Source organism: Crocuta crocuta, unplaced genomic scaffold (genome assembly GCF_008692635.1).
Source record: "Crocuta crocuta isolate KB4526 unplaced genomic scaffold, BGI_CrCroc_1.0 scaffold333, whole genome shotgun sequence".
Lineage (NCBI taxonomy): Eukaryota > Metazoa > Chordata > Mammalia > Carnivora > Hyaenidae > Crocuta > Crocuta crocuta.
This window is the reverse complement of record NW_027532856.1, coordinates 3,540,652-3,656,737: the sequence shown is the minus strand read 5'-3', so window position 1 is coordinate 3,656,737 and position 116,086 is coordinate 3,540,652. Positions and strand designations below refer to the sequence as shown.

At 40.6% G+C, this 116,086-nt stretch overlaps 1 long non-coding RNA gene across 1 annotated transcript; it reads left to right on the top strand.

The window, feature by feature from the left end:
• Window positions 1–13,399: 13,399 nt before the first annotated feature.
• Window positions 13,400–102,955, top strand: LOC144216224 (uncharacterized). Its single transcript, XR_013330612.1, has 7 exons — window positions 13,400–13,691; window positions 36,508–36,588; window positions 92,393–92,486; window positions 97,269–97,398; window positions 98,286–98,503; window positions 99,464–99,591; window positions 102,444–102,955. It is a non-coding gene; the product is annotated as an uncharacterized LOC144216224 (long non-coding RNA).
• The last annotated feature ends 13,131 nt before the right edge of the window (window positions 102,956–116,086 follow it).

Here is a 116,086-nt window from a genome sequence, read left to right as displayed (position 1 = left end):
GATATTAAATCCACACAAGTGTGTGTATGTATTCGTGTATTTTCACGTTGGTGAAAGTATTTTAAAAGCCTATTTTGTATAAAATAAGAAATACTTTATCTACTTCCCATGAATTTTCACTTACCCATTCTGGATTGAGCTGCAGTTGACTTTTATTTGTCCTTGAGTGTATTATCTTATTCCTGTGACCTGTTTTGCTTCAGTGGAGTGTCTGTTATCATTTCATTCTTGTTTGCCTTTGGCAGACCAGGAGGAGAGAAAAGATAACGTGTGCTGGATATAACCAGTTCCAAACCAGCAATCCTCAGTCCTCACACTCCCAAGCTCTTACACCTTTGGCTGTCCAGGAGATCAGGCTGGGGAAGTGAGGGGAGCGCACTGATGCTCATGGAGTGCTTGGCTTGCACCAGATCTTGAATTGGGTGCTTGGCCTACATGACCTCATTTAAGATCCTTGCAATGAGGCATTTCCTCACATCATCCCAGGAGTCTTCACTACCCTATGGGAAAGTGATGACAAATGCTGATTATTCCCATTTTATAGATGATGAAATTGAGGTTAGGATGGTTTCATGAGAATCACAGGGTCAGGAATCATAGCCTGGCTTCCCAGCCCTATGTTTTTTGCCTACACTGTGTTCCAAATTTTAGCCCGTCTCTTCCTTCAGCCTTCTTAATTCTTGTATAGCTTCATAGGATGCTTTCTCAGTCTGCCCATCATGACTGCTTAATAAGTAAGGGTTCAAGGAATGTGAATTAGGAAATTAATTTAAGCAAAGCCACAAAGGTCACTGCTACCTGGAAGGTATTGTGTATTCCATAGCTGAGTGTAAGCTGGGCTTTGTTGTTTTCTAATACTCCGCAGTAGATCACATGTGTAATCCTTAGCTCCTTGATTAATAGTATGTACTTAATACCTGCTTGGTGAACATTGAATTAATGTCAATGGTGGAGAACTAACAGCTTTCAAAATCTGCTTAATATGTTAGTATCCCTAAGAGGAGAAGGGAGAGGTTAGCATTAAATGTTTCCTACACAAGGTAGGTAAATGGTTACGTCAGGAGCAGTTTACTATTTGCATTTATTTATTCAACAAGCAGTTTTTGGACATCTATTATGTGCCTAGTTTAGTCAGGGAACTAACCCTCGGGAGAAGAAAGTCAGTGGTACTAATTGTGCAGAGTGGGAGAACAAAGGGTTATGCATGGCCCTCCCTCGTTGGCCAAATAGCCAGCCACATCAACCGCCACCTTCATGGGCAGCTGTTTCCTGCACAAGTAATTGCTCATAACTCCTTTAATCTGAACCTAGAGCAGGGCACAGGCAATTGCTGGAGTCAGTGCACTTGGTTTCAAATACTGGTTTCACTTAGTGAAAAGATAATCTATGGAAAGGGCTCAGCCCAGTGCCTGGCACATAGTAAGGAGTCAGTAATAAAATGGTTTGTTATGATTACAGATTGCTGTTTTGAATTGGGAGTGAAATGAAGAGGACTATTGTGTTTGATTTTTATGTACATTATTTGCTTAAGTTTGCAACTATCCTATGAAGCAAATACTCCATTTTACAAAAGAAGAAACTAAGGTTCATATCACAAATAACATGCTCATGGAAGAGCTAGGATTTGTAAACTTTTGTTCTGATTTTAAGCCCCCAACCCCACTCCCAATCTGGGGCCCCAGCCTGCCATTCAGGAAATAGGAATAACTATCACATAGGAAATTTTCTGGCAGATCAGACCAAGCACACACCCAAACGGTCATGGATGTTTTGTTTTCTCCCCACCACTCCCCCTTTGCTGTGTGTGAAATAGAAATTGTCTTTTCCATTGGAAGCCAAGGGCTCACACCTCAGAGGAAGAATTGTTATACCTTTATTTTATATGGTTTCAGGCCTGTTGACTATAGGGTTGTGATTTTAAGGGAAAAAGTGTTGCGTTCAGTTATTCAGACTGATAGAAAAGAGGAAAGTAAAAACCTTGCCTACGTAGAGGTGACTAAAGTACCCCAACATACCATACCATCTCTGTGGGGACATTCAGGGCTAATTCTCCAGGCCAGCTTGGAACAAGCTGAAGATTGAACATTCATGTGGCATGAAGAGACTTCTAATTCCCCTCTAGGTGATATGGGATCTTTTTTTCCCCTAATGTTTATTTTTTGAGAGAGAGAGAGAGAGAGCAAGCAAGCAAGCAGTGGAGGGGCAGAGACAGAGGGGGACAGAGGATCCAAAGCAGGCTCTGTGCTGACAGCAGAGAGCCCAACATGGGGCTCAAACTCACAGATCATGAGACCATGACCTGAGCTGAAGTTGGACGTTTAACCACTTGACCAAGTGAGTCACCCAGGCACCCCATGGGATCATTTTAATGAGAGACAGGATAGCTGGGTAAGCTGAATTTTTTAAGGCATTAGAAAATTATTTGAAAACTATGACAGAAATATTACATTATATTTATTTTGAATTTAAATGATGCTAATGGTTTATTCCAAGCTCAGAAATTACCAGAGTCAAGTAGAAAGAAGGTTGGCTTTGGAATTGTTCAGATGGGGATTTGAAGCCTGACTGCATGCTGATACATTGATCACTCTGAGGAAGTCACTGTAATTCTAGAGACTATTCTGCATCGTCCATAAATTTAGAGATACCAGCAACCATACTCAAGTTATCATGAGGATCAAATAGTAGCCATAAAGTGTCCAGCACATTGACTCGATCAAATAGGACTTAGCAAGTGTCACTTTTTTTTTGGCAGCTGAGTGTTGCTAGCACGTAGGATAGTTAGGATCTAATATTCATCTCTCTAAACCACATCTACAAAGGAGGAGAGGAAGTTAAGTCACCAACACCTGGTCATGAGCCTGATAAGCAGACTGAAACGAGAACCCAGCATCCAGGTGATCAGGCAAGCAGTTGGTCCCTGCACCACACACTTGCTTTTACTTCTAGAGTACGTACATTTATGCGGGGGGTGGGGGGGGGGGAGGGTGAAGGGATATCAGTCATCCTTTGAAATTAAACATTGAATGTTATTGGATAATCTTCATGGTAACCATCTTTATTGGTCTTCAATAAAGCATAATTTGCTCTTTATTCTTGTGTTCTGGTCTGATGTACAGCCAACATGCAGAAGAAGCAGAATACTCTCAAATCTTGGTCACCTCCCCAGCCTCCACTGGACTGCCTGCTTCTGCCTGCTTCTCATTCTGAGCTCATTCTCCAGCACAAGGCCATGCAGGCACAGCAACCAAGCAGGGATATTTTTATTTATGGCTTTAATAATGGAGTCTCTTGGGAAAATTTTGGTTTCCCATTCCGAGGAACAAAAATTCATTCACAGTATGTTCTTAAAATTTATTACTGTTTATGTTTTTTTCTTACCACATTCTTTGAGCCACCTTAATAGACTTTAAAATGTCCCTTCACAAAAGTAGGATACTTTGACCTGTCATTCATTTGGCTGGTAGGTTCTGTACCGGGCCAGCCCAAAAATTAAGAATATAGGTTGATAATGTTGCTGCTGCTGACATAATCCAATGTGGAACATGCTATGTGTATTACCAAAGCTGCCACCAGCCCAGCAGGCGCTTCTTTTCACTTTGTCCAGTTCCCCGTCCCTTGTTTCCACTGCTATTGGAAGAACAGCACCCACTTCTCCTGGAGGCACCCAGGCTTGAAGTTGTTTCCATGGTGACAGGACATACCCAGGTCTCAGGTTTCATTTCATTTTATGTCTCTATGATATTATAAAGAAATAGCACCAGTGAGAATGCCAGCCATCTGAGGGAGGAGGACTGAGAAAAGGAAGAGCCACTGACCTTCTGGGGCCCTACCTATAGGAAGGACCTGTGGGAGTTTCTGTTGAACAAGGAGGTGGGAGTAGCCATCTTGCACAGGTAAGGCCAGAGTTACCACAGAGATAACTGGTTTAGAGCTGCTGTGTCCAATGCATCAGATATTTCATCTTGCCTTGGGTAGACCCAGGTTTAGCCTAAGGCTGGTCTGCCCTAGAAAGCTGTGCCATGAGGCAGGTGGAACTCAGCGCGAGCATGCTTGTAAAGATCCTTTCTGTCTGTGAGCAGGAGACTAACTGGCATGTAGGGACTAAAAAGCAGGCTTCCAGGCTGGATTTAGCTGTGTGACCTTGGATAGGTTGGCTACCTTTTGAGGCTCAGTTGACTGATCTGTAAAAGAAAGTTGTGGTAGGAACTAAGTGTGATGAGTGCATCAGGAGCTGAGATGGAGCCTGGCACCCTAGAGCTAAAGAAATGTTGGTTATTGTTGCTATAGTAGTGGTGAAGGCAAGGCAGGGATGTGTGGTTTTCGAAGTGGAAAATGCATGTTAATCACTGGACAAATGAGAAGAATTAGAGTAGGATGTTTTATAACGATCCTTTTTCTTTGCACTCATTTTCTAAGCATCTTATATTTTATATTTTTTTACATGTGTCTTGATATTTTGCAAATAGTAATATCCCCAAAGACTTACACATTCTGTCAACAAGTATTTCTGAGCCACACATTATGCTAGAGATAAATAGACAAGGTCCCTGCCCTCAGGAACTTTCCTCAATCCCTTCAGGGAGTACTTATTTAACAAGTGGGAGTGGGTAGTTGCCCAAAGAAGAAAAGGTCAGAGCTACCATTGCAATTACTGGTTTGAACTGGAAAGTATAGTTGTAGAAAGGCTTCCCAGAGGCCCCTTGGTGCCTGTCTTCCACTGGGTCCCTCTAGCTCTTGACCCAGTCCTGTGCTGTGGTCCTTACCAGATCGTCTGTCTTTCCCCGGGACTCTTCCCAGAGCCCAGGTACCCAGACTCCTTACAAGTGACCACACTAGCACCTCAGTGATGTTAGATGAACAAATATTCATGTGAATGTAAGGATGACCATTTAACAAAAGAATTATTCCTTTCGACCCCAACCTAAAGGGAAACCGGTGGTATTTATGGACTGTTGTGGGGAAAGAAAAGATTATTTTAGCTTTTACCTTCATTCCACTGGAAACAATAAGGTAAATGAGACAGAACTTTAGAAGATAGAAAAGGTAATTAAAGCAGGCATGTGTTTCACATCTCACGGTGGGAGTGAAGGTTCTCAAATGGTTTCATTCAGTCGAACTGAAATACAGGGTAGGCAACGTGGGGGCTGGAAGTCACTCATGTAATAGCAAGGAAAAGGGTTTCTCCACACAGGATATGTTGGACAAAGATCTGAGCAGCATTTTGGGCACAAACATGGGTCATTTCAGCTGGTTGGTCAGAGGGTGATGTGCTATATGCCACTCAAGGAAAGGTCATCAGCACTATGGCCTGCTGATGTCATATGTGGGCTCACTCAGTCATAAATTGGGCAGTCAGTGAACATGGACTCTAATCCTTTCCATGGGGTCTCTTTAGGTTTAACCTTTTTACCTCCAGACCTCACTAATCTCTCTGACTACCTTCTTTCCCCCTCTCATCCCTAATCTCTTTGGTCTAGGGAATCCCTTTCAAGTGAGGGATAGAGGTGGGGAAATCTTGCTTTCATTTATGGTATCTTCTCTCCAGGTTCTTCCTGGAATCTTTTTTCTTACTTTTGATGGCCTAGGATTTCAAAACTCAAAAGCCAAAGAAATACAAGTAGTTTTCCAAGTCAGATATAGTTTACAGGTTGCAAAATTCCCCTTCTTGAGGTGTACCTCTCTGAATTTTAACAAATAGGTACAGTCATGTAACTAACCATCACAATTAAAATACAGAATATTTAAATCACCTCTAAAAGTTCCTTCATGTCCCTTTTATAGTGAGCCCCCTCCTTTCTCCAGCCCCTGACAACCACTGATCTATTTTCTGTTCCTGTAGTTTTGCCTGTTCCAGAACACCTTATAATATGTAGCCTACTGAATCTGTCTTCTTTCATAATACTTTAACATAAAGCTTTAGAGATTCATGTGTTATTGCATGAATCAGTAGGTCATTCCTTATTTTTTTAAATCTTTTAATGTTTGTTTTGGCGAGAGACAAAGACAGGGCATGGGCGGGAAGAGAGAGAGGGAGACACAGAATCTAAAGCAGGCTCCAGGCTCTGAGCTTGTCAGCACAGAGCCTGACATGGGGCTTGAACTCATGACCTGTGATATCATGACCTGAGCTGAAGTTGGACACTTACCCGACTGAGCCACCAGGCACCCCAGTAGGTCATTCCTTCTTATTGCTGAATAGTATTCCCTTGTATGGATATACCGCAGTATGTTTACCCTAATGGACATTTGTGTTGTTTCCAGTTTCTGGCTATTATGGGAAAAGCTGCTATAAACATTTGTGGATAGGTTTTTGTGCATATTATGTATATATTTTTACCATTCTTGGGGAAATCCTTCAAATTGTTGAGTTACATGGCAAGTGGTTGTATTTAGAAGGAGCTAACAAACTTTTTCCAAAATGTTTGTGCCATTTTGCATTTTTACCAGCGGTCCATGACAGATCCAGTTTCTCCACATGCTTCTCAGCATTTGGAGTTGTCTGTCTGTTTGTTCATATTTCAACTTAGTCTTTCTGAGAGATGTAGATACTCTTTTCTTTTCCTGATTTCTATTGCCGCATTCTTCCCATGGGATAAATGTACAAAAATTCCTTTCTGACCAAACAAGGTAAAGAGTGGGGAAGAAATTTAAAAGTGACTTTACATAATAAGAACAAGTATATCTTTTGCTTCATAAGAAAACATAAAGAATGAAAAAATGAAGAAGTGAGAAAGCAGGTACTGGGAAGAGGGACCCAGGTTTATGATCTCATAAGTTCTCCAAAATGACTGCTTTCTGATTAATCCATTTAGAAAAATCCACTTCTGCTCTGGGCATAGATTATAAAACCAAGTCCTTTCTATTAGTTCTTGTCTTCTAACCTAGAATCCTTTAAACCAGAAAGGTGAGCTTTGCAGTAGGATGGCCAGGATGACAGCATTGCTAAAATAGCCACAGGTAGAGGTGCCTAGGTGGCTCAGTCAGTTAAGCATCCGACTTCAGCTCGGGTCATGATCTCACGGTTCATGAGGCAGAGCCCTGTGTCAGGCTCTGTGCTGACAGCTCAGAGCCTGGAGCCTGCTTTGGATTCTGTGTTTCCCTTTCTTTCTGTCCTTCCCCACCTCAAGTTCTGTCTCTGTCTAAAAAAAATAAAATAAAATTTAAAAATAAAATAGCCACATGTGAAATAATTATAAAAGATTGCACATTCAAAAGAAAACCTCACCCTTGACCCCAAATTATGTTATTTCTTTGTTTTTTTTTTTTAGAAAGTGATTTGCCATGAAGCGTTTGAAACTTTTTGAGGAATTATCTTGTTCTTTTCCTTGTTACTCCTCATTCACTTCAATGGCACACACATTTATAGGATGATCTTGCAATTTATAATCTTGGCCATTTAGTTCAAGACCCTAGTGATACTCTATGACATCTAAAAGAGGCTTCTAGAATCAGCATCTCGCAGACTCAGATCTGAATAGAGACTACAACCCCTTCCTTCTGCATGAGAATTGAAAGGAAGGCATTTCTTCCAAGTGTGTGTGGGATATGCACCAGGGAGATCTATTTACCCAGGTTGCTCCTTGTACACCCCTCTGTGGCCAAGAGGAACAAAACAGCCCGTAGTCTAACCTGAGAGTCTGTACATCCCCCTTCTTTTCCTCTTTTCTTCTTTTGCTATTTGTATCCAGAACTGCCTACACCAATCCCCCTTTTTCCAAATGCAAGGATGAGCAGGGGGGCAGAAAGGTGGGAGTTATGAAGAATTCAGGTAATCTGCTGACTGGTTGGCAATGCTTACTTTTGGTTTCTAGGCAATAAATCATGACTTAGAAGCAGAAAGCCACTCCTAGTTTCCGCTACCATCTGGATCCATATTCCCCAAGGTCCTGTATCCAAGGTGACCCGGTACTACGGTAAATGCAAAACCTGCTGAAACTGAATGACTATGTTTGAGAACCAGACTCTAGACATTTGGTTCCAAGAGTGATGGTGACACAATGGGGTCAAGTGAAGCTGTCAGGAAAATAGCTACTAATAATAGCTCATATGTATTGAGCACTAGCTCTGTGCCAGTCATCAAATGCTCCATATGTTCTTTTTTTCATTAGCCCTCACATTAACCCTATAATGTAGACCTTACTATTAATTCAGTTTTAAAGTAAAAACAAACAAAACAAAATAAAAACCCTTAGGCTTAGTAAGACGATGACTTCCTAAGTGCCCACAGCTAGCAGATGGTAGACCTGAGTTTTAAACCTAGCTAATGTGACTCTAGAGCCTTCATTCTTAACCACTCTATAATTACAACCTGAGACCCACTGCAGTAAAAATCCCCAGGTAGATAAATCTAACAATGGGAAAGTGTGAGAACAAAATGTTTCCCAGATTTTGAAATCTACTTCTACTTTGAAAATCAATTCATTTCAATGGGTCACTCATTTATTCACTTAACAATGACTTTTTAACATGTACAGATTCTGGGGATACAACAGTAACAAGATAACTATGGTTCCTGCCCTCAAAGACCTTACACTCGTAAAGGGAGACAGTTTGAGAGCTTGTTTGGAGGTTCTAGCAGGGGAGGGCAGCTACTCATATACCCTTGACGGAAAAACGTTCCTCTTCTATGGGGGAAGGTCATCCTCTTCGACCCGAGCACACAGCTTCGGGAGGGACGCACATGGAGCAGTGAGGGAGGAAGGGGACACCCGCCTAGCCAGCCAGATCAGCCGAATCAACGCTGGCGATCAATGGGGTGACAGATGTCACAGCCAGATCACCCTCACATCTTAAAGAGAGACAGTTTGTAAAGAGAAAATTACAATTAAAAAATGATATGCTTCATCAGAGGTATGAAGGGGCAGTGCCAAAGAAGAGGAAGAGGTTCCTAAATTTGGTTGTGAGAGTGAGAAAATGCTCCATAGAGGAGGCTTCAAGAATAAAGAGGAATCACCAATAGACAAGGTTTGTGTGCAGACGTGCACATATGTAAGGGAGGGTGTGGTGTTGCACCCATGAGAAAAGAAGGAAGCATTGTGGGTAGTGCCCCCCCCCACAGTATTCACACTTGAGAGAGCATATGTTTGGTGATGCCTATAACACAGGGTTCAAGGTAAACAGCAGGAGAGGAGGAAGAGTTTGCATAAAGTGGGTGGGGCCAGGTCTTGAAATGCTTTTAAAAGAGTTTGGGTTTTTTGTTTTGTTTGTTTATGTTTTTTAATGTTTATTTTTGAGAGAGAGAGAGACAGAGTGCAAGCAGGGGAGGGGCAGAGAGAGAGGGAGACACGGAATCTGAAGCAGGCTCCAGGGTCAGTACGGCTGTCAGTACAGAGTCTGACACAGGCCTCAAACTCACGAACCACAACGTCATGACCTGAAGCCAAAGTCTGAGGCTTAACCGACTGAGCCACCCATGTGTCCCAAGGAGTTGGGATTTAGCTCCGGCAGGAAGAAGCCATTCAAAGATTTTGAACAGACACATGACATGACCAGATGGGCATCAAATTCCAACTTGGTCGGTTATAGAAGAAAGGAGTAGAGAAAGGCAGAGAGGGGAACAGGGAAATACTTGAGGAGGATGTGGTAATATTGCAGATGAGATAAGATGCAATGTCTGACTGAGGGCAGTAACCATGGAGACAGAGAGGAAGAGACGACTGAGAGTATGATTAAGAAGGCAGAATCCACAGGACTGGATTGTTCAGTAAGGTGGCATCAGGGTTACCTACANATATAATATAATATAATATAATATAATATAATATAATATATATTATATATTCATTTATTTTAAAGCTTTCTAGAACTTTTTATATATTTTTCCTCTAGACACTTTATTATAAATGGTTTTCAGTAAGTATATTGTCTTCCAACCATCCATCCATCCGTTAATCCATCTATCTACCCACCGAATCCTCCATCCACCCACCCATCCATCTATCCATCCACACCATGTGGTATGGTGATGAAGAGCACAGAATTTGGAGCTGGGGGGCNTGAGAGAGAGAGAGACAGAGTGCAAGCAGGGGAGGGGCAGAGAGAGAGGGAGACACGGAATCTGAAGCAGGCTCCAGGGTCAGTACGGCTGTCAGTACAGAGTCTGACACAGGCCTCAAACTCACGAACCACAACGTCATGACCTGAAGCCAAAGTCTGAGGCTTAACCGACTGAGCCACCCATGTGTCCCAAGGAGTTGGGATTTAGCTCCGGCAGGAAGAAGCCATTCAAAGATTTTGAACAGACACATGACATGACCAGATGGGCATCAAATTCCAACTTGGTCGGTTATAGAAGAAAGGAGTAGAGAAAGGCAGAGAGGGGAACAGGGAAATACTTGAGGAGGATGTGGTAATATTGCAGATGAGATAAGATGCAATGTCTGACTGAGGGCAGTAACCATGGAGACAGAGAGGAAGAGACGACTGAGAGTATGATTAAGAAGGCAGAATCCACAGGACTGGATTGTTCAGTAAGGTGGCATCAGGGTTACCTACACAGGCTATGTGGTTTCAGATTGTACTGATTCCATATGCTTCCTATCACTGTGACTTGGGCAAGTTATTTAAGCCATTTGCCTCAGCCTCCTCATCTGTAAAATGAGGATGATAATAGTATTTGCAGCATAGGGTTGTGGTAAAGATCAAATGAGGTCTATGTACCTAGAACAGTGTCTGGCACAGAAAGTGCTCAACAAATTTTGTATTTTCATTGTTTTAGTGATAGAAAGGGAGAGATCTAGGCTGGTCCCAGGTTCCTGACCTGAGTCACTGTACCAACATGAACTAGGTATGGGATACTCTCCTTGAGAAAGCTGTAGTCTAATAGAACACCTACTAGAAACACTGTGGAACCGATTTTACCCTAGTAGGCCACAACTAAGGTTTGCTGTTCTTGTTTAGCCATGGAAGTGGCACTGCTGAGTAGCTCTGGGTTCTGGGCTGCCTGACACAGCAATATTTTCTGCCTTTATTCTGATCAAGTTTCCCCAAAGATATTTTTCAAACATCAAAAACATTTCATGTGATCCTAATGCTTTGAAAGTAATCTCGGATCATTGAAAAAAGTACTAGAAAACATTCCCTGAAAAGGTAATTTCTTCAANGAGCTGGGGGGCACCTGGGTGGCTCAGTTGGTTAAGCATCAACTCTTGATTTCGGCTCAGGTCCTGATCTCAGGGTTTGAGTTTGAGCCCTGTGCTGGGCTCCACGCTGGGCATGGAAACTACTTTTTAAAAAAGGAGAGAGAGAGAGAAGAATTTGGAGCCAGACACACCACTATTAAGCTTTACTACTTAGTAGCAGTGAGGCCTTGAAGCTGTCATGTCACCTCTCTGAACCCAGTTCCTGGTTTGTAAAATGAGGATTTGAGCAAGTATCTCCTCACAGTTGTCCTGTGAGGATTAAATGAGACAATGAATATGTATGGAGCACGGCGCTGTGTATGTACTAACAATCTACTACGGGTAGCTGCTTTTATTATTCTGCAAGCCAGACCCTGTGCCAGACACTGAGCCTACAGCAGTGACCATGAAAAGTTAGGGGCCCTGCCCCAATGGGACTTTCAGTCCAGAGGAAGAGAAAATATGAAATAAGTATTTTCTCCCAAACAATCCCATCTCATTATATACCACTACTATCTTCCCAATTTATTAGGTTCAAAATCAAGGCGTCTTTGATTCCCCTCTATCAATCCCCACCCTCATATCTAACCCATAGTAAAGTCTTTTTAGCTCTACCCCTAAAATATATCTCAAATCTGGCCAGATTGTACCATCTCCAGTGCTGCAACCTGGCTCAAGCCTTCATCTACCTTTTCCTGGACTCCTGCAACAACTTCCTTAACTGGTCTCCTTACTTTCACTCATGCTCCTGATAGCACATTTCCAAGAATAGCCACAGGGATCCTTTCAGAGCATAAATCAGATCTTGCTGGTCCTCTGCTTAACTGCTACAGTTAGAATAAAATTCAACCTTCAAGGCCTTACATACTCTAGCACCTGCAACTTCACTACCCACAACCATGTGGAAATTCTTTCTGTACCTTGAATACATCCAGCTTGTTTCTGCTCAGACACTTTACACTGAAATCACCACCACTTACGATGCTCTTCTTCACATCCTCTCATGTCTTGTTCCTCCTTGTGCATCAGGTCTCTAGTCAGGTGACATCTCAGAGAGGCCTCCTCTGGCAACCCTACCTCATTATTCCTGCTCCCCACCACTCTATTTTCTTATTGTGTTTTATTTTCTTCATATCATTCCTCTATCTTTCCTTACTTCTCCTTCCCTCCCTCCCTCCCTTCCTTCCTTCTTTCCTTCCTCTGCCTCCTACTCTCCCCTTTTTTTCTTTCCTTCCTCCCTCTGTCTCTCTCTCCATCCCTCTTCTTGCTATTTTTATTTTATTTTCAATCTCTGCAAATAGCTGGTCTCATGAGGGGCAGGACTTTGTCTTCTTGCCTATATATCCATGTGCCTTGAGTAGTACTCAGCACATAGTAGGTGCTCTATAAATCTTTTTAAAATCAGTGATTGAATGACTGAGTGAAGTAATTCTAGTAATGTGTGTGATCACAGGAACAATACCACTGAGGCAGCAGAGTGACAGTTGCTCAACTATGTATTGGAAAAGATTTCCATCTGTCTGAGAGTTAAATTCAGTCCTGTCTGATAGCAAGAACTTGGACTAGAATTTTCTCAGGATTTCTTCCAATCTAAGATTCTGGGATCCATGCCCTTCACCATGTCCTGAAGTATCCTTTCACCTGGTTCTTAGCAATATACAGATTAAAAAGCTACTGTGGCCAAGTTGGTGAAATGGAGACCTGGACACCATTCTTAAGAGAATAATCAGTTCCCTTCCTAAAAGAGGTACTGCCAAGATTCTACACAGGCTATTTTATAGCTGATATAATAATAAAGACTCCTATTTGTAGTACATCTACTGTAACATTCCATTATCTTGCATACCTCTTGACTAATTCTTATACCAACTCTGCAGAGTAGACCTTGCATATGTGGAACCTGAGGCCCAGAAAAGAATCCTTAGTTGTCTAAGGTCACAGAGCTGGTAAAAAGGGGAGCTGGGATTCAAACCCAGGTCTGTCTGGCTCTGTTATCTAGGCTGGTTCCACAACCAGTCTAGAGGGCCAGCTCCTTAAAGTGGGGAGTAAATGGTGTTGATATGGAACTAGCTAATGCTAATTTAGAAAACAACCCTGAGATAAAGAGTTATAGAAAGAGGACTTGGTAATTAGCCTGCTGGCCCAGCAGGATTGGCGAATTTTAGCTCCTGTAGGTCAGAGCTATTTGGCATCTGGGGATTCAAGGGCGGGACTATAGGGACCAAGGAGAAAACTGTTTTCAAAGACAAAGAAGGGCTTCTGTGGGCTGCATCAGGGAGAGCAGAATGCTCATAGTGATGAGAACGTGCTGGGGGACAGGAACAAGGAAGAGATTGTAGGGAAGAAGAAAGCATCCCAGAAAGGCTGTGGTCAGAAGACAGACGGGTGCAGGGGTGGGGGAGAAAGGGAAGAGAAGTAAATGCATCCACCGCAGGAGACCTGCAAGAATGGTTTTCTAGCCCCTGACCTTCTCCCAGAATGTTCTTCACTGCATCCCTGGCTGAGGTACACTTTCATTCTTCTTGGAGCCTTTCATTAAGAGACAAGGAAACTTAGCTGAGCAGCGAGGTAAGATCTTCATGGGCAACTGCCACTGAAATCCCGAGTCCTGAAATGTCACTTCCTAGAGATGCCTTCCCTCATCTAAATGAGACCCCCTCCCTCATAATTCTCTATTACTGTACCTGATAGTTCTCTCAACACCATTTCTCCCAATTTATAATTACATAGTTACTAATTTTCATAGTCATTGTCTAGCTCGCCCCCTAGGGCAGAGACCATCTTTGTTTTATTTGCCAGTGTGTGTATAGAACAGCACCTAGAACAGTGCTGGTGTGAGGCAAATGTTCAAGAACTATTTGTTAAGCTGGGGCGCCTGGGTGGCTTAGTCGGTTGAGCATCCGACTTTCGCTTAGGTCATGATCTCGCGGTTCCTGGGTTCGAGCCCCGCGTCGGGCTCTGTGCTGACTGCCAGCTCAGAGCCTGGAGCCTGTTTCAGTCTGTGACTCTTTCTCTCTCTGACCCTCCCCTGCTCACGCTGTCTCTCTCTCTCTCTCTCTCTCTCTCTCTCCCCTAGAAATAAATAAAAATATTAAAAAAAAATAACTATTTGTTAAGCAACTGAAGGAATGAATGGTGTCTGGTGCCTGATCCTTAAATCGAGTGGTCTCTATGGCACGTGAATAAGTTATGTTGTACTCATCCTCCTCAACGTGTACCTATAAATAAAATCAGGTTAGAATTAATACCAAGGATAGATTCAAAGAGGAATTGAGGATCACTATCCAAGAGATATCAGAGGAAGCCCTGCTCCTCTGCCTATTGAGGTGAAGGGAATTCTGGGCTGCTTTTATAGAAATGAGCCTTAGTCAATTTAACCCAGCTCTCTCCTCCCCCACACTGGTCCCCTTTCAATGCCCAGTTGGGGGTCAGATCACGGGGGCAGGTCATGCTAGGGCTTGCCCCACTTTGCGCTGCCAGGAGCTCTGGCTGGCTCCCATCAGATATATGCTGGCTGCTGGCAGGAAAGAAGGAAGCAAGCTGTAGCAAGAACAAGGTCTGCCGCGCACCCCCTGCCCCCAGACTTGAAGTAGTTGGTTGAAGGAAGCCAGCTGATACCAGGTAAAAGAGACCATTATTTTCCATCTAGTAAGCAAGTGTTTTTTGGGGGGAGGGGTGCAGATGGGAGCTGCAAAACAGGGCATGCAAGATATTTTGTTTCTCCTTTGGTTTGCTGACAGCAGAGTTCACTCTTGAGGTTTGGTTGACCTGGTTCTTTTAAGGGAGACCTTGAAATATAGACAGGCATATGGGAGTGGAACAGATGCCCTTCCCTACTCATCGCCTACCCATTCTTCCTGATGCCATCCTTTGTTTATGAACTGTGATAAATGTTACTATGGAAGGCAAATGGAGCCGGGAGACTCCTCACTGTGGCCTCAGCAGGATACGCTGTGGGCCCGACTGGGCCTCAGTTTCGGACTTCTGAGTGGTACGAATCTAGAGAAGGGAAACAAAGTTCTAGTTCCTGTGAGCCTTCATTATCAGAGATGCTTACGTCATGGGTCTGCGCATTTAGACATGCTGGCCATTTTATTCCACTAGTGTGAGAGGCTTGGATGGTCTTGGTGCACCCTCATGTTTCCTGCCTTTTATTTTCTGGAAAGAAAACTAAGAGTTTATTAATCACATACTATATTTTAGGTACTGTACTAGGCATATTTTCCAAAGTTGTCTCAATTCATTTGTATTAAAACCATTTCAGGAGAGATTATTATTATTCCCTTTGTGAGAAGTTGGAGAATCAGGAGAGTAGAAGCCCTCTCAGCCAAGAGGCTGAGTCATAATTTGAACCCAGGCTGTCTTACTCCTAAACTTGCATGTTCTTCCAATTCAAAGTTCTCAAAGAACAAAAATGCTGGAACGCATTGCAGGGTGACCCGACTATGCTGCTTAATAGTATGAATTTATCACTTAAGGTTGTTCAGTGTGTCTGCTTTTACTGGGGAGAGAGAGAGGAGGAGGGAGAGGAGAGTAGCATGAAAACAATTTTTTTTTTTTTCTTTTTTGCTGGGGTTCAATCTGCTCTCAGCATCCTGTCCTATCCAGACAATCAGAGCCTCTCTAAATAGGGCACCTTGTTACTATAGTGTCGGAGAAAAGGTGACCTGAGTAAGGATAAACCCCAGCTTGGACCAGAACTTCTGTCCAGGCTGGATACTACTCTTACTGCATAAAAGCCACAGTTTTGCCACCCTGTCCAAGCCTCCAATAAAATCAAAGTTATCCTGAATGCTTGCTTCCCGTCCTAAACTGGGGGCAGCTCAGCAAGACAGAAACCCCAAAGCAGTGAATTGTCCTGTAGGCCAATGACTTAGTCTCCCCAACCTGTATCAGGCCTCTCCTTTGGCAGAAATCAAGCCCCTAACTCTGCCTTCTGGGACCAAGTGTGAGCTCTTACCGGCCCTCGGCACCCCAGCTCCAGGAAGTTTGCTGCTTCCTTATCTGAAATGTATTATTAAACTATGATCATACTGTGAGTGAAGCCAGCCAAAGCAGTGGCTATTAATAGAGAGGTGCAGAAAGCTGACTCAGGAGGAGGCTGACTTAGGCTGGAGGGGAGAGCCTGGCCACCTTGGCCTACAATCCTCAGCGAGAGGTCAGAGAGAGAGAGAGAGAGAGAGAGAGACACCTGAGCTCATTTCATTCCTGGGCTGGAGTCAGCACTATCTGGATCTCAACTTTGGCAATAGAAACCTAAGCGGTCCCGATCAAAGGGCTATGTAGCCATCTTTCCCAGGTCCTTGGGGAGTCTCAGGGCCCTGAACACGAATAGCTGAAATAGCTAAGCAGCGACAGAGCTGTAACTCTTCCCTCACAGTATGACTTGGAACAGGGCCGTGGGGAGCTACCTTCTGAGGCCTCCCTCAACCGAGGAGCCAGTGCTGACCCAGCCCCGCACTGGCCAGAGCTCCCCGTTGGCAAAGATGTCAGAGTAGGGAGATTCTATTTCTGGCTTCTCGATAAGGATGGGGAAATGGGTGTTACAGAAAGGTGGAAGCAGAGAGGTGAAGGTCCACCATGAATGAAGGGCATGGTCCAGAAAGGCCTGATAATGTGGCGGAAGGTTTTCAGCAATTTCTGTAAAAGCAGTGCATTTCTCAGGGAGTTAGGACTTCAACCATTTGGTAGACTCACCGTCACCCAGCAGCTGGAAACAGGACAGATTCTAAAACTGGGCGTGTGCTATGCCACAGGAAAAATAGAACTGCTCCCAGATGCTGGGTTCATAGTATCCCCTGCTCTCTACCAGGCACGGAACACATGCTCTCTGTGCTGCGACATTTGCTCCTTACCAGCCCCAGCAGGTGGTTATTATCATCTCTCTTCTCGGAAGGAAAAAGTAAGATTCAAAGAGGTAAAGTGACAGTCACAGAGCTAGAAGGTGACAAGGATAGGACTAAAATCTAGGTCTGTCTGTGGTCTGAGGACAGGCCAGGCTGCAGGAAGCTGCCTTGGTGGCTGGGCACATAGACCCAGCTGTCCCTCCCTCTGCTGCTACTCCAGTGCCCTCCCTGAGTCAGGGTGATGGCTGTCTGGGTGTGGGCTGCTGGGAGGTACTGTGATCTCCTCATTGTTCTTTTGGTTGGTTAGGTATGTCTTTAGGTATGTTTCCTACACGTAGAAGATTCATCTTGGTTACTGGATCTCGGAAGAAAGAGGGTCAAATCGAGATAGGATATGGGGGATTTTTCCTGTCCATCCTAAAAGTATTTACTAAGCACCCATTAGGCTCAGCTCTGGGTGGCTTAGGCACTTTCAGACTACAGAACAATTCAATGTTGATCTGGTATTTTTCTCACATATCCTAGGAGCCATCTGCATGTGTATAATAATAGACACCTTAGACACTTAAAACTATAAAATATTTTTCGCTGAAAGAGTAGACTTTCCTTCCACTGAGAGCCTTAGGAAATTTTTTTTTAATGTTTAGTTATTTTTGGGAGAGAGAGAAAGAAAAAGAGTATGAGCTGAGGAGGGACAGAGAGAGAGGGAGACACAGAACCTGAAGCAGGCTCCTGGCCCAGCATGTGGCTCAGACTCACAAAGTGTGAGGTCATGACCTGAGCCGAAGTCAGATGCTTAACCGACTGAGCCACCCAGGCTGCCCCTCCACTGATTGTTCATATGGGTCACGTCCTGAAACTGAAAGAGATCTCCAGGACCCTGGACACCAGCTCCTAACCTCTAGCAAGTTCATGACGGAAGAGCTTCAGCTTCCAGTTATCAGGGAGCCCTAAACACAGAAGTGGACCAGACCAGGCTTACAGGAATTTGTTCATCATTTTATAGCTGTGTTATAGCACACCCTGAGAGGGTTGGAGAGTAATTCCCAAGCCCTCCTGCAGTAGATATTCTAAGCTATTGTTTTGGGGTCTTAGGTACTCTTAGGTACTCTTTTGGTGAATTCCTTTTTCTTCTTTTTTCAAAAGGTAAACAAATAACCTAATAGTGATCAACAGGATGGTGGTGTATCCAGGTTCAGACAGCTGCCTCCTCTGGCTACAGTCAAAGTTAATTAATTCCCACTGTACTTTGAACTAGGTCACCTGCAGGCCTGTGCTGAGGCCCGACCTGGCTGTCAGGGGAAGGCGTTTCTCATCGGTCTCTTGGTGAGCTGTGTTGGGTAGGCAGGTGGAGAAGGGGATATTTTTCACCTTTGCGTGGGATTGTCTCCTCTTCTCCTCCCGGGAGGTGACCATTTTCAGATCTGTGGGTGGGGAGGAAAATCTTCTCTTCCAAAAATAATCTCTTTCTGCAGTGGAGTTTGAAGCTGGACCAAGCTGCTAGCGCTATTTTTACCCAGCTTGCAATTCAGGGTGTAAATAGCAACTCTGGCTGTTTTTCCCACAGCTGACAACAGAGTCAACCTCTTCAAGGCAGAGGCATCCTGGCATTTTGCACCAAGGAAACAGAACAAAGGTTGCTCTTGAGCCCAGGGAGTGACCCTTGACCGTTAGGTCAGCATACACACAGGGGTGGCATCTCCACGGTTGTGCAATCTCGGTCACTGCTGTAAATACCAGGCCCCATGATAGCTCCTGGCGGAGGCTGAGTTAAAGAAGTGCAGTGTAGAGTCACGAGGGAAAGGCAGGTCTGGAAATCTCTCTGCCTGAGCACCCTGAGGGCTCCAGGTGCTTGAACTGCTCAAGGCAGGGAGGCAGTGGCCCTCTGCCTTGCTCTCCCTCTTGCAAGCACTTCTTCCAAGTTTGCTGCCCTTGGAGGGTTTCTGGCCCCAATCCCACCAGATCAGGAGCTGAGGAAAGATAGAAAAAACACTTCCAAGGCTGTCCAGATGACAGAATGTCTCTGTACGTATATGCCTCCCATTTCTCAAGTGATTGGAGGCTTCACTGTCTTCAGTGTGAGAAAGTATCATCTAGAGGTCATGGCTACCTCCATGGCTGCATGTGAGCAGTAGCTGTGAGAAACGAACCAGAGCCTTGGGTTATGGCTCCAGCTGGCCTGGGTGACAGGGGAAGTTCAGCTTCCCAGACGACCCTCATTGGTACTGCTGATGAGTGGGATAAACCAGCAAAAACAGAGGTGAGCCCATCACAGTTGGCAATCCCCAACTGTTTCTCTTCTGGGGAATAAACACACTTCACCGGCTTTTTCCTGAGGCCAACTTTTTTGCCCAAATATTTCCCTGGGCCGTTTTGAACTGAAATTAGAAAGGAGTTATGAGTCAGCAGGAATGCCCTTCATTATGAATTACACAGCAATTCTTCATGGAAATGCCCATTCCCTTCCTCTAGGTACACATCAATCAATTATTAATCAATAAGAGAATGTCTCAAATATCTACCGTATACTCAGAACTGGACGTTTAGGCACATGGTTCAAGTTTCAGATTTTTCCCGCAGATGACGTGTGGGGTGAGAAAGGGATTGGAGGACAGGTAAGCAGCTGAGTAACCCCCAAATGAGCTTTCTTGGAAGTGGTTTCTGTGCAGCTGCATGAAATTGATTCTGGGCAGCTGTTACATTGCAAAACTCACTGCCAATTATCAATAGCTAAAGCGGCAGTGGAGAGCTTTTGGTGGTAAAAATAGGGGCAGGTAATAGATGAGAAAATAGCTTTGCATTTGAGAAGAGAAGATGGGAACCTATTGTCTCAATCTGCTGTGTTGTGGGTTTCCACTCTTAGCTTGGGCTCTGACCCAGAACTGGCCAGCAAAACCGACACCCTCCAGTAAAAAGTCCACCAGGGAGCTGTGCAGTATGAGATCAAAGCTTTGTCTTAGCAGCCAGAAGAGATTCGTGCTGGGTTCAGGGCATCCTGCACTCAGAGTCGCATTAAACAGCCAACATCACAGTTTTCAGTGAAACTTGTTGAATTTTAAATATTTATGTACCAAATGTGCCCTATGTACCAAATATCTAGTTGATCTGGTAATTCATTTGTCCACCAAACTTCAGATTTACAAGTGACAGTTTTGGGGAAAATTCCCTTGGAGCCTTGATGGTAAATGTTTACCTTAAAAAAAACCAAATCTAAAGCAGGAAAAATGCCCTGGTGAGTAAAACCAAAAGCATGTGGCACACAGTCACATTAGCAAGACTGACCATTTGTTTTGAAAAATGCTCCCGGCCCCTCTTGACTTTGGGGAAATTTGGAAGGTGGTAAAAGACTTCCTGTCTAGTATTTCCCTAGATTTCCTGGAATCCAGTTTGAAGGATGTTTCCCCTGTGTCACCAAAGAGTTAAACGTTGGCTCTGCTCTCCTGGTGACTAATAGGCACCATGTGGCTCTGAGATCAGCGAGAGAAAGAAACTGACAGTCGGTGTGGGAAGTGTGTGAGGTTTCAGTGCTCTTGAAATGCCTTTGATGGGCATGGGGAGCACACACAAGGACGGTTGCCATCTAGTGCCCCAGATCGTGTCATTTTTAACATGAATTCTTATTTCTTCCTATGAATTTTGCATGATTTAAAAGGAAGCTTTCTAACCCCTGCTGGAGCTTGATGTTACTATGGGGGGTTATTCCACGGAGTACCTAATTCTGCTACTTTGAAAAATAACCCATTTTGATTAAAAACAAGGCAGAATCCACTGACCTGACCAAATCATACCTGACATGTGTTAGGGAGACTTCCTACTCTTGCTGTTTTCATCCTTGTGTGAGGAGCCCAATTAGCATAACACTCCAGGCTCCTCTCCACCCCCTCATTCTTCCCTGGGAAAGAGGAGTGGTTTCGTATGACTGGTGAGTTTGCAAGGAGACTGTGTCAGATACTCTCTTCCTTTTTTTGCTGGGGGTCAGCACTGCTCTCCCAGGGTGGGAAGGGGAGACTGTTCTGGCCCAGCTGTCTACCACTGAGTGGCCAAGTCTATCTAAATCTGAGGATGAGTATTGAGAAGCTCATTTGGCTGACAATATAAGCCACATTCTCTAATATCAGCTTTATTAGTAATAAAGGTTATTTTTGGTCCTCACCTAGCTTACAACAGTCCTCTAATTCAGTTCAAAACTCGCAGAGAAGTGGGGAGACTGCTCTGTTGGGGGCTCTACAAAGACCCCACCGTATTTCCTGGGAGACATCCTGGTAGCTAAAAAAGCTTTGTGTTGAGGTGAGATCCTGGCTTCTAGGTCCATGTCACTACTTTCCTGCTGAACTCCTTAGTAGTCACTTGAGTAAAGGGAGTTTATGGAAGGTGTTCCTTCCAGCCATACTTACTGAAAGCCTACTGTGTGCCAGGGGTCTCTGCTGTCGCACAATTTATAATGTAACTAGGTACATCAATGAGAAAGTTTAATGTTCCAAGTGAAATAAGACAACTTCAAACAGGCTTCAGCAATAGAGAGAATTTATTGGCTCACACGATTTGATCCGGGACTCCAACAGCAGGGATCGATTTCTTGGTTCTGCTTCCTCTGGGTGGATTCCTCCTTTTGTCACCACATGATGCAAGCCATCCCTCTCTTGCCAGCGTTAAGCTTTTCACTATGGCTGCAGCAGAAATAAGACATACCATTTACCGGGCTGAAAAGAGTCCAAGTCCCAACATCCCCTGCAAACTCCCGAGGCCCCCCTCTGATTATCCCATTTTAGGTCACCGGCCATGCCTAAATCCGCAGCTGAGCTCAGTGTGACAGGATACACGGATGAGCTTACAGCCAGTGGAACTCATCCGTAAAAGAAAGAAAGTTGGTCCCTTTCCACATGGCACAGAAATTTGGAGACCTATTAGGAAAAGAGAAGGGTCAGCAGCTGATAATTGTCTATGACAGAAGGAAAAGACAATAAATAAAATGATAATTCTGCTCTGAGGCAACAATTCAGCCTGCAGAAAATGTAGACATTCATTACCACCTGGTGAGTCAGGCACAGGTCTGGGAATCCAGAAATTTGGGTTCTAAATTCCGTGTAGGATCCCAATATACAACAGACCTGTAAGAAAGTTCTGGAGGTTAGGGCACCTGGGTGGCTCAGTCGGGTAAGCGTCCGACTTCGGCTCAGTCATGTGCTCATGGTTCGTGGGTTCGAGCCCTGCATTGGGCTCTGTGCTGACAGCCAGCTCAGAGCCTGGAGCCTGCTTCTGATTCTGTGTCTCCCTCTCTCTCTGACCCTCCCCTGCTCACGCTGCCTCTCTCTCTCTCGCTCTCTCAGAAATAAATAAACATTAAAAATTTAAAAAAGAAAAAGAAAAAAGAAAGTTCTGGAGATTAGTAGACTTTGCTTCTTTCTTTATTATTATTTTTTTTACGTTTATTTATTTTTGAGAGAGAGAGAGAGAGAGAGAGAGACAGAGCATGAGTGGGGAGGGGCAGAGAACAAAGGAGACACAGAATGTGAAGCAGGCTCCAGGCTCTGAGCTGTCAGCACAGAGCCCAATGCAGGGCTTGAACTCACAAACCACAAGATCATGACCTGAGCCAAAGTTGGCAGCTTAACTGGTTGAGCCACCCAGGTGCCCCTAGACTTTGCTTCTTGATTAGGTTCCTCAGGAACTGCACTTGTGTTGGAGCCTCCTGTTCTGTGCGTCCTTTTCTCTTTTTGGAAAGGAGGATGACATGTGCCTGAGAGGGGAGCTAAAAGGCTAACTGAGGTGCTGTCCACAAAGCACCTGTCACTACATAAACCCAAGCTATCCATTAGCATGTGTTTGTTACTCTTTCAGACTTCAGGACATTCAACCAGTAATTTAGGGGCTAAGCATTAACCACACTGGGGCAGATCAGCACTATGGAGCTATGAGCCATGAAGATACACAGGCCTTCGGTGTTCTAAGTTCAAAAGATCTATGTGAAGAAAGATATAACCCAAGTGAATTGGAATGGACAGAAATGCAGTCAGACATGTAGGGTAGAGACAGTTGCTTCAGCTAAGTACAACAGCTAGTTCTCTAAAGTATGAGAGTTTGCCTAGCAACTCGTAAGTACCAGTGGGGCCTGAGCAACCCTTTACATCTTCATTCGACAAACATGTAGGTACCTTCTATACAAGAAGCTACCAAAGGAACACACAAGCCATTAGGAGGTTGCCACTTAGATCCTTTTTAGAAAAAAAGATGGGATCTCTATTTACAAATAGGGAAATTATTATGAGTCCAGGTTGTTATATGAAATATCATATATTTTATACAAACTGGAGGTTTATTACACTGGAGATAGAAGGTAAAATTAGTGTCATTTTGGGGGGTACATGGTTGGCTCAGTCGGTTAAGTGTCTAACTCTTGATTTTGGCTCAGGTCTTGATTGTGGGATTAAGCCCTGAGTCAGGCTCTGCACTGGGTGTGGAGCCTGCTTAAGATTCTCTCTCTCTCTCTCTCTGCTCCTCCCCTACTAAGCTCTCTCTTTCTCTCTCTCTCTCTCTTAAAAATTAGTGTCATTTTGGGGTGAAAAGTTGGAGGAGTGGGCCATGGGTGAATCTTGCATTAAGGCATAAACAAATATATAGGATTAAATTGAAAGATTGCAATCAATTATATAGTCTTTTTGGTCTCCCAGATAAATATGACTTGGTCCTCTGAACTCTATGGCAGCAGTTTATTTGCACTTTTCTTTTTTTTAATGTTAATTTATTTTTTGAAAGGGAGAGAGAAACAGAGTATGAGCAGGGGAGGGCAGAGAGAGAGGGAGACACAAAATCTGAAATAGGTTCCAGGCTCTGAGCTGTTGGCACAGAACCTGACAAGGGGTTTGAACTCATGAACCATGAGATCATGACCTGAGCCAATGTGTGACACTTAACTGACTGAGCCACCCAGGCGTCCCTATTTTCACCTTTCTTACTGCTCTTATTCTGACTCCTATAACAGTCAACTATTTATTCACTCAATTATTCAGTTAGTCACTCACTGAACATTTATGGTAGGCTTTTTAAAAAAATGTTTATTTTGAGAGACAGAGAGTGGGGGAGGGGCAGAGAGAGAGAGAGAGAGAGAGAGAGAGAATCCCAAGCAGGCTCCATGCCCTCAGCACAGAACCTGATGCAGGGCTCTACCCCACCAACTATGAGATCATGACCTGAGCCGAAATCAAGAGTCAGACACTTAACCTACTGAGCCACTTAGGCTTCCCTATGGTAGGCTCGATATGCACCAAGTACTCTGTCAAAGGCCAAGATACAAAACAGTGTGAGACATGGCCACTATATTCTAGGAACTCAGTTCGTAGAGGAACTAGAAGGGAAGAGGCATATAGAAAATAATTACAATACAGCATGAGAAGTGCTATAATAGAAGCATTTACTGAGTGCTTTGAGGTTAAGTCTTCACAAAGGAGATGATATTTGAATTGATCTAAAGATAACAGGAGTTTTCTGGGCTGAAACTTTAGAACATCTGGAAAGTCCCTGCAGGAGGAGCCAGCATTGTGTGCTGAGGAAATGGTAAGGAGTTTGGAGGGATCTTCTGGTATGTAGGGAGAGCGTCAGAAGAGAAGTGGGGTAAAAGGTAAGTCACGTAGAGCTTTGTAGCTCTCGATGTGGGCTTTGGACTTTATTTTACAGATAAAAGGGATTTGCTGAAGGACTAAGTAACGGAAGGGCAATATTAGTTTTGGGTTTTAGGAAGATGCTCTAGCAGCAATCTGCAGGAAGGGTTATCCTGGGGAGGGATTGGAGGCAAAGAAATCAGCAGCAAGGTTATTTCAATAACCTAGATGAGAAGTGACAAGGTCTTAATGATTGAACAAGAGGGAACAGAATGGGTTAAAGGAAGACTTGAGAGACTGACCCAGCAAGACTTGAGAATTGATTGATGGGAGATGATGTGGGAAAGGAAGAAGTTAAGAATGACGTAGAAATCAATAGTCTAGGTAGATGAGGAAATGAGGGTTCCATTAACCAGAATAGCTAATAAAAGAACAGGTTTGGGAGAAGGGATGATGACATAGTACATGTAAGATGTGTGCATGACATTCAGGTGTACGAGCCCTGCTGGCTGGTAGAAACATCTGTCTAGAGTTGACGGGAGAGATGGAGGTTAGAGGTTGACCAGAGGATAGGTAGGTGCTGAGGCCACAAAATCAAATAGCACAGATCACTAAAAGGCAAAGATTTGAGGGCATTAAGAGTTTGATAATCCCCATAGGCCCTGGCTAGTACTTTGCACAAAGCAGGCAGAATCTAGTAAAAATCTACAGATATGTTATAAATGTACCAATTTAGAAGTTGCTAGTAACAGCTATCCCTGATGCCCTGAGACCTTCAACTTGGAGGCTTTGCAATTTTAGAGACTTATTTTAGGTCCAAACTGGCAATAAGAAGAATGCAACTAGATTACTAATATTCAAAGAGATTCTAGCTTTCCACTAAATTCCATTAAAAAAATTACTGCTATCACCTTGTGTATTTCTTTGCATTTGGTCTTCCAGAGAAGATGCTATAAAATGAGGAAGCTGGGGTAATACAGCTTATCAGAATGGGGGAGTTTAGTCGCAGTTGCTGGAACATCCAAATTGGTGTCAATGTGTTTGACCTTTAGAAAAGTCATTCTGAGGGCAGCTTTATGGTGTTTTAGGAACTAAGCAATGTCTTCCTCAAATGTCACACAATGTTACAGTTCTTTTGCATTTGCTGATGCTTTCAACAAACATTGTTTTAGTTTGTTCTAGACATTGTGCTAGGGATGAAGACATCTTCCCAACCCTCAAAGAGCTCACAGTCCAACACAATTAAAACATGTTATGAAATACTGTGATAGAGGTAAGCACTATGTGCAGTTGAAGACAGAGAAAGACTACCCGACACAGAGGGGAGGAAATGAGCATGGTAAACATGGTTAGAGAAATCTTTCCAGAAGAGGCAATGCCTGAGCCAGGTGATACAAGGAGGGGATGAGGCTCCAGATCAGGAAGAGAACACTGTAAAGGCAAGGAAAAATAGACTTCATAAAGGCTGAACATGGAGGGGAATGGCAAGAGATGAGCTGGGAGAGGTAGACAGGGACCTCAACAGGCCCCGATAAGCCCTTTTGTGGAGTCTGAACTTTTAGCCTGAAAACAATGGACAGACACTGAAGGATTCTTATAGAGGACTTCAGAAGTTTTTTGCTTTTGGTTTTTATCTTGTTTCCTACTCTCCCTCCGTTTCTCTCTCTCTGTTTTGACTGCTTGTCTCTTTCCTCCCCCTTCTCCCCCCTCCCTCCCTTCCTTCCTTCATCCTTCCTGTAAGCATGATTTTGGAAATTGCAGGTGATCTGGCCTATACCTAAAGAGCAACAGATTTATTTATGTTTTGTCCATGCTTGGGCTGAAGAATAAGAAGGAGTTGTAGATCTCTAAGACCTGAATTTTGATGGCAGTAAGAAGCAAAGTGAGAGGATTCCAGAAGTAATTAATAACACCCAGAGACTCTCCTTTTATTCAAACCTGGAGATGCTGATGTTCAGTTTTAAGGACTGGGCTGTTATCTCCAAGGTGTGGACAGGAATCTTAACTGAAGAGAGATCTACACTCTTGCTACTTAAAGTGGATCCCTGGACCAGCAGAATCAGCAGCACCTGGAGCTGTTTAGACAAACGGAATTTTAAATTTCATCCCAAGCCTACTAAATCAGAATCTGCATTTTTAACAAGATGCCTAGATGATTCCCATACACATTCAAGTTTGAAAACCTCTAATTTACAAGATAGGAAAACTTCTTAGCTGGTAAATCTTATGTGACCATGTTACAATCTGTGTTGTTTTATTTTTTTATTTATTTATTTTTAAATGTTTTATTTATTTCTAGGAGAGAGCGAGAGAGACAGCGTGAACAGGGGAGGGTCAGAGAGAGAGGGAGTCACAGACTGAAACAGGCTCGAGGCGCTGAGCTGGCAGTCAGCACAGCGCCCGACGTGGGGCTCGAACCCACGAACCGCGAGATCATGACCTAAGCGAAAGTCGGACTCTTAACTGACTAAGCCACCCAGGCGCCCCAATCTGTGTTGTTTTAAATGGATGATTGATATCTAATCAATTTGTCAACCTCTATGATTATAAATTTATGTCCAAAAGTAAACTCAATCAGGGGCTAAACTATTTGTACTCCATTGAAAATTTCCAAGAAATCTCCTTGAAACCAATGATGTTGAGATTCCTTTAAATAAAGGGCTTGCTCTCTGATGGATGAAACATTCAGTTTTCTCCCTATGGTGACAAAACATACATAACAAAAATTTACCATTTTAGCCATTTTTAAGTTTATAGTTCAGTAGTCCTAAGTCCATTCACATTGGTGTGTAACCATCACCACCATCCACCTCTAGAACTTTCTCATCTTATTTTATTAAAAAAAAATTTTTTTTACATTTATTTATTTTTGAGAGACAGAGAGAGACAGAGCGCAAGTGGGAGAGCGACAGAGAGAGAATGAGGCACAGAATCTGAAGCAGGCTCCAGGCTCCGAGCAGTCAGCACAGAGCCCGACACAGGGCTCGAACCCACAAACTGTGAGATCGTGACCCGGGCCAAAGTCGGAAGCCCAACTGACTGAGCCACCCACGTGCCCTGAGAACTTTCTCATCTTAAACTGAAACTCTGTGCCCACTAAATAATAACTCCCATTGCCCATCACCCCAGACCCTGGAAAACACCATTCTACTTTCTGTTTCTATGAACACGACTACCCTAGGTGCTTCATATAAATGGAATCATACAATATTTGTCCTTTTGTGACTGGTTTATTTCACTTAGAATAATGTCTTCAAGGTTTATCCATGTTGTGGCTCATATAAAAGTTTCCTTCCTTCCTTAAAAAAAGCTGAATGACATTCCATTTCATGTATCTATCACATTTTCTTTTTTACCCTTCATCCAACCATGGACACTTGGGTTACTTCTGTTTTAACTATTGTGCACAATGATCTGTGAACATGAGTGTAGAAAGATTCATTTCTATAATCAGCATTCATACCAGGCATGCAGCTCCCTTCTCCCAGCATCTCCACATTATTTCCTAGAGGTGTGCCACAATAAACATAAAATTCACAGTTAATGGATGCTCTCAATGAATTTTTTTTTTAAACATATCAAGTCTCTGGTTGACTCCTCATTAAGGAAAGGAAATTTGCTGTTGTTGGGAATGAAATGTCTGTTCTGTTTAGCGTCTCTGTCTGGGAGCAGTGGCCTCCTGAATATAAACTTAGAGCCAGAGCTAAGACATTAATTTGTGAAGCTCAAGTATTGATTCTGTGACACCAGTCTCTTCCCCTGATGCTATTCCTATCAACTCAAATTATCTCTGTGAATACAGGAACCATTTTTTTTTTTTCTGGGTGCACTGGGCAGCTGGTGACAAGCTATTTGCTGATAGGCAGTGACAGAGATGAGCAGTCAGCTGCTCCTGGGCAACCGGGGTCCTTTCTGCCAGAGTGTTGCTGGTAAAGGAATTTGTAGCCCTGAAGCCAAAGGGCAGACATCCACTTGGACAGATTCAGGGCTCCATCCTGATGTCAGCGACCCACAACAGTGCTCAGAGAGGGCGAAGTGTCCCTGAGCTTATGGTGGAATTATTCTAAAGATTTACATAAAGGGTGTTATTTTCTCAAATTGATCATATTTCATTTCTGGAGTCTCCAGTCTACCTGTGCTGCTTCAGGAAGTTGGCCCGACAGGCTCTCCTAATGTGCTTTCCCTCAGGCATCCAGTGGGGGCGCTCTTAGACTCTCCATTTCAAGCCCACTCTTTCACCCCTGAGTAACTCTTTCGGTTATCAGATATATGTATGAAGAGGAGACGGTTGCTATCACACCAGCTCCTTTGAAAAACAAACACCGAAATTCTGGATTTCATTCCCCGTGCAATCACTTTTGCTTTGCAAACTAAACCTAGACATAAAGACAGGAACAACACAAGTTTCCAGTTTTGATGTTAATTCCTGGCCCTCCAGGATGATTAACTTTGTCTAGAAACTAAAAACACATTTGGGCTAATCTTTTATGAGATCTGATTAAGAGCTTTACAGGAAAGATTTGCACCACATTAGAAAGGCTCAAGCAATTTAGGAGAGTGCACATGTAAGGAATTTCCTTTTACCTGATTATAAAAGAAGAGCTAGAAATCACAGCCAACTGCACAAGAAAGGAAAGGGTACGGATCTGCCTGTTTGAATTAAAAAAAAAAGTTTGTGTGTTGGTGAATGCTTTTGAAGAATTCCCATGAGAACCACTGACTAAACCAAAAGACCTAACAGGTGCTGAGGTCATATGCATGTGTAGCCACAGCATCAGTACATTTTAAGGACTCCATGAAAGTCTGGGGACATGCATAAGAAAATAAAATATCTGTAGGCCACTGCCTAGAATTTCGTTTGTCTCCTCACGGGTTTTATCCTGATCTCTCCACTTGAAATGCTTTCCCTTGTCCTTCCCTCTCCATTAATACATGCTTATCAGAATCTCACCACCTGACACCTCACAAACACCTCTTAACCATAATCATTCTTTTGCACCCTTTCAAAATGTGTGTGTTCTATATGTTCTAGGGCACCATACATGGTCTTAATGACACATTTCTTACTGGTCATTTTTGAGACATTTTTCACATGTGTGGTTTGTGCTCCTAAGCTGGTCTAGAAGTTCTTTGAGGTAGGGGCTGTTTGAACGTGTATTTCTCTAGGGCGTTCTAAAGCAGTGCTTTTCAGACTGTAATGTGCTTGGGCATTGATAGGGGATCTTGCAAAAATGGAAATGCTGATTCAGCAGGAATGGTTTGGGTCTGAGATTCTGTATTTCTTTTATTTTTAATGTTTATTTATTTTTGAGAGATACAGGAGTGGGGGAGGGGCAGAGAGGGAAACCAGAATGTGAAGCAGCCTCCAGCCCCTGAGCTGTTGGTATAGAGCCCAATGTGGAGCTGGAACCCATGAACCGTAAAATCATGACCTGAGCCAAAGTTGAATGCTCAACCAACTGGGCCACCCAAGCACCACATGAGAATCTGTATTTCTAACCAGCTCCCAGGTATTGCTGCTGGTCAGAAGACCACAACTTGAGTAGCAAGACTCTATAACACCCAGAATGTGCCTCAACACAAGCAGGTAAGACTATAGTGGTGGTGGTAGTTCTCAACAAAATTCCTCTTCTGTGGCCTGATCCCTTCAAGCAAATGCTATCTTAAAGTAAGACCTCTTCCCCTTTGATCATGAGACAGTCCTCTTAGCTAATTGAAGCCTAAGGACACAATTTTGTTATAATACAATTGTTTGAATCTGTGTTTCAATTCTAGGAGTATGAGTGGTTTCACTAATGTAATTTGAGAGGATTGGTGAATTATTTGGATGCGCACGGCCTAGCCCTGATATGCTAAGCCACCCTTGTTAGGAGCCACATTGATACTAGCTGGTCCCAGAAAGGTGAGCACACACTAGCCTGCTCAGAGTGTTGAGAGCCATAACTCCCCTTCCGGATAAGGGGCCCTCACTTTTCTCCTAGATGGGTTAGGTCAGTGGAGACACAGTCAAACCTTACTTTTGTTTACCTGGGTCCAGTAAAGTCTCTGTTTCTTAAAAAAGTCCTGCTCTCTCAGAGGCAAAGAACCCCATGTTAGTTTCACCTTTGAAACTAGGAAAATTAGTCTTTAACTATATGAAAGCAGACTTTTAACCAGGAGGGACAGACCAGAAGGGTCTAGCGAACCTGCAAAAACGTCTGACTGGTCTCATGGCCTAGGGGCAAGAGGAGAACAGTCAAGCCTCGGTCTATAAAATCAAAGTGTCAGACTTGAAGGTTCTTATCATCTCCAATGTGTTGGAGATCATCTGTGATTCTAACCAACACATCAGGGAAAGCCACAGAGGAGACAAGAAGTCCCCAGTTGGCTACCTGACCGCACAATGTGACTGCGAGCCCACTGGGAGCCCTTTAGCGGGCTCTTATCCTCTTGCTGGCTTCAGCCCAAGTGTCTGCCCTGATCTGGTACTAAGTTATCCTTTCCTAGACAATTTGGTGCCTCACATCCACCAGCCTGATATAGAAAGACTTGAAAAGATATGCCCTGTGCTGCCACCTAATGGTTCCAGTTCCATCAAGGCGATTCTTCAGCAGCATTTGGATATATAGAATCTCTAGGCCCTTTGTAAAAAAATATAACATACCAGTGATGCAAACCTAATAGGAGAGAATAAAAATAGGAGACTTCCAGGTGCCACCTCATCAAGGGAACAGGGACTATGACTATAAGGTGTTTTTTTTTTTAACTTGTAATTTCCTCCTTGTTATTTCCTGTCTGTTTCCCTGTAATGATTAACAGTACAACTCTAAAAACAAAAAGGGCCAAGGTGTTTGTGTTCAAGGGCAGCAAGGAAGCAGGGGACTGGGGAGACAGCACTCCAGGGGTTGAGGTAAACAACTCCAGGGGATGGAGTGGGTGGAAGGAGCTGAATAGCTGGAAGGGAAGCAGGTTGAGTCCTCAGGCTTGTTTGAAAAAGGAAAGAGGGCGTGGAATGAAGTTGTGTTCTAGTTGGAATGAAGGTAATGGACTTAATAGCATTGTCATTCTTTCCTGTTTTGTCTTCAGATGTACCAGTCTATTTTCAATCCACGAGAATGAAGCAAATGTATACCTGTGAACTTGTGTGATAGTTCAAGGGCTTTGTAGCAAATGATACTCCTAGAGTAATGATCTTAAGTACAAATGTCTACAGAAGGTTCAGGCAGATAAGGTACCTAGCTGGGACAAGCCATGGGTAAGACTGTAGTGAGTGGTTGGGACTGTGGTGAACTGGAGAGCATTTACCCCATCTGGGGAGGCAACAGCTACTCAGCCCCAGGTGGTTATGGCCCGAACCAAGTTGTGTATCCTACATTGTCTGCCCGATCTTCCAAATCTTCAAGAGAAGCTGGAGATTTAGATTATTATGTGAAGGTTCCTTATTTTTAAATGTTGGCAGCTAATGCTACTTTAAAAGCAAACAACAGTAACATTGTGTGGGCCAAATAAAACATGTCAATGAGACATATTTAGCCCAAAGATCAACTCGTTGAAAACTTGGACCTCGAGCAGTTTGCATTCTGGAATCTCAAAGCATTAAAATGTTCCTTGTGAGGCATATGGTCTGTCAACAATAGCAAACTACCATCAAACAAGCAAATATCAGATAAATTGGGGAAGTATAAAATGCTTTGTGTTTAGATTTGTTGGTTTGTTGACTTATCATATCTGACTAAAAAGCCTTTAATATATTCATTCAATAAATCAAGAAGAATTTTTTGAGTATCTAATATATGCTAATATAAGTCATGATAAATAAAACTTTTTCTGTAAAGGGACAGATAGCAAATATTTTAGGCTTTAAGGGCCAAACACAACTACTCTATCACAACTACTCAGCTCTGCCATTTGTAGTTAAAAAGCAGCCTTAGACACTACGTAAACACATGGGTATGGCTGTGTTCCAATAAAACTTTATTTACAACAGGCAGTCCACATTCGGCCCAAGGGCTATATAGCATGCCTATCTCTGACCTAGAAAATCTGAGCAAATTTGAAGTCTAATGCAACAGTTTTCTTAAGGGAATCTACATGTTTATGCTTTGCCTATTCAGACAAGAAATTAGGGTGATAGTGCTAGGATTTTTAAGTTGTATTCGTAAGTAGATTACCCCAGATTGATCTCTATTATCATTTAGTATAATACAAATTATCATATTTACCCTATAAACATATAAAACTTGCTATAAACATTGCAAATAATGCTGGTCCAACCGAGCTACTGAAGCTAGTTTGGCAAGACTGTCTGAATACGAATTTCATCTAGGGTAATTTTTCAGAAAGAGAGCCGTTTACATAACAGAACACTGAATAGTTGACTGAGCTAGTTATCTCAATGGAGTGATTCAATTCCTGTTTTGATTGGGTTTGAAACTGATATGAAGAGGCAACATAAAGCTGAACACACCTGCTTGTCCCCTGAGTGCTGAGACTGCTACTTGGAACTTTCAAAAAGATGTTATAAAGAGAACAAGTGAAGCAATAGATTGCCTTTTTCTTTATATTCATTCTCAAAAAAGTAATAGTACATAGAAGATGCTCAAAATATTTTTTTGCTTTAAAACTTCTTTGACCTCGACCGCAGCAACTTCTTACTCAACATGTCTCCAGAAACAAGGGAAACAAAAGCAAAAGTGAACTATTGGGACCTCATCAAGATAAAAGCCTTCTGCACGGCAAAGGAAACAATCAGCAAAACTAAAAGGCACCCAATGGAATGGAGCAGATATTTGCAAATGACATATCAGATAAAGGCTTAGTTTCTAAAATCTATAAAGAACTTATCAAACTCAACACCCCAAAAAACAAAGAATCCAGGGAAGAAATGGGCAAAAGACATGAATGGACACTATTCCAAAGAAGACATTCAGATGGCTAACAGACACATGAAAAAATGCTCAACATCACTCATCAAGGAAATACAAGTCAAAACCACAATGAGATACTACCTCACACCAGTCAGAATGGCGAAAATGAACAACTCAGGCAACAACAGATGTTGGCGAGGAGGCAGAGAAAGAGGATCTCTTTTGCACCGCTGGTGGGAATGCACACTGGTGCAGCCACTCTGGAAAACAGTATGTAGGCTCCTCAAAAAATTAAAAATAGAACTATGCTATGACCCAGCAATTGCACTACTAGGTATTTATCCAAGGGCTACAGGTATGCTGTTTCAAAAGGGGCACAAGCGCCCCAATGTTTATAGCAGCACCATCAACAGTAGCCAAAGTATGGTAAGAGTCCAAATGTCCACAGACAGATGAATAGGTAAATAAGATGTGGTACACACACACACACACACACACACTCACAATGGAGTGTTGTGTTACTCAGCAATCAAAAAGAATGAAATCTTGCCATTTGCAACAACGTGGATGGAATTAGAGTGTATTATGCTAAGTGAAATTAGTCAGAGGAAGACAAATATCATGACTTCACTTATATGTGAAGTTTAAGATACAAAACAGATGAACATAAGGGAAAGGAAGCAAAAATAACATAAAAACATGGAGGGGGACAAAACATAAGAGACTCTTAAATATAGAGAACAAACAGAGTTGCTGGAGGAGTTGTGGGTGGGATCATAGGCTAAATGGGTAAGGGCCGTTAAGGAAGACACTTGTTGGGATGAGCACTGGGTGTTATATGCAAGGGATGAATCACTGGATTCTACTCCTGAACTCATTATTCCACTATATGCTAACTAACTTAGATGTAAATTTAAAAAAATAATGAAACATTTTTGCTTTATGAATGGAAGGCAACAGACTCTGGCCATGTAAACATCTTTAGACGTCACTTTTATGATATACTAACTAAAGATGCCTTGTTATTTACATGCCTGTAGATAGTGTGTGTTGAGTACCAAAAGCTATTTGTAGCTTCCTTCTCCACCTTCATCTACTGTAGACTCCCTTGCAGGGAAGGGGACCATTTGTTCCAATTCTGGGCAACAAGATATAAACGCAAGTGTCTGGTTGGGGCTTCTGAGAACGTTTCTTCATTCAGTTTGGCCTCTTATCCCTTCCTTCTTCCTGACCTAGTATACAAATGCAACACCCTAGATGTTCAGTGATCATCTTTTAACATGGGACAAAAGTGACAGACCAAGGATGGTGGAATAGAAAGAAGGAGGAAGTCTTGATGATGAGCAGCTTCATTAGTCCTGGACTGACCACCTTGGCTTTTTTACCACATGAGAAGAAATATAGTCCCCAAGGGGTAAAGCCATTGTCTGTCTTGCAATCCGACCGAGTTCTATCTGTCTGGGTGCTACTTAGAGTTTCCTTCTATTCTCATACTCCATCAACATTGCTCAGGAAATGAAGTTTCCAGCACCCAAAGCAGTTGTATTAATTTTCCAACTCTTCATATGCCACTTTGAAAGGTTGGGTTGGGTTAAAGAAAATGTTCTATAACATAGCTTCTATGAATATCAAAGGTATTGTCAACAAATTCTTTCTGAACTTGTTTTAGGTAGCAAACACTTTGTGCCAACAAACTATTCAGAAAGCATTTAATAATATATGAATATGGTCTACTTTTTAGCATTTAGTGGCCCCCAAATCATTATATTTTGTGACATATGCATTAGCTAATATTATAAAGCTTGGGTTTTATGAGCACCCAGTTGCCAAATTTGGGGGCAATTTGGGCATCAAAAAATTAATGATGGTAAGGGTGCCTAGATGGCTCAGTCAGTTAACCATTTAACTCTGTTTTTTAATGTTTATTTATTTATTTTGAGAGAGAGAGAGAGAGTGAGAGAGCGAGCAAGGAAGGGGCAGAGAGAGGGAGAGAGAATCCCAAGCAAGCTCCGTGCTGTCACTGTGGAGTCTGATGCGGGGCTTGAACCTACAAACTGTGAGATCATGACCTGCACTAAACCCAAGAGTCAGATGCTTAACCGACTGAATCACCTGGGTGCCCCAAGTGTCTGTCTCTTGATCTCAGCTCAGGTCATGTTCTCACTGTTCGTGAGTTCGAGTCCTGTGTTGGGCTCTATGCTGACAGCACAGAGCTTGCTTGGGATTCTCTTCCTCTCCTTCTCTGTCTGCCCCTCCCTACTCTTACTCTCCCTCAAAATAAATAAATTTAAAAAGGTAAAAAAAAAATTCATGCTGGCAATGGATTATAACACATTAAATGAAATGTAGAAAAATTTGTGTTCACAGTGATTTAACAGTATGCCAGCTAGTAAATGTAGATGAATATTAGAGTTTGCAACTGCCAGTGTAAGAATTGTGTCAGGGTACCATCATTAACAGATGCTAAAGCTATTGAGTGAAAGGATGTTGGTGAACAAGATAATCACATGGCTTCAAAGAAGCATCTCAGAGATTAGTTAATAATTCCAAAAGGAAAATGTAGTTTTACCATTGCACGATCTGGTAGACATCATCTTAACCAAGTGGTCGAACTTTGGCATCACTAGTGGTTAGACAATGTGCAGCTTCTGATCTTAGGCAGTAAGAGGTACACAACACCCCCTCTGCAGAATTCTTGTCTGAATCTAAACATAAGGAAATAGGAAAATCCAGCATTTGGGAAAGATTTGTGAGACAACTAGCTCATATTCTTTAAAAAAGTTCAATGTCATGGAAACCACCTAAAGGCAGAGATTTTTCTAGATTAACAGGAGTAAGCAGATAACAATCAAATGCACTGTGTAAATCTGCATTAGAGGAGGAAAAAAACATGCTTATAAAAGACGTTTTTAAGACCACTGGAGAAATTTGAGTATAGACATATATTATATTACATTGTATTATTGAGTTAATGTTAATTTTCTGAAGTGATAGTAGTGGTATTGTGGTTATTTAGTAGAATGTCCTTTTTCGAGAAGATCCATATTTTAGGCATTTAGGGTTTATACAACTTCATCCTACTTTCTTTTTTTTAAAGATTTCATTTTTAAGTAATCTCTACACCCAACATGAGGCTCAATCTTACAATCCCAAGATCAAGAATTGTGTGCTCTACTGAGTAAGTATAGTGTGCGTGCGTGCGTACGTGTGAATGCATGTGCACATGTAGAGGCAATTGTGGCAAAATGTTAATAAGTAGTAAATCTATATAAATGATTTAGAATGTTTATTCAGCTCTTCTTTCAACTTCTTTGGAGGTTTAAAACTTCAAAAAGAGAGAGAGAAAGAGACACAGAGAGAGAAAGTCTTGGATTTCATATTATACCTTGGAATTTTAAGAGTATTATCATGACCAATTGTCATAGTCACCTTCTAGTAGATATTAAAATTGGCTAGCTAGACATCCTAATGCAAGGTCTAGGTGTCAGATAAGGATTATTCAGTAAAAAAATGTTTAGCAGTGCTACAAGCCAAACACTATTTTAGGCAACTGGGATAGTTAAATGAACAAAATAGCAATCTCCTGTTCCCATGGAGCTTATATTCAGGGAAGGTAGTGGTGCAGACAGACAGAAACACAGAAACAATAATAATAAGTAAGTAATAATAATAGGTAAGTAATGAGTAAGTATTAAGTAAGTAAATTGTGTAGTGCTATGAAAAAAATAGTGGAGGAGAGGTGGGGGGGGAAGTTGGGGAATATTAAAGTGGAGACTTCGATAAATAAGTGAAAGAAGCACAAAGATTAACTGAAGGGACATTGAGATAATGTCCGAATTTTCTACAGTGTTGTAGGATACGCTGGTTTGGTTTCACCTGAAGAGTACTGCAGCTCTTTGGTCACACAAAGCTATGTCAATTGTACTGCAGGCAGACTAGGCTGAATCCCACCATGGGTGATCACCTGTCCTGGTTTGACTGGGACTAAGGGATTTCCCGAGAATGGGACATTCACTGCTAAAACTGAGACAGTCCTGGGTAAACTGGCATGGTTGGTCACCCTGATATTGGTACTTTCCATTTGTGTGACCCTGAGCAAATCATTTAGCTTCCCAGAGTCTTGTATCTATAAATAGGAGATTATACATGTGCTGCAAAATGAATGAGCCTTGAAAATATTATGCTAAGTAAAAGAAGGCAGACACAGACACCATATATTACATGATGATTCTGTTTATATAAAATTTCCAGAATAGGCAAATCCGTACAGACAGAAGGCAGATTAGTGGCTGCCATGGCCTGCAGGGAGGGGGAAATAGGGAATGACCACTAAGGGGTATGAGATTTCTTTTTGGGGTGATGAGAATGTTCTAGCTTTAGATAGTTGTAATTGTATAGCTCTATAAATATACAAAAAATGACTGAACTGTACATTTTAAGAGGGTAAACTGCATGGCATATGAATTACATATAATAAAGCTGTTATTTAATAAAACACCGTGACACAGAATTACCATATAAACAGCAATTCCACTCTTAGGAATAGGCAGATCTATAGAGACAGAAATAAAATTTGTGTTTACCTAGGGTTGGGGGGAGTGGAGGAAACTGGGAAGTGCTAATGGGATAGAGCTTCTTTTTGGAGGCATGAAAATGTTCTAAAATTGATTGTGGTGACGGTTACACATTTCTATCAATATACTAAAAACAATTGAACTGTATACTTTAAATGGGTGGATCAAATTGTATGATATGTGAGTGATACCTCAATAAATCCATTACACAGGCAATACAGTAAAAATAGTTTAGTTTTTTTTTTTAAAAAAGGAGATTATAATACCTGTGTGAGGTCTAAATGAGTCTTTACTCTCATAACACTCATACCCTGTCCCCAAAGTGTGATACTCACAGTTTGTATCACACCAAATCATCATTGTGTATGCCTTTTGCTTGACTACTGAGCTGAGAATCTTTGATAACAGAAACTTTCTCATTCACCGAGGGTCAGTTTCCTGGACATTTAGCCTATGCAGCCACACAAGACCCCATACTCAGAATAGCCCTGCATTTGGTTCAATGCTCTGCTGTCACCATCTTGAAATTCTTAATTTCCGAACAAGGTGCAGGCACCCCTCATTTCCGTCTGGCACTGGACCCTACAAATTTTGTAGCTGTACTGAAGCCACCCTGTACCCCCAACACTTAGCATAGTACTGATACTCAGTGGGTGTTCGATAAAGGTGAATTCTTTTTCCGGTCCCAGTACCCTGGGACTTCACTCAGAACAGCACATTGGCCTTCAATACAGATTTATCCAGAGGCTCCTATGTGCCAGGAACTGTGTCAGCACCTGGGGACCCAGCGGGGAGCCAAAGCAGGCAGCACACGGGTAGATGTGCCCACCTCATCACTTATCTCAAAGGGCAGTGACAGCATTTCACTTGCTTGAACTTTTAGTTCTAGAAAAACACATCGCCTTGGGATCTGATTTTGCGAGGCCTGCTTTGTTACAGGTAACAGAAGATTCGGATGAATCAGGATGGGACTTCAGTTCTTTTCTACGGTGTGAATAAAAAGTCAACTCTGCCTTTTTTGATATGCTTGTGGTCTATCACATTATTGTCTAATATTAAGGAGATCTGTCAGCACCATTTAATTCAATTCAGTTTCTATGTACAAAACACATGGCTAGGCACTGCTGTTGATAGGAAGATGGTAGCTGGATCGTTCTCAGCTTGTCACATGAGGTCTTTGGACAATGATTACAGTGAGCTACATCATGGGGAGTCAGTGCAGAACAGCAGTCAAAACTCTGAAATTCCTGACAGACCTGGCTTCTGCTTGCTAGATGGTCTTTATTATGGTGAATTCCAGGGGCAGTTCCCTAATCTCTCTAAGCTTCAGTTTTTTTTAATCAGTTAATGCAACCCTGGTATCAAAGGGCTATTGTAAAGATTAAATGAGATAGTGCACGTATGAACTTTGGCGCAGTGTCTGGCACTTAGTAAGAAAGCCACAATAAAAACAAAGCCTCAAACATCCTGTAAAACTGTTGTTTTGCGTTGTAATGGCTAAATAGTACTGTTCCTGGCAAACAGCCACACATCATAAAATAGCTCTGCCGGCAGCTGCTGTTCCTCCAGCAAGAGGAGAAGGCAAACAACTGTAACCAGGATCCACCTAACTCTTTAAACTCAGTGAGGTCCTCTTCTTCCTTCTCAGCCTCGGTGGTGACCCCACACCTGGCTTCCACGCTCCTGGGTGCAGTGTTTATTTGCGGGAAGGATTAACAAGGGGGCCATAATGTCTGGGCCACTAAGAGGACAGAGTTTGACTTGTTCTGGCATCTTGAGCTTCTTTGGAACCCAGAGCCCATCCCCCAGCACAGTTTGCTCACGAGGCTTCTAAAAACTTGGGTTCTCTCTCACCATCTCCCCCATCATTGACCAGTCATCAGCAGTGGATGCCACTGGGGAGAAGGGCATGACCCCAGGAAGGCAGCCTTTTTCAGTTGAGGAAGGGCAATTCTTGGAAAGATGTTCATCTGAGAGCTGTCAACCAGCTCTCCTAGCAGGTGGGAAAATGGGGCTTCTGTCCTGAAGCAGGGAAATGTACGTAGGCAGCATGCCACAGAATTCAATGGTAGGAATTTCTGTTCTAAATCCCAGCCATTTCTAGGACTTCTGGAATGGGGGTGGATGGGGGTAGGATTGAGAATCATGAGATATGCCATCAAATCTCATAGTTGATTATCTGGGAAAATTCACTGAAAACTGCATATATTACAGTTATGAGTATTTAACCAAACGTAGAGTTGATTCAAGCAAAAAATTTCTAAACAGATCTACAAAAAGTACAAAGAAGTCTTTACCATAAGATATTCACCATTTACAAGTTTGTTTATTTTCTTTTAAAATCTTTATTGTTGTTTAGACATAATGTTCACATAATCAAAAAAACAGCAATAAAAAAGACTTGGATTCTGGAAATTGACGGGACCAGGTTTCATCCCAGCTCCATGGCTTATACTCTGCATGACTTCTATTTAGTGACCTGTGTAATGAAAATAATATTACCTACCCCACTGGATTAATGAGATAATGTACCTGAGGTACCCAGCACATTCAAATTTCTTTTTTTCTTTTAAGTTCATTTACTTAATTTTTGGAGAGAGAGAGACAGAGAGAGAGGCAGGGAGAAAGGGAGAGAGAGGATCCCAAGCAGGCTCCCTGCTGTCAGCAGAGAGTACAACATAGGGCTTGAACTCACAAACCAGGAGATCATGACCTGAGCTGAAATCAAGAGTCCGATCCCTAACTGATTGAGCCACCCAGGCACCCCGTCCAGTCTCTTGGTAAACATTTCTTCTCCTTATCCTCCTCTTTCTCATTATTATTATTTATTCTGCATTTCCCTGGGCACAAGAAAAAAATACTAGGTTCTTACTCTCCAACTACTATTCCAATAATCCACATGGATAGTCTATTTTCAAACACTTAGATGTTGTTTTGCTTAGTATTTAATGAAATTCTCATCCTATGATAGGGAAAAGAGAAGAGAAGATAGGCAAAGAGGGAAAGGTTAGGACCTGAGGTCCCTGGATCGGAAAAAACACACATTTTGGAACAATGTTGGGAGGGTTTGACCACAGCAAACCCCCTGGAGCGTAAGGCTCCTCTTAAGAATGGAACAGACACTACCTACTCCCCCTCAGGTTCCTTTTAGGAATTTGACAATCAAAATACCTAACTAAAGTATGGTAAACTTATGTTTATGAGAGACAGTATGACCATATTCTAACTCCTCACACAGTGGAGTCAAGCCAATCAGGAGTGGACAACCCAGCACCTAGAGTTATCAAGCTGATAACGATAGAATCTGAGAAGTATTGGGGGAAGGAGAGGCAGACCAACACCCTATAAAACAAAGACTGTTGCCTATAGTTGGGGGCATTCGAGAGCTTTCATACTATTCTTACTTTCTAATCTTATACTCTAATAAACTTTTGCCTGCTGCTCATTTTATTCTGTGTCTACCTCTTCATTCTTCAAAGCTGTGAGACATTGAATCCTGGGTATTGAGATTAAAAAATCATGCAACAATCCTATATCCATTTTATGATGTTCCCACCTCTGGTACTAATTTGACAATAATATGACATAATTAATGTCATATTGAACATAATGAACATATTTAAAAAATATGTTCAGGGATGCCTGGGTGGTTGAGTCGGTTAAGTGTCTGGCTCTTGATTTCAGCTCAGGTAATGATCTCATGGTTCGTACAATCAAGCTTCATGTTGGGTTCTGCACTGACAGTGGGGAGGAGCCTGCTTGGGATTTACTCTTTTTCTCTTTCTCTGCCCCTCCACTGCTCACACACTCTCTCACTCTCAATATAAAAATAAATAAATAAATATGGTTACTAGGAAATCTTCTCTATAACTGAGCACAATTCTGTGGGGTGTTGTATCTCTTAACACTGAGTAAATAGTGGGGAGATTTAAGCCACTTGGCCCACTCACTAGCGGAAGTGTTTTCAAAGATCATCCCTGTTTCATTTCCCCAGTAAGTATAAACTATGTCAGCTGAGAAGATCATAGCCCTCTTTGGGAATGTCCTTGAAATCCTATATATGGCCAGGATTAACCAACTCTAAAGCCAACACTCACTGTTTGAGAGGCACACTGTAAAATATAAATGAATTAAAAACAGATCTTATCTAAAAGGAGTTGAAAATTTTACAAGGGAGATAAGATATGTATATAAAGAAATTAATACAACATAGAAAGCAGTAAATGTCCGTTATGGACTCAGTGTTTGTGTTGTCCAAAAACTCATATATTGAAATCCTGACCCCCAACTTGATGATATTAGGAGGTGGGTCTTTGAGAGATGATCCAGTCACGAGGATGGAGCTCTCATGAAAGGGATTAGTGGTTAATAAAAGGGACCCCAAAGAGCTCTCCCACTCCTTCTGCCATTTGAAGACACAGTGAGAAGGTGGCCATCTATGACCAGGAAGCAGCCTCACCAGACCGTGAATCTATTGGCATCTTGATCTTGAACTTCCCAGCCTCCAGAATCATGAGAAATAAAATTTTGTTATTTAAGTCACCCAGTACATGGTGTTTTTACCAGCCTGAATGGATGAACTAAGACAGTGTCACAAGAAAAATACAGAAACACACACACACACACACACAGCTGGAAGAGTACACATGATCACTTCCCTCTGAGATCTACTGCTTTTTACGACACTGTCAGTAGATCTTCCAGTAGGCACTAGAAATGGAGATCTTCCAGTAGGCACTAGAAACCAGCCCTCCAGAGACTGTCAGCTGTAGCTGCAGGCAGAGACCTGACCTTCATCACAAGCTGGAATTTGAATGACATCGTCAAGGAAAACAGAAAAGAGGGTCAAGGACAGATCTTTGAATATATTTAATCTGTCTGCTATGCCTTTTCCTAAATGCTTTCTGACAGATTATTTTTCTCTACACAGGAAACTCACATTTTGAACTTTAGTTCCTAAAATACATTAAATCACACCGTGGAGGGGCAGGAGGGGATGCACATAATGATTACTTGTGCAGTTTGCTTCTCATCTGAGGAAATTATCTTTTCAAAATGATCAGGTGCTCCTGATCCTGTTAAAAAGAGTGTAGGTATTTTTGAGCTAAGTTAGGAAGTGTGTAGGATAATTGTCATCACTCACAGGATCTACTTCTAGCCCAGTGTTGGAATCTCAGGAGCCCGTAGAATTTCTCTTTTCCCTGGAGAGGAAGAAAAAGATACCTTTTACTCTTTCCCTGCTCATGCCAACCTTTTACTCTTTCCCTGCTCATGCCAAGAAAGCTACCTAATATCTAAGTAGATCACAAATTGGTAGCTTCTCTCCTGGATCAATGGTCACAACCTAGCTCTACTACTGGGTAGAAATATACCTCAAAGAATAGCCAGCATTTCCCCCCAGGAAGTTTCTAGAATTTTGTTTGAGTCAATTATTTCAAGAATAAAGGAGCAGCAGTTCTAATCTCTCTTATTCAGAAACTAGTTGTCAACATCATGGAACTTTGTAGAAGCAGTTAAATGTCTGTAAGTGACCCTCATGGTCACCATGGCAAACACGTATTGACTGCTTAGTTTTTATCAGACACTGGGTTAAGGCCGTTTATCCATTATTCATTTAATCACCGTAAAAATCTCATAACTTTTGTTTATGGGTCTTATGGATGCAGAAATTGAGGCTTAGTGAACAAAATTCATGTTCCTAACCACTGCCAGATTATTCCTGCTTTACTCTGGGGTAGGACCCATCTGCAGACCTCCATGTGGCCATAATCAGCCTGTGGACCTGGGCCATCCATTCAAGCGGCCAGTGGTAAACACCCTTAGATCTACCAAGGTACACTGTAACTCTGCTTACCTAAGCACTCTTCTACTTGGCTCTGAACTCTGTCTGTCTGGGTCTAAATGTCCTCACTTTCATGAACTTCAAACATTGCTGGCCTCCCTGTACCTACAGAGGTTGGGGCATAGCTAAAGAAACAGGGACCTGGATTAACTGCACCCCTGAAGTGAGGCCAGTTCTAAGAAAACCCTCAAGTTTTCCAGGCAGACAGAAAAATACTGAAAGATTAGAGATACAGAGATGTATACCCAAGGATCAGACGGAGCTAGTTGGTAGAAGGGAAGCATGTAGATGGGCAAGACTAGGGTTGTAGGGCGAAAGGCACAACCCAGGATATCAAAGGCTTGTGGATAGGAAGGAATTTCCCAGTGGTGAGAAATTCCAGAAGGGTCAATATTTAAGAACCAAGACAGGTGTCATGGGACAAACTTTCCCCACCTCTACCCCCTGTTATGGGTTGAACTGTGTCTGTTCAAAATTCATATGTTGAAGTCCTAAGCTTTAACACCTTAAAATACGATTTTATTTGGAAATAGGGTCCTTGCAGATGCATTAGTTAAGATGAGGCCATTACGGGGGAGGGGCTAATTCAATATGACTGCATTCCTTACAAAAAGGGATAATTTGACACACACACACACACACACACACACACAGAGTATGTCATGTTAAAGTCAAGGCAGAGGTCAGGGTGATGCTTCTAGAAGCCAGTGAATGCCAAAGAAAGGCCAGAAAAACCCCCGAAACTAGCAGAGAGGCACGACCCAGAATCTTCCTCACAGTCCTCAGAAAGCTGACACCTGGGTCTCAGACTTCAAGCTTCCATAATTGTGACACAATAAATTTCTGCTGTCAAACCAGAAATTTGTGGTACTTTGTAACAGCAGCCCTGAAAATCTAATGTGCTCCCTTTCTCTAAAATTGTGGCTCTGGGGGCACCTAGGTGCCTCGGTCGGTTAAGCATCCAACTCTTGATTTCAGCTCAGGTCATGATCTTGCAGTTCGTGGGGTGGGGCCCCACGTCAGGTTCTGTGGTGACAGCGAGGCGCCTGCTTGGGATTCTCTCTCTCCCCCTCTCTGCCTTTCCCCTGCTCATGCTCTTTCTTTCTCTCTCTCTCAAAATAAATAAAAAACTTTAAAATGTTTCAAAAAATAAAATAAAATAATAATAAAATTGTAGATCTGTTCCATCTGCTTCTGGCCAATCTAGTCCTGGTTTCCTGAACCAAGTTCTCAGAGGAGGTTGGTTGAAACCGAGAGCTTTTCAATCAAAATGGCTCCTGCAGAGCCTGCAGGTTGTGCAGAACTCACTGGAAGTCAGCTGACAGTGGCACAGGGGCCTCCAACCCTGCCTTGCACTCTGAGTGCACTGTGTCCTGTGTGCACTGTGACTTACGGAGGGAGTCCCCCGTGTGGAGCTGCGTGCTCTCTCTAGGGATCAACCCTAAGTCTGGAGCACGGTTTTTGCTTAACCTGGCTCCTAAAAGTCTTTGTTTTCAGCTTCTCTCTCCTTCAACTTCATCAGGCTGTTGCCAATTTGCCTTTAGTCACCTGATGAAGGCAGCGGGTTTCCATGGTTACCTACAAGCCTGTGGCAAGGTGTCACTCCTGGGAGGCTGTAGGATAAAGCGAATAATAGGGCCTCTGGCACAATAAAAATAACCTCAATCTCATGATCAGAATGGGGTACGGGGAGCAGCTGGGTTTCAGAAGCAAGTCAGAAGCCCAGGTATGAGAACTGGGCGAAAAGGCAGAGGCAGAGCAGCAATCCTACTTCGTACTACTGTGTGCCAGACACAGAGCCTCTGCTATGACCTTGCTACAGCAAATACTTCATGTGCACTATTTCCTTTTGGTCCTTGGTTACTAAAGCTCTCTGTTTTATCAAAGAGGGACCTGAGTTTATGTGGCATGTTATAGATCACACAGCTGGTAGGTACAGAGAGTGGATTTGAAGGTGTTGAAAAGCTCCCATTTATCCTTCCAGATCTGCTTTCTGTTCCTCTCCACCCCATAGGCTGACCTACATGGGCCGTGTCAACAGGCTCCCTTGCCCCTGGCTCCAGCTGAGTCCGTTACTGGAGAGCCCTGCAGATAAGGGGGAAGAAAAAAGAGGTTGCTTCCCACTGGCTGTGGCATAGAACAGCTGTCTTTACAGAATCCTCTTCCATTTTCTCTCTTTCTGTCTGTGACTCTAGGGCTACTATTCTTGGCTACCAACTGCTATATCCCTTTGGTTGCCTGGGACCACCCTTTTGTAGGAAATTCCTTTGTAATAAGTCCTTCTTTAATTGTCTTCTTTCTTCCTTCCTTCCCTCCATTCTCCTTCTCTCTTTCTTCCTTCATTCCTTCCTTTCCTCCATGCCCAGTGCAGAGCCCAACGTGGGACTTGAACTCACAACCCTGAGATCAAGACCTGAGCTGAGATGAAGAGTTGAACACTTAATCGATGAAGCCACCCAGGCCCTAGTCGTCTTCTTTCTAACGAGACCCTGGCGGCTGCACCAGGTCTGCTGAGTGTTTCTCCCCGTGCTCTGACAGAGTGCTAGTGTGGAGTCTCAGAGTGCTGGGCCAGTGCTCCTTAAATCCCTGCAGCCTAAGGACTGGATCGGTCTCTGAGCTCTGGGGCTGCGGGAAGACATGCCGAACCTGAGGTGGTGGTCCAGTGGCTGGAGGTGTGGGGAGAGCGCCGCAGCACAGGCTAGGGAAGTAAGCAGAGTCTGATACTCACCCATAAGGACTTGCAGTTCCCTCATGGCCTTTCCCATGCTGGCAACTCCCTACTGTTCAGCTACTACGATGAGTTTAGCTAACTGTGCATTTTGGGGAACAGTCCCCACATGCCTTCTCTCACTCCAGCCACCAGCCACAAGTTCGTGGGTTCCCAGTGATGAGGGGCAAGCTGGGGGCAAAGTGTAGGCTGACAGCACCCACCTCAGGTATGTGATATGATTGTATGTGATATTCCTTAGATATCCTGTCTACCCAAGAACAAAGGCTAGGTGTTTAAATGCTTGCCATGGTGATGTGGGTAACTAAGGCAAATGAAAAATTAAATTCCCTTACTGCCTGCAGCACATTGACAAGTCCTTGAACCCAGCGGAGTGACCTCCCTCTAGGATCTCAGCTGCCTGGATGATGACACTTTGCTAGGGGGCAAAAGAGAACCTTAGCTTAACATTATCCCAACCTCGAGGAACCTGTAAGTCTACTTTAACATAGTAAAATTCCTTTGGAAATTCCTTTTATCTCAGCTCCTCCAAGATATATGCTGGCAATCATACTCTAAGCTTATGGCCTCCCTGATATACATCAGAAGGGTCTCATGACTGAGGTTTTACTAAATGGTAATAAATGGTGTTTCCCTAGCAACAGCTAGTCCCTCGAGGTCCAGGAAACCTTGCTTCCAAAATTCCTTAGAGACTTACTCTAGCCCTGACCCCCTCTCAATCTGAGGGTATGTAATGAGTTACCCCTCACGCCCCCAGTGTTGCTCTTCCTGCCCCCGGGTCCTGTCCCCTTGCTTTAATAAAATCACCTTTTTGCACCAAAGACGTGTTCAAGAATTCTTTCTTGGCTGTCGGCTCTGGACCACCCCAGACTTCAAAACCAGGGCCATCCTCACTTCAGACTAGCTGGCTATCAGTTCAGAGGTTCCTATGACCGCCCTCAATTCTATAATTTGCTACAGCAACACGCTGAACTCAGGAGGTACTACACTTATGATTGCAATTTTATTATAGCAAAAGAATACAAATTAAAATCAGTCAAGGCAGAGACACACGGGCAGAGTCGAAGAGGGGTCCTAACATAGAACTTCTGGTCCTCTTCTCCCCATGGGATCATGGAGACCTGACCACAATGTGTGACCGTGTGCTCATGGTATTGCCAACAAGGAAAGTTTACCCAGGCTTTGTAGTGTTTACTGAGGCTTGATCACATACTGCTTGTGAGATCAATGTAGCTGATAGGCCGTTTCCAGAAGAGGATTCAGCTGGAAATCAGGTTTAGAGTTAGGCATGAGATCATAAGGTTAAAGTGACTGGATAATCTGTGAAAGACTGAAGTGCAAGCTAGTGGTTATGATTAAGAATGTACTGGAAGTAGAGAAAAGTCTTTTTAGGCATAGAAGGCTACTGGGAGTGTGTGAAAGAGATCTTTGTTAAGTCTACAGATTAAATGCAAGCTGAAAGGGGCGCCTGGGTGGCTTAGTCGGTTAAGGGTCCGACTTTCGCTTAGGTCATGATCTCGCGGTTCGTGGGTTCGAGCCCCGCGTCGGGCTCTGTGCTGACTGCCAGCTCAGAGCCTGGAGCCTGTTTCAGTCTGTGACTCTCTCTCTCTGACCCGCCCCTGCTCACGCTGTCTCTCTCTCTCTCTCTCCTAGAAATAAATAAAAACATTAAAAAAAAATTTAAAAAAAAACATTAAAAAACAAAAAAATAAATGGATGCAAGCTGAAATATTTTTGTGTGTTTTTTCTGCCCTGAGAGTAAACTTCACTCTGCAGCTCTTTTTTTCTATATTTTTCAACTTGCATGGGCAATTGATCCTTTTATTTTTATGTTAATTTCTATTATTATACATGTAATACACGTATATAATAGTATGAAAGTTGCCTAAAGATTTCTGATAAAAAATCAATCCCCTGCAAGATCTGTATATACCACCCAGTTCTACTCCCCAGAGGCAATCACTGCAACTCTTTTAGCTGTTTTTTCCTAACATTTATTACTCTTTCTAAATAATATGATTTTATGTAACTTCTTGACCGAATGATCTAGATGAAATCTACTGACTCCCCACCATGGTAGAGGAGGGTTTTGTATCTTCATACCACCTTTCTATTTCCCTTTTTCCTGCGTTCCCTGCATAAGTATATCAACACTTTTTGTTTTACCGAAGGCTGTGTTTACATTATTATGGCTAAGCAAATACCATTGACAGACAAGCCAAATTGCATTTGTAACCACACTGCCTTTCTTCAATAATCTTTATTTTTCCTGTGTTAAAAATTGCCATGTATTTTCATTTGCCTATTTGTTCATGAACCCATCCAATTTTTCCCAAGCATTTCAATATGCAGTCATGTACCTATCAACAGTGTATCACAAATATTAGCACATGCCACTTCCACAGTTTTCCCAGAACTCTCCAGAATCTTCCTTTGTGCTCCTATGTAGACAGAATGTTCTCTCGGGCTGTACACAGCTGCTGACCTTGGAATTCTTAGCCTTTTATTTTTGTGTGTCATTAAAATTTTAAGAAATAAAACAAACTCTGATGCTTATACACTATACATTCCAAAGTGTTCTTTTTTTCATAATAAATCCCTACTTGAATTTTAAATAGTAATTTAATAACTCACTGTTTTAAAAACTGGAAAGTAAAGGAAATGACTGAAGTATTTATTATGCAATTCTGCTTTTTCTTTTCTAATTGTATCCTTGGGTAACCACTTGGTAGGTAGAGGAAAATTTCTCTTTATGGGACATCCAGATACAAATGATGAATGCACCTTTGAAATAAAATATCCCCATTTCGAGATTCTTAACAAATTAATGGATCTAGTCATTGAGCATCAATGACTGTTAATATCCCAAAGAGACAATCAGAGATTATGTGCCTCCCAATGAGAGAACTCAATACCACCCATAAAGTAGTGTTGATTAAAAAAAAAGAAAATCAAACTTGAATCTGATTGAGCATCGATATTCAATTGCCAATATATAGGAAATACAGGAAAAAATAAAACCAAGTAAAATTGCCCGACAGGGGCAGCAAAATCCAGATTATAGGAAATTTTAGGACAAATAACCCAGTTTATTCAACTAATAAATTGCAAGAAATAGGAAAATGGGATGGTGAGGGAATTTAAATTTAAAAGACATAATGGGATGTTGCAATATGTGGTCATTATTTTGATCCTGATTCACATACATTAAGTAAAATTATGACATTTATGAGATATTGGAAAGTTAATTGTTTTTAATGTTTTTTTTTTTTGAGAAAAAGAGAGAAAAACACAGTGCAAGTGGTGTGGGTGGCAAAAAGAGAGGGAGACACAGAATCCGAAGCAGGCTCTAGGCTCTGAGCTGTTAGCGCAGCGCCTGACATGGGGCTTGAGCCCATGAACTGTGAGATTGAGAGATTGGAAATTTAAATGCTAAATATTTGTTTATATTAAGAAATCGTTGTTAATTTGGGTTGATCAGATTGTTATCTTTTTGAGCTACGTATGAAAGTAATTACCTACAAGCTATGAACCTGTTATTTTTAGGATTTTTGTGGAGGCTTCATCACATAGGCATGATGCATCTTCTCTGGAGTGGAGAATTGGGAGGGGGTGCTGAAAATTCCAAGCTTTGAATCATGGCTTGGTCTCTCTGGTGACCAGCTCCTATCCAGAAGCCCAAGAGTCATCTCATTAGAACAAAAGACAGTCCTATCATGGAGGAAATTACAAAGATCTTTGGAGCTCTGTGTCAGAAACCAGGGTCAAAGACTATATGTTAGAACAAAAAATTCTTCTACCATCCCCTATTTACAAGAGTGTTAGGAGTTCTGTGCCAGGAACCTAGGGCAGAGCCATATAATTATTATATTACATATAAATATATATATTAATTATATAATTATTAATATATATCTTATTATTTCATAGTAGATTATTTCCATAAAATGGTATCTCACTTTTAACATTGTGATACAGCCTCCAAGATTTTGTCATGATGATACCTTATTAAAAATAATAGCATATGGGGCACCTGGGTAGCTCAGTTGGTTAAGCACCCAGGCTTAACCAACTTTGGCTCAGGTCATGATCTCCCAGTTCAGGAGTTCAAGCCCCACATCGGGTTCACTGCTGTCAGCCTGTTAGCACAAAGCCTGCTTCAGATCCTCTGTCCCCTTCTCTCTGCCCCTCCCTGCTTGCGCTCTCCCAATAAATAAATAAATATTTAAAAAAATAACAGCATAGGGGCATCTGGGTTGCTAAGTCAGTTAAGCGTCCAACTTCCACTCAGGTCATGATCTTGTGGTTTGTGGGTTCGAGCCTTGCATCAGACCCTGTGCTGACAGTTCAGAGCCTGGAGGCTGCTTCAGGTTCTGTGTCTCCCTTTCTCTCTGTCCCTACCCTCCCCCCTCAAAAATAAATAAACATTAAAAAAAAAACCAAACCCAGCATCAGTGATCATATGGAGTTCCAGGCACCGTGTTAAAAGCTTTCTATGCATTATCTCACTCAGTGCTTACCACAACCTTATGAGGTTGATGTTATTATTGGCTCTACTTCACAAATGAGGAAACTAAGGCCTTATTGCAAGTCAATGGAAAGTCCCAGACTCCCACTCAAGGATATTTAAGTGCAGAGCCTGTGCTTTTAACCTCTAAGCTATCTTCCCTCTAAATTAGGAAATTAAGTTTGAGCAAGATCATTTATTTGTTTATACCACTGCCTTGTTCCAGAAAGGATTTCAGGCATCTGGTTAAGTAACTTGTCCAAGATCACCCAGACAATAAGTAGCAGAGAATCAAATCTCCTTCTCTCATGAACTAAGTGAGATAACACAGATGTAGACCCGTATCGTATATTTCCTCATAAACATGAGAAGGGGAAATGGAGACATTTTCTTTGGCTGGTTTTCATGTTCATTCTGGTTAGATGTGTTCTCAGCATTAGAATTCCTTGCTTTATCTTTAGAGAAAGAATGAACAGGGAAGAGGGATTCCAGAATAACAGGACTGGGCAGTTTCTACACGGGCTGCCCATGACAAGTATATAGAAGGAAGAGGCCTGAGATTATGGTGAGAGATATTTTCGGTGCATGGCAGGCAACCTGTAAACACTGCTTAGGAGATCCTCAGGAAGAAGAGTAAGAGAGAGCAAAGAGAGGGAAAAATAAGGAGACAAAAGAGAGAAGGCATGTATTAGGGGAGTGGAGGGTAGGCAAAGTAGTGGTGGGAGGGGCATTTATACCCGTTCAAGTGTGAGAATAAAAATAATAATTGAATTTGGTCATGCACAGTTTCAGAGAAGAAAAGTAGGAAAGGTAAACGCCACCAAAACAGTCATTTTTAAAAAACCGTGTATCCTAAAAATCATTTATCTCAGCTCAGGGACAGCCCCTCAAGTCTGAATAGCTAAGAGTTTTGTCAGTCCCTCTGGGTCCTCTCTTGTTGAGTCTGTAGCATCGTCCTTCTTAATGCAAACACTTAATCCATTTTTTTTTTTTTTACCCCTAAGACTCAGTCCTTGTGCTGTTGTATAAAGAGCTGTCTTTCCTTGGCAATAACTCAAAAAATAAATAGAATGAAATACATACTCATTCTTTTCTGTATGCTAAAAAGTGGAACATTCATTTGCTTTCAGTTTGAATTATTATAAAAACATTGCAGAACTTTTTCTTAATCTTTCTTCTCTTTCTTTACTTTTTTCTTTTCCTTTCTTTTCTTCCTTCCTTCCTTCCTTCCTTTTTCTTTTCTTTCTTTCTTTCTTTCTTTCTTTCTTTCTTTCTTTCTTTCTTTCTTTTCTTTCTTTCTTTCTTTCTTTCTTTCTTTCTTTCTTTCTTTCTTTCTTTCTTTTCTTCCTTTCTTCCTTTCTTCCTTTCTTCCTTTCTTTCTTTCTTTCTTTCTTCTTTCTCTCTTTCTCTCTTTTTATGAAGGAGCCTGTCTCAACTTAGTATCCTTAACCAAACATAGTCTCAGGACAAGAACTGGCTGTAAAGAAAATACAGTTCTTCTAATAACAGCTCTTTTGCCCTGGCTGTTCACTGAAAGCTAACTATGAAGGCAAGATGCATTTGAAACTTCTCATTAAGAACCATGATGTTTTACTTAGGTTGGACTACACCATTCTGGATAATGTGAAACAGAAGTCACTTATTGAGAGGCAGGGACAGGAAGAGGAAATAGCTGATCTGTAACTAGAGTTCTCCAAAGGTGGTAGGCAAATTTATTAATCTCTTGGGACCTATATTCAGTTAGCAACTTGAGCTGACTAGCATGTGTGTTGAGTAATGTTTAAATCGTTAGAGTGCACGTATAGGAATTTAACATCACAAAAATTTTTTTTTCCACATCCTTCCTTTCTAGACATTTCCTTTTTTAACTAAACTATGCAAACAACATTCAAAGAGGCAACTCAATTCAGGTTTGTTGGATAGAGTCCTATAGAATATTGTTCATCAGAACTTCTCTTTTGCCACTAGACATGGACAAAGAGTCCTCTGTTCTAAGTAAATTAATCTAGGGCAAAGAAATGTCCATATCTCCTNTACATATGTATATGTATTCTGTATTACATTTTTAAAATGTAAGCAATTTAATCTTGTTTTAAGGATAAAAAAACTCTGAGGTAATTGAAAGAGTTGTAAATTCTACTAAGTAAATAGCAAAGCCATGATGTTCTGGAAATATATGCAAACGTACAAATAGTAGAAAATGTATTATTATGATGGCCAGTGACTAAAGGCCTGACCTAAATTAACGTAATCCCTCACTGACTACTTTGTAAAACCTCAGGTCTAATGCAAACAATAGCCCTCACACAAATGCAACAAAGGCACAAATGTATTAGACCCAAATGCCCTATAAAATGGTTTGAGACCTAGGAGATCTGTGCCTTGATACTATTTTTAAAAATTATGACTGATAAGACATTCTCAGCTTGAGAAGCCTTGAAAGAAAAATGACTCATTCCATAAAGGCATTTTTATAAACGAAGTGGATTTAAATATAATGGTGACATTTAGTCATTATAAAGCAGATAATTTCATGAAGAATAATTTGATCTTTATAACAGCATAATTGTCAATTAAATTTGTAAAGAGTAAAAGTGAATCAAAGGTCTTTGGTGAGCAAAGAAAGAGGAAGTGGAAGCTCTATGATGGGGTGGTTAGCAGTTAGGAGAGAAGAAAAACAAAGGAGCGATTGTACTAATTGTTGCAGTTTTTTGTTTTTAAATCCACTGAACTTTAGGTCGGCATCATAGCAGAATCAAATGCCCTTAGTATTATATAAATGTATATAAATCCAAGTTTCTTTTTTAAAATTTTTTAAATGTTTATTTATTTTGAGAGAGAGAGAGAGAAAGAGAGAGAGAGAGCACGAACAGGGAAGGGGCAGAGAGGGAGACACAGAATCCAAAGCAGGCTGCAGGCTCTGAGCTGTCAGCACAGAGCCCTACGTGAGACTCTAACTGTGAAATCATGACCTGAGCGGAAGTCAGATATTTAATCAACCGAGCCACCCAGGGGCCCCTAAAAATCCAGATTTCTTGATGGCCAAATCTTCTTGTAGATTTCATTGTCTCCTTTGCTTTTCTCTCTGGATTACTCATCTAATGTACTCGTTTTTCTTCTGCAAGGCTTCCTTAAGATTTTGTTTTGTTACAATTTTTGGTCGGGTCACCCTGTCCTTGAAAGACAGTTGTTTACTACATTCTAAAAAAGCTGCAAACAAGGAGTGTCTCCATTGTTCTTTGGTTACACATTCCAGTCTATTCAAATTGTGAACCAACTTGTTTTCTATTGTTTGTAGTCTATAGCCTCATATACTCTGCATTACCTTCTGAGGACAATACAGGTATTTTAAATGTCAGAAACATGCGTAAGTAATCAAACTCCATTGTATGATATATTGTGCCAAGAATGTATTTTCACACATGGTGTGTTAGTGAAGAAACAAAACCTTGAAAGGAAAGTGTTTTCTATTAGGCTACTTAATATAGAAATGGTTTGTGCCCTGGGGCAAAAATTAATTGATGTTAGGCATAATTTAGTGATTTTTAATTGAAAACTTTTTTTAATTGAAACAAATGTAAATCTCGGAGCCAAATCACATTTTGAGTCTATGGATTTCTGACTAGAATAAGTTGATGCTGAATTAGCTTTTATAAAATGTGCTTTCTTAGAAAAATAGCATTAGCTCCAAAATATATGTTCTTGGTGACTTTATTGTACCCAAAACAAAATTACTGAAATTTGACAACAGCATAAAACATTTACCTTAATTAATAATAGCACATATTTGAGAATAAAGTATGTTCAATAATCATTTCCTAAGATCCCAGCATCTGGAAATGCATTCACAACATCACCTGACCAGCAAACAAATATTTCATTTTTAGGGCAGAAAAGATGAAGCTTTATCCCTTAGTTACAAAGGCTATGTTTTACCAAAACTAGTCAGTAGTCCCCCCGCCGCCCCCATCCGCGGTGGCGGTTTTGTTTTCTGCCACTTCAGTTTCCTGCAGTCAGTTGTGGTCAGGAAGCAAATGTTCCTTCTGAGGGATTCTCAGGTCCATAGCAGCCTAAGGCTAAGTCATTCACCACACTTCATCTCATCATACAGGCATGTTATCTCACGTCATCAGGAGAAGTGTGAATATAGTACAATATTTTGAGAGAGAGAGAGAGATAGAAAGAGAAGGACCACATTCACTTAAATTTTATTACAGTATATTATTATAATTATTTTATTTTATTATTAGTCTTTGTTGTTGATCTCTTACTGTGCCTCATTTGTTGTTGTTTTCTTTAAGTTTATTTATTTATTTTTGAGAGAGAGAGAGCACAAGCAGGGGAGGGGCTGAGAGAGAAGGAGGGAGAGAGAATCCTAAGCGGGCTCTGCACCATCGGCACGGAGCCTGATGCAGGGCTTGGGGCTCGAACTCACTAACCGCAAGATCATGATCTGAGCCGAAACCAGGAGTCAGACGCTTAACCGAATGGGCCACCCGGGCACTTGTGCCTCGTTTATAAATTAAACTGTATCATAGGTATGTATGTCTGGCCATACCTCCTTTTATTGGGCCTCACTGTATCGTGCTCTATAAATACTGTGTTTTTTACAAATTGAAGGTTTGCGACAACCCTGTAGGGAATATATCTAATTGGTTTCATTTTTCCAGTAGCATGTGCTCACTTTTTGTCATTTCTTACAGTGATCAGTGATTACCACTCAATGAAAGCTCAGATGATGACTAGCATTTTTTTAAGCAATATTTTAAAATTAAAGCATATATATCGGTTTTTAAGACATAATGCTATTTCACAGTTAATAGACCTACAGTATAGTATAAACATAACTTTTATATACACTGGGAAACCAAAAAGTTCATTGACTTGCTTTGTTGTGATATGTGCTTTATTGTGGTGGTCTGGAGCCAAACCTACAGTATCTCCAAGGCATAGGAAATAACAGTATATATAGGGTTCAGTACTATCTACGGTTTCAAGCATCCACTGGGGGTCTTGGACTATATCCCCATAGATAAGGCTGGGCGAGGGGTGAGGGGGAACTACTGCAGTGTATTATTATAAGGTCTATTTTCTTTGTGAACATCTGCTTTGTATTTCATTCCTTTCTTGGGGTTTGTTGCTTGGTAAAACACAATTGACAAATATATTTACCTAAAAAGTAAAAAAAAAAAAAAAAAAAATTCTCATGACTTTTCTAACTCCCTAGTTAGAATATTAGATCAAAAGGAAAATAAGCAATAAATGCTATTTATTTATTAAATGCTAATTTTTTAAAAGATAAAAGAACGGAATGCCTGGCTCATTTACTTCTAATTAAGACGTGCATGGGGGCACCTGGGTGGTTCAGTTGGTTAAGCATTGGACTTCCACTCAGGTTATGATCTCCCTGTTCATTGGCTAGAGGCCCGCCTCAGGCTCTGTGCTGACAGCTCCGAGCCTGGAGCCTGCTTCCGATTCTGTGTCCACCTCCCTCTTTGCCCCTCCCATAAAGATTAAAAAAAAAAAAAAAGGCCTGCATGAAACCATAAATGGAAATGTGTTTATGTAACCCATTTAAAGTCTAACCAATCCAGAGAAAATATCAGCCCTCACTGGGTATATCAATATACAGTTTTGCAAGATAAGAAAAGAAAGAGTGACCAAAATAGTAAGATGGAATGATAATTCCCTTTTCTTAAAATAGTTTTTCTCTACCACATACAACTCAGGAATCTTTGCTCAAGAACTCGAATGAACGAAGTTAACATCCACAGATGATGATTTGTCTCTTGGTATTAGGGGAAAATAGCAATGAACACATTGTACGGAGACATTCATTTGTTCATTCACCCATAAAGTCATTCACCAGCTAGTGTGTGCCAAGCACTGTGCTTGGTTTATCCAAGTGCCAAATGCCTAATAAAATAGGGTAAATTATCAAGACACTCTGCAGTGAAATTATAAGTATCTGTAGGTTGCCTTTCATTTTCAACTCATTGTTTCATTGAAATTCATGTTCTTTTAGGTATTTTCTCTCATATCAAAAGCTAAATATAATTTCCTAGAAAAAAGTTAGTTTTAGATCTTCCACTGTATAGACTTAATCTGAAAATGTCTTTTACTCTGTCCCAAGTAAATTATCCCATGTTTTAAGGTCTGCATTCTGAGGCTGTCAGGCCTCAGTCAAAGCCTTGTGGAAGCCACTCTCTGTTGAAAGGGTGAGTAAGATAGCTGCGAGTATTAAGAACATGTGGGTCACAGCAATAGCACTGCTAGGAATTTACCCAAGGGATACAGAAACGCTGATGCATAGGAGCACATGTACCCCAATGTTCATAGCAGCACTCTCAACAATAGCTAAAACATGGAAAGAGCCTAAGTGTCCATCAATGGACGAATGGATCAGGAAGATGTGGTTTATCTATACCATGGAATACTACATGGCAATGAGAAAGAGTGAAATCTGGCCATGTGTAGCAACATGGATGGACCTTGAGGGTGTTATGCTTAGTGAAATAAGTCAGGCAGAGAAGGACAAATATCACATATTTGCACGTATAGGAGAATTAGGAGGAACTTGACGGAGGACCATGCCGGAGAAGAAGGGGGGAAACGGTGGGGGAAAGGGAGAGAGGCAAGCCATGAGAGACTCTTGAATGCTGACAAACAAACTGAGGACTGATGGATGTGGGGGGGAGGGGGGAGATGGGCATGGAGGAGGGCACTTGTGGGGATGAGCACTGGGTGTTATATGGAAACCAATTTGACAATAAACTATGTGTAAAAAAAAAAAAAAGAACATGTGGGTCAGTGTATGTATTACTTTGAGCAGAGATTTCTGACCAACCAAAAGAACTGAATTTGACATCTATTCAAAATAATGGATCATTTGGTGGCAATACATACCCTTCTTTCTGGGTTAGCTGCTTATGTACCTATCACTGCCAATCTCTGTTTTTGGTCTGAAAAATCAGACTTCTTGGCATCCCCCTCTACTCTTTCCCCACTGCCTGAAATTGTCTCTGTTTGGTAGTACTCAGATTAGACTTTCTAGATTTGTTCTTTTTTTTTTTTTTTCAGTTTAGCGTTGGACCCTCATTTAAGCTCCTCTATTTGAATTCTCTAATTCTGGTGAAATAGGATTCTCCAGTATTAAATCAAGATGTCTCCAGGGTAACAAAGCAGAGAAATGGTAGGATCTGCTAAATAAAGCTCTGAGCCATTTCAGATATTATGTGGAAAGCAACCAGGAATAATCAAAGGCACTGTAGGATTTCAAAGAAGGGTATTCCTTGAATGAACATACACTGAAGAAATAAAATGCACTCAGAACAAAGCTAGGCCTATTACCTTTTGTGTAACAAAAAAGGGAAAATAAAAAATATATTCATATTTTATTACATTTGCATAAAGAAACACTGAAAGAATAAACCAAAACCAGTAAAATTATCCATTAAGTAAAAGAGCCGGAGTGGGGCAAGAGAAAGAATAGAATCTATTTGTGTATACCCTTTTCTTTAGCGTTGACTTTGGAATCATGAAAAACAAAATTAAGTTGAAATAAAAAATTCTTGGAAGATTGGGATCCTCAGTCAGTGGGGATCAGGATCTCTAAAGTTATCTGTAGGCCTTTCCAGGGGATCCTCAGATCAATTGTTTCCATCAGTCCCATGAATCTTCAACCTACTCCCCAATCTTGCTTAAGTACTAATTTTTCTGCAGCCTCTATTTGTATTTGATGCAGATGTCAGGAAATCCAACCGAAACTAATCTAAGTAAAAATATGAAAATAAAAAAATTAAAAAAATTATTGAGTGAGGTAAGCCCAAAAGTCCAGGCATAGCTTTTCAGGCACAGCTTAATTTAGGCATTAGACTACAGAACCCTAGGATCCAGTCAGCAGCTCTACTTCCTGAGTTAGTTCTGTTCTCTAGTCACCAGTGGTCTCTGGCAGCTATGGGCAGTCAAGACCACCACAACCAATTACAGAAAAAAAGGCCACTTTTTCCTCAAAGAGCTCCGGTAGAAGTCCCAGAATTTAGTCTTATGGGCTGTGATTGGCCTATTTTGAACCATGTACTCATCTCCCAACTCATCCCCGGAACCAAAGAGATAGCGTGCTACCATTAGGGGCGCTGTGGGAGCAGGAGTGAAGTGTGCTTCATGTGAAGTGTGTTGGTAGAGAGGAGAGAAATAATTCCCCAAAGGGAAACCGGGGTATATTGTCAAGGAGGGATATTAGATGCTGGACACTAAATGTCTACCACACTACCCTCTCAGTAAAGACCCTTTAGGGACTTTACCAAACATCTCCAGTTTTGAGGAGATGACCAAAAGTAGTTGNGGAACAGAATCTGAAGCAGGCTCCAGGCTCTGAGCTGTCCACACAGAGCCCGGTGCAGGGCTCAAACTCACAGACTGTGAGATCATGACCTGAGCCGAAGTTGGACACTCAACTGACTGAGCCACCCAGGCACCCCAAAAGTAGCTTTTTAAAAGAGACCTGAGACTCCGAAATTAAAATGAGTTTCTCAGCCTAAAACAGGCTATTCAGAGAACATTTACTTTAGGAAGCAGGTCAGGACAATTGCTATTTTAATCAAGAAAGAGAAGTTAAATAAAAATTACTTAATTCCCAAAGACTAAAATTTATGAAACAGCTAATGATGAGCAGTTTAATAGAACTGTCTTTCTTGAGTGAGACAGGACAAGAAGCTATTTTTGTGTTATTCCTTTGTTATAAAAGCTGGGTAATTATTTGGGTCTCTAAACCTTCTTTGTATTTCTGAATGATGACCATAGCCAGTCCTTAAATAAATAAATACTCCACAAGGAAAAGCCTGAAAAGAGGCATTCTTTGCAGTGGAGGTTCTAGCCTGTTATTTCGTGGCTGGTCTCAATTAGCTTTCTGCCGCCGCCACGCATTAGTGAAAATGGCAATGGGCGTAAAGAACATGCCCATAGGTCTGTGGAAGATTTCCATTTTCTCTTCATTTCTGGCACCACTGTAACACTTCAGTCCAGCACACATAATCAGTTGGAGGGCATGAATAAAACTCTACTATATATAGTATGAGTGAATTCCAGGATGCAAACTATATATAGTTGAGCGAAATAACAAGTTCAGTCTCATGTTACTCAGCTTGGCAATGTTTAAAACATTAAACAGTTCTTTCCAGTCACTCCTTCTTGAACACTGGTCCTTACTGGTGCCTCCTTTGTGCACCCTTACTTTCAGCTAGGCTGTTTTTATAAGTCTGTTTCTGGACTTTTGTCAAGTAGTCGCTGTTTCTGTCTGACTTCCATGTGTCCGTGGTGCTAGCATTGCTAGGCAGGGAGAGCTCAGGCCAGCCATCCGGCTGGGGAATTGCCTGAAAATTTTTTGGAGGTTACTTGGACGGTGCTGATGGAGACTACAGATGGAGGGCTAACGGACTCACCTAAGACTATCTTTTGGTGCTGCCACTACCCATACAGTGTATCTTTTTGTTTCCTTGTGGAAACTGCTCATTCTGGCAGGCACCTACCCAGCCAATTAAGTAAAGCTCGTCTAACAGAAAATCTCTATTTTTTTTTCTCTGAACTGCCAATTTCCCTCAGCAGGGAATTGAGGGATCCGGTGAACATTTATTTGGACATTGTTGGCATCCAACAAGAACAGGATGGTTCTTGTTTTCAAGCTGTTCATGGCCTACACTGGAGTGGTGGTAAAGGGACATACAAAACCAAAAATACATGCAGTGACTGGTACTTTAATGGTGCTTTGTGAAAGATACATCGTGGGCACAAGGGAAGGCTCCATTTACCTCAGATCATGCTCCCTACTAGTATCTCGTCTCTCTAGTGTAGAGCAACTCATATGTTATTTCTCCCGCCACCCCACTCACTTGATTTAACAAGTATTTATTGAGTATTACCTCTGTGCTCATGGCTGGGGCTGCAGCTGTGTTGGGTTTTTATCCCAGTTTGGGAATCAGATAATAAAAAAGTAAACAAGATATGATATAGTGATAAAACAGGCCTTAGCCTGGATAGCTAGGGACCGTGGTGGAGGGGGACATAAAAGGGGAAAGTTTGCAACCGTAGGCACAGAGATCACAGAAAGCCTGTGCGGGGAGGTGACATTTAGCTGAGACACGATCGGTAAGAAGTAACTAGCCATAGAGGGATCTGAGGAAAAGCATTGCTCTCAGGTAAAACTAGAAGGGCAAAGAGTGTAGGCAGGGAAACACTTGGGGTGTTTGGGAAATAGAAAGGAGCCAGTGTGACTACAACTTACAGTGAAAGGGGGGGAAGTATTGGGAGTTGAGGTTGGAGAAATCAGTAGCTGCCAGATCATGAGGTCTGTGAGATCTTGGTGGGATTTGAATTTTAACCTCAGCGTGACTTGAAGAAGGGGGATATACTTTTTCAGTCATTGGGGTATACGTGTTTCTCATCCAGGATACTCTTTTTAGCACCTGAAGGAAACAGAATTAGTGATTACAGTATTGACTGCATGGTGAGCTCAGAAAGGTTTTGAGAGATGTTTTGCATAGGCTACGGATGGGTCCATACCGTTGAGGATTTTCCCTTTTGAATGTCTAGATATTTGTGAGCACCTGATGTACTATATACCCTTGAACAAATTTTCATTCTCTAGGTCTCCTTGGTTTTTAGGGTTGACAGGAATCTCTGTCCACACTGTCACTTTTCTTCACGTTCACAACTTTCAATACATTGAGGATCCTCAGTTTATTTATTTTTAAAACATACTGTTTGTTTCTTTATTTGTTTTGTAGTCTCCACACCCAGCATGGAGCCCAATGTGGGGCTTGAACCCAATGACCTTGAGATCAACACCTGAGCTGAGACCAAGAGTCAANGAATAAGTGAATGATTGTTAGAATCAGTCCTAGAGAGTGAGACTTCCAGACTTGGTCTTTTGGTTTGGAGGTGAGTCTTCCTTTTAGGCTTGTCACCTATAATTACTGACCACAATATAAATATGCTTTAAACATAAGAGTCTGGTTTTTGATTTGCCTCTTTTTTCCTTTTTTTGTTTATATTGTTTTTTAAATTCCACATACGAGTGAAATCATATTGTATTTATTTGTTCTCTAACGGATTTATTTCACTTAGCTTTACACTTTCTAGTTCCATCCATGTTGTTGCAAATGGCAAGATTTCATTCTTTTTTATGGCTGATTAATATTCCATCATATGTATATATGTAAATATATATGCATTACCACAAACAATGCATGAAGTTTCCTTTTTCTCCACATCCTTGCCAATATTTGTAGTTAAGATGTATATGATTTTGATGTAAAATAGAATCTTTATCCAAAGGATCTGTCCACCTAGCAATTTAAAACCCAAAGAAAATCAATAGTGCTTCTTCTTTGGGGAACTCATCTTCTCCTTCATTCAAGTGCATGGAGCCCCAGGCAGTGCAATGGGCGCAGGGGATAGAACAGATGCATGATGTACTCCCAGCCCCCGAGTCTGATAAAGCTTATAAGTGTATCTCTGGTCCTTAGAAGGAACAAATTGTCCAATTACAAACTGTATACTTATAACTGCCTGGATTTATAGGGTGTGTTCTCCATGCAGCTTACAAATATCTGTCTTTAATTATCTTCCCAAGACTAACAGCCACCACAGCTCCTGATTTCTCCTCTCTCCTCCCTCTTCCTCCTTCCTACCTCCACAGCTCGTGCTGCTGTTGCCATGACAACCAGAATGAAAAGCCTTGGAACCTTATCTTTTATTATGGGTGCATGCCTCCTCATACGGACATTATTGTACATCTGCCAAACTGGACTCTGGAGGCTCTTCTTTAAATATACCATTAAGTCATGTTAAAATAGGAACTCTAGAGGCAAGATTGTGATGGTGTTTAATCAGGGACCTAGGCATTCTCAAATCTTGTTTTCAACCAGCCATATCTTTTTCTAAACATTTTTTAAATGTTTTTTTTTTTTAATTTATTTTTGAGAGTCAGAGAGAGACAGCACGAGCAGGGGAGGGTCAGAGAGAGAGGGAGACACAGAATCCGAAGACAGGCTCTAGGCTCTGAGCTAGCTGTCAGGCACAGAGCCCAATGCAGGGCTCAAACCCACGAACCTTAGATCATGACCTGAGCCGAAGTCGGACGTTTAACTGACTGAGCCACCCAGGTGCCCCAGCAACCAGCCATTTCTTTCTTTGAGGTCTTGAAAGAAAATATGTACACTAATGACAAAGCAAGATATAAGCATGCTTTTTACTAAATGGAGCTCTACATCTAAACTCTATGTGACTTTCTAGTGACTACATCCAGGCCCGCTGGAGATCACTTTTGGCCTGAGTCAGGTTGGCCTGAGCAATCTGCTTGACTAAGAAACAACTCAATCTGTCCTCTGAGCCCCAGGCTCTGAGAGCCATCTGCCTGCTTGACATTTACGCTTTGATGACTCTTAGACATCTTCACCTTATCAATCTTTCCATCCCTATTCTTCCCCTAGTCTTCCTCCTCTCAATAAACAGCTCCACCATTCCGCCAGTGGCCCAAGACAGAAACCTGGGAGTCATCTTGAGTCTTCCCTTTCCCCTGGCCTCACCCCATACCTAATCCCTCCCTATCAAGTCCTGTCAGCTCCATCTCCAACATGAAACTCGAAGAGGTCTGTTTCTCTACATCTTCACTCCTACCTCTTTACAGTGAAATGTAAGTCATCTTCATCTTGGATTGTAATAGCATTCTGACTCTTCTCCCTGATTCCACTTGTTTTCTCCTGAAGCCCTTCTCTATAGAGCAGCTAGAGTGAGCTTTGAAAAGTTAAATCGGATTGTACTACTTTGTTTTTTGTTTTGTTTTTCCTAAATATAATTTATTGTCAAATTGACTTATATACAACACCCAGTGTTCATTCCAATAAGATTGTATCACTTTGTACTTTGAAACTCTTCATGGCTTCCCATTATACTTGGAATAAAATCCATATTTTTCACCTTGGCCTACAGGGCTCTGCCCTGAGCTCTCTGAGCAACCTTTCAAGCCTCATCTTGTACCACTCTCCACCTGGCCTCTACTCCAGTCATACTTTTCTTCTCTCAGTTCCCCATGTGGCTTGCAAATATCTGTCATCAATTTCCTTCGAAGTCAAAAAGCTGTCATAGGTCTTGGTTTTTGCACCATGTTCCTTCTTCCCATTCTATGCCTTTACACTTTCAGCAACTTCTGCCTGGAACATGTCTCCTCCACCCTTTGCCAGCTCTTTTCCTAGTGGCTGTCTCCTCCTCAAACTTAAGGTCTCAGTGAAATGTCACCTTCACAAAAAGCGTTTCACTGACTACCCTGTCCATAAATGCCCTCCTCCTCCAATGATCCTCTATCACTACATCCTGTTTATTTCCTAAATTATATTTCCTAGAGTATATAACTAAGTTATATATTTACTATTTACTAAGTTTGTCTTCCCAAGTAAGAATGTCAATTCCTTGAAGGCAAGGACTAGATCTGTTTTATTCACAATGAATGGCATATAGGAAGAGCATAATTAGTATCTGTTAGATACATGAATGACCCTGCCTGAAATTCTGGCAGCAACATCTGCACCCAGGAAAGAAATAAATTCTTTTTCCCATTCATTCTTCACTTTCTTAGTCAGAGTCTTGATGGATTGTACAAATGAACATATTTTAATGAAGGAATTATTTCTTAAGATTTTTTAAATGTTTATTTATTTTTGAGACAGAGACAGAGACAGAGTATGAGCAGGAGAGGGGCAGAGAGGGAGGGAGACACAGAATCCAAAGCAGGCTCCAGGCTCTGAGCTGTCAGCACAGAGCCTGAGCAGGGACTTGAGCCCATGAACAGCAAGATCATAACCTGAGCAGAAGTTGGTCGTTTAACCAACTGGGCCATCCAGGCTCCCCGAAGGAATTCTTTCTTTTCTTTTCTTTTTTTTTTTAGATGTCCATTTATTTAGTTTTGAATGAGAGAGAGAGAGAGAGAGAGAGAGAGAGAGAGAACACATGAGTATGGGAGGAGCAGAGAGACAGAGAGAATCTTCACTGTCAGCCCAGAACCCGACGTGGGACTCAAACTCACAAACTATGAGGTCATGCCCTGAGCGGAAATCAAGAGTCAGATGCTTAACTGACTGAGCCACCCAGGTGTCCCTAATGAAGGAATTACTAACTGAGACATAGGCAGGGTTATGAGAACCAACACAGGATGTTGAGACACCAAAGACTGGCAAGAGCATGGAACGATTATATCCTCAAAGGTAGAGACAAGGGAAGCAAATGAATGGTGTCCCCCAGGGCCCGGTAAGAGCTGGAGCTATGCAGGAAGGGCCACCTAGCTAGAGATATAGTCTGGAGAGACATAGCTGCAGGCAGTCTGGCAGTGGACAGAAACAGTCAAAGAAATACCCCATCCTCACTCTCCTCTTACTCTCTCATCAATGATCCATGCCCTTTCTTGGCTAAAGCCAATTGAAAACCAGCCTGCAAGGAAATGCAGTTGAATGAATCCATTTGTAGCCCAGCCTTTCAAAGCACAGAGCAGGTGATAAATGGAAAATGCTCAGCAGATATGTGACTCCTAGCAACCAGAACACAGGCTGGTTCTTATTCCTATGATTTAGAGGTCAATCAAATTTGGGGTTTATGCTTGGAATATAACTACCATTATGCCCAAGGAAAAACCATTTGGATTTTTAAGCAATCAACTTACTAATAAACTTGGGAATATAATCCACTAGAGTGTTTACAGTGCTTTATAGTGAATGAGTGGGTGAGGTGTTTTTATTATTAATAAGCATAGCACAGCCTGCTCAAAAAAAAAAAAAAAACACCTGAAACCTCCCATAATCTTATTTGGCTACCTCATAAATTGAATTATGAAGCATTTTGGTGATATACATAGTATCTCACAAAATACATGGGACCAGTATCTGGCAAATTAGATTTCTAGGTCTTGTCAAACCAGTTACGGAGAAAATATAGCTAGAATTATTTTCTGAGTCAAAAATCCTTAAGGTCTTGGAGTTCCTGTTTTCATCCTGCTCTGAACAGTTGCTATGTGAGAATGTCCATTTCTGGTTCATTTTGGTCTATAAATACAGAATTGCACCATTTTGTTTTCAGGGATATTGGTCATCTTGGAGTTGTCACAAGGCTTTACAGATTATGCTGGAGGAAATAAGAAGTGAGATGCAAGTCTTCCTAACAGCTGACAATGCAGCTTTGGGGAAAATGCCATTTCATCTTTGTAAATTTAGTGCTGGGAGTTGGGGCTGGATTACATGGCTGGGGGAATAACAATGTCAATATACAATTCCTCTCTAAAAATCTTTATTTTAGAATATGACTTGAATGCTCAGACAGCTCTATTGGATATCTCAATAGGAGCAAAAGGGTGCTAGGGCAAAGAGGCAGCTGTCCAATATATTGTATCTTTGTTAATTAAATGCTAGATCTGTAAATGGAGCTCCATAGTAGCAAACAGCAACCTCATTTCCAATTCATTTCTCTCTTTGCTTAAAGTTCTCTAAATATTGAAAATAAGAACTACCAATATTTGATAAGAATGTCGTCTCCTGCTGTCTACTCTCTGTATCATGTAGCCAGAAAGCATGCAATATGTTTAGTGTTTATTGATTTATTTACACTTGCAAAAATAATAGAATGCTGGTTTAAGAGAGGCTTGATTTTATCTTTCAACTGTGTAGAAAAGAGGCAAATTATTCTAGGCCTTTAAATGTTTGAAACACAGAGGCTTGTGAGGAAATTCAAATCTGCCTCTGATTTCCCTCTGTTCTGGGATTCTTCAAACAGAAAATCCTGTCCTAAAAAAAATTTGTATATATATAATATATACATATACACACACATATATATGTATACATATACACACATACATACATATATACATATACATATATTTATAAACTTCACGGCACATATCCCAAAAAAAGCAAAGCAGGGTAGATGGCAAAGTGAAACTTAAACTCAGTGGAAAACTGCTTGGAAAGCCACTCTTTACCAATTAATATCTTAATTTAATCACCCAGGACCTAATTCTGTAATGATATGCACCAGGTGTTTCTGCCTCCATTTAATCAGCTCAGCATTATTTCTCTTTTAGAAATGATGCATACTGTTGGGGTGTATCCAGGTGAAAGACACATCAACATAAAGTGCAATGCGATTCAAATGTGGGGTTTTTTCAGTGTATATTTTAAAAAGGCCTCATTTCTTCCACTATCTATGGACTGATCGTAATGGGTCACCCAGGTTAAAGGATGAAGTAGAAATAAGGCACGACCACATTTATAGACATGAAAACACAGTAATTGTAGATTTATGGAAACTAAGCTTAAGAAAGATGCAAGGTACTTACTGGTTTCTTTCAGAAACCTCTCAGATATGGGAGAAATATGTGTGAGATTTGGGCTTTCATTTATTCAAATATGAGGAATTTGTCCATTAGAGTCAACCAACTGATAGATGGAAAGGACTAGTGTGGGTCTTATTTGGCAGGCTTCTCGGTAGAAACCCATATGCTCTCTGACTTTGATTATAATTATTTTTCTGTCATTCCCAGGTTAAGTTCTTAGCAGGAATGTGAGCCAGCTCTCTCCCTAGGAAGGCTCCCGCTGTGAAACCATCTTTGGCAGTGAATCTTTAACAAAAGATCAGGAACTTGACATTTCTTTTTAAGCAGGAGAAGAAAATGTGTACAATGTTGGAAGCAAATATAGGGAGAGTAAGAGCTTCTAAACAGTCACAGGGAGGAGCAGTGAATCAGGAAGAAACATTACATGATATGGCAGTGGCTTTATTTTTGCGAAATAGCAACAAATGACTAGGTATGGAATATGTAGACTATATAATGTTATGTTTCAGTGTCTTTTAAGGCAGAAGGGGGATGATGTATTTAATTGTTGTTTTGGATAAGGTGTATCTTTATGATTTTATATTCAACTGATCTTCAAGGAGATTGTTCGGACAGTGGTTCAAACAGAAATTTAGGATATTTTAAGAAACAGAAAAGGCAATCATTCTTGTTGTAATTGAATAACCTGCACAGAAAAAAAATTAAAAATTTTTTTTCAGAAAGGGCATGTATGTTCAAATTTGTGAATTTATTAATCTGAGTTGTAGGGTGGGTTCTTGATGGAAAGGCTAAGTGAACTACTCAGGATGCTTCCGGGGTTAGAATTTTTCATCCTCACCCTGTCAATCTACAGTAAGGAAATTGCTTCAAAATTAATTTGAACAGCAACAGATGCAGAAAATGGCATGGTGGTAAAAAAAAGTACCAAATTAAACATAAAAGAGTGTCAGCTTCTCCCCTAAAGGATGGTAATTTCTACCTCATGGCTTAGTGCATTGTATGATTGGTTTCCCCATTAAAACCAAATGCAGAATATAATTAAGTAGATCCTTCAGATTACATGTCTTTTAAAATTCCACTAGCACGGGGTGCCTAGCTGGCTTGATTAAATGTCCAACTCTTGATTTTGGCTCAGGCCATGATCTTACAGTTCATGAATCTGAGCCCCCTGTTGGACTCTGCTCACAGAGCCTGCTTGGGATTCAATCTCTTTACCTCTCTCTCTGCCCCTCCGCTGTTTGCACTCTTCTCTTTCAAAATAAATAAGTAAACATTAAAAACAAAATTCCCCAGGGAGCCTGGGTGGCTCAGTAGGTTAAGCATCTGACGTCGGCTCAGGTCATGATCTCATGGTTCATGGGTTCGAGCCCCGCATCAGGCTCTGTGCTGACAGCTAGTTAAGATCCTGGAGCCTGCTTCAGATTCTGTGTCTCCCTCTCTCTCTGACCCTCCCTTGCTCACGCTGCCTCTCTCTCTCTCTGTCTCTCAGAAATAAATAAAACGTTAAAAAAAAAATTCCCTAGCGTGATGAATGCTAAGGAAGGCGCTGGTGATGAGCACTGGGTGTGTATGTAAGTGATGAATCACTGAATTCTACTCGTGAAACCAATATTGCACTGCATGTTAACTAACAAAAATTTAAATTAAAAAAAAATTGGCTCAAAAAATAAAATAAAATAAAATTCCACTAGCCAAGGGACTCACTAGAGGAAGTAATAAGTACTTTAATCAATACCTTTTATGTTAAGTGTAGTTCAGATGTGACTTAAAGTCAGCTCAAACAACATAATAGACACTTTTAGCCACTGGACTGATAAACATTTTTTTTTTTTTTTGCTGAGTTAGACTCTGCTAACCTTTTGTATAAAGTTTCTATTGGTATTCCTCTTCCTTCCTTTGTGAAAATTCTAGAAAAAATAGATGTGTACATGTTTATACATGAAAATGAGATTAAATGAAAAGTTTTGATTTAAAAAGTACACCACATATTATTGAAAACCAGAATGTATCACGGCAGTGGCCCCATGCATGTTACATCAAAATTCATTGCGGGGGATAAATCACCCTTGTTTTTAGATATGGAAAATGCATATTGTTCTTCCTGTTTTAACATGTAGATTTACATTCAGCTACAAAATCACAATTCAATTTCTATTTCAAATTTTGATTGTCATTATTATATTAATTTAAAAAATCACATTTCTAGAAACAATTATAATTACTTGTCCTTGGGGTCTATTGTTACCTTTTTGGTTTGGCATAACCGATACTTCTTACTGCAGGTGAAGATGTTAGTTAATCGTACTGGGGGGAAAAAACTAATAACAGTTCTCCAGTGCTAGGCAAATGAACATATCTGCCTGGAAGGAGAAAGCTAAAGAATTCCCATAGTCTGCCTTATCTCTTTCATTAGCATAACAGCTAACATTTATCACATGTACAAGGCTGTCTGCTAGACATTTTACATGCATTCTCTCATTTTTTCTCATAAAAATCTTAAATATCACACTTAAGTCCCCAACAACCCTATAGAGAGGTAATAATATCCTCATTTATATTGAGAAAACTGAAGCATCGAGAGATTAAGTGGCTTGTCCAAAGTCATGCAGGCAGGAAGCCATCTTTTGCAATCCTCTGTGTCAGTTGCGTCTTCCAGGAAGCAGACACTGAGATGGAGTTAAGAGCATAAGGAGTTGATTTTGGTGAAATGCCTGTAATAGATAAAAGGGGGAGGAGGTAGGATGGGACAGGCAAAGCCTCTGGACCCTGGTGGGGATCTGCCACTTGTGAAAGAAAAGTAAGGAGGAAAAAAGATTGAATAAGGGCATATTTAGAACAAAGTTTTGGCCAACTCACTTGCAAGTTCTGGAGCAAAGATTGACAGTCAGAGGATATCTGTGTTGGGCAGAACTAGTCAGGCCCTAGTATTTCCATCATGTTCAGTTATTTTCCAGGGGCGAGTCAGGAAAAGCATGGCCTCAGCTCAAAAACTGAAATGCTGCAGCTGGAGATCATCTGCTAATTGCTCTCCTTGCATCTGGATGGAAGTTCTTTCTTGAAGGGAGATCCAAGTAGTACATCTTCCTAACTGTCACAGTGCACCCGTTTACCATCCAGATCCACTACTTTATTCACATTTGGGGATCAGCTCCTCCAGGATTCCGGTGGATCTTTCTTCTAGCAGAGAAACTTAGAAAAGGGAGGTTAGTAGGATGAACTATAGTCTGTGGCACCGCAACTGGTCTTGGGGCCACAATTGGTACTCATTGTCTCCCTTCTCCACTATGGGCCCTTATATATCATCTCTACTGGTCTCAGTGACTTACCTGGTGGTGAAACACAACCTTCATTTCTGGGGGGTCTGAGCCACTGGTGACCATACCTTTCTCGGGCTTTGGTTGCTGCACTTGTCCCTGTGCATTGTTAGTTGGGTAAGGAGATACCATAAAGCACCCAGTGGATCACCTGAGTTCCATACATATTCCTCCTTGCCCCCATTTTGTAACAACAGCCAATTACTTTTGCCAAGATGGTGAGTCTTGCTTGCCTGTCCACAGACGCAGGGATTAAAAATGCCCAGGCAGGAGCCATAGCTTGTAGTTCAAGTGGAGCTCTTGCTGGTTCCCCAATCATGACTTTTTTTAAAAAGTTTTTTTATTTATTTTGAGAGACACAGAGAGAGAAAGAGGCAGAGAGACAATCCCAAGCAGGATCCCCACTGTCAGTATAGAACCCAATGCCGGGGCTTGATCTCACGAACTGCAAGATCATGACCTGAGCCAAAATCAAGAGCCAGCCACTCAACCGACTGAGCCACCCAGCTGCCCCAATCATGACTTCCTATTAGGGCAACTGTTCTCAGCCTCCTGTTCTCCATCTTTGCTTTCTTTGGATGATGGATAGTAAGCAATACCCACATTGGCTGCCTATCTATTTTGCCCCTTAGGATACCATATTCTATTAACCATCTCCACAACTTTCTTTAAGTTAAGCCTCCTTGGCTGCCATTCCACTTTGCTGGCAATGGCAATAATTGTGGGATCCCCACCCACCCTTGCCTCAGCTTATGGTAGTTAAGTACTGCCCCCTAGTCTCTATTGCTTCAGGGCCCCATCAGTCCTGTTTCTGTCAGTGGGCCAAGCCCTGTGACATCCTCTTCTACTGGTAACCCTAGCCACCACTGAAACATTTACTGATGCTGGTACCTCTTTCATCAGCATATTCCTGATAGCTTTGACAAATGTATCATACTCTGGGTATATGTAATATACATACATGTAATATTATTATTTGGTAGGTCGTCAGGCCTCACAACATATCTATTCCAATGTGTTTACTTTTCTCACTTTCTTGATTCTTTCCTCCACCATCTGTCAGGGCAATTCAGATGTTTTGACTTCGTTCAGAGTGGACCATCATTTTCTTCATGCTTCCAAGAGCTGCCCTAGCAGTGAGTTTGCACCATCCCCTGGGACTTTTGCTCAATATTAAATCCCATATCCTGGGAGAGGAGAGATATGAGATTTCAATAAACTGTACTTTATCCAGTGTTAGGTGCTGGCTCCCTTGATCAAGCACCCTCAAAATCCTATCCCACGAGTATTCTCGGCCTCCTACTGGGACATACTGGCTTATTCTTGCAGCTCCATTTTGGGAATAGTCCCTTTCCTCCTTTTTCAGACCCGCTCAATTATGCTACCACTTAATATACTCAGCTGCCCCAATCATGACTTCCTATTAGGGCAGACAGGAACACTTAATATAGTTGTTGATCTAGAATCCAGGAGAGGAGCTGAGGCAGATGCTGACCAGGATCCCTGTTGTCTTGCCTTCTCCAGTGTCTTTTCACACCTGAGCTCTAGCTTTTAATAGAGAAGGATCAACTCTGCAGTCTGAGGGTTCAGAGGAGCCCAGTGCATCAAAATAGGGGCATGTGCCAGATGACCCATCCCATGTGTCATGGTCCCAGGTTTCACACACCAACGATGGACTCAGCTGAGCATTCAATCATGTTTGAAGCTTGCAATACTAATAATTAAATCTGGAGTTTGTACTGTTGGCTCTACCCTCAGCTCTAGGAGGGGCCATATGACTGGAGCCTGGTTAACTGGACTGTTGCATTCTCAATCAAAGTGACTCTTCTGGGGGTACATGTGAGCAATCCAGGCCAACACATGTCAGGACTTTAGATTAATGGGCATGGAAAGTTCCTTTTTGGGCTGGAGCTATAAGGACATTAACCTGCCACTACTGGTCACTATCTTCCTATCATGAAATAAATGTATGCCTGGAAATAAAGTCAGCATAGAGATAGGAAGAGCAGAGACATCAAGAAAGTTCTGGTCCGGATACCATTGTTTAACCCCCTGGCTCCGGATGTATCTGAAACCAGTATATTCCTGGATTTTTTGGTTGCTTAAGCCAATACCTTCTTTCTTGTCTTTTTTAAAGTAATTGATTAATTAATTTTTATTTATTTATTTTGAGAGAGAAAGAGCACTCAGGGGAGGGAGGGAGGGAGAGAGAGAGAGAGAGAGAATCCCAAGCAGACTCCGCACTGGCAGCTAGGAGCCTGATGTAGGGCTCAAACTCATGAATGATGAGATTATGACCTGAGCCCAAATCAAGAGTCAGATGCTTAACCAGCTGAGCCACCCGGGCGCTGCACCTTCTTTTTTGTCTTTTAGATCATGTGAGCTTGGTTTTTCATCACTTGAAAATAACCACCTCCTGATAGTCATTCATCCAGTCAGTATTGACTGTGTGCCAGACATTGTTCCAGTGTAGAAATATAGCCATGAACAAAATGGGCATCTCCTTGTTGGCTTACAACTTATATTCAGATCTTACATTCTAGTTTAAAGAAAAGAAGAAGGGGAAAAAAGAAATGCAAACATTGTATATCAGTTGGTGACTAGTTTTGTGGGGGAAAAATAAAGCTGGGTCAGAGGAAGGACATGTTGTAGGATATTCAAGGAAGGACTCACTGCTACAGTGACTTTGAGTAGAGACTTAAGGTATGTTAGGGGAATGAGCCATGATATAATCAGTAAGAGGGTTCCAGGAAGAAGGAGCAGCAAGTTCAAAGGCTCTGAGGTAGACATATGCTTGCAGAGCAATGAGACCAAAGTGTTGGGAGTGTGATAAGCAAGCAGGTGAGAAGAGAATATGATGTCAGAGAAATAGTAGCTTGAGGCCATCCAAGCCTTTGGTATCCATTTGAGCTTTGTAGTTTTATTTAATGCGGGACGGGAATCCATTGGAGGGTTTTAAGAAAAAGAATGACATAGGCTAACTTTTATTTTAAAAGAATTAATTTGATTGTTGAATGGAAGGGGCAAGGGTGAAACAGGGAATCCAGTTAGGAAACTACAATAATCCAGGTGAGAGTTGATGGTGGTCAGGGCAGGATGTCCGGCAAAATCAGAGAGAAATGGACTGATATGGAGTATATTTTGAAGGTAGAGCAGACAGGATTTGCTCATTAACTGGAGGTGTGGATAGGAGAAGGAAAGGAGTCAAGGATGACTCCAAGGTCTTGGAAGTTTGGGATATAATTATAGTCCTTTACTGTTAAGTCTGAGATCTCTATTAGATACCTAAGATCTGATATCTCACACATTTAGGGGAGAGGTCTGGAATAGAGATATATGTTGGGAAGTCATCAGGGCATAGATGGTATTTAAAGCTGTGAGACAGAATGAAACATGAATATAGACCAAGAAGAGACATGAGAGCTGAATCCTGCAACACTTCCATATTTAGAGGTCAGAGAAATGAAGAGGAACCGGTAAAGAACACTGAGAAGGAACAACCATTGAGGTAGTTGATTTTGTATATAGTGAAAAAAATTCTTTATGGTGGAAGTGATTGGCTGTGTAAAAATTACAAAATGTGCTGATTTATAGGACAAGAAAAATGAGGGCAGGAATTTTATTATTGGGCAACGAGGAGCTGTTTTAGCACTTACTGTTGTCTTACATACTAACAAATGACATGATCATTTCAGTCTCCTCCCATTTAGATATAAGCTTTGAATCATTGTTTTGTTCATAAATGCATTCCTAGTGTCTAGAAAAGTGTCTGGTATATGGTAAGTGTTCAATAAATGTTTCTTGAATGAAAAAATTGTGAAAAATAAGAAAAAAATATTTCTCCATCTCTTACAAAAATATCATGCATTTTCTATTTTGGTAGAGGAAGTAATTGTTTAGCACTAGATTTTGAATTATGTTGAAAATTTGGCGAGAAATTAACCTCACTAAGGTTTTGTTTCCTTATCCATAAATTAAGCTGAACAAAAATAAGGCATGTTTGAGAATGTACCCAGAAAATAGTACGTACTCAATAAATGCTGTATAAATCTGGAGAAGATGGCCAGACCACACAGTGTCATGCAAATGTACTCCAGATAAATAAGTCATTTGATATGGGAAGTGTCATTTATTTGAGAAGTGAGTTGGAAAAAAGAAAATGTTGCTAGTAAGTTGCATTTCCAACTAAAGGTACTTGAGTGCATCTCAAAGTGAAATAAGGGTCATAATACATTTAGATTCACGTTGTTATTATGGTTGTTTCACATTAAAATATATTAACTTTGACGCGTGTGTGTTTGTGTGTGTGTGTGTGTATTTTCAATCCCTTTTATCTATTTCACCCATTCCCCCTCCCATGCTCCTCTGGCAACCACTGTTTTGTTCTCTGTATTTAAGATCTGTTTGTTTGTATCTTTTTCTTTGTTTATTCATTTGTTTTGTTTCTCAAGTTCCACATATGAAATCACGTTGTTTCTCTTTCTCTGACTGATTTATGTCACTTATATCCAACAATGTTGTTCCTAATGTCAAGATCTCATTCTTTTTTATGGTTAAGTAATATTCCATTGTATATGTAGTCTACTTCTCCTTCCCCTTCTTCTTCTTCTTCTCCTTCTTAGATACCACATCTTCTTTATCCATTCATCTATCCATGGGAATTGGGTTGCTTCCATATCTTGGCTAGTGTAAATAATGCTGCAATAAATAAGGGGTGCATGTATCTTTTAAAATTAGTGTGTTCATTTTCTTTGGATAAATACCCCGTAGTGGAATTATTGGATTATATGGGAGTTCTATTATTAACTTTTTTGGGGAATCTCCGTACTGTTTTCCACAGTGGCTGTACCAGTTGCATTCCCACAAACACTGCATGAGAGTTCCTTTTTTCCCTACATCCTTGACAAAACTTGTTATTTCTTGTGTTTTTTATTTTAGCCATTCTGATAGATGTAAGATGATATCTTACTGTGCTTTTGATTTACATTTTCCTCATGATTAGTGATGTTAAGTATTTTTCATGTGTCTGTTGGCTATCTATAATCTTCTTTGTAAAAGTATTTATTCAGTATCTTTGCCCCATTTTAATTGGATTATTTGGGTTTTTTTGGTATTTAGTTATATAAATTCTTCATGTATTCTGGATATTAACCAATTATTGGATATGTCATTTGTGAATATCTTCTCCCATTTAATAGGTTACCTTTTTGATCCATTGATGGTTTCCTTCACTGTACAAAGAGCTTTTTTTTCCTTTTTAGTACATTGTGTCTCATTGTTGATTCTGTAGTTCAAGTCTTATTACATTATAAGATATAATTATATATAATTACATTGTAATTATATCTAGGATGGGTAGACTTTTTTAAAAAGTTTGTTTTTAATTTGCGTATAGCTGACACACAATGTTATATAAGTTTCAGGTGTGCAACATAGTAATTCAATAAGTCTATACATTACAGACAATAGCCAAATTATGGAAGCAGCCCAAGTGTCCATTGATAGATAAATGGATAAAGAAGATGTGATGTATATACACACAATGGAATATTATTCAGCCATGAAAAAGAATGAAATCTTACCACTTGCAATGACATGGATGAAGCTATAGAGTATAATGCTATGAGAAATAAATCAGAGAAAGAAAAATACCATATGATTTCACTCATATATGGAATTTAATCAACAAAACAAATGAGAGAGAGAGAGAGAGAGAGAGAGAGAGACAAAGCAAGAAACAGACTTGTAACTATAGAGAACAAACTGATGGTTACCAGAGGGAAGGTGGATAGGGGATGGGTGAAATAGGTGATGGGCATTAAGGAGTGTATTTGTTATGATGAGCACTGGGTGATGTATGGAATTGTTAAATCACTACATTGTATACCCAAAAATAATAGAATGGTGTATGTTAACTACACTGGAGTTAAAATTTTTTAAAAACCACTTTAAACATTATACATAACTTTATACATTATGCTATGCTCACCACAAATGTAGCTACCATCTGTCATCATGCAACCCTATTACACTACCACTGACTATATTTCCTATGCTGTACCTTCTATTCCTGTGACTTATTCATTATGTAACTGAGCCTATATCTTTCACCCCCTTTCACCAATTTTGCCCATTTCCCCACCTCCCTTCCCTCTGGGAACCTTCAATTTGTTCTCTGTATTTATAGGTCTGGTTCTGCTTTTTGTGTGGTTGTTTATTAATTTGTTTTGTTTTAAAAAAGTTTTTAAAGTGTTTATTGTTGACAGAAAGAGAGAGAGAGAGAGAGAGATTGAGAGAGAGGGAGGGAGGGAGACACAGAATCTGAAGAAGGCTTCAGGCTCTCAGCTGCCAGCACAGAGCCCGACACAGGACTCGAACTCACAAACTGTGAGATCATGACCTGAGCCGAAGATGGAGGGTTAACTGACTAAGCCACCCAGGTGTCCCTGTTTTGTTTTTCAGATTCCACATATAAATGAAATACATGATATTTGTCTTTTCCAGTCTGACTTATGTCACTTAGCATAATACCCTCTAGGTCTAAGACAGGTAGACTTTGGTGAGACCACTTTCCCTAGACCTACACCTTCCCCTAGATGATCTGATCTGAACCTTAACAGAAGGCACCAGAGTTCCATGGAGTAGATACCAAGGCTTGGAAAAACTGCACATTTGTTGGGATCAAAGTGTTAACCTCAAAAGGTTAACTAGGAAGCTCCCCAAGGATCTGGTAGGGTTTGAAGTAGGCAAAGATTATATTTTAAAGGAGATTGGCCTTTAGCAGGGGAAAAATGTGCTGAGTGAGGAGATTTAAAAGGGGATGGGATAATTACTTGGAGTTGAGAATTATTCTGGATTATCACTTAAGCACCCTAGGCATGTAGCCAAATCTCTTGGGTTAATAGTTCTTTTCCTTTGTTTTCCAGGATTAGGCAACAGCATGGTCTTCTGTCATTTTGCATTTCTTTGTCTATTAAACAGTCAACAGGTGATGACCTGCTGTCTCTTTGGACCCAGAATATTTGGCTATCATCATACCCTTAATAGATAACCGTAATCAACGACATGTTGGTATTGATGTATTAATACTGGACATTTGGAGTGGGGGGATGGCAAGATGGTGATTAAAGTTCTGATCCTTTGGAAATCAGTGCTCACGGCTAGGTACTAGACATTACAAGATGCTAAGAATTTGAAAAACATATATTTAGAGAAAACCTCCAAGGACAGACTTCCAAAAAGGGACAAAGTTCGTCTTAGTAAGCCACTCTTACAGCTCCCTTGATAATATCTTTTGCCATGACATGTGGGTTATTACAGTAGTAAGGGAAGAGAGGCTGAGTCAGAAAGGATTTTGAAATGTGGCAACTGGAAAAGGGATTGTTAAGTTTTAAGGTGTACCCCTCAAGGAAATGGCTCAAAGCATCACATTGTAGATTCCTTATTCGTACTTGGACTTCACAGGAGCAATAATCACTAAATCTAACTGGTCTTGCGCGTGCCCAGGTAGCTTAGTCGGTTGAGTGTTGGACTCTTGATTTCGACTTAGGTCACGATCTTATGGTTTGTGAGTCTGAGCCCCACACAGGCTTTGTGATGACAATGCAAAGTCGGTTTGGGATTCTCTCTCTCTGTCAAAATTTAAAAAAAAATTAATGTTTAGGTATTTATTTTTGAGAGAGAGACAGAGAGAGAGAGAGAGAGTGCAAGTGGGAGAAGGGCAGGGAGAGAGGACACAGAGAATCCCAAGCAGGCTCTGTGCTGTCAGGGCAGAACCCCAAGTGGTGCTCAGTCTCACTAACTGTGAGATTGAATGTTTACCACCTGAGCCACCCAGGCACCCCTTTAAAAATTTTTTTTAGAGGCGCCTGGGTGGCTCAGTCGGTTGGGCGTCCTACTTCGGCTCAGATCATGATCTTCTGGTCCCTGAGTTTGAGCTCCATGTTGGGCTCTGTGCTAGCAGCTCAGAGCCTGGAGTCTGCTTTGGATTCTCTCTCTCTCTCTCTTTCTCCCTTCCCCACTCACGCTCTGTCTCTGTGTCTCAAAAATGAATAAACATTAAAAGTTTTTAAAAATTTAAAACATTTTAATTTTAATGTTTATTTATTTTTGAGAGAGAGAAGAGAGCATGAACAGGGGAGGGCAGAGACAGAGGGAGACACAGAATCTGAAGTAGGATCCAGGCTCTGAGCTGTCTGCACAGAGCCCACCGTGCAGCTCGAACCCATGAACCATGAGATCATGACCTGAGCCAAAGTTGGATGCTCAACTGACTGAACCACCCAGGCACCCCAATGTTTATTTATTTTTGAGAAACAGACACACACAGAATCTGAAGCAGGCTCCAGGCTCTGAACTGTCAGCACAGAGCCTGACAAGGGGCTTGGATTCAGGTACCATGAGATCATGACCTGGGCCAAAGTCAGATGCTTAAGTGACTAAGTCACCCAGGCATGCCCCAAATAAATAACCTTAAAAAAAAAAACCAAACCTAACTGTTCTTTGTTATTATTACCTCACGTATTTAGCACTTCCTCAATATTAAACATTGTGCTAAGTGTTATGTATGTTATTCTATTTACTTCTCATGAAAATACTTATGATATAGACACTATTAACATTCTCACTTCATTCAGAGAAAACTGAGGCTTCATCCCAGCATAGTAAGACCTTGGTGTGTGGCACCTGGACAGTGGGAAATAAGGGACTAGCTGAGGCCCTAAGAAGCACAAACACCTTTAAGAGCAACTTAACCAAGGCTAAAGCATAGTTATCATGGAATAAGGGATGCAGAAGTCAGAAAAGTGATTTCTTAATGATTTTAGGACTCTTACAAGAAATAGATTAGATTAAAAAATTTTAATTAGATTTTTTTCATTTATTGATAATTTGCTCCCTTCCATGAGTTGGGCACTATATTGGGACGGGGAACATAATAGTGAACAAATGCGGTTTGCAGACAGATCATTCAAATAATGGCAATATGAGAAGTGCTATTAAGATAGAACAATGTTTCCAAAACTTTTCTTCAAATGAGAATTCCCAGGGTGACTTATTAAATATACAGATTACCAAGCTTCTTCCATGGAAATTCCGAGGTCTAAGAATATGCTTTTTAACAAACGCTCTAGTGGAGTCTTTTATTCAGGAAAGTTTAGGTGTGTCCTCAAATGTTTCTAGAGATCAAAGATCAAACTCTCCCCAGGCTGGAGAGTTAAGGGTGGCTTCACAGAGGAAGTGATAGCTAAGTAAGAGGTGTAGGGACAGGAGCCATTTTATTCTCCAGCAAGGGGACCTTCGTGTTCCAAAGTGTGAAAGTGTGAGCCAACACTGAACCTATTTAGGATCGCAATTAGATACCACTGGAGCACAAAAGATGCAAAAGGCAATAGCAAAGGTTAGACTGGGGAGAAAGTTAGTGGTCAGATTATAAAGACTCTGGAATGCCATGTGAAGAAATTTAGGAGATTTAAATATTTTTTCTTAAAGTTTTTATTTATTTCTAGGAGAGAGAGAGAGAGAGAGAGACAGCGTGAGCAGGGGAGGGTCAGAGAGAGAGGGAGTCACAGACTGAAACAGGCTCCAGGCTCTGAGCTGGCAGTCAGCACAGAGCCTGACGCGGGGCTCGAACCCACGAACCGCGAGATCATGACCTAAGCGAAAGTCGGACGCTTAACCGACTAAGCCACCCAGGCGCCCCAGGAGATTTAAATATTTTAAAAATGTGCATTTATTCACAAACTATAAGGAATTCACTCTATATAAGTTAATTCAAAAGAATATTACATGCTCAGATGTCCCCTGCTCCAGGGAAACACTGCCTTCTCTTCTTTCTCTCTCCTCAGTTCAGGCCCCTCTCCTCCAACCTTCCTTAATATACTGTGTGTGTCTAACCATATTGCATATGTATATTTTATGTTTATTATTGCATATTATATGCTTATTTGTCTGCCTCCTCCACCCTATTGTAAATTATTACCTGAAGACAAGGAATGTGATTTATTGTTTTTGTATCCATTGAAATGAGCAAAGGCACATAAGTCCTTAGTGTTTTTTTGTTTGTTTGCTTTGTTTTCTTAATTTTTTTTTTTTTTTGAGAGAAAGAAAGAGAGACAGGGCATGAGTGGAGGAGGGGCAGAGAGAGGGAGACACAGAATCCAAAGCAGGCTCCAGGCTCTTGAGCTGTCAGCACAGAGCCAGACAGGGCTGGAACTCATGAACTGTGAGATCATAACCTGAGCCGTAGTCAGACACATAACCAACTGAGCCACCCAGGCACCCTATGCTTAGTGTTTTTTTAATGAAAGAATGCAAAAGAGAGGGAGAGAACACTATATTTATTCTTTAAAAAGCATACATATTATTATCAGGACTTTTGACTACTCTAAACAATAAATACGTTGTCTCAACAACTTAAAAGCCAGTATCTGATGTTTTAAAAGCATAAAAATAGGGGCGTTTGGGTGGCTTAGTCGGTTAAGAGTCCGACTTTGGCACAGGTCATGATCTCCCAGTTACTGGGTTTCAACCCCGTATCAGGCTCTGTGTTGACAGCTCAGAGCCTGGAGTCTGCTTTGGATTGTGTGTCTCCCCCTCTCTCTGCCCCTCTCCCCGCTCACACTCTGGGTCTCTATCTCAAAAATAAATAAACATTAAAAATTAAAAAATAAATAAAAGCATAAAAATATGCTCCTCTGTGTGAAATCAGTTCTGTAATTAAATAGCTACAGTTGGTATACAGCACATTTAAGCTACATGGCTCAGTGAGAATGTATAATTTATCATGTATGTTTTAAAGAGGACATTTCAGAAATTCTAAAGGAAAGAAAGGTTAAAAAAAAAATATTGAGTTCTAGAAGTTTAACTCACTTGGGGTGCCTGGGTGGCTCCATCAGTCGAGCATCTGACTCTTTTTTTTTTTAATGTTTTATTTATTTTTGAGACAGAGAGACAGTGGGGGAGGGGCAGAGAGAGGGAGTCACAGAATCTGAAGCAGGCTCCAGGCTCTGATATGTCAGCACAGAGCCCGATGCGGGGCTGGAACTCAAGAACTGTGAGATCATGACCTGAGCCAAAGTTGGACCCTTAACCAACTGAGCCACCGAGGCACCCTTTGCATTTGACTCTTGATCTCAGCTGAGGTCTTGATCTCAGGGTTGTGAGTTTAAAACAGCTCCACATTGGACTCCACACAAGGCGTGGAACCTACTTAAAAAACAAAAACAAACTTAGAAGTTTAACTCACTTAAGTTTGTTGTTTTGTTAAGAACAATTTTCACTCGAAACTCATTAGAAGATTTATATGTAAAAATACATACAAATCTAGAATCAAAAGTGATTACTTTTTATTTCACATGCATCAATTCTCTCATTTTAGATGGGAAACATTTTAAAATATTTTTCACTTCAGGGGCGCCTGGGTGGCTCAGTCCATTAAGTATCTGACTACGGCTCAGGTCATGATCTCATGGGTTGTAGGTTCGAGCCCCGCATTGGGCTGTGTGCTGATAGCTAGCTCAGAGCCTGGAGCCTGTTTCGGATTCTGTGTCTCCCTCTCTCTCCGACCCTCCCCTGCTCACACTGCCTCTCTCTCTCTCTCAGAAATAAATAAAACATTAAAAAAAATAAAAATATTTTCTACTTCATCTTTAATTTGCTTTAGCTCTGATTTTGTAGTCTGGTCCAATATCCTGTGATTATTGCGCCAAGACAATGAAATATTGCAAAACAATCCTTCTTTTATAAAACAATTAGGCTTTTATTTTTTATTCTTTTTTTTTTTTGAGACAGAGCATGAGTGAGGGAGGGGCAGAGAGAGAGGGAGACACAGAATCTGAAACAGGCTCCAGGCTCTGAGCTAGCTGTTAGCACAGAGCCCAATGTGCAGCTCGCACCCACAAACCGTGAGATCATGACCTGAGCTGAAGTTGGCTGCTTAACCGACTGAGCCACCCAGGCGCCCCAACAATTAGGTTTTTAGAAAAATAACCCACGTTTTCCTTTTCCTCTGTCACTTTAAGTTTTCAATGTTGAAAACTTTCTAATTGCCTTTAATGTTTACAAATCTATTATTTTAAAAGAATTTTTTCTAAAAAATTATTCTACAATTGTTACTTTAAAATAAAGCCTTGGGTTAACAACTTATTTGGATATTTGTGACAACTAAAACAGAAAATGTCAGGCTTTAGAAAAAAAATGACTTTGGAAAAGCAATATCTTGATGAATGTGGACATATGTGTTCTTTATAAGAATAATTTATATTAGAATCTATTGTTATATATACAAATTTTCATTGAGTGGAGAATTGTACATCTGCCCAGTGAAGTTTTATGAAAAGATTTATTCATTTTAGGAAAAGAACTAAAATTATTGAACAGAGGAAAAATAATGTAGAAAAAATTTAGTGTAACTCCATTAGCAATTTGGATTCAGGCAATTTATCCAAGCAGTTATTTATATTTGTGAAATTGGAGCAGAATGTTAGCTAGCAGTCTTCATTTTCTCTTGTTGGGTCATTTTACTTAGAAGTAAGGGTGGTTGAAGTAAAACACAATCTCATACATCATCTGGGTGAGGAGTTCTTGACTCTTCATTGTGCATTAGAATTACCTGAGAAGCTTTAAAAAAACAATGCCCTCACTCAGGCCCCATCTCTTTGTCCCCAGACCCCACCCAGTCTGACTCTACTGGTCTGGCAAGGGGCTCGACATCAGTATTTGTGTGTATGTGTGTTAAAATATACAAAACAAATATCATATGTTTGCACGTATAGGAGGATTAGGAGGAATTTAACGNAGGGGTGATGGGCACGGAGGAGGGCACTTGTGGGGATGAGCAGTGGGTGTTATATGGAAAACAACTTGACAAACTATTTGTAAAAAAAAATAAAAAATAAATAAATAAAATAAAAATATACAAAACATAGAATTCATCATCTTAACCATTTTTAAGTGTATAGTTCAGTAGCATTTAAATACATTCATAATGTCATGCAGCCATCATCACCATCGACCTCCAGAAATTTTTCATCTTCCCAAACAGTAACTATACTTATTAAAAAATAACTTCCTGTTCCCTCCTTCTCCTCTTTAGCCACCATCCTACTTTCTGTCTTGATCAATTGACTGTTAGGTACTTCATGTAAATGGAATCATACACTTGTTTTTGTTTGTTTCTTTGTTTTGTGACTGACTTAGCTCTCTTAGCATAATGTCTTCAAGTTTCATCCATGTTGTAGCACATGTTAGAATTCATTCCTCTTTAAGGCTGCCAGTACTGGGAGCTTTAAAAGCTCTGCAGGTGATTCTAAGGTACAACCAGAGCTGAGACCTACTCTTCTTGTCCAACTGCCTCCTTTTTCATGAGAAAATTGAGGTTCAGAGAGAGGAAGTGACATTCATTTATCATCTACTTATTCATTACATATTTACTCCCCACCTACCGTGTCTCCAGGCACCGTGCTGGGTACAGTTAGGCTCACATAAGGCCAAGTAAATCTGAACTCAGATCTTCTGATTTGAGGTCTTTGGGCAGCTTCACAAGTTCTCTTGCTGTAATACACCCTTTTCCTTATGTTTCAAAAACTGCAAACCTCAAGGGGCGCTTGGGTGGCTCAGTTGGTTAAGCATCCAACTTCGGCTCAGGTCATGATCTCACGGTTCGTGGGTTCGAGCCCCATGTCAGGCTCTGTGCTGACAGCCAGCTCAGAGCCTGGAGCCTGTTTCAGATTCTGTGTGTGTCTCTCTCTCTGACCCTCCCCTGCTCACGCTGTCTCTCTTTCTCTCAGAAATAAATAAAAAACATTAAAAAATTAAAAATAAAAACCCAAAACTGCAAATCCCAAGAGCAGCAAAATATATTATTTTCTCTGGGGCTATTTGGGGACCAATTTTTTATATGCTTTTATGTAGACTTCTATTTAGATTCACTTTAATTTTCTCTAATTGTAATCAAAGTTAAATATAGTAATCATGAATCAAACCAAACTATTAATTTAGTTGGAAACAGCTCATTTACAGTATCTTTAAGTTTACCCTCTATACCACGAAGTACCTGGTAAATAAAAACATAGCAGAAAATCCTTAAAATGCTATTTCTCTAAAAGTTGGGTGGGAAACCTTGAGCTTTCAATTTGATTTCATCTGGCCATGGGACATAACCAAAGAATTTATGCTTAAGGCCATGAAATTATAACCTTATTTTAAAGTATGTAATATACTCTTAAAATATATTTTTTCTGTAATAAAGATCAGCCAATAAAGTCTAAAAAACAATTTTAAAAAGTACAAAAATGGAACATTTCATATTTCTTTAAAGATAAAGTAATGAATTTATTTTATTTGTATAAATTTTATATACTGATAAAATATATATGACGTAAAATTTACCATTTTAACCATTTTTTTCCTTAAATAGTTTACTGTCAAGTTGGTTTCCATATAAAACCCAGTGCTCATCCCAACAAGTGCTCTCCTCCATGCCCATCAACCCCCCTTCCCCTCTCCCCCACCCCCATCAGCCCTCAGTTTGTTCTTAGCATTCAAGAGTCTCTCATGGTTTGCCTCCCTCCCTCTCCCCAACCATTTCCCCCCCTTCTTCTCCCCCATGGTCCTCCGTTAAGTTCCTCCTAATCCACCTATATGTGCAAGCATATGGTATCTGTCTTTCTCTGCCTGACTTATTTCGCTCCGCATAACACCCTCAAGTTCCATCCATGTTGCTACAAATGGCCAGATTTCATTCTTTCTCATTGCCATGTAGTATTCCATGGTACAGATAAACCACATCTTCTTGATGTCCACCATTTGTCAGTTGATGGACACAGGCTCTTTCCATGTTTTGGCTATTGTTGAGAGTGCTGCTATGAATATTGGGGTCCATGTGCCCCTATGCATCAGCATTCCTGTATCCCTTGGGTAAATTCCTAGCTGTGCTATTGCTGGGTCATAGGTGAGTTCTACTGCATTTTAACCATTTTTAAGTGTATAATTCAGTGGCAGTACATATATTACAGTATTGTGTAACCATCACCACTATATATTTACAGAGCTTTTTTACCATCCCAAACTGAAACTCTGTACCCATTAAATTATAACTCTCCATTCTCCATTCCTCCTTAGTCCCCATTAGTAACATATTTTATACTTTCTGTCTATGAATTTGCCTATTCCAAGTACCTCTTATAAATAGAATCATACAATATTTTCTTTGTGTCTGGCTTATTGCACTTAGCATAATGCCCTCAAGTTTCATCCATGTTGTAGCATGTGTCAGAATTTCCTTCCTTTTTAAGGCTGAACAATATTCCATTGTGTGGACATACCAAATCCACTCACTTGTTGATTGTTGTTTCTACTTTTTAGCTATTATGAAGAAATACTGCTATGAATGTGGAGGTACAAATATCTGTTCCAGTCACTACTTTTGATTCTTTTTTGTCTATACCTATGTGAAATTGCTGGATTATATGGTAGTTCTATATTTAATGTTCTGAGAAATTGCCATACTATTTCCCATAGAGCTATATCATCTTACATTCCTGCCAGCAATGCACAAGGATTCCAATTTCTCAATATCCTTTCCACCTTTAGTAAAATTTCAACCTTATTTATGTAAACTTTATTATATAATTCTTGATATTAAAATGTTTTTTAACTCCCTCACCTTTAATTATTCCATATTTCTAGGTTGCATGGTCCTTTCTCAGTCCAACATAAATGTTTAAATTCTTATTCTTTTTTTTTAACTTTTATTTTTTGAGAGAGAGAGAGACAGAATGAGCAGGGGAGGGTCAGAGAGAGAGAGAGAGAGAGAGAGACAGAATCTTAAACAGGCTCCAGGCTCTGAGCTAGCTGTCAGCACAGAGTCCGACATGGGGCTCGAACCCACAAACCGTGAGATCATGACCTGAGCCGAAGTCGGACGCCCAACTGACTGAGCCACCCAGGCGCCCCTAAATTCTTATTCTTAAGCATATACCTTCTGTGATTATAAAATATATTCTGGGGTGCCTGGGTGGCTCAGTCAGTTAACCGTCTGACTCTTGATCTCAGCTCAGGTCATGATCTCGCAGTTTGTAGGATAGGCCCCATGTCAGGCTCTGTGCTGACAGCAAGGAACCTGCTTAGGATTCTGTCTCCCTTTCTCTCTGCCTCTTCCACTGCTCACTCTCTCTCTCTCAAAATAAATAAATAAAAATAAATAGACATTAAAATATGTTCTCATTGAAAACCTACAATACATGTAGCTGATATTTCTCCAGGTTTCACCAAGCTGAGAGTACTGACAGGGTCACATTAACAGTAATATCTGGGGGCTCCTGGGTGGCTCAGTCATTGAAGTGTCTGACTTTGGCTCAGGTCATGATTTCGTGGTTCGTGAGTTCCGGGCTCTACGCTGACAGCTCAGAGCCTGAAGCCTGCTTCCAATTCTGTGATTCCCTCTCTCTGCCCCTATCCCACTCATGCTCTGTCTCTCTCACCCACTCTCTCTCTCTGTCTCAAAAATAAATAAACATTAAAAGAAATTTTTAAACCAGTAATATCTGAAATTTTCCTGCCTCTTGTTCCCAGACATATCTACCCTCCTCCTCTTGAGGTATTCCTATAAATTTTCAGGAAGTCTCCTCATCAGTTGGGGCAAAGTCACTGGTGTAATTACTTGGGAAGACACTGGAGGGCAGCAGTTCCCTCTTACCCTTGACCCCAGCCCTGGAGAGGATGCGGTCATCAGGAAATGGATGGAAAACTCTGGAAGTGCTGCATGGCAACCGTACAGGAATAGGGGGTATTCCTCTTCCATACTTTTGGTCACACTTTGTCACTTGGACTTCATAGAGTCCCATTTGTAAACTTGAGCACAAGTCTGAATCCAAGATTAATAACTGCTTGAGAAAGTGAAAAAAAGTCCCTGACAGCTTTTAGCTGGCAGCTCATAGCTGGCTATGGTGTTCCCCCACTGAAAATAAACAATTTTCCCAGGGTAACAGTAATTAGACAAGGTCACTTCTGTGACTATGGTGGGAAAAAGACAGTAACAATCGTATCTGAATATGGACAGCATGGGGACATTAAACAGCCAGGACAATAAGCAAATACTCCCCTGTTCTAGCTATGTAAGGGACTCCAGCCTTCTAGGTAAAATTTAGATATCCGGTCATGGAATTGTCGCTGCGTCTTGACAGAAAACAACCTAGAACAAACCCTTACTTCCCCCCAAATCAATCAGTGTAAGCCCAAATCCTAACAAGACCCTCTCCCACTGGCTCTTTTTTTTTTTTTTAATGTTTTTATTTATTTTTAGGAGAGAGAGAGAGAGAGACAGCATGAGCAGGGGAGGGTCAGAGAGAGGGGGAGTCACAGACTGAAACAGGCTCCAGGCTCTGAGCTGGCAGTCAGCACAGAGCCCGACGCGGGGCTCGAACCCACGAACCGTGAGATCGTGACCCAAGCGAAAGTCGGACGCTTAACCGACTAAGCCACCCAGGCGCCCCTCCCACTGGCTCTTAACCCAGACACCCCAGGTGTTCAAGTGTGCATTCTCTCTTGCTGCAGCAGGCTTATAAACCTACGTTTATTTGACAACAGTTGCATTATCAGTGGCTTTTGCCCGGCAGACCATCTTAACCACTCCACTTTCATTGCCTTCATCCTCCTTAATCTTAAAAACATTCTTATGCAAATTGATGTCTTAGAAATGACTGGGTTTTAGGTGAAAAAAATTTTTTTGTATCTTCTGAAAATTTGCAATGAACATGGAATAGTTTTATAATAAAGGAAAGAATTGTACCTTTAAAGTAATAGAACTCTTTTGTCCACTTCTCCATTGGTAGGGAAACTTTAAAAAACCCTTTAATTTTCTCCTTGACTTACACCTCAGAATGAAGTACCATACCTTTGATCTTTTTGTCAGTTTTCTATCTCTTCCTTTCTTGTCACTTTTTGCTCTTTATGTACTTTTCTTGGTTCACACACATATTTTCGCTTCTTTTATTCCATTCTTCTCTCTCTCTCTTTTTTTTAATTCTTATTTATTTTGAGAGAGAGAGAGAAAGCACAGGAGGGGCAGAGAGACATGGAGAGAGAGAATCCCAAGCAGGCTCTGCGCTGACAAGAGTTGGCTCTGGCTTAGTCGGTTGAACATCTGACTCTTGGTTTCCTCTCAGATCATGATTTGTGGCTTGTGAGTTCAAGCCCCGTGTCGGGCTGTTGGGCTCTGTGCTGACAGCTCAGAGGCTGGAGCCTACTTCAGATTCTGGGTCTCCCTCTTTCTGTCTGCCCCTCCCCTGCTCATGCTCTGTCTCTCTCTCCTTCAAAAATAAATAAACATTAAAAAAATGTTTAATGTAGATAAAATAAATTTTAAAATATATTTTAAATAGATCAGAAGAATAAATACGTTCATTTTTCTTGTTCTTTAAACTACACATTGTCATTAGGAGCATGTAAGAAATGCTGCTAATTATGAGTAGATCTATCTTATCCAATATAATGAGACCTTTATATAATAATAAACTGTTTTCCTTTATTAAATATTTTAATTCCTAAATTTTTAATGAATACATTTCACTAATTGAGAACTCAATTTCTAAAAATTACTTATAGAGCATTATTGGTCTTTTTGTATTTCTTTTTTTTTCCATATAACACCCAGTGCTCATCCCAACAAGTGCTCCATGCCCATCACCCCCCTCCTCCTTTCCCCCACCTCTATCAGCCCTCAGTTTGGAGAACTCCTCAATTAATTTCAACCAATGAGATTTTTAGAGCTCCTACAACTACATTTAATATTTCAGAGTCATGCATATCCTTTTTTATGTCTCCCTAAATAAACTGAAATGGAAGGTTTTGTAACTTATCAAAGCTTTAGTTCTGGAAAATACATTTCCCAGGTTAGCTCAAAGGAATGCATAGGAACCAGTTTAGTTTTTAGCACAGAACCCCATACAATTTGACCCCCAGTGACAGTTTTATTTTTTATATCTTCATGTTCCCACTGGCATTAGATTTTTTTAGTCACCAAGAAGCTTACAACACTTCTCTCAGCATTAGTACCCATATGAAAATCTTTCCGAGTTCAAATAAAGTGAAATTATTGGGGTGCCCGGGTAGCCTAGTTAAGTGTGTGACTTCGGCTCAGGTCATGATCTCACGGTTTGTGAGTTTGAGCCCCACGTCGGGTTCTGTGCTGACAGCTCAGAGCCTGGAGCCTGCTTCAGATTCTGTGTCTCCCTCTCTCTGCTCCTCCCCCCACTCACGCTCTGTCTCTGTCTCTTTCTCTCAATGATAAATAAAAATTTTAAAAAAATTTAAAAAGAGTTTCATGAGTATTAACTTGTTAATTCTGTAAACAACCCTGAGATTAATACTATTCTTACCCTACTTTAATAAAAAAATTTTTTTTGAGAGAGAGAGAGTATGTGTGCATGTGTGTGCAAACTGGGAAGGGACAGTAGGAGATAAAGGGAGAATCTCAAGACTCAGGGCTCCATCTCATGACCCTGATCATGACTTGAGCTGAAATCAAAAGTCAAATGCTTAACTGACTGTGCCACCCAGGTGTGCCTCTTCTCCCTATTTTTTAGAAAATATGCAAACTGAGCCACAGACAGATTAATAAATTCCAATGTTACTAAGCAAGTGGTAAAGCTAATATTAAACTTGAGAAGTCTGGCTCTCATAGCAATAATCTCTCCTCTACAGAATGTAATCTCCTCGATAAGTATGCTCCCACCCTCTTTCCTGACCCAAGCCGTGCCAACCTAGGCCAATTGAACACTCCCTTCCTGTAATTCCTGTCCTAATCCACAGGAAATGACTGCGAATATTTGGAGTCTGTGTGTCCCAGCTGAGAGGGTGTCCTGACCATACCACCTGTGCCACAGCTTTCCCTGCAGTTCTTGCCTCTGACCCTCTAGATCTGCCTTTTTTCCAGTTTGAAGCCAAGCCTGCTTTTCCAGCCTTTCTATGGGTTCTGTAAGCTCATCACATTAACTTCCAATAAACTCTCTTCTGCTTGAGTTGCCAGAATTAGTTTCTGTTTCTTGAACCAAAGAATGCAAATAGATACCATTGGAAGTTAGGGAAAATGTCTGTTAATTCTTTAAATTCTCTCTGCTGTGCTAGGGCTGTACCTAAGGGGAGGTACTTAGTCATTGAGAGGGCTGACTCTGGAGCTCAGCTGTCTGAATTTGATCCCAGCTCCACCAGTTACTAGTTTCCTATCTAAATAATGCGGATAGGGGTGTCTGGGGGCTTCATCCAACTCTGGATTTCAACTCGGGTCATGATCTCAAGGTTGTGAGATGGAGCTCTGTGGTGGACTCCATGCTGGACACAGAGCCTGCGACATTAGGATCCTCTCCCTCTGCCCCTCCTCAGGTTGTATACACTCTTTCTCTCAAAAATAAATAAATGGTAATGAAAAAGGAAGAAAAAAAACAATTGGGATAATAATGGTACCTACCTCACAGAGTTGTTGTAAAGATTAAATGAGAGAAACATAAAGTGCTTAGAAGGGTATCTGCCGTATACAGAGCACCCAGTGGATATTACCTTCTGTTATTAACACCATCTAGATTTCTAATCTATTAAAATTATTCCAATGATAAATGCAATATATAGTAATAATTTTAAACCACCATCAAAATTTAATTCTCCACATATTTAAGTAAGGTTAAATAGGTTAAGGTTAAGTAAGGTTAATTTAATTTAAAAATCTCCAGAGAGAAACTTCCTGAATAAATCTATATTTATGAAAAGATGCACTTTGGGTTCTGCAACAGCTCCTCATTTTAATATATATTATATCTAGTGAAATATCTCTTCTTATTTTAACCACTTTTTGTGAGACAATGCTATGAACATATTAGTAGGTTAGTTTCTAGAATGAAAGACTGTAATAAGTCTTCATTCGTGCTGAAAAGATAATCTTGTCATCTGTATAGATAAAACCACTTCATTTTATTTGTGTAATTAATGAAGTTTTATTTAAAAATTTTTAAGGTTTATTCATTTTTCAGAGACAGAGACAAAGCGTGAGTGGGGGAGGGGCAGTGAGAGAGGGAGACACAGAATCGGAAGCAGGCTCCAGGCTCTGGGTTGTCAGCACAGAGCCCAATGCGGGGCTCGAACTCACAGACATGATCGCAAGATCATGACCTGAGCTGAAGTCAGACGCTTAACCAACTGAGCCACCCAGGCACCCTAATAAAGTTTTAAAATATGAGTTCTGGGACACCTGGGTGACTCTGTCAGTTGAGTGTGACTTCGGCTCGGGTCATGATCTCATGGTTTGTGAATTCGAGCCCTGTGCTGGGCTCGCTGCTGATAGTACAGAGCCCGCTTTGGATCCTCTGTAGCCTCCCTCTCTCTACCCCTCTCCTGCTCACACTCTCTTTCTCAAGAATAAATTTAAAAAACATAAATAAATAAATAAATAAAATGAAATATGAGTTCTGAGTAAAATTTTTCGATTTTTTTTCTCAAGAAGAAGGTTGAATTCACTCTGGACTTTTTCCGTGTAGCTATAGTAAATGAGTGATTGTCAAGACTGTGAATTAGCTAAGTTAGAAACATATATTAAATTACTGTTTTCTGTTGACATGAATTATCTTAATTATCTTCATGTTCTATTGAACTCATTAGATATGCAACCCTCAAATTGTCCTTCCTGTTTAGAAGATCTAAGTATGCACGGAGACTGGTTTCTGTTCAAAATGCAGTTCCATCTAAAATAAAGGCAAGTATCTGTTAAATATCATACCATCAGAGCTAAGCTATCGCCACATGTCATTGCTTTTGAAATTAAAATTAAAATTTCAATTATGAAACTAATATGAATAGGTGAAAAAGGTCTCATCATGAAAAACAGACACCAAAACAAATAAACAGGACAGAGAAATTTAGAGGTATAGAGTAAAGCAAGAAGAAAAGAAAATATTAAAAAAAAACTGTTAAAACATTCTCAGAGAGATAAGAGGAAGATGTGCACCCATGAAATAATAGGGCCCTTGGAAATTGAAAATATTACAGCAGAAACAAAAACTTTAATAAATGATTTGAAAGATAAAGTTGAGGAATCTTCCAGAAGGAAAAAAATCCAAAAGATGGAAATTGGAGAAAGAGGAAAAAAACTTATAGAATCACTGCAGAATGTCCAATTTCTCCTTAAAATCTGAACACCTCCGGGGCAAGAACTTTGTTTTGTTCACCGTCTGGAACAAAACCAGACATATAGTAGGTCCTCAATAAATATTTTTTTAATGTAAGGGATTGAAGAAATAGAAAATAGAATTATCAAAGTACAAGGAAATTCTCAGCATAGTAGCAAATCAATTTTCAGAGTGAAAAGGTCCACTTATCACAAGAATGGGGAAAGCCCACATCAAGATGCATGATTGTGAAACTTTAGGATGCCAGAAACAAAGCTTCCAAAGAAAAGGAAAAAAACTTATGTAAAGGATAAAGAGTCAGAGCAGCTTTGAACTTACCAAAGCTGGAACTATGCTAGACATCAGTTAGAAGTTCTCATCATGTGATTTATTTTATTTTATTTTATTTTAAATACTTTTGAGAGAGAGAGAGAGAGACAGAGTGTGAGCAGGGGAGGGGCAAAGAAAGTGGGAGACACAAAATTGAAGCAGGCTCCAGGCTCTGAGCTGTCAGCACAGAGCCAGATATGTGGCTCAAACTCACAAACTGTGAGATCATGACCTGAGCCCAGTTGGGCTGCTTAACCACTTAACCGACTGAACCACCCAGGTGCCCCTCATCATGTGATTTTTATACATTCTTTCCAATACCTGATGAGACAAAGAAACTTCACTGGTGCCCAATGACAGTTATCTACTTTAATATTATGCAAGATTAGTCCTTACTTGAAAGCATGTAAATTCTTTCAAAACATTGTCATCAAAGATGATCAGAAAATGGAGCCCCTGGGTAGCTTAGTCGATTGAGCATCTGACTCTTGGTTTCAGATTAAGTCATGGTCTTGTGGTTTGTGAGTTCGAGGCCTGCATCAGACTCTGTGATGATAGTGCAGAGCCTACTTGGGATTCTCTCTGTCTCTTTCTCTCTGGGCCTCTCCTGGGTGTGTGCTCTCTCTCTCTTCTTCTCTCTCTCAAAATAAATAAAGAAACTTCAAAAAAAAAAGATGATCAGAAAAGCAAGTTCATGTCTAAAGTTTTGTGGCTTGATATTAATTCCCTTGTGCTAAATTAAAACTAACACCATTAATTATTCGATCTGTTTTATATGCTCCCATACCATGCAATTCCAAGAAGTAGACAATGGAGGCAACAAGTAAAAATTACACAACACAAAATTGAATCTCAAACATTCCTCCAATAAAGTAAAAATGAATAAAGCTTACTTCTGGTCAGTATTCATGTGGTGACCAGGGCTAGCAATAGTACCTTGAGACTCCGTGTGGTTGAACTGTTGATTTTTAAATGTCTGGAGCCTTTCAATTGTATGTGACAGAAACCCCACAGTCTAATTTAAGTAACAAAGAAAATGCATAGGCTCCCAGAAATGGGAAGTCCAAATGGGCCTACTTTGGCATCACTGGTTCTAGAGTACAAATCTTGTCATTAGATCTCTCCTACCTTTCTCTTGGTGTCTCTCTGTCTTGCTTCTGTTTTCCTCTGTGTGGCTTCATTTTCAGGCAGGCTTTCTTCATATAAGAGCAAAGGTAACCCACCAAATAGCCCAGGTTTATTGTATTCTCACAGTGAGCAATTCCAGAGAAAAGAGGGAGACACTTGCTCCCTCTGGATTTACATCAATCTTTGGAAAGAACTTAGATTATGTCACTTGCTCCCTCCTGGACCAAGTGTGTGTTTAGGGGAATTAAGTACTCTGATTGGGCAGCCTAGGTCATAAGCCCATGTAACGGACAGGCCCACCAGAATCTTGTGGAATGGGAAAGCAATAGTTTTCACGTGGAAAGGATGGAAGAAAACTCTCCCACCCCCAAAAGGAAAAACAGATGGGCACATGCATGAGATTTCCCCCTAGGAGTCAAAATTCTTCATGATATAAGAGAATAAATAAAATTCAGTGGTTTTAAGAAGAGCACATTTGGGAAAATTGTCCCTTGAAGTGATGGATGGCTTAACTAGAGTTTAATAAGGAAAAAAATTCAACCCATAGCATTATCTACATTACTGGAGGTATTGTTTGCATTTTTAATTTGTAAGTAAATGGTGCCAAGTTTCCAGCCTGAAACTGAAGCCACATTTTTATTCATACAGCTTCACCCAGAGAGGCACATCTTAGAGATGAATATAAGACGTCGAATTATTCTTATCCAAATGTGCCCCAACATTGTACCTAATATTTATTGATCATGATATTCTCATAGCCCTGGGTACTTCAAATCAGATGTGGAGCCTACACCTTTACCTTTAAAAAATATCTCCCTTGTAGGACTTTGATACAGCTCTGAAACTTGATCTGATCAAAACACACTCAATTAAGTTCGCATAGTAAATAATCTTTCCTTGTACCTGTCAAAACCTACCTGACTTCCCACTTCTATATCTTCCCTCTCCCTAAATAAACCTGGCCCCTAAAATAAATCTCAGCTTCTGAAAGGCATTCCTGCCAATCACCCAGGAAGTTGACACAGAAGTTACAACCACTGCTTAGACCAGCTCTAACCTCATGCTCCAACAATGGGTTTCTGAATTGTTTCCAAGACCAGACTTTCAGGTAATCTGTGCTTGTAAGTACACCTTTGTGTACTTAGAAACCTGCTGGGAACTACACTCTCTCTAGACCTGGAGGCCCTGCCTTGTTTTTATCAAGTCCCTATTCTTATCATACTAAGGACTGAAGGTATGCACTATAATCTCAGCCTGAATACCTGACGGGTGACTCTCAGTATTTGGAAATCTACTTGGAGAAATATTCAACATCTACCATCTGAGACCTTACAACTTCTTTGTGTTGGGCCCATGCTTTCTTGGATTGTAACTTGCTGTCTTTTACTATACCTTCTGGAAGTAAACTTAGTCCCAGCAACCAGAGCTCTATCTGTCCCTTTCAATGCCTTTTTACTTCAGTGTGGGAACCTACATCTGTTTCTTGCCCTTCTTTATACCTCTGAGGAGAACAAGATGATTTCCTGCCCTGCTGCATTTTCTCAATACCCACCCTCCGTTTTATTTCATGAGAAAGTTACCCTTTGAGAACAGTAATTTAATTGAGTGCTGGTAGAGGAAGACCATTCTGGATTGGAGTAATTTTTACACTCCTTTTGTGCTGCTCTCATAAAAATGTATTCTTAACTTTCCTCACTGTTCTGAATTTTGTCAGTTTTGTCCCTTGGTGTTGGAGAAGTAACCCTTCCTAGTTCATAGGACTTTGAGTCATAATACTCTGATAGCCTTGGCCTCATGGGTGGGCCTATGACCAGGATCTGGCCAATTAGAGTCCCTCCAGGGTGATTGGCTTTAGAAGTTAGGACTGACCAAGGATGGCCAACGAGAGACCTTCCTTAGAATTTGATGTGTACAAGTATGGAGAGAAAAGTGTAGTTATGCTGTGACATAGGCTTGAGCCACTGGGCTATTCCCTACCACATGGAAAAAGGGTGAAAGCACCAAGAATGAGGATATGAAGTGAGAGAATGAAGCCAAGCCAAATAGAGATGAGAAATGAGAGGCAGAAACTTTTGATTTCACACATACTTCTGTTTTTTTCCAGTATGTGAGCCAATAACCCTTTTTTTTTCTCCTCAAGCTGGTTTGAGTGGAATTTTGTCCTTATAATTAATAGTCTGAACTAATAGAACTCTATTTCAAGATATTTACATATCTAACCAAGATCCACCTGCTGGAGATCTGGGGGCTGATCTCTCCCTTATCTTCCCCTTCAAGTTCTAATCCATTTGAAAGCAGATCTAGGGAGGGTTTCCTTGTAAAGTGTGTTAAGGTAAAGTGGCTTTAGCTTGAGGCTAAATTAAGGTCTCCCTCCCAGGTCCCCTCTTATGTAGGTCTTCCAACTCAACTCTAGAGACAGTGGGGATCTGCATGAAGGACATTTCCTCAGTCAGCAGTGCATAGGATCATGGCCTGTCTTATAAAACCTGTCATCAGCAGAGCATATCACCCATAGTTCATGGTATGACTCTGGATCCCTTTTTTCAGTGCACTGCTCCTGTTTCAAATGGCTTGTCCTGATGTCACTAATCACAAGTCAATCTTACCTGATGGTATAGAAGAAGATGGTACCCTCACAGAACCCTCAGGAAATCAATTTCTACAAGTCTTTCTTTTATGGAATGTGAAAGAGTCACCCTGCTTCCTGGATTTTATCTCCCTTCCTGTCTTCTTAGCACCTCACCCTAGTGCCTCCCATATTATTCACAGTACCTTTCTGACAGAGGTTGGTTTATGGCTCAGAAGGGACCAATCAGAGCCCACCTGTCAACTTTCTGAATTGAATTCCAACCTCTATGACCCCTTCCTCAGGTGCAATAGTCTGCTCTTATCCACAGTTATGCTTTCCACAGGTCCAGTTACCCACCGTCAATTGAGGCCCAGAAACAGATGATCCTCCTTCTGACAGATAACCAGAAGGTCCATAGTAGTGTAACATCACATCACAGTGCCTACATCATTCACCTCACTTGGCCTCATCATGTAAGCATGTTATCATCTCACATTATCATGAGAAGAAGGGTGAGTATAGTACAGTAAGACATTTTGAGGGGCACCTGGATGGCTCAGTCAGTTGAGTGGCTGACCCTTGGTTTCGGCTCAGATCGTGATCCTAGGGTTGTGGGTTCGAGCCCTGTGTTGGGCTCAAACCTGCTTGAGATTCTTGCTCTTTCTCCCTCTGTCCTCCTCTGCTCACACCTCTCGCACTCAAACAAAACAAAACAAAACAAAACAAAACAAAAGATACTTTGGGAGAGACCACATTCACATAACTTTTATTACAGTACATTGTTATAATTGTTCTATTTTATTATTAGCTATTATTGTTAATCTTTTACTGTGCCTCATTTATAAATTAAACTTTACCATATGTATGTATATACAAGAAAAAATACAGTATATGTAGGGTTCAGTACTGTCTGTGGTTTCAGGCCTCCACTGAGGGTTTGGAATGTATCCCCATAGACAACAGGTACTATTGTAATGCCATCTTTAAAGCCACTTTCCTTTCTAAAGACCATCATATAAGCTCTTCCCCTCGATAAAATGCTTTTCCCTGACATGTCACTTGACTAGCTTTTTGTCTTCTTTTAGATTTCAAATATGATTTCCTTAACTTAAATATTAGCTCCTCAGAGAAGTTTTTCTTGGCAGTTAGATTTAACGTAGAATTGGCACTTTGATCTCCATCTCAGCCCCTTGTTTCACAACGAAAAGGAATAAACACTCTTCATAAAGCCTAGAATAAATGTACTTAGGTCTAACTGTTTCTTTGGATCTTCATTATTATATGAAGGCTCCCGTGTCACCTAAAACTTACATTAAGTGATTTTGTATGCTTTTTTCCTGTTACTCTGTCTTGTTGCCAGTTTAAATTTCAGATGCAGCCAGGGACCGTAAGAGGTCAAGGAAAACTTTTTCGTCCACTACACTTGTATAAAATAAACATGAAGAAAGGAGTCCCCTTTGCTGTCTTTAACCTGCAGCATGAATGTACCTGACATTCCTTGGTCCTCTCTGACTCCCCAGAGGCCACTGTCAAATGTCATCTCACCCAAACAACAGAAATCTTACTGCAAAAATATTGGTGAGTAATCATTTTTTACTGAAGCTTTCAAGAGAAACAGAGAAGCTTTCAAGGGTTATAATACACTGCTATAACAGCATCTTGTTTTTTTAAAAAAAATTTTTAATGTTTATTTACAAAATTTTTAAAGAGAGAGAGAGCCAGAGCACCAGCAGGGGAGGGGCAGAGAGAGAGGGAGACACAGAATCCAAAGCAGGCTCCAGACTCTGAGCTGCTCACACAGGAGGGGCCCGAAGTGGGGCGTGAACTCAGAGTGAGATCTTGACCTGAGCTGAAGTTGGACACCTAACCAAACCAAGCCACCCAGGTGCCCCAGCAGCATCTTATAAATATTTTCTTGAACATTTTTCTTTCCTTGAAGATACTCAAACATCAGTATCACATATTTCTCTTTTCTCTGTCTCAAATCTATTCAACTTCCCTCCCTGTCTTTGATACTCTCATTTCTCCTTTTCCTCTTTCTCCCCTAAGATCTTCCTCTTTAGGTCTCTTCCCCTTCCTAAATGGAACATGTGGTCTTCTTCTGGCTTCCTCAGTTTGGATCCCCCCTCCTTAGTTGGTGCTCTAAAGAAAGGCTTTTCTCATGATACACCATTAATAGAAGATGAGAGAGAAAAAGGGATCCAATCATTTTTCTTTCTTCATATTCCTTCTGCTTGAAATTGCACAAGGGAGACAATTATTTGAGTCTGCAGTGCAGTACAGAATATGCCAAAATATGAAGGCTGCAGGGACAATCCTTTGTACCTAGGTAGAGTGTCAATTGGGGCACTAAAAGGATGAAGTGATTTGCCTTGGCTGGTGTGCTTCGTTAGTGCCAAAATGGTAGTTTGTCACTAACAGCTCAACTTGTTAAGCCTTCTCTGTATAAATTCTAAAAGAATGCATTGTGAATACCCTCTGTATGATTTTTAATCCCCTCATGCTCTCTCACTTAAGGCGTCTTTTATTGTCTTCCAGATGCAGCCCCTTTCGATGAAAAAAAATGTACGGCTGAATCGTTCTTTGAATGAGCAAGTGCTCAAGATGCAATAGGCTTCCTGCAGGCCTTCCTTCCTTTGCTAGTGTGGGCTGTTAATTATATGAATGTAGGTCTAAGGACACTGAAGAAAATTTCAGCATTGCACAATTCAAGCAAATGTTCAATGTCCAACCAAATACTTCATTCTATATGGGACAAAAATAGATGGAAATGTGTTATTTGTGATTCAGCTTGGCTTGCTTTTTTGACTTAACAACTGATTTCATTTTTATATCCTGCTCTGTTTTCTACAGTGACTTAAAAATGTAGTGTAGAAACTTAAAAAAAAGTATCTGTTATTCCCAGTGGCCCAAAATGGATCTTTAAAACAGCCTAAAAGCAAAATAGAAAACAATTCACTGTAGATTGCCTTTCAGGTCTTTTGGTGGGAGGGAGGGGCAGGGCAAGTGTGTTAAAGAATCATACTGTTTTCTCACTGTTTATAAAAGCAATATGTGTTTGTGGTGAATATAGCGTAATGTATAAAGAAGTTGAATCACCATGTTGTAGACCTGAAATTAATGTAACATTGCATGTCAATTATACTCAGTTAAAAAATTGTTTTAATTACTATTAGATAACTGCATAATTTAAAACAATTTTAATTCAAGCCTTATTAGCATACAATGCTATATTAGTTTCAGGTGTACAATATAGTGATTCGACAATTCTATACATTACTCAGTGCTCGTCACAGTAAGTGTACTCTGAATCCCTTTCACCTAGAAAATGTAAATGAATGAATGAATAAGGGACAAGTCAATAGATTCAAAATATATTGTATATCTCAAGTGAGGCATTATATAAAATGTTGGAAACCCTTGAAAGTATACATATATGACATAAAACTCAATTTATGACTATTTTCATATACTATCCATTAATACTAACAATAATAATATGTATTATTATTGTTAATATATGTTAATAATTATTATTATTATTGTTAATATGTTAATAACATATATTATTGTTACCATAAATCTAATTTTAACTCTACAGGTAGGCAATTAGTGACCCTCATAAGCCATATATTTTGGTATAGTCTTGTATCATCTTGTGTAATCTACTGTCACATCAGCTCAGCTTGGCCATGTTGGTTTAGATTGACCAATGTGGCATGGGAAAGCATGGTACAAACAGAAGATTAGAGCTTGAGTCACTATGTATAGAAGTCCGGCAACTCTGTTGTAGGAAAAACAAGGGTGCTCAGTTAGTGCCCAGATGTCCAAGCCATCTCAGGTGAGCCTCCACACATGAAGGAAAAAGCCATTTTGGACACTGCAGCCCGATCAGACACCACAGGGAACAGAAGAACAGCCATCTGTCCCCAGCTCTTAATTGCAGAGCAAGTCAGAACAAAAATTTGTTATTTGGCTTAAGTCTTTATATTTTGGGGTAATTTCATGCAGCAACTGACAACTGAGTCAGCAATATAATTGCCTTAGAAGCAAATAGTTGTTTATGTGCATTTACATTTATACTAATTTATTTGCTCACCTTTAAAAACCTATATCCTAGTCCTTTCTTATAGAATAATATTTCTTCTTCATGAAATATATCCGTTTGAAGATTTAAAGAAAGCAATATATGTTTATTGTGAAAAAAATTTAAAGACATGAAATAAAAATCATCAGGAAAAAAAAATATCATCAGTAATCCCAAAACCCAAAGATAATCACTATTAATGTTTTGGGATATTTTCTTTCAGTATTTTTTTATAGGGCTAGCCAGTTTCAAGGGCATGCACTTGTGCAGGACTCATTCAGAGCGCCTTACATTTGATTTAAGGTTTTACTACTGTTATTTTGGAATTATTAATAATTTTAAAATATCATTTATTTTGAGAGGGGGAGGGGCAGAGAGAAAGGGGGACAGAGAGACTCCCAAGCAGAGCCCATGCTGTCATTGCAGAGCCCCCACATGGGGCTCGATTTCAGGAACATGAGATCAGGTATGTGCTAAATAATAGTAATTTATGATAGCTGGATTTTCTGTTTTGTGGAGGAAAGTTTCATTAATTATAAGGGAAAGGTAATATATGGAATTAAACAATTATAGTAAACATAAAGAGGAAGAGAAGTACAGAGAAGAACAAAGAAGAGTTAATACGTCAAATGGGGAACTCACAACACCCAACCTTCTGGCTGGGGAAGCCCCGCGGATAACAGCCTAGTTGGAGTCCCAACTGAGGGTCCTGGACAGAGCATCCTCCCCTCAGGTGAGGCTTCCAACCAGCTGTTTCTGACAGGGCAATATATACACTACCCACGTGTGATCTGTGGTGAGTCATTTAGTTTGCCTTCGTGCCATCCTGAGCAAGCTGGGTTTGTTTGTTTGTTTTTTCCCTCTGTTTCTCTTATCGTATCTCACAGTCTTAGGAGCCTGGAAGTCTGCATATTTCTCTTCCCTCTCTGATCCATTCCAGGGGGCCAGCCTAGTCTGGTTCAAGGAGGTGAGGCAAGTTAATCCCTCCTGGCGTCAGAAACAGAAGGGCCAGTTCTGATCCTGAGGCCAGATACAGAGCACAAGCCAATTAAGCCTTCCATGAGTGTGTATGTGTAGCTCTGGCAGAAATGCATGACAAGTCACACAAACAAGTTCTTTACAGAACAAGGTCCTGAGCCTAAATCAAGAGTCAGACATTCAACCGACTGAGCCACTCAGAATTATTAATAATTTTTGGACAAGAGGTCTTGCATTTTCATTTTGCACTGGGTCCTGCAAATTAAGTAGCCAGTTCTGTCTTCGGATATTCTTGTGCACACATATATGGATTATATACATATATATTTATAATCTATGTCATTGAAACTCCAAAATTCTTTTTAAATGTTTTTAATACTTGGATAATATTTCATCGTATGGAAACAATCATGTATTTAATTGTGTTTCTATTTTTTGATGTTTATTTTTGAGAGACAAGAGAGACAGAGCACGGGCAGAGGAAGGGCAGAGAGCAAAGAAGACACAGAATCTGCAGCAGGCTCCAACCTCTGAGCTGTCACGGGACTTGAACTCATGAGCTGTGAGATCATGACCTGAGCTGAAGTCGGACACTTAACTGACTGAGCCACCCAGGCACCCCTATGTTTCTATTCTGGCACCTAGATTGTAAAAAGTTTTATACTGTTACGATGAGGATGTCTTTTTATATTATTTTAAAGATGTATTTCTAATTATTTCCTTAATAAAACATCCCAGAAGTAAGACTGAAGGGATAAAGGGATTTGAATATTATTGGAACTTTGTATTTAAATTGCAAAAAAGCTTTCCAGAAAGATATCCAGCAGAGTATATGCAACTCCTTCTTCATACCCTCAGCATCAGAGAATATTATAATTGAAAAACATTTTGTAATTGAATAAATTAAAATATTATCCAGTTAATTTCCATTTCTTTGACTACCAATAAAGGAAGCTTTTAAAATATATGTTTGCTAGTAGTTTTTATTTCTTCTTGGGATTGCCCAAGATGCAAACTTCTCAACATTTAAAAAAATGTTTTTTAATGTTTATTTTTGAGAGAGAGATGGAGCACAGATGAGCAAGGAGAAAAGAGAGAAGGAGACACAGAATCCGAAGCAGGTTCAAGGGTCTGAGCTGTCAGCACAGAGCCTGACATGGGGCTTAACACACAAACCGTGAGATCATGACCTGAGCTGAAGTTGGATGCTTAACTGACTGAACCACCCAGGTGCGCCCTCAACATGGTTTTTAATCCCTTTGTGTCCTACCAGTGTAGCTTTATCTTTTTTTTTTCACTCTTTTTTTTTTTTAATGTTTTATTTATTTCTAGGAGAGAGAGAGACAGCGTGAGCAGGGGAGGGTCAGAGAGAGAGGGAGTCACAGACTGAAACAGGCTCTAGGCTCTGAGCTGGCAGTCAGAACAGCGCCCGACGTGGGGCTCGAACCCACGAACCGCGAGATCATGACCTAAGCGAAAGTCGGACGCTTAACCGACTAAGCCACCCAGGCGTCCCTGGTGTAGCTTTATCTTATATATTCTCTTCCTTCTCACCAGCCCCACTCTATTCTAATTTCTAGCCATACTGAATTATATTCAGTTTCTAGAATTTATCATGCTTTTTCTTGCTTCTGGCCCTTTAAACATTCAACATACATACTATTGTGGATATATTCCCATATTCTTGTCTGGTTAACTTCTATTTGTCCTTCAGTTCTCCGCTTAAATATTACTTTCTTTGAAAGCTTTCCTTGACCCTCAAATTAGGTTGAGTGCTCCCAAATCACCTTGCTCTTCTTTTTCTCTTCTTCCTTTTTTTTAGTATAATTTTTATTTTGGGATAATTTTATATTTTCAGAAGACCTTCCCATATATCCTTTGCCCAATTTTCCCTAATGTTAACATGTTCATAACTGTGACACATTTGTCAAAACTAAAACTGAACATAGATATGCTATTATTACCTACACTATTTATTTGGATTTCACTAATTTTTCCACTAATGTCCTTTTTCTGTTTTAGGATCCAGTCTAGGGTACTACATTGCATTTAGTCATAAATCCTTACTCCCCTGCACTTCTAATGTTTTATTCCAGTTGCCTCCCCTTCTAGAATATAAGCTCCATGACAGCAGGGCTTACGTACTTTTTACCATTGCATTCCTAGTTCTTACAGTACCCGTAATAGGCAGGTGGTGTATGTGAGGACATATAAGGCAAGATTTTATTTTATTTTTTTAAATGTTTTTTATTTACTTCTGAGAGAGAGAGAGAGAGAGAGAGAGAGAGAGAGAGAGCGTGAACAGGGGAGGGTCAGAGAGAGAGGGAGACACAGAATCTGAAACAGGCTCCAGGCTCTGAGCTAGCTGTCAGCACAGAGCCCAACGCAGGGCTTGAACCCACGAACCGCGAGATCATGACCTGAGCCAAAGTTGGACTCTGAACCGACTGAGCCACCCAGGCATCCCAAGGCAAGATTTTAAAAAAGCATCTCTCAAAGAGGAGGGATCACCTTCCATTTAAGTTACAAAAACTCATATTATGGTACATTTTCTCAGTTATTTTATTTAGAACAAAATAACATTCAAGGGAATCATATTAGCCTGAAATGACCTCACTGAGTGCCTAGAGGCTTGTGGAGACTATCTGTTGGATCAGTAAAAGTGGAGGCAAAGACCTTGGAAAACACTTAGATATGTGCATTTTAGGGGTTGTGACCTACAGTTGTAAGGGCTACATGTCTTTATAAACAAGGCTTTTAAAAAGAGATCAGGGAAAAGAAAGGAGATGGAGACAGAAGGACAAAGGCTTATAAAGTTCACTTTATAATTTTTTTAATGTTTATTTTTGAGAGAGAGAGAGAGAGAGAGAGAGACAGAAGAGTGGGGCAGGGGCAGAGAGAGAGGGAGACAAAATCTGAAGCAGGCTCCAGGGTCTAAGCTCTTAGCACAGGGCCTGACATAGGGTTTGAACTCACAAGCTGTGGGATCATGACCTAAGTGGAAGTCAGACACTTAACTGACTAAGCCACTGATTTCAGTGTCCCTGAGATCCTCATTTTTATTATCAAACCAGTCATCAATAACTGACATCTGCTGTCTGATTCTCTGAAAAGTCTCATCTCCACTTAATTTAATTTCAACATAATATACCACATGGGAATTCTTCCCCAAGCTCTCTTGGCTGGATCCTTTCATAGTTTTTCCAAGTTCCTTCCCTGGTTAAGGACGTATCAGGTACCGTACTTGGAGATGAGGGCTCACTTTCTAGTATTTGTGTCTGACAGAGAGAAGGAACATAAAACTGTGTAGCATGTACTGACATATCCTTAGAGAATAAAATGTTGCTTCTCTGCATCTTATTCAGTTCTGTAGCTTGCATACTTCTTATAGGCATGAAGAGTAATTGGGAGTTATGGGGAGCTGTTTCTCAGTTCTATAGATGGAATGGCCAGCTCCGTGTTGTCTGTACTTCATGTAATCTGTTTGTGAAGCAAAGCTGAGTTAATAGCAATTTTGTCTCCCATGGATACAATGCTCTGTGCAACGGGTCCTGCTTATAATCCGTGTGGAGAAGGTTATTTTAAGAAATTGTGCCTTGTGGTTGCAAAAAGGAAGAATGGTGGGTATAATAGGTGAAGGGAATTAAGATGTACAAACTTCCAGGTGTGAAATAAATAAGTCAAGGGATGAAAATTATAGCATATGAATAAAAGCAATAATATTGTAATACCTTTATATGGTCATAGATGTAACTATACTTATCATGGTACAGCATTGCATACTATATAGAATTTGTCAAGTCACTGTTATACACTAGAAACTAACATAATATTATATGTCAGCTACACTTCAATTAAAAAATTAGAGGCACCTGGGTGGTTCATTTGGTGAAGCTTCCAACTTTGGCTCAGGTCATGACCTCCTGGTCTGTGAGTTTGAGCCCCATGTCAGGCTCTGTGCTGATAGCTTAGAGCCTGGAGCCCACTTAAGATTCTGTGTCTCCTTCTCTCTCTGCCACTCCTCTGCTTTCACTCTGTCTCTCTCTAAAAAATAAATAAACATTAAAAACCACAAAATTAGAAGTGCCTGGGTGGCTCGGTTGGTTAAGTGCCGACTCTTAATTTTGGCTCAGGTCATGATCTCACTGTGGGATCAAGCCCTTCATAGGGCTCTGCACTGAGCATGAAGCCAGCTTGGTATTCTCCCTCTCTCTCAGTCCCTCCCCCCACTCGCTCTCTATCTTTCTAAAAAAAATAATAAACTTAAAAATTAAATTAAATTAAAATGATACATCAAAAAGTTACAGAAAAAAATTTCTTCTTGCACAGAGAAGCCATGATGATCTACAACCCCCAGGCTATTTCTTTACTCTGTCTATGGGCCTAACCCAGAGTTCCAACCCCAGAACTCTTTGTTCCCTAAATGCTTTATTCACTTCTTTCTCTTTTTCCCTGAAGGTCCATAGTTGTCTATGCAAAAGATCACTAAATTAAAAAGAAAACCTCCCTTCTTTATTTTTCTATAACATTTATCATCCAACATAATAAATATTTTATTTGTTCCCATGATTTATTGTCTGTTTCCTTTCCCCTCACTAAAATGTACGCCGCATGATGCAGTCATTTTTGACTGTTTTATTCACTATCGATTGTCCTAGTGCTTAGAACAGAGTAGTACACATAGTAGATGCTTTCATAAATATCTGTTGATAGAATTAATGATTCCCAATCTAAAAAATAAGTAACATTCAAGATTAACTATATCATGCATAGGGGTTAAAGTAATTCTTCATTTCAAATTGCTGAACAAAATTCTCAAAGTTAAAAAAACCCCAAACATAACAACCCACTACTTTGGAAGAGGATGTAGACAGGTGAAGAAATGAGGTGCAGAATTAGGGAATTTAGACTGGGAATAACACCAAGGAGCGAGCACTTGGAGAGAGGCTAGATATAGCTATGTATCACACATGAGGCTGGAGCCTTGGTTGCTAGAAATAATTGCCCTGAATAATTTCTGGGAGTTTGTGCCATCACTGCTCTGCTTGGCTCCGCCCGTCCCCAGGCCTTGGCTACTTGTCTTACTTCCTTGCCAGACACACATTAAAAAATGATAGCAGAGTTAAGGGCTTTATAACCATGGGTAGGGGTTGAGACAAATTACTGGCCATGAGGACTAGGGGCCACCACAGCAGTTTCAGGAGCCTGGTCCACCACGCAGGACCCATGCAGTCTCTGGCTTTCCCAGGGCCTTTTTGTAGAAGCTAGGTAGCACAACTAAGAAATGCATGGGAGAGGAATTTTTTTGCCCTTATTCCCTGCCTTCCAATAGATTGTTCTAAAATCCATACAGCCTCTCCAGAGATATCTCATATGACCAAGCAACTGTTTGTGTCCCTTCAAGAAGCTGTGACTCTTTCTTCCTTATTCTGAAATTATATTCATCTCCCCTCCCTCCACACCTCCAATACACAATAAACATGAGCTCTCTAAGCTTTGTCTTAGGTTTTGTTTTCTAGAAAACCCAGGCTAAAACATAAAGAAGAGTTGTCACAATTCAGTTTCAGAAAAATTGTACAAAGCATAGACATACTTCTGAGTTCAGTTTTTTTCTCGTGTGCCTTATTGCAAAAAAAAAAAAAGTATGTTTCTACTTCAAACATGTTAAAATATTAATATCTAGAAAAAGTCAAGTAACCATAAAGTGAAAAATTGGTAGAATTTCAAATGAAGACTAAAAGACATGGAGAGGATATATTGTAGTCAGAAAGACCTGTCTAAAATTCATTCATTCATTCATTGAACAAAGAATATGAAGCACCAACCTAGGTGCTGGAGACATAACAGTGAACAAAACATATGGACCCTCCCCAAGGAGCCTAAATATTACTGGAGGAGACAAATGATAAACAAATAGGAAATATTTAACAGGGCCGTCTGGGTGGCTCAGTCAGTTAAGAGTCTGATTCTTGATTTTGGCTCAGGTCATGATCCCAGGGTCTGGGGATGGAGCCCTGCTTTGGGCTCTGTGCTGAGCATTGAGCCTGCTTAATATTTTCTCTCTCTTTCTTTTTCTCAAAAAAAAAAAAAAAAAAAAGAGAAATACTTAACATAAAGTCAGATGGCAATAAATGATGAAGAAAAACAAAGGGTTTTTAGAGAGTGATAAAATACTTTTTTAGGTAACATGATCAGGAAAGGCCTCTCTGTGTCCCTGTGAGGGAAATCTAAGCAGAGACGTGAATGAAGTCAGAGAGGTATTCAAGTAAAAGTCTAAGGACTAGCACCCAACAATACATACGCATAGGTTATTTATTAGATGAGCTTTGAACTGAGAATAAATAAATAGAGCAAGGGAAGGAGAAAACTTTTTGCATTTCTTTTTCATATCAAAACCATTTAAGCCTGAACGTCTCCTAAATTCCCCTTGGTGGCTGGTTGTGTGTGTGTGTGTGTGTGTGTGTGTTTAATGTTTATTTTTGAGAGACAGAGAGGACCACAGTGTGAGTGGGGGAGGGGCATAGAGAGAAAGAGGGGGAGACAGAATCCGAAGCAGGCTCCAGGCTCTGAGCTGTCAGCACAGATCTTGACATGGGGCTGGAACTCATGAACCATGAGATCATGACCTGAGCCGAAGCTGGCGTTTAACCAACTGAGCCACCTAGGTGCCCCAGGTTGTGTTTTTAAAATTAATCAACTTAGGGGCACCTGGGTTACCAGTCGGTTAAGCATCTGACTTGGCTCAGTTCATGATCTCACTGTGGATTCGAGCCCCGTGTTGGGCTCTGTGCTAACAGCTCCGAGCCTGGAGCCTGCTTCGGATTCTATGTCTCCATCTCTCTCTGGTCCTCCCCCACTCACACTCTGTGTCTCTCTCCCTCAAAAAATAAATACACATTAAAATTTTTTAAATTAATCAACTTAGCAGAAGCTGAAGATATTTCTTCCTTCTTCAGTGCAAAGTTATTTCTAATCTTATATTAGCTCCACACTTTGCCTGGTATTATTGCTATTTATCATGCATCTCATATCCATGTAATATGGTATATACTTTGAAAGCAAAGTCTATATATGCTCAGCATTACATTACATTCCCTGAAATATCTGGCAGTGTCTGTCACAGAGTAAGCAAATTATTATTTGCTGAATTAAAATTTTTATTTTTATTACTGTAGTTAATTTTTTAATGCTTATTGATTTGAGAGAGAGAAAGAGAAAGAGAGAGCATGAGGGGGGGTTAGGGACAGAGAGAGAGAGGGAGAGAGAGAATTCCAAGCAGGCTCCACACTGTTAGTGTGGACCCTGACACAGGCTTGAACTTATGAACTGTGAGATCATGACCTGAGCTGAAGTTGGACACTCAGCTGACTGAGCCACCCAGGTGCCCCATACTATAGTTAATTTTTGGACAAAATCATCTGACTCCTCAGAATTCCTAAATTATAAGCAAGTGTTTAGTTTAGCCTCTTTGAAAATATATTTATGCTTACACTGATTGTTTTAAAAACTAAAATGTCTGGTCTTGTACAAGTTTATCTAACCTCTCTGAGCCTAAGCATAGTATAAGAATATACTATACTTAGTATAGTATAGAAATAACAATTCTTATTTGGCAGTACTTTTTGTGCAATTATTATATTTTATTTTATTTTTTATTTCTCTGAGGGAGAGAGAGGCAGGATGAGCAGGGGAAGGTCAGAGAGAGAGGGAGACACAGAATCCAAAGCAGGCTCCAGGCTCCGAGCTGTCAACACAGAGGCTGACACAGGGCTCGAACCCACAAACCATGAGATCATGACCTGAGTGGAAGTCGGACTCTTAACCAACTGAGCCACCCAGGTGCCCCTGTGCAAGAATTTTAAAAATGATTGAAATTAAAAGGACACAGTATAGGACCAGACATATGGTAGTATTTAATAAATTATTGGTCATTCAATCAAGAAATTAGGAATTTTCAAGGTTAATCTGAAACCAGGTTATTTGATCATGTAAAGAATGTGCTAGTTCACTGAGATACCACCTCACGCCAGTCAGAGTGGCTAAAATGAGCAAATCAGAGAACTCTAGATGGTGGCGAGGATGTGGAGAAACGGGCACCCTCCTACACTGTTGGTGGGAATGTAAACTGGTACAGCCCCTCTGGAAAACAGTGTGGAGGTTCCTCAGGAAACTAACACTAGAACTCCCCTATGACCCAGCAATAGCACTGCTAGGAATTTACCCAAGGGATACAGAAATGCTGAGGCATAGGAGCACATGTACCCCAATGTTCATAGCAGCACTCTCAACAATAGCTAAAACATGGAAAGAGCCTAAGTGTCCATCAACAGATGAATGGATCAAGAAGATGTGGTTTATCTATACCATGGAATACTACATGGCAATGAGAAAGAATGAAATCTGGCCATGTGTAGCAACATGGATGGACCTTGAGGGTGTTATGCTGAGCGAAATAAGTCAGGCAGAGAAGGACAAATATCATATGTTTGCACGTATAGGAGGATTAGGAGGAACTTGACGGAGGAACAAGGGGGAGAAGAAGGGCGGAAATGGTGGGGGAAAGGGAGAGAGGCAAACCATGAGAGACTCTTGAATGCTGACAAAAACTGAGGACTGATGGATGTGGGGGGGAGGGGGGATGGGCATGGAGGAGGACACTTGTGGGGATGAGCACTGAGTGTTATGTGGAAACTAATTTGACAATAAACTATTTGTAAAAAAAAAAAAAAAGAATGTGCTAGTTACTTGTTAACAGCATGTGTTGTTAGTTTTTTCTTATATATATTTTTTAGTTTATTTATTTATTTTGAGAGAGAGAGAGTGCACACATGTGCAGTTGTGAGAAGTGAAGGGGCAGAGAGAGAGAGGGAGACAGAGGATCCCAAGCAGGCTCCATGTTCTCAGTGTGGAGCCTGACCCAGGCCTTGAACTTGCAAACTGTGAGATCACGACCTAAGCCAAAATCCAGAGTTGAATGCTGAACTGACTGAGCCACCGAGGCACCCCATTAGTTATTTCCTATAAAGAAACTATGATATTATCACAAGATTCTTTCTTTAATTAACTTTATTGAGATAATTTACATGCAACAAAATTAATCAACTATCATTGTGCCATCTTTGGCGAATGCTTATGGTTGTGTAATCACCACCACAATCAATATGTAGAATATTAACATCACTGTAAAAATTCCCTTATATACCCTTTGCAGACAATTCCATCCTTATTTCCACAGACCTAGAAACCACTAATTTGTTTTCTGAAAAATATACTTTTTATTCATTAAACAAATATTTATGAAGGCCTTCTATTTGAAAGTCCTTGTGTTTGATACTTTGTAGAATACAAAGATAAGTAAGACACTTTGTGTCCTTACATAGCTTAAAATCTAGCCTAATTATATACAATTTTGAGATTACTTGTCTACAAATAATATGGGACAAAATTTCAAAGTGAATTATGCCTACTAACAAGGAATAAAAAGAAAAAAACATTGCAAATTATTCCCTAACTTTTAAACACCAAACAAAATAACGTACCTTCATGAATGCTACTAATTATGATTTCTTTAAAAAGGCGCAAAATTATGATTGCATGATGCTCCAGATAAATATCAAATAGTGAACTTACTTCTAACATACAAACAAGAAAAAAAGTACAGAAATCCTAAGTGCACAGTTTGATCTTTCCAGGTTATTTAATGTCAACTTAGACCAGGTTTCTGACCAATATAGTAAAAAAACATCCTAAAGCTTTTTGGTTTAGATAGAATAATTATATCATTGGAGGAAAGAAAGAGGTAAGAGAACGATGTTCTGCAAAGGCTCACGTAGAATTGCAGGGTAAGTAGTGAGAAAATGGATGGCACATTAAAATTCATGAGGAAATGCCATTTAAGTTTCATGAATAACAGATTATTATGCGAGATCAGGTTTTTCTTTCATCATTACAGAAAGATACAAAATCATTATCGTGATCTGCCATGTGTCTCCCTCTGTTATTAGATGCTGGGACAAGCCTATTAAATGTTTTGTGTTACCCAGGGGAATGGTCACGGTGGTGAGTAATGGTGGTCTCGGTGCACATGGCTTTCTATGGTTCTGATCATAAGGGCCCTCAGACCAGAGGAAAGGAACAAATTAAAAAGAAGGGCAGAATGGCGGGGGGTGGGGGTGGGGTGGACATTTTCTGTGGTTACAAAGAACTGAATCTATTCTTAACCTTACTCCCTCTTGCTTCATGGTTTACTCCTGCCAATTCCAGGATAGATAAAGCTGGTATTTGCATTTGGAGCCTCCTTGGTCAATACAGTGGGGACTGCAGTTCATTTCAGAAGGGGTAATATATGGGAATTGAGAAGGGGTAACAACATCAGGAGAAGAAACAATCTGGAAAAATACCCCTATAAGCATTCATATAGTGGGGTCAAAAATTTATCCACACAATGATTCCAATATGCAAAGAATATATTCCTCTTTATTTTCTTTGATAAACATAACTTTTCTTGTAAGCTTCTGCAGTGGGAGGGAAAATCTCTTAAACGTCAAGCTTGTCAATTCAAGGTAACAATGTACTATTTTCAGTTTCAGTAGTCACTATTGAACAGTACATTTTCTTTTGGGTGGGTGCAAACATCTTTCACATTTCTTCCTCCTTACCCTTGTTTCTCTTCAAAATAGTGTCTGGCTGTATGGAAGGTTTTGTGATCTTATAGCATCAAGGAGAGAAGAGGCCTGTGGTGTCTCAGGATGTAAATTTGTCCTTGTGGCAGAATGGCATCTCTGTGGACTGGTAGCCATTGAGGGCCCCTTTGGGATGTGACAGCTCTTACTCGCCCTTACTTGCTGATGGTATAATCACTGGGTCTATGGTTTAGGCCCACCTCTGTAAACACTGCAGCCTCTTAGTTTCTACAAGTCTCATCTATTTCTGTCCTCTCTTACCAGGATGGCCTGTAGGCCACACAGCAGCCAGGACCACTGCTTCAGGCTAATCCATCCACACACTTCTCTTTGTCACTGCTGAACAATCACCGTATTGGATGTTGTCCCAAGTCAAATGGAAGCAGAGCATGAGCCATTTTCCCTTCAGCTTTCTCCTCATGCTAACTTACTTCCATTCTCTAGAAACTTGCCCTGGGGAAAAACACTTAAGTCCCAGGGACCCTAACTCCTCTTTTCCCTTTCAAGGTCACCCTTCACCCTCTACTTCCTCTTTCCTTCTGAATAAACTGTCTCCATATCTGCTGCTCACTAGGAGGTGGGCACTGTATGACTCCATCTTGCTGGCAGATGGGCATCCTCATAGGACAGGGGAAGTTGTCTTCCCCTGCAAGACAACTGGGAACAGGGCTTTACAAAATACTGTTCTAGCTTCTTTTTCAGGGAGCAGTAAATGCTCTTTTTGCCATGGTGCTCAAAAATTATGACCATCAAGTTAACTTGGATTTAAAGAAAATATTAGAAGAAAAAAATAAAATAAAAATGGAAAAAATTATGACCAACAGGAGAGAAAAAAGAAATTTTGTGATTTCATATTTTAGGTTACTCATTATTTAAGGCCTTTTATGAAAACAAAATTTCAAAATGAGTTTTAAAAAAATTCCTATCTGAAACTCGATATGGGTTACATTGAGGAAAATTACATTCCAATTCTTATTTGGGGGACTTGATTCCATTTCTCTTTTATTTGTTCTTGTCCTTTCTTCTCTTTTTTCTCTAGCATCAGAGAAAGATTAATCAAATTCTTCCAATGACAAAAGACACACATTACCTTGAAGTTATGGATAGTTAGAAAAACCAAAACATTGAAGCAACAAAGCTCCCACAAGAGGTGTGTACCTTTTATATGGCTCTGTTTCTTTCCTTCCTTTAAAAAAATACCAAGTGTTGGCAAAGGGAGTGTCTTGGACGCATCATATGGACAGGAATACAGTCTTGGATCTCAAGGGTCTTCTATTTTCAACTTTTCTGCAAGCCGCTAGAGGGTCATAGAGGTAACCAGGAGGATGTGTGGTGTAGGACAGCGCCTTTCCACGGTTTGGGGAGTTTCTAACGTAGAGTCAATATTTCAGATATACAGAAAAGTATAGAAAATAACATGATGCTAATCATCTATGTATCTGAGAATAAATCTTAACATGTTGCTGTATTTGTTTCAGACTTTTTCAAAAGAAATCCAAATTACAAATGTATTTGAAACAAACTTCCTTCATCCCCTTCCTACTTACTACAGGTAACCAGTACCCAGAAGTTAGTATGTACCCCATGTTTCTATAATTTTCCTAGGTAGGTATGTGTCCATAAGCAATGCTATTATTTTTGTGTTTAAATTTTTATTTAAATAATATCATGCTATAAGTATGCTTTTCCAACTTTACTAAATAGTAGAATTTAATTCTACTATCTTTTTGGTGTTTTCTGTTTACCATGGTTTTTCTTTACTTACTTTCCTGCTCTCTACTGAGTTACTGAATTGTTTTTCTGTCATCTCTACTGCCTTGGGTGGTATATTAATATATATTAATATTTTTAAAATATTAAGCTTTATTTATTATGGGATTAAAAATTAAAAAATAAAAAAATTACCAGTTTCTCTGGTAAACAGTTGCAGTTTCAAGTTTATTTACATAAAGCTTTATGAGACATAGAACAAGTATCATAAAACAAAACTTGCTATTTTCTTTTTTTTAATGGTAATCTATTATTTTTGAGAGAGAGAGAGAGAGAGACAGAGCTTGAGTTGGGAAGGGGCAGAGAGAGAAGGAGACACAGAATCTGAAGCAGGCTCCAGGCTCCGAGTTGTCAGCACAGAGCCTGACACGGGTCTTGACCTCACGAAACCAGGAGATGATGATCTGAGCCAAAGTCGGATGCTCAATCAGCTGAGCCACCCAGGGGCCCCAAACCTTACTATTTTCTTATAGGCTTATACAATTTTAAAATTGGTCTTTTCAGGGAGCCTGGTTGGTTCAATTGGTTAAGCATCCAACTCTTGATTTCTATTCAGGTCATGATCTCACGGTTACTAAGTTTGAGCCCCGCCTGGGGCTGTGCGCTGACCGCAGGGAGCCTGCTTGGGATCTCTCTCTCTCTCTCTCTCTGCCCCTTCCCTGATTGTGTACACATGTGCATGCGCTCTTTCTCTCAGAAGAAATACGCTTAAAAGATAAATAAAGTAAAATTGGTCTTTTCTTCATTGTAATTAGCCTTTAAACATTTAAACATTATGGAGTGCCTAGATGGCTCTGTTGATTAAACGTCTGACTTCGGCTCAGGTCATGATCTCATAGGTCACAGATCATGAGTTTGAGCACCATGTCGGGCTCTGTGCTGACAGCTCAGAGCCTGGAGCCTGCTTCAGATTCTGTGCGTGTGTGTTTGTGTGTGTGTCTCTCTCTGCCCCTCCCCTGCTCATGCTCTGTCTCAGTTTCTCTTTCAAAAATAAATGAACATTAAAAAATATATAACATAAATAAATAAATAAACATTGTAATTAGCCTTTAAACATTTTTTTCTTTTTGCTTGCTTGGTTTTTCTTTGTTGACAAGTTCATGATTGTCAAGTATATTTTCTTCATAGTGGTAAAATTAAGAATTTGCTTCTTTTTTACATTTATGAAAATATACGCTTTCTTTTTATTCAATGTTTACTCTTAAATTTATAGCATGCACACTCACCTACGTCTAAGATGCTCTCAGACTCTTGTTTTTTCGGTTTAAAAATTTTTTAATGTTTATTTTTGAGAGAGAGAGAGAGACAGAGAGAGAGAGAGGGAGACAGAGAGAGAGAACATGAGCAGGGGAGGGGCAGAGAGAGGGAGATACAGAAACTGAGGCAGGTTCCAGGCTCTGAGCTGTCAGCACAGAGCCCCAACTGGGTCTTGAACCCACGAACCGTGAAATGATGACCTGAGCTGAAGTCGGACGCTTAACCGACTGAGCCACCCAGGTGACCCCATTGTCAGCCTCTTTTGAACAATACACGATATTAGAAGATTCATCCTCCTATTATTTAAGTTATTATAACATTTTGGTTTCACCTTTTAAAAAATCCTTCTATATTGGTAGTATTTATCATTGTTGCTTTTTAATACTA